General features: G+C 40.1%; 1 protein-coding gene and 3 pseudogenes across 10 annotated transcripts; 1 reads left to right on the top strand and 3 right to left on the bottom strand.

Moving 5' to 3' along the window:
• Positions 1 to 32850: 32850 nt before the first annotated feature.
• WAC (WW domain containing adaptor with coiled-coil) lies at positions 32851 to 136552 on the top strand. Of its 10 annotated transcripts, none has more exons than XM_036351993.1 (14): positions 32851 to 33099; positions 34033 to 34069; positions 35612 to 35807; positions 94797 to 94903; positions 103347 to 103462; positions 104048 to 104160; positions 109447 to 109755; positions 118594 to 118836; positions 121397 to 121519; positions 122696 to 122844; positions 127770 to 127906; positions 129757 to 129943; positions 133548 to 133675; positions 135077 to 136552. In XM_036351993.1, the coding sequence occupies exons 3-14, from the start codon at positions 35669 to 35671 to the stop codon at positions 135144 to 135146; spliced, it is 1821 nt and encodes a 606-aa protein (XP_036207886.1). In that variant the 5' UTR covers positions 32851 to 33099; positions 34033 to 34069; positions 35612 to 35668; the 3' UTR covers positions 135147 to 136552. The 10 variants fall into 10 exon arrangements, with proteins under 10 accessions (XP_036207886.1, XP_036207904.1, XP_036207847.1 ...); XM_036352011.1 differs by having other exon boundaries at positions 35594 to 35807; XM_036351954.1 differs by lacking the exon at positions 32851 to 33099 and adding an exon at positions 33217 to 33669 and having other exon boundaries at positions 35594 to 35807.
• Positions 52319 to 52817, bottom strand: LOC118677176 (annotated as a pseudogene).
• Positions 116251 to 117909, bottom strand: LOC118671907 (annotated as a pseudogene).
• A 3630-nt stretch (positions 136553 to 140182) lies between the features above and the next one.
• On the bottom strand, positions 140183 to 140539 carry LOC118670260 (annotated as a pseudogene).
• Between the last annotated feature and the right edge of the window lie 3640 nt (positions 140540 to 144179).

Raw genomic sequence — 144179 nt, 5'->3', positions numbered from 1 at the left:
AACTAAGATGGCGGCGGCCATGGACCTGGAGTGAGCAGGAGCTTGGGTTACCCCCGGCAATGGAGGAAGCCAAGCTTCCCACCTGCCCTGCCAGCCGTGAGCTCCGCTCAAGGCTACAAAGTTTCAATTATAGAAGATAAATAAATCCAAGATACCTGTTTCCCGCCTGTGGCTGTGGCCAGCCTGAAAATGGCCATCAGCCCCTCACCCAGGCTAGCCAAGCAACCCAGTGGGGACACTCACCCTGAAGGGGCTGTGGCCAGCCTGAAAACAGCCCTCAGCCCCTTACCCAGGCTGGCCAAAGACCATGGGGTGAGGGTCCCCGCTGGGGGGCTTGGCCAGCCTGCAAAAAGCCATCAGCCACTCACCCAGGTTGGCCACGCACCCCAGTGGGGACCCCCACCCTGAAGGGGGTGTGGCCAGCCTGAAAACAGCCCTCAGCCTCTCAACCAGGCTGGCCAAGCACCCCAGCGGGACCCCACCCTGATCCAGGACACCCTTCAGAGAAAACCAGCAAGCCCCAACCCGTGCACCAGGCCTCTATCCTATATAATAACAGGGTAATATGCAAATTGACCCTAACAGCAGAACGACTGGGAATGACTGGTCACTATGACACACACTGATCACCAGGGGACAGATGCTCAATGCAGGAGCTGCCCCCTGGTGGTCAGTGAGCTCCCACAGGGGGAGCTCTGCTGAGCCACAAGCCAGGCTGACGCTGCCAGAACAGCGGTGATGGCGGGAGCCTCTCCCGCCTCCTCAGCAGTACTAAGGATATACAACTGCACCTTAGGCCTGCTCCCCTCTGGCAAGTGGACATCCCCTGAGGGTTCCTGGGCTGCCAGAGTGATGTCTGACTGCCAGCTTAGGCCCGATTTCCGGGGGTGTGGGCCTAAGCCAGCAGGTGGACATCCCCCGAGGTGTCCCAGACTGCGAGAAGGCACAGGCTGGGCTGAGGGACCCTCCTGAGTGCACAAATTTTTGTGCACCAGTCCTCTAGTATAATATAATATAATATACACTAATAAAAGATGAACATGCAAATTGACCATACCTTTGCTACACCTTAAGCCACACTCACCAGCCAATCAGAGCGACTATATGCAAATTAACCCAAACAAGATGGCGGCCGGAAGCCACGGAGCTGGAGCAAGCAGGAGGATTGGTTGCCCCAATGATGGAGGAAGCCAAGCTTTCCACGGCAGGCTCTGAGCTCCACTCAAAGCAACAAAGTTTCAATTATAGAAGGTAAATAAACCCCAGATACTTGCTTTCAACCGGCCATGGCCACGGAGCTGGAACAAGCAGGAGGCTTCCCTCCCACCCACCCTGGCCAGCTCTGAGCTCTACTCAAAGCAACAAAGTTTCAATTATAGAAGGTAAATAAACCCCAGAATTAAAAAAGAAAGAAAAAAGGAGAGGCTGGGAGCTTCCATTGCCAGGGGGCTTGACCAGCCTGAAAATGACCCTCAGCCCCTCACCCAGACTGGCCAGGCACCCCAGTGGGGACCCCCAACCTGAAGGGGGTATGACCAGCCTGCTCCATTAGCCCCTCACCCAGGCTGGCCAGGCACCCCAGCGGGACCCCCACCCTGATCCAGGACACCCTTCAGGGCAAACCAGCTGGCCCCCACCCGTGCACCAGGCCTCTATCCTATATAATAAAAGGATATTATGCAAACTGACCCTAACAGCAGAACGACTGGGAATGACTGGTCACTATGACACACACTGACCACCAGGGGCCAGACGCTCAATTCAGGAGCTGCCCCCTGGTGGTCAGTGAGCTCCCACAGGGGCAGCTCTGCTGAGCCACAAGCCAGGCTGCCGACTGTCAGTACAGTGGTGGTGGTGGGAGCCTTCCCACCTCCTCAACAGCGCTAAGTATGTCTGACTGCAGCTTAGGCCTGCTCCTAGCTGGCAAGTGGACCTCCCTCGAGGGCTGCCAGGCTGCCAGAGGGATGTCTGACTGCCAGCTTGGGCCTGATCCCCCAAGGAGCGGGCCTAAGCCAGCAGGTGGACATCCTCCGATTGGTTCCCAGACTGCAAGAGGGCATAGGCCGGGCTGAGGGACCACCCCCAAGTGCACAAATTTTTGTGCACCGGGCCTCTAGTATAATATAATATAATATAATATAATATAATATAATATAATATAATATAATATATATAATTTATATATAATATAATATAGATTTAGCTTGCTACATCATTTATTGTTGAGTCAGAATTCATTTTTAATTTCTGATTATCTTAACTCTGGCTGTGGCTCAGTTCAACCATATCTGCTGATATATTAACTCAAGGCCACTCTTAAAAATGATGCCAACACTTCTACTTTCCAAGGGTAGAGGTGTCCTTCCTAACCTCCTAGCCTTATCCCCATGTCTGTAGGACAGAGGAAAGAAGGATCTTGTTTTTTTCACCTCTTGCTATTAGTTATTTGAATCTCAAGGACAGCATTTGTTCCTCAGCAGCTAACAAAAGTATAGGCAAAGAAAGGTAGGGAGAAAGGTGGCAATACTTCTTTAATCCACCCTGCTCCTTTTCTTCCTTTTTTTCTGTTGCTTTTTTTTTTCTATTTGTCTTCCTTCTTTTCTGTTAACATAATCTCTGGTTTCTACTTTTGTCTTCACCTTACATGTCTAATTATTTAGCATGTAAATTATTTAAATGTTTTTTGTGTCATAGGCATCTTTCAGAATCTGATGCAATCTATGACGCTCTCCTGGGAAAATTGCACATATATTATATTTAGAATCTCAAATTAAGTAAATCCTATAAAATCCAAATATTCTGTCCTCAGCTAAAAATCTCTAGTCTCTCCGAAAGTATTTTTCTGAAATCCATTTGTATCATGAGAATATGGCCCTGGCATTTTCTTGAAGTATTTCAATTCCACTTTTTCAGTAACAGGTTCTTGGTTTAGTCAGAAAGCTTTTCCAAGAATCTTGGTGGTGTAGTGGAAAGAGCATAATTTTAGAATAACCTGAGCCTGGATTAAATAGTGGCTTCATGCTTATTAGCTACCAGAGTCCCGGTGCACGAAATTCATGCACTGGGGTGGGGGAGTGTCCCTCACCCCAACCTGCACCCTCTCCAATCTGGGACCCCTCAGGGGATGTCTGACTGTTTCTCTCACAATCCGAAATGACTAGCTCCCAACTGCTCACCTGCCTGCCTGCCTGATTGCCCCTAACCGCTTCTGCCTGCCAGCCTGATCACCCCCTAACCACTCCCCTGCCAGCCTGATCAATACCTAACTGCTCCCCTGCCAGCCCGATCATCCCCAACTGCCCTCCCCTGCCAGCCCTGTCGCCCCCAACTGCCCTCCCCTGCATATTAGATAGGGTTTTTTCTTTAACATATTGGACAGCCCTAACCAGTTTGGCTCAGTGGATGGAGCATTGGCCTGCGGACTCAAGGGCTCCAGGTTCGATTCGGGTCAAGGGCATGTACCTTGGTTGTGGGCACATCCCCAGTGGAGAGTGTGCAGGAGGCAGCTGATCGATGTTTCTCTCTCATTGATGTTTCTAGCTCTCTATCCCTCTCTCTTCCTCTCTGTAAAAAATCAATAAAATATATTTTTAAGAAAAAACATATTGGACAGTGTACCTGCCGTAGTCTCAACAAACCCGTAAAAATGTAAACCCAAACCAAAAGTGTCATAAAATAAACTCCTTAAATAGAAATTTCATGAGACCTTGGAAAGGTGATACCATGTGGTTGCTTCTTTTTTCCTTCTCTTTCATTTTCTTGATGTTTAATCTTTTGTCCTCTTTCTTTTCTCCTTTTATTCCTTTTCTGTCCTCTCTTTCTCTTAACTTTCTCATTGGTAGAATCGTCAGTACTTGAATCTGTCTCGCTTCCAGAAGACGAAGAAGGGGGAAACACACGGTCATCTGAAGAAAAAGATGACCTATGTAGGGATCGGTGGTGTTTCTGGTTTTGCTCTTTTCCCGGTTTGTTTGTCATTTCTGCCGGCCCGGCATCTTCAGGACTTGTGCGTGGGCACTTCTTATTCATGTCTACAGAACCTGCCTGTCTTGGTGAAAACTGTAGGGGAAAGGCCTTCCCGGGTGGCCTCAGGCCGGCCCGAGGTGCTGAGGAACCAGGGCAGGGAGCGCCCACCACCGCCGCTGCAGAGCCCAACCTCGGGACCACGAGGTACTCTCCAGTAACGTAACTGCAATGTAGCAGTTTGCCTTCAGAAATTAGTTGTAATTACTTCTGATGTGAAACCCTACCTGAGACATTTGCTTTGCGGTTTGTAAAGATTTGAAACAAGACCCATTTACCTCCCTAACCCAGTCAGAAGTTTCTACCCAATGGGAGAGGTTTGCTGGGCAGCGTCGTCCAGATACCCCGCACCCCCACCCCCAATCACTCAGCTGGGGGCAAGGGAAGTTCCGAGGTGGACTCTCTGAGGTTGCCAGTGGGGCAGGATCACTCGCCCGGGTCTTGGGCGCTTCTGAGGCAATAGTTGTGTGTGTGTGTGTGTGTGTGTGTGTGTGGGGGTGTGTGATCACTTGGTGGGGGAGTAGGCACTTCTGAGGCTGCACAATGTTCCGAGGCTGAGACCCCAAGGCTGCGGCTGGGAGGGGATTGATCCGTGGGGGCTCAGGTGCTTCAGGCTGAGACCCTGAGGCTGCAGGTGTGTGTGGGGGGGATCACTCTGTGGGGAGTGAATTTGCTTTGTTTTTTTATAAAGGGTCAGGAGGGCCTCTGGGCAGCATTCCACCAGGCCGATCACGCTGCCGGCTCTTAGCGGCCGCCTTCCCCAGGACTGGGGAACTCCGGCAAGGCTGGGAGGACTGGGCGCTGCCATCTTGTGGCAGAGTGACAGTTAATTTGCATATTACTCTTTCATTAGATAGGAGGATGTGACAATGGAAACATATAGAGTCCCTTGAGGGTCCCTTGTCTCATCTTTCCATTGCTTCTCTTTGCCAGAAAAGGTACAGTATGAAGTAAGGACTTTAAAAGTACTTTTAGCTTGTGGACATACCTAGCACTCTCTTTAGTGGGCTCTTAGCACTCATTGTCACCAGCATGAAAATTAGTGTAAACCCCTAAACAACAACACCAACAAATAGGTCCTCTCTTAAGCAATACAGACATTCAAATCACACACATTACAATTTAGAATTAAGAGATTAATCTGATGCCTCCAAAGGATTTGTTCTTTTCCTTGACAGACCCCTTTGCATAACTTACTGATTTTCTTTAATTTATTTCTTCTTCCCTTATCATATAGTACCTGCTCTCCATTATTTTTCTGCCTCAATTAGTTGGGCATTGTCCCATGCACCAAAAGGTTGCTGATTCAATTCCCAGTCAGGGCACATGCCCAGGTTTCAGGCTTGATCCCCAGTGGCATGCAGGAAGCAGCTGATTGATGTTATGCTGTCACATCAATGTTTCTCTCTCTCTCTCCCTAAAAATCAATAAAAAATATTTTTAAAAATTTTAAATAGAAGAAAGTCTTGACTTCTACAGTTTACTTTTTATTTCATCAATGGTCTATCAACTCCTCTAAATTTACTACTTATCTAAGAAGATATAAGAGAATCCGACTCATGCCACCTCCTCCTTACATACTCACACCTACTATTTTTGAATTGTACATATATTAAGCCCTATTTAATACTAGTTAGACTAAAATGACTGCTCATGATATATTATTGTTCAGTATTCAAATCAAAATTTTCAAATAAGATAGAAAGTAAACATTTCTTCTGTAAATATAAGTCATAGAATCTCTAATATGTTGTAATATGTCTCTTTACTAAGTTAAAATCCAAAAGAAAACTCTGAGGTGAAATATGATTACATTGTGTCTAAGATGAAAGAGTGATTTCTCATGGTAAAGAAAGGATCTGTCTTATAGATAGAGAGTAGGCAGAGAGCTGGGGGGTGTTGGGGGGACATGGAGGGATTGAGCAAAAAAGAAAAGAGAGAGAATTCATGGACAACAGTGTGGTGATTGGGGGTGAAAGAGGGTATAAATGGTGATGAAAAAATAAATTCAATTTAATTTTTTTGAAAAAGAAAGGATTCTGTCTTATTCTTCTATTTATCTTTGTGAATTTAACCCAAATCATTTCAGAATGTCAGACAGTGGTACCCGTTTTTTATACACCTTCTCCAAAATGGCATTAGACTTTGTGCAGGAGGGTTCCTGCCAAGCATAGAGGGGAAGCTCACCCCCCACTGAAAGGGTGTTGGGCTCAAAGTTAACTAGATGGAAAGGGGAGGGGGGAAATGTAGTGAGGAAATTATAGCTCCAGAAGAATCACCCCTTCCTCACCTTGGGTCATATTTTCAGGTTTTCACAAAAGGACAGTAAGGAGGACTTTAATACAGAAAGGCGATTTGGGGGGTTGAAATTTAAGAGCAGGAATAAGATTGGAGGAGGTCTAAATGCAGGCCTGTCTGAGACCCAGCTGGAAAGCCAATTCTTCTCATGCCCTGAGGGTTTTAAGAAGCAAGGTTTTAAGTAGGGAGGTCATCCATCTAAGTCAGAACAATGGAGGAGACTTGAGAGATGGAGTGTGAGCATGAACTTCCTTTTCTACTTTTTGTTCTCTGATGGTTAAGGTCAGAGCTTGCCTGGTATCCATGGACCAATCCTGAGGCACAGAAGCTTCTGTCTACACCATGGAAATGTATCATAGGTTTATGTGAATCCTCCACTTTGAGACTCACAATATGGTGTGTTTTTGCAGAAGGACACCCTGACTGTCCTGAACACTGTAATGTATCACCCAGATCCTCCTTCAGGAATGAAGACCTTAGTACCCAGTTGTAGGAGGGCTGCCAGCAGAGAGCTTTCAGATGTTGACCTCCTTGGGAATTGCTTCAGCTAAAAAGAAGTGCCTTGCCCAAAGTTATTCACCCTTTTCAGAGTGGCCTACATCCAATGACTCACTCAGGTGGGAGAGTTTCTGATGGCAATCCAGGTAGAGAGTTCTCTGTGGGGTAACTGGAGCTTTTATGAAGACTTCATCGCAGCCACCTTTGCATTTGCCCAATTCTGGTTCTTTCTATTCCTATACTTCCTCAGGTCGGATACAGGAGCACTCGATCAGAAGTGTCCTACATACTTGTCTCCAACTCAGAGTCAGCTTCCTGAGGGAAACCCAAATCTAAATATTGATACTTCTCTCACTATACTGAAACCTTTTCTAAAAAACTCTGTCTTAGATATGGCAAAATTTCTTGAGAAATTTCTGATTGTTGGTTGTTGTTATTGAGCTAATGTAATAAAATAAGAGATTAAACTGGTAATTATTATTACTTTTATTTTGAAAATAACAACCTTTAAGAAATAAAGGTTTAACAATACAGGAAAGTGAACCAGGAGCATAAGGGGTTAAGTCAGTTGTATAGTACAAGTCTCTCATGTGCTATCGGAGAACAACGCTGGTTACTTGAGCCCTAATTCATTGCCAGTAATTTTTAAAATTTTCAGTTGTTTCTTAGTCTAACTCCTGTTTTCTCCTCCACTGTCAGGAGAGTGGAAAATACCCATTAGCAAACTTCTCTAAAATAAAACACCTCCTGCTGGAAGCAAAGATCAACAGTAATTAATATACAAATGCAAGAAGTCTGGTCAAAAGGGTGAATGGACTTTGATATTCAGATGGCTGAATATCTGCATGTTATTACCTGCTGCTTAACGAATGGCGGAAAGCAAGCCCCCCAACCTGATGGTCTTTTACTGTTTACTAAACATTACCTTTGATATGCCTGTTTGCATTCCTAAAGGGCAATTGTGTATTCTAGTAAATGAAAAGGAGATGGGTTTGGAGATTCAGTGGAGCTTGGTCACTAGAACTAAGCTTTCTCTGGCTTCCCCATAATTTTCTAAATTTATATTTTTTGTCTTGTGTATTAATTTGCGCATCAGCTCTTTCTCCAGGCTTCTGAACCCAAGCCATGTGGGTGGTGGCTTCATAACCTCTCAGCTGTCCCCAGCCCCACCGCCCCTCCCCCCACAAAAAGAAAAAAATCTCACAACCTACAGGCACCTGTGCTTGTACAGTAATGGAAGGGAAGATAAATTATGTAATTACTGAGCAGTAGAGGTAACCTTTGGGGTAGAACTGTTGGTGCTCACCAAAAATGAAAATAAAATTATCTCCTTTACCCCATTAGAGAAAACAAGTGGTAGGGGAGGAGAAGGAGATGTGAGAGTGAGGGGAGGAATTTTTTAAAAGCAATGAAAAATAAATAAAATAAATAAAAAAGAAATGGTTTGGGGAAAGTGTGAAATAGCAGAAAGCCCCTGATACATAGAAACCTTAGTGGGTAAAAACTGGCTGTAATTTATGTATAACTCCTTTGATAAATGTTGATGTCTCCTGAAGGAGTGTAATCACAGGCATGTCAAGTAACAAAACAAAAAGTCAGAGAGAAAGTGCTGGTACCTCCCCCGCAACTCCCCACCCCCTCAACACACACACACACACACACACACACACACACACACACTTATTTATGCTTCATTGGTTGATTCTTATATGTGCCCTGACCGGAAATCAAAACCCCAGTCTTGGCTTATTGGGAGAACATTCTAACCAACTGAGCTACCTGGCCAGGGCTGATCCTTTTTTTTTTTTTTTTAAGTTTATTCTCTTGCTGATACGTTTCTCCAGAAAGCAACTGTTTAAAATTGAGAAATAGTTACAACTCTTCCGTAATGTACTCTGGGGGAAGAAAAAGAAGAGGAAGGAAAACATATATAATATTGCAAAAAAGCCTGTGTAGTTGTAGATCAAATTAGAAACTGTTTTGTCTCTCATCAGAAGGGTAAATATGTGTAGGAAGACATAGATGAATAAACAGAGAAAAAAGTGAAATTCTCATTATACACAGGGCAAATTAAGCTAGTTGTTCAAAGTGTGCATGTTAAATAAGAAAAAAACAAACAGAGAAAAAAAGAAGAAAAGCACATATTGGAAAGAAGTAGAAAACACTGTCTTTTGAATGTTCTCTATTAGATTATGATCTGGCACAGAATTTTAAGACATTAGTAAAACACCTGGCAGTTGAGTCTGCTGGCTGTGCTTCTCATCAGCCACACCCCTCCTAGGACCTCCAGGCCTATGACCACCCCCATTTTATTCTGTGCCTGAGGGGCCAGGGTGTTAATGTTGGAGATCACAGGGGTACCATTAAGAAGCCTCTTGAATATGTCTTCTATATATTGCTAGCAATTAAACAAAAATGTAGATGACAAATTTTGTATTTTGAGTGGCTACAACTTTAAATTCAGTCCTTGACATGATGCAAGCATTCTGTAGGTCTGGGGACTCAAAGTTCTACAACCCACTGTGGATTCTTGGCCATATTTTTCCTAATATGGACTTTTACTTATCATGGTAGCATGGGGTGTGTCACTTAGTATGCTAATGTATTGCAAGGGGTGTATAATGAGACTAGGAATTACCACAAGGTGCAAGTAGTCACAAAGTTTGATTGAGCTGGTTTTTTGCCAGTTCCAAGCCATATATTTGTTGGGAGTTTGTCTCATTTCTCCCTGATAACCTTGTAGCCTTTATCGGTTAGAGCCATTTTGCCACATACCCTATCTCATTAAGCATATAGGTACTTATATACAGGATGTCCCCCTGAAATATATGCACAGAGTTTGAATAATTATAAAGGCAGTATTTATTAAAATACATTTCATTTTCAAAGTTAAGTTATAAGCTGCTAAAGTGTGTGTGTGTGTGTGTGTGTGTAAAATCTATTTTGTTTCCCCCCCCAATCTTCACCAGAGGATATGTTTAGAGAGAGGAAGGTAGGGAGAGAGAAAAAAACATTGATTGGTTGCCTCCCATACATGTCCTGACCAGGGATTGAACCCACAAACTAGGTATGTGGCCTGACTGGGAATCGAACCTGCAACCTTTTGGTGTATGGGACGAAAATGCTCTGACCAACTGAGCAACCTGGCCAGGGCATAGATATTTATATATGATTGAAATAATTAAAGGTCAAATTTTCTTTCTAAAAATATCATAACTCACTGAGTTTGGCTACCATGTTTCATACACATCCCCCGGGTGGTCAGTGCACATCATTGCGACCGGTTGTTCGGTTGTTTGCTTGTTCCGGTTGTTCTGCCATTTGTTCTATTTCCATATTAGCCTTTTATTATGTAGGATTACCAAAACTGTACTAACACAATATAATATCACAAAAGTTGTAGGAAATATTGAAAACCTGCAAATAAAGGATTACTTCTATTATATTCTAAAATATTTTTTTTCCTCAGGCCCTATTTTTGTTCATCAGTTTATGTTGTTCATTATATTCCAAATGAGTGAAATCATGTGATATTTATATTCTCTGTCTTTTTTTGCTTAGCACAATACTATCCAGGTCCATCCATGATGTTGCAAATGGTAAGAGTTCTTTCTTTTTTACAGCAGTGTAGTATTCCATTGTATAAATGTACCACAGTTTTTTAATCCACTCATCTGCTGATGGGTACTTAGGCTGTTTCCAAATCTTAGCTATTGTAAATTGTGCTACTATGAACATAGAGGGGTGCATGTATTCTTTCTGATTGGTGTTTCTGATTTCTTGGGATATATTCCTAGAAGTGGGATCACTGGGTCAGATGGGAGCTCCATTTTTAATTTTTTTGAGGAAACGCCATACTGTTTGCCAAAGTGGCTGCACCAGTCTGCATTCCCACCAGCAGTGCAAGAGGGTTCCTTTTCTCCACGTCCTCGCCAGCACTTGTCCTTTGTTGATTTGTTGACAATAGCCATTCTGACAGGTGTGAGATGGTACCTTATTGTTGTTTTGATTTGCATCTCTCAGATATTAGTGACTTTGAGCATGTTTTCATATGTCCCTTGACCTTCTGTATGTCCTCTTTTGAAAAAGTGTCTATTTAGGTCCTTTGCCCATTTTTTGATTGGATTGTTTATCTTCCTTTAGTTAAGTTGTAAGTTCCTTGTAAATTTTGGAGATTAAACCCTTATCAGAGATAACATTGCCAAATATGTTCTCCCATGCAGTGGGCTTTCTTGTTTTTTTGTTGATAGTTTCCTTTGTTGTGCAGAAGCTTTTATTTTGATGTAGTCCCATTTGTTTATTTTCTTCTTAGTTTCCATTGCCTTAGGAGCTGTCTCAATAAAGATATAGCTATTATAGAGGTCTTCTATTTTGCTGTCTATGGATTCTTCTTAGATTTTTATGGTTTCCTGTCTTACATTTAAGTTCTTTATCCATTTGACTTTATTTTTCTGTATGGTGTATGTTGATGGTCTAGTTTCATTTTTTTTTTTTTTTGCATTTTTCCCAACATCATTTATTGGAGAGACTATCTTGACTCCATCGTATGCTCTCACCTCCTTTGTCAAATATTAATTGAGCATTATGGCTGGGGTCAATTTCTGGGCCCTCTGTTTGGTTCCAGTGGTCTATATGTCCATTCTTATGCCAGTACCTGGCAGTTTTGAGAACAAAGGCTCTATAATATAGGTTGATATCTGGTATCGTGATCCCTCCAACTTTGTTTTTCTTTCTCAGGATTGCTACAGCTATCCGGGGTCTTTTTTTATTCCATATGAATTTTTGGATAGTTTGTTCTACATCTGTGAAATATTCTGTTGGTTTCTTAATGGGAATTGCATTGAATCTATAGATTGCTTTGAGTAGTATGGACATTTTGATGATGTTGATTCTACTCATCCATGAACATGGTATGTTCTTCCATCTGTTTATGTCTTCCTTTATCTCTTTTTTCAATGTCCTGTAGTTTTCTGGGTAGAGGTCTTTTACCTCCTTGGTTAAGTTTATTCCTAGGTATCTTAATTTTTTTGGTGCAATGGTAAATGGGATTGTTTTTTTGTTTTTTTTTTAAATATATTTTATTGATTTTTTACAGAGAGGAAGGGAGAGAGATAGAGAGTCAGAAACATCGATGAGAGAGAAACATCGATCAGCTGCCTCCTGCACATCCCCCACTGGGGAAGTGCCTGCAACCCAGGTACATGCCCTTGACCGGAATCGAACCTGGGACCTTTCAGTCCGCAGGCCGACACTCTATCAACTGAACCAAACCGGTTATGGCAGGGATTGTTTTTTTAATTTCTCTTTCTGTTAGTTCACTGTTGGCATATAAAAATGCCATAGACTTCTTGGCGTTAATTTTGAATCCTACTACATTGCCAAATTCATTTATTATGTCTAATAATTTTTTGATGGAGTCTTTGGGGTTTTCTATGTACAATTTCATGTCATCTGTGAATAATGAGAGTTTTACTTCCTCCTTCCCAATTTGGATGCCTTTTACTTCTTCTTCTTGTCTAATTGCTATGGCTAGCACTTCCAATACTATGTCTAACAGGAGTTGTGAGAGTGGGCATCCCTGTCTTATTCCTGTTCTTAGGGGAAATGGTTTTAGTTTTTGCCCATTGAGTATGAGGTTGGCTGTAGGTTAGTTATATATGGCCTTTATCATGTTGAGATATGGTCTCTCTGTACCCACTTTGCTGAGAGTTTTTATAAAAAAATGGGTGTTGGATTTTGTTGAATGCTTTTTCTGCATATATTGATATGATCATGTGATTTTTGTCTTTCAATTTGTTTATTTGATACATCCCATTTATTGATTTGCGGATATTACACCAGCCCTGCATCCCTGGAATAAATCCCACTTGATCATGGCATATGATCTTTTAAATATATTGCTGGATGCAATTTGCTAATATTTAGTTGAGGATTTTAGCGTCTATGTTCATCAGGGATATTGACCTGTTATTGTCTTTCTTTGTATTGTCTGTATCTGGTTTTGGAATTAGGATAATACTCAGCTCATAAAAAGAGTTTGGAGTGTTCCTTCCTCATGGATTTTCTGAAATCTTTTGGGGATTATAGGTGTTAGTTCTTCTTTGAATGTTTGGTAAAACTCCCCTGTGAAGCCATTCGGACCTGAGTTGTTGTTTGATGGGAGTTTTTTTGTTTTTTGTTTTTTATTACTGCTTCTATTTCATTGGTTGTTATTGGCCTATTCCGGTTTTTTAATTCTTTCTGATTCAGTTTTGGGAGATTGCATTTTTTCTAGGAATGTTCCTAGTTCATCCACATTGTCCAGATTGTTGACATATAGTTGTTCATAGTATTTTCTTATAGTCTTTTGTATTTCTGTGGTGTCTGTGGTTACTTCTCAACTTTCATTTCTGATTTTAGTTACCTGGGACCTCTCTCATTGTTTCTTGATTAGTCTGGCTAATGGTTCATCAATTTTGTTTCTCCTTTCAAAGAACCAGATCTTGATTTTTTTTTTTTTTTTTTTTTTAGTCTCTATGTTATTTATTTCTGTGCTAATCTTTATCATTTCCTTCCTTCTACTTCCTCCAGGCTTTTCTTGTTGTTCTCTTTCTAGTTCTTTAAATTGTAGGGTTAAATGTTTACTGTTGGTTTTCCTTGTTTTTTGAGGTATGCCTTTAGGGTTATGAACTTCTCTTCAGGACTGCTTTTTCAGTGTCCTAGAGATTTGGGGTGGTTGTGTGTTCATTTTCATTTGTTTTTAGGAAGTTTTTTGTTTCTTTTTTGATCTCATTAGTAACCCAGTCTGTAGAGAGCACCTGGGAGAGCACCTGAGCAAAGGTTGTCCACTGAGTCCAGCGGTGTTGGCAAAGCCATATCCTGGAAACATACCTTGCCAAAGGCAAGAATGTTGTCATTCCTGGCCTATAGCTCAGACACCAGGGGATGAGTGCCATTATATAAGTTCAGGCAGGTGCCCGGGGCAGACGCAATTATCAGGGCTCAGTCAGGCCTGACAATTATGAGAAGCCACAAGAATGAAGAATTGCAGCTTGATCTTTAAGCATGATTTCACATAATTTCCTTTGACCTAAACTCTAGTAAACTCCCTGGTATATGCTGTATATAATAAACATGCTGCACCAGCTCAGGGTCACCGTCTCTCCATCTGAGAACAGTTTCCCACCTCCTCCCAACTTTACCTACTATCTCTGTGTCTGTATTTTTCTTTTTCTCAATCCCCAGTCGCCCCTACTCAGGACTTGTTCACTCTCAAGCCGTGCTGGTTGCAGCCTGAGAACCCCCATTCCAGTCATTGTTTAATAACATGCTATTTAGCTTCCATGTGTTTAAATGTTTTGGGGTGTTTTTACTGTAGTTGATTTCTAATTTCATTCCACTGTGATCTGGGAAGATGCTTGATATGATTTCAATCTTCTTGAACTTGTAGAGACTTGTTTTGTGTTCAAACATGTGGTCTATCTTTGTGAATGATCCATGTGCACTTGCAAAGAATGTATATTCTGCTGCTTTGGGGTGAAATGTTCTATAAATGTCAATTAAATCTTATCTATTCTGTCCTTTAGAATCACTGTTTCCTTTTAATTTTTTGGCCGGAAGATCTACTCAGTGAAGTCAGCGGGGTGTTAAAGTCCCGGGTTCGATTCTGGTCAAGGGCATGTACCTTGGTTGTGGGCACATCTCCAGTAGGGGTTGTGCAGGAGGCAGCTAATCGGTGTTTCTCTCTCCTCGATGTTTCTGACTCTCTGTCCCTCTCCCTTCCTCTCTGTAAAAAATCAATAAAATATATTTTAAAAAAAACACATAAAAACAACAAAAAAAGCAACTGTATGTGCTTTGGTCCAGGCATACCAGAGCTTCTTTTACTATGCTGTATTTTTTAATGAAAATTTATCTTACTATCTTACTGCAACTTAAAAATAATCTGATCTAGCTATCTTTTTCTAGCCTTTTTTACAAAAGATTAGAGGTGGATATATAAATTTTTTTTGTTAATCCTCACCAGAGAATAATTTTTCCACTGACTTTTTTTTTTTAGAGAAAGTGGGAGGAATAGAGACAAACATCAATGTGAGAGAGACTCCTCAATTATTTGCCTTCCACACTTACGCCGACCAGGGCTGGGGATCGAGCCTGCAACCAAGGTACAAGCCCTTGACTGGAAACGAACCTGCGAACCTTCAATCTGTGGGGCAATGCTCTAACCACTGAGCAAAAATGGCTAGGGCGAGGTGGTTATATTTTAACTACATCTCAAAGGGTTTTGCTCATGTATATGTTATACTGTATATAAAAAGACTGATAACTTTCTGGAGTTATATTTGGTAAAAATTTATTAAACAAAGTAATATTGGGAAATTACTAACAATATAGATTTTGTATTTTACTTTTGTCAAAAGCAGAATATTTGCTTCAAGATAAGTGAAAGAGTAACCACACAGAAGCTTCATTTCTTTTTTTAAAATATATTTTTATTGATTTCAGAGAGGAAGAGAGAGGGAGAGAAAAATTGAAATATCATTGATCCGTTGCCTCCTGCACGCCCCCATTGGGGATCAAACTTGTCACCTGGGCATGTGCCCTGACAGGGAATTGAACAGTGACCTCCTGTTTCATAGGTTGGTACTCAACCACTGAGCCAAGATATTGGAAACCTATTTGAAGAAATAATGACAGAAAACTACCTGGTGAAAGAAATAGACTTACAAGTCCAGGAAGCACAGAGAGTCCCAAACAAAAGGAACCCAAAGAGGCCCATACCAAGGCCCACATCATAATTAAAATGTCAAGGGTTAAAGACAAAGAGAATCTTTAAAGCACCAAGAGAAAAGCAGTTTATTACCTACAAGGGAGCACCCATACAACTGTCAGCTTATTTCTCAACAGAAACTTTGCAGGCCAGAAGGGCATGGCAAGAAATATTCAAAGTGATGAATAGTAAGGACCTACAACCAAGATTACTCTACCCAGTAAAACTATTGTTTAGAATTTAAGGTCAGATAAAGAGCTTCACAGACAAGAAAAAGCTAAAGGAGTTCATCATCACCAAACCAGTATTACATGAAATGTTTGAAGTGTAGTCTTTCTCCTCCTCTTCCTTCTCCTCCTCCTCACGTTCCTCCTTGTTCTTCCTCCCCCTCTTCTTAAAAAAGAAGAGAAGGGGAAAAAGATAAAAAATATGAAATTAAAATGGAAAATACATACCTATCAACAATTGTATCTATAAATCAAAATAAATGAACAAGAAATCTAACGAACAAAATAAACTACTGAATAAAATAGAATCAGAGGTATGGAAAAATGGAACAGACTGACGAATCTCAAAGGAAAGGGGGGGTGGTTGGAGGAGTTTAGCCAAAGATCTTACATGCATATAAGCATTACCTATGGACACAGACAATAGGGTGGTGAAGGCCTGGGGCAGGGTAGGAACTGGATGGAGGGTGGTGTTGTGGAAGGGGGTGGGGGGGAGAAGGGGGACATCTATAATACCCTCAACAATAAAGATTTTAAAAAACAAAAAAAACCCTATTCTACATTTTATTTTAGTATTTTATTCTTTAATTTTTAATATTTAGAGATGTGATTCACTAAGAATTTATTTTTAAGTATGATGTAAACAGGGGATCTAATTTTGTCTTTACAACTGGTGGCTGGTTATTTCAATATCACTTCTTAAATATTCCATCAATTTACTAACTTAGAATATCTCCTTGAAAACACACTGATTTGTTATAACTGACTTTTGTACTCTTTAATGAAGTCCATATATTATTTGTTCCTTCCAATATCAATAATATACATTTTAAATTAGTTTAGCTTTATAGTAAATTTTAATGTATGGGATTAGCTTCCCTTTATTATTATCTGTATTCATAATTTCATGTACTTGTAATTTCTTAGGTCGACACCATGCATTTTCATATTTTCAAATGTTCTAGTTTTCCAATTTGTAATCTCAACTTTGTGCTATGATCCAATAAGTATACAGTAGTGTCAATATAAGAAACACCCAAATATGTAAATAATTTTTAGAAGAGTTTATTTGATCCACTCATCTACTGATGGGTACTTGGGCTGTTTCTTAAGTATTGTAAATTACATCCTATGAACATAGGGGTGCATATATTCTTTCTGAATTGTGTTTCGCCTTTCTTAGGATATATTCCTAGAAGTGGGATCACTGGGTCAGATGGGGGCTCCATTTTTAATTTTTTGAGGAAACTCCATACTGTTTTCCACAGTGGCTGCACCAGTCTGCATTCCCACCAGCAATGTACTAGGGTTCCCTTTCTCCACATCCTTGCCAGCACTTGTTGTTTGTTGATCACACCATTCTGAAAGGTGTGAGGAGATACCTCATTGTCATTCTAATTTGCAACTCTTGGATGATTAGTGACTGAGCTTTTCATATGTCTCTTGGCCTTCTGTATGTCCACTTTGGAGAAGAGTCTTTTTAATCCTTTCCTCATTTTTTAATTGAACTGTTTGTCTTTCTTTTGTTGTTTTTCTTATATATTTTGGAAATTAATACCTTATCAGATTTATCATTGGCAAATATTTTTCCCTATGCATTGGGCTCCTTTTCATTTGGTTAATGGTTTTGTGTTGTGTGGTGTTTTGTTTTTTTGCTGCGCAGAAGCTTTTTATTTTGATGTAGTCCCATTTGTTTATTTTCTCCTCAGTTTCCTTTGCCCTATGAGATGTAATGATGAATGGATAAAAAATCTCTGGTATATTTACACCATGGAATACAATGCAGCTATAAAAAAGAAGGGTTTCTTACCATTTGAGACAGCATGTAGGGACCTGGAGAGTATTATGCTAAGCAAAATAAGCCAGTCAGAGAAAGAAAAGTATCATAGGATCTCATTCATATGTGGAATCTAATGAATAAAAAAAACTAATGAACAAAACAGATCCAGAGACATAGAAGCGTGGAACAGACTGACAAATTCCAGAGGGAAAGTAGGGGTGGGTGCTGGGTGGGGAGAGATTAAATCGGGGGACTTATATGCATATATGCATAGCCCATGAACCCAGACAATAGTGTGGTAAAGGCCTGGGAGGGGCAGGTATAGAGTAGAAGGGATCAATGGGGAAGAAAAAGGGACATCTGTAATACTTTCAACAATAAAAATAAACTTAAAAAAACAAAGAAAAAGAGCTTATTTGAGACAAACTGACAACAATGCTGGGATGTAAGATTTCAAATGTTCCAAAGAATGACAGTTTTACAGTTTCTTTTATAAGTGTGAAATTAAGGAAGGAAGAAAAAAAAATTAAACGAAGGTGGGAGAAAGCAAGGTACAGGATAGTTAAGTTATATGCTCCCTTGGTGGTCCTTTGCCCATTTGAGGGGTCTGGAAAAGAGAATTACTTATGGCATTGCAAGGTGTGTTAGCCTAGATCAGTGGTTGGCAAACTGCGGCTCACGAGCCATATGCAGCTCTTTGGCCCCTTGAGTGTGGCTCTTCCACAAAATACCATGTGCGGGTGCACACATAAAGTGCGATTCAAACTTCGTGGCCCATGCACAGAAGTCGGTTTTTGGCCCAGGCAAGTCTATTTTGAAGAAGTGGCATTAGAAGAAGTGGGGGGTGTCCGTCGGTCAGGCGATGGGAGGAGCGGTGCAGGTGGGCCGCGGGATACGCAGCGTGGGGTAGGCGTGTAAATTGTAAGGAATTTAATTTTTTTTATATATATATTTTATTGATTTTTTTTTTTTTTTTTACAGAGAGGAAGAGAGAGGGATAGAGAATTAGAAACATCGATCAGCTGCCTCCTGCACACTCCCCACTGGGTATGTGCCCGCAACCAAGGTACATGCCCTTGACCGGAATCGAACCTGGGACCCTTGAATCCGCAGGCCGACGCTCTATCCACTGAGCCAAACCAGTTAGGGCAGGGATTTAATTTTATCAATAAATAATATCATTATTAAGTATGATATCAAGTTTTATTCAACGTACCTATAGTTTAACTAAGACTTAAAACTTTAAGTAAAGTTTATTAAGTTAATTTTAGGGAATGCTGTGAAGTGAAAGAAGATGTAGTGTCGAGGATTGAGAAAGGTATGTTGAGATGGTTTGGACATATAGAGAGGATGAACAAAAAGAGATGGACAAAACAAGTATACAAGACGAGTGTGGATGGAAGAGTTGGAAGGGGTTGACCTCAGCTAACATACCTCAATCAGACTGAGGACATTTTAGCAAAGGCCAGCTTAGGAGTACCCTAATTAAGTTAATAACAATGTACCTACCTATATAGTTTAAGTTTAAAAAATTTGGCTCTCAAAAGAAATTTCAATCGTTGTACTGTTGATATTTGGCTCTGTTGACTAATGAGTTTGCCGACCACTGGCCTAGATGCACAAAAACAATGGGCACCACTTGCTTAAAAACTTTTTACTAAAGTTATAGGCCTGGGGTGTGACTACCCACCATGGCCTGCCCAGTTAGGAATTATAATCAGAGTAGAGGCCTGGAGCATGAGCTTCATGCACTGGGGGGGGGGGGGGGGGGGGGGGGAATGAGCCCAGCCTGCGCCCTCTTGCAGTCTGGGACCCCTCGCTCCTTACCACCTGCCTGTAGTGTTGGCGGGAGAGGCTCCTGTCACCACTGCTATGCTCGTTAGTCAGAAGCCAGGCTCGCTGCTCCTTAGCGCTGCCTCGGAGGTGGGAGAGGCTCCCGCCACTGCCGCTGTGCTTGCCAGCCGTGACCCTGGCTTCTGAGTGGCACTCGCCCTGTGGGAGTGCACTGACCACCAGGGGGCAGCTCCTGGGTTGAGCATCTGGCCCCTGGTGGTCAGTGTACATCATAGTGACCAGTCATTCTGCCGTTTGGTCAATTTGCATATTAGTGTTTTATTATATAGAATCACTTTGTCACATTTGGTCACTGGACTATCGTATATCCCCCCCTTTCATCCACAAGTGTTTTAAAAGATAGCAAGTTGTTCATTTTTTGATTCATCTGTTCATTCATCAAATATTTATCAAGCATCAACTATGAGCCACATACTTGAGATATATCAGTGAGCAAAAGAAAGAATCCTGCTGTAAACGGTTTGGCTCAGTGGATAGAGCCTGCGGACTGGGGACTGGGGGGTGGGGGGTCCTAGGTTCGATTCCGGTCAGGGGCATGTACCTTGGTTGCAGGCACATCCCCGGTGGGGGGTGTGCAGGAGGCAGCTGATCGATGTTTCTAACTCTCTATCCCTCTTCCTTCCTCTCCGTAAAATAAATCAATAAAATATATTTTTTATTAAAAAAGAAAGAATCCTAACTTTGTGAAACTTACATTAGTAAGTAGCAAGCAATAGACACAATTAATAAGATAAACAGCATGCTAGAAGGTGACAAGTATTAATAGGTAAAATAAAACAGACAATAAGGGGAATCATAGGTAAAGGTGGAAGGGCTTCAATTTTAAATATGGTGATTTTAAAAAAAACCTGAGAAAGTGAAATCTGAGCAAGAACTTAAAGGAAATAAGGGAGTTAGCCAAATGGGCACATAGCAGAATGAAGAATAAACAGCTTGTGCAAAAGCCCTCCAGTGGTAGCATGCCAAGATCATTTGAAGGGTAAGGAGGCCATTAGAGAAAGCAAGGACAGAGAATTGAAGATGAGGTCCGAGAGGAAGGAGTGGGAGCAAAGGCTGTAGGTTATGACTGTAGGTTTCATTTAACTCTTGCAACATCTTTAAAAGGGTTCATGGTAAATCTTTGTCTAATAAGGCCAATATATGTGTTCTTCATTAGAGTTTCTACTAATTTATTTTCTGTGTATGGGCCATACTTTCTTCTTTTTATGCCTGACTTGTAATTTTTTTGTTGAAAACTAGACATTTAAATTATTATACTGTGGCAAGTCTGGAAATAAGATTTTCATGCTCCCTAGTTTGTTGCTGCTCATTATGGTTGCTGTTGTCTATTTGTTTACTAAATTTTCTAAAATAATTTTATAAACTCTCTATTACTGTGTGTGGCCATTTAAGTCTGTTTTGTTGGCTTAGTGGCCAGCTAGTGATTCATCAGAGATTACCTTAAATGCCTAGGACCAAAAAATAAAAATTCCAGTCTTTGACAGTGGGTTCTATGTATGTATTGGGCAAGCTACAAATCTACCTTACTTCCTATTTGAGCAGAGCTTGAAAGTTAGCCAGAGGTGAGTGTGTAGGGCTTTTTCAGGTCCTTTCTGAACATTTGCCCCACCCTGGGCATGCATGTGGCCTTTCAGATTCCCAGGAATATGTAAGAATTTTTATTCTTACATATTTTTATTCTCCAAAGTCCCTCATACTTCAGTCTTTCCTCCAAGGCTTTTTGTTGTGTCTTTTGTTTGCTCCAATTGTTATTTCTCTCCACAGGTGGCAGCAGTTAATAACTTCCCTATAAAAATGTTGTTTTTTTACAAATGCCCCCTGGGTAGTTGCCTCTGTGTCTTAGGGAAGTTCTGAGTTAGGCAAAATAAGAACAAGCTCTTTGCACCAGTCCTTCAGAGAGCCACCAGACATGTCAAAACAAACTACCATAATTCTTTGAGGACAAGATCCGTTCTGCTCTATCTGGCACCAGGAATCTACATTAGAAATGCAGATTGTGGTCTTCAAAATTGTCACTGAACGGGGGATCATGAAATGGGGCCACAATAAGTTTAAATCGGGCCACAAAGCTCTTCTATGGAGATTCAACAAACTTTTTCTTCATTGTTTGTCTGGTTACCGTAATGTTTGATTAGTTTCTAGAGTTCACATAATCTTGATTCTAAATAAGTTTTGAAATTTATTTGCTCTTTATGTAGAGGGACATGTCCTTGGAGTTCCCAACTCACCATTTTTGTTAATATCACCTTCAAGGGACTGATTTTTAAGAACCTCAACATATGGTAGTGAAGTAGAGGAGGATGGGTCTATAAAAAGAATTGAGGGGAGTTTTTAGAGAGGTAGGATGTAAACAAGGAATGTAATGTATTACAGAAGCCAAGAGAGAGGGATAATACAAAGAGAGTAACTACTGCTGTAAAATGTTCTAAGAGCAAGCAGGAGAAAGACTGAAAAGTATTGTGGATAATAGGTACATAGAAGTCAAAGAGTGACATTAAGACTATTTTTCAATGGGGTGAAATTGGTATTTTAATCAGAACAATTCTTAAATGTGAGGAATGCGTCCTACACATTGCAGTATGTTAGGTATCCTTGACTTTTGACAACTAAACACCAGTAGCACACCTCACTCTGTTATAACTAAAAATATATAACTCAAAACCAAAAATATACTGCCACACATTTCCAAATGCTCTGTGGAGAATCAGCACGGAAGAATTACTACCTTAGGAGCATCTATTTTGACAAAATATGAATAGAGGAGTGAATGAAACTAGAGTTGTCAGAGATGAGTCTTATTGGAAATTTGGCTGAAATGAAGAATGTGACAGCAGTAATGGGGTCAAGGAAGGTCTTTCTTTTTTCTTTTTTTTGTCACAGGATTCAGACATGTTTAGAAACAAATGAAAATGATCCAGATGAAAGGGATAGTTTGAGTATACTAAGGAAAGGATAACTGATAGTAAAGTAATTGAAGGAGTGGGAGAAAAGCGTAAGTGAAGGAAATAGCCTTATAGAGGCTTACCTCCTGTTTTGAAATAGTGACCTTAGGACAATGCAAATGTATTCTAGTTTCTCTGCTTCCTTCCTTGTCATATAGACTACTCTAACCCCAGTAGCCAGTATCACTTCTCTGCTCAGAATTCCATGGTTTCGCACCTCACTCAGAATAAAATCCAACTTTCTTTTGACCTTTTCTATTATTTTCCACTATATTTCACCCATATAGCTTTGTGTTATTCTTTTTTATTTTATTTGTAATATATTTTATTGATTTCAAAGAGAAGGGAGAGGGAGACGGATAGGAACAATGATGAGAGAGAATCATTGATTGGCTGCCTCCTGTATGGCCCCTTCTGGGGATGGAGCCTGGAATCCAGGCATGTGTCCTGACTGGGAATTGAACTGTGTGGCTTCCTGGGTCATGGGTCGAAGCTCAATCACTGAGCCACATCAGCCGGGCTCCTTATTACATATTCTTGAACGTACCAGCACACTCCTACCTCCGGACATTTGCTTTTGCTGGTCCCTTTTGCAAGGAACCCTCCTCTCCAGACACGCATATAGCATGCTCCTTCATCACATTTCAATTCTTTGCTTAAATGTCCCTTGCTTAATGTCCATATTACTCTGTAATCCGCTACTTCCTATCACCTTCTATTCTTCTCCACAGCACTCAGTACTTTCTAAGTTACTACCACACCACTTATGCATATTATGCTTGTCTTTTCCCACTAGTATATAAACTCCAGGAGGGTAGAGATTTTTTTGTTTGTATTGTTCGTTAATGTATCCCCAGCACATCCTAATTTATTTACTCAATAAATTGTTGAGTAAATAGAGAGAAGGATAATTTGAGTGTAAGTAAATTTCATATTTGGAAGCAGGAATAAATTTCCATTTGGTGGCTTTAGTTTAGGAGAAAGGGGGTGAAGTTATCTGCTGACAAAAAAGGGGAAGTAGTCAAATAAGGGGGATAGGTTCAACAAAAGTGGACATTTGAAAAACTTGCTGAGTGGGTGAGAAAGTTGAGCAGTGGGTAACTTGCCTGGTTGTTCTGAGGTGAGGGTTAATTTGATTTAGGTGATCATATTTTAGTGGAATCCATCCATTCTATTGTTAAACAGTCTTCAGCAGTGTGTAGCTGCTCAGAGATACTAAAAAAGTGAATAGTTGGGTTAATTCTGGCTGGTTTTGCCAGACAGAGTCAAAGGGTTTAGGACAGCGATTTTTCAACCCTTTTTATCTCATGACACACATAAACTAATTACTAAAATTCTGTGGCACACCAAAAAATGCATTATATTTTTTGCCAACCTGACAAAAAAAAATTATTGTTTTTCTTTCTTTTTTTTTTCTGTCACTATTTATCCTCCCTATACCTTCTTCTTCTATCTCCACACACTCCCAGGTATAATACTTATTCATTCACACCAGATGGCTATTGTGTTGGCTGTTGTCATTTTTTAATTTGACAATCTAAGAGAAAAGAGGTCAGTGCCCCTGAGTAAATAGTCAGGTATTGCATATTTTAAAATTTTTGTGGCATACCAGTTGAAAATTGATAGTTTAGCGTATATTACTCTTTCTTGGCTGCACTTTAGTGTCTATCACTTGGAGGAACCTTATATTGATACTAGAGGCCCAGTGCACAAAATTCATGCACAGGTAGGGTCCCTAGGCCTGTCTGGCGATCAGGGCCGATCAGGTTCCCCGCCTCCCCCTTCCCTTGCTGCCTGTGTTCCGCCACCGCGCTTCCCCCCGCCTCCCTACCTGCCCCTTCCCTTGCCACCTGCATGCTGCCACCACATGGTTCCCCACCTCCTCCTTCCCTTGCTCCCTCGGCATCCCGATGCCACAGCTGGTAGCCCGGCATGTTCCACGCCACCCCCTGATGGTCAGCGCATGTCATAGCTAGCGATCAAACTCCCGGTCTCCTGGTCGAACTCCCGAGGGAACACTTTGCATATTAGCCTTTTATATATATAGATGGTGCTTTATTCCCCTATAGGACTTTATTCCCCCCCCTTTTTTTTTTTTAAATATATTTTATTGATTTTTTACAGAGAGGAAGGGAGAGAGATAGAGAGTCAGAAACATCGATGAGAGAGAAACATCGATCAGCTGCCTCCTGCACATCTCCCACTGGGGATATGCCCGCAACCAAGGTACATGCCCTTGACCGGAATCGAACCTGGGACCCTTCAGTCCGCAGGCCGACGCTCTATCCACTGAGCCAAACCGGTTTCGGCTTTATTCCCCTTTTCTAAATAGTGATTTCTATTGCAGTTTTCCTATTTTTCCCACATAGTGAATGAAAGCTTCACATTATAAATCTGAGAACAACAAGGTCTTCTTTCAGTTATGTATTGTAGTTAAAATATAAACTCCAGAAGAGCAGAGACCAAGTGAATTTGATTAATACTAGGATCCTAAGACATGATATAGAGAAGTTCAATGCTTTTTTTGAATGAATGATAACCACCAGTAGTGAAACATACATGTGCCAGGTGCTAAAATATTTATATAATTTATTATTTACAGACAGCCCTATGTCCTATCAAGCCAATTTTAGATACAAGGAAGCACAATTTCTGAGATTTTAGTAATCTGCTTGTCAATGATGTAGCCAAAGCTCTACATTATGTCATTCTGATTCCAAAATTCATGATTTTAATTAGTATGCTATGCCGAGTTTTAGAGGAGGTGAAGGACAAGGAAAAAAGAGACAGAAATAAAAAGAGATATGTAAAATTTTCAGGGAATACATCCTTATTCTTTACCCTTTTGAAATTCCAGCAAAACCTTTTTAAGTACCTTTTACAACTAGAGGTTGAAGACTTCACTTTTTGATTCTTCTTCCAACAATAGGATCATGTTAAAATCAGGATCGCCTACAAACTATGGGCTAAAAGTCCCCGCCCCACAACCCCCATTGGTTGATATGTGTTAATCTATTGGTAGAAATATGGGTCTTTTGCTCATTTACAAACCTGATTTCACTCTTTAGAAATAAAAATGGTCTCCTTAAGATGTTATATATATGCAAATTTATGTACTTTTTTCAAATGTTATCTGATACAATATATTTTCATCTGTATTAGGAATAACCCAGCTTTCCCCCATTGTATTTGTGACAGCAGGACTGGATTTATAGTTCTATTCTTTTAGAAAGCAAGCAGAAATAGAACCATATACTTTTTTTTCTCATAAGCATTACAATATTTGTTATTTTCTTTGTATATATTTTTGTAGGCAAATATCCTTTCATTCAACAAATATTTAACTGATATGTCACACAGAGCTTTCATTCTAGGGGCAGATAACTGATAAGCCATATACATAACATGTTATGTAGCAAACTGTATAAGAAAGATAGAGCAGGGTAAAGGAGAGAGGGTAGTCAGGTTCCATTTATAGAGTCCTCAGAGGAAACACCTGATCAGGATTGGTTTAAGGGGAAAAAAATTAAGAGTTTGGTTTTGGATATATTAAGTCTGTGATGCCAGTGTTTAGGACAAAGATGTGGGCTGGAAATTCAAATGGGGATTTCAGTTAGCCAAAGATCTGGATGGATTGCCTAGGAAGAGAGAACAGAGAGAGAGGAGAAGCAGTCCAAATTATAAGATTTGAATTCTGGGGCATTCCGGCATTTAGAGCAGTGGTTCTCAACCTGTTGGTCGCGACCCCTTTGGGGGTCAAACGACCCTTTCACAGGGGTCACCTAAGACCATCCTGCATATCAGATATTTACATTACGATTCATAACAGTAGCAAAATTACAGTTATGAAGTAGCAACGAAAATAATTTTATGGTTGAGTCACAACATAAGGAACTGTATTTAAAAGGCCAGAAGGTTGAGAACCACTGATTTAGAGGCTAGAAAATGAGGAAGAACCAGCAAGGAAACTAAGAAATATGAAGAGAAGCAAGAGGAAAGGCTGCTGTTGATCTTATGCAGTTTCAATGGAGTGTGAGTTCAAGAGAGTAGTAGAAGCAGAGATGAAGTTTTTCTGTAGAGGAGAGCAGATCACAGCAATGGGGTAATATCTGAAGGGAGATACAGGTCAAGATTTTTTTTTAAACAAAAGGTAATTATTAAAATACTAATAACACCAGGGTGGTGGCCCGGTGCATAGATTCGTGAACATTGAAAAGGAATTAATTAGAAGAGATATTTTAATATTGCTATTCGCCCTTTTTCTATAATAGAAATGTCAACCAAACTCATGATCGACAATGACAGATGGAAATACACGCATGTGATTGGCGCCAGCGAGAGCTTTATATGTATCGTGCATACGATAGTCAAGTTAGCCTTTTATATATAGAATAAACTTGCTTAATTAGACCTGCATTCTGATTTAGCTAAACTTTTTCCAGCCCAGTGAAGCACCCCAACTTCTCTTTCAGGTAATTGTCAGCAACACAGTGGTAAATATCAACATGAAGCAGATTATTATTGTAGATCACGCAGGGAAAACAAAGGATAAAATATTTAACTGCAGCAGTGTTTTGACTATATTCTGCGCAGTGAGAAAACCTGAAGTCATTTTCAAGGTCCACCATTTATTACTTCTTTTTCAGTTGGGTCAAGTTTCTAAACTTTCTAAATCTCTGCTTTCCAGCTAATGAAAATAGGATTCTATCGAGCCTCCTATCTACCTATTCCAGGACTTCTGTGAGGATCAAATGAGATGAGGCATGGGAAAATGCTTCACAGGCATTGGTTAAAGTGTAAAATGTTTGCACCTGGCTATAAAGCAAGTCCTGTTCCTGGGCTGAAGAAACTGCAAGGAGGCTAGTGGCTAGGGAGAGGAAGCTGTGTGTTGCTACGTGATGTCATTAACGGGCTGGGCTGGGCTGTGGGCCACATTTTGTGCCATGGGGTCTCGGCAGCATCAGCTATGATTTGGTGGAGTGTCGCTCAGGGGTGATGGCAGGGCCTGTGTCCCACTTGGGGGAAGCTGAGTGTTGCTTTGTGGGTGCTAGGTTTGTAGTGCCACTTATTGTTAAATGGCCTGTTGCTAGGGAGAGGAAACCAGGTGTTGCTACATGACATCATTACCACAGCCACTGGTTCCAGGCTGGGCTGGGCTGTAGGCCACATTTTGCACCACAGGGTCTTGGCAGCATTGGCTGCGATTTGGTGGGGTATCACCCAGGGTGGTGGCGGGGGGGGGGGGGGGGGGAGGAGCTGAGTGTTGCTTTGTTGGTGCATGGTCTGTGGTGCCGTTTCTCTGTAAATGGCCAGTATGTGTCACAGAAGCTCCTGTGTTGAGTGTCTGCCCCCTGGTGGTCACTGTGCATCATAGTGACCAATTGGATGGCTGGACACTTAGCATATTAGCCTTTTATATATATAGACTAGAGGCCCGGTGCACAAAAATTTGTGCACTCTCGGGGGAGGAAGGGTCCCTCAGCCCAGCCTGTGCACTCTCACAGTCTGGGACCCCTCAGGAGATAACGACCTGCTGGCTTAGGCCTGCTCCCGGGTGGCAGAGGGCAGGCCCAATCCCTAGGTGCAGCCCCTGGTTGGCTCAGAGCAGGGCCGATTAGGGAGTTGGGGCACCACCCCGTCATGCACAGAGCAGGGCGGATGGGGAAGTTGCAATGCCACCCTCAGGGTAGGGCCGATAGGGGGGTTGGGGCACTGCCCCCCGTCACACTCAAGGCAGGGTAGATGGGGAAGTTGCGGCGCCACCCTGTCACGCACAGAGCAGGGCCCAACAGGGGGGTTGGGGCTCCGTACCCTGTCACGCACAGAGCAGGGCCAATCAGGGGGTTGGGGCGCTGCCCTGACACGCACAGAGCAGGGCCCATCAGGGGGGTTGGGGCTCTGTACCCTGTCATGCACAGAGCAGGGCCCATCAGGGGGTTGGGGAGCTCTCCCCTGTCACACACAGAGCAGGGCGGATCAGGGGGTTGGGGCGCCGCTCTCTATCACCCACAGAGCAGGGCCGATCAGGGGGTTGGGGCGCCGCCACTGTCACACTCAGGGCAGGGCCAATGGGGAGGTTATGGCTCTACCCCATCACACACAAAGCAGGGCCCGTGGGGTGGGGGAGTTGGGGCGCCGCCCTCTATCACCCACAGAGCAGGGCCAATCAGGGGGTTGGGGCGCCGCCACTGTCACACTCAGGGCAGGGCCCGTGGGGTGGGGGGTTGGGGCGCCGCACCGTCACACACAGAGCCGCAGGGCGATCAGGAGGTTGGGGAGCTCCCCCCTATAAGGCACAGAGCAGGGCTGATCAGGGGGTTGGGGCGCCTTCCTCTGTCACGAACAAAGCAGGGCGGATAGGGAGGTTGTGGCCCCACTCCCTGTCACACACAGAGCCGCAGGGCCATCAGGGGGTTTGGGTGCTGCCCCGTCACACTGATTCCGGTGCTGGGAGGCCTCTCAGCTCTACTGATCCCTGTGCTGGGAGGCCTCGCGGCTCCGCTGATCCCGGTGCTGGGAGGCATATTACCCTTTTACTATATAGGATAGAGGTCTGGTGCACGGGTGGGGGCTGGCTGGTTTGCCCTGAAGGGTGTCCTGGATCAGGGTGGGGGTCCCCACTGGGGTGCCTGGCCAGTCTGGGTGAGGGGCTGAGGGCTGTTTTCAGGCTGGGACTGAAGCTTCCAACTGCTCCTTCTTTTCTTTTTTCTTTTTTTATTCTGGGCCAGCTTTAGCTCTGGCTCCAGCTCTGAGGCCTCTGCTGCTGAAAGCAGGTATCTAGTTTGTTTGGGTTCTATAATTGAAACATTGTATCAACTCCAGCTCTGAGATCCCGGTGGGCTGAAAGCAGGTTTCTGGGGTTTTGTTTAGTTTCTATATTTGTTACAATGTTTCAAACTGCAAGCTCAGAGGCCGGCAAGGCAGGCGGGGAATGTTGGAGTCCTCCGTCACTGAAGCAAGCAAGCCTCATGTTAGCTTCAAGCTGCCTGGGTGCCGGCCGCCATCTTGGCTGGCAGTTAATTTGCATATCGCCCTGCTTAGCCAATGGGAAGGGTAGCGGACATACAGCTAATTACCATGTTTCTCTTTTATTAGATAGGATGTTTATAAGCCAACAGAGGTGATCCAGTTCAGAGAGAAAAAAATTCATAAGGAAAGCAGACAATTCCAACATTAAAATGGAACTCAGTGCAAAAGTGGCAAGTTTGATCTTAGGAAATTTGACAGTTTACCCAATTACTGTAGAGCATAGTAATGTATTTAATGTAAGAAGGCATGGAGTCAGGGCTGTTATTTCTTCTATTTTCTAGAGAGATAAGCAAGATAATGACTTATGATTGAGGAGAAGGCATGTATAGTCAGGAAAATGTTAAACAGCTGCCTAAGAGGGCAGGGGAAGTGGACTAGGGAAATTAGGCTGAGGGTGGTGAAAATACAAGGAGCTCACTTCAGAGTTAGCATGAGCATGTGTTTTTCCTCCAGCCAAGTTAACTGCTCTGAAGCAAGCATACCATGAATTAACCAGGACTGTGGTTTAGGCAGGTAAAATGGAGGAAAGAGAGAATTGAAGGTATTTGCAAAGGAGGATTTAAAACAGATAATGGAATCTAAGGTAGGCAATGAGATGAGTTTTTAAAAATGGGTGTAACATTTAAATGTCTACTTTAGTAAACAGTCAATTCTCATAATGTGAGGTAATCTATACTAATAATAGAGGAATATGCAAATTGTTTGGGATGCTGTCACAGTAACAGTAACGACTGAACAGCAGGCTGCATGGGGGTGACCAGGCCGGCAGGGGGGTTAGTGAGGGATGACCAAATGATTGGACAGCAGGCTGCATGGGGCGACCAGCTGGCAGGGGGGCAGTGGGGGGCGACCAGGCTGGAAGAGGGGGGCAGTGGGGGCCGACCAGGCAAGCAGGGGTGGTAGTGAGGGGCAACCAGGCTGGGGGGGGGCAGTTAGGGGCGACCAGGCCAGCAAAGGGGGACAGTTGGAGGCGATCAGGCTGGTGGGGAGGGTAGTAAGGGGCGACCAGGCCGGTGCGGGGGGACAGTGGGGTGAGCAGGCTGGCAGGCAGAGGCAGTTAGGGGTGATCAGGCTGGCAGGGGGGGGCAGTTAGGGGCAATCAGGCAGACAGGCAGGTGAGCAGTTAGGAGCCAGCGGTCCCGGTTTGTGAGAGGGATGTCCAATTGCCGGTTGACATCCCCCAAGGTGTCCTGGATTAGAGAGGGTGCAGGCTGGGCTAAGAGGACCCCCCCCAGCCCCCCCCCCCCATGCACAAATTTCATGCACTGGGCCTCTAGTATTCTATAAAGCCACAATAGAAACTGAATTGCTCTTAGGGGAAATACAGGATTAGTTACCTGACTCTAGTCACATTTTTATCAGCAATTAGTACATAATCTTGTTTTATGTGTTTCTGCTTAGACAGCTTATTTAACATATATTGTTGATTTGTTAACATTGAATTCATTGTTAAGAGCACTAGTAAGCACTGAAGGGAGCTTATCTAAAATGTGTTTTCTCCACAAGGCACAGCACACACAGCCTTCCTGTGTTTAGGAATGAATACCAGACATCACTTTAGCACTATGCTGAAGGGGTGGAGGGGCATTTAAAACAACAAAATCACCAATAAAAAGCACAAAAAAATGTGAAAAACATGGCACTATATATACTGTAAAAAGCACATTTGTTTTCAGTATGAGAGGTGAAACAATAAGGCTGTGTAGCCTTGTGCAACCTCATCTGAAAATGTGTCAGGCAAGTTAAAATTTTTGCTGCTCTGCACATATCTATGCTGCATGTACTGATTTTGGGTTTCCAAACAAATGTTAGTGAGTAGTTGAACTCGCAAACAGAGAATCTGTGAATAATGAGGAACTGTTTCCTCCATAGCTTAGCCCAGTTTTGCTGCTTTTGATCAAATAGTATGTATCAATGTCAGCAGACATCTGATTATCAAACAAGAAACACATTTTGCTGCCAGTTTTCTTTTATCTTTTTTTGCTGCCAGTTTTCAAAAAGTTTCTGCATAAGGTTTATATATACATTACTTTTTATGCTCCTATAATCTCCTCTCCTGTCTTCAATGTATTTGTTAAAAATTACACATAAGACTCTTGGTTTTTCTCATTTCAGTCATTGGCAGTTTTTTCTTTACTGAGAGCTTAAGTGGGCATTTACTAGTACTCACAAACAGCAATTATCTTAACATTTGGCTGGTGGATGTGACAAAGTTATGTATCTTATTCAATACATTGTGATCTCAGAGTCCTTTGCTCATATCATTCTATCTCTTCATTAGGTCCTGTAATAATGTAACTTGTTGGAACCCAAAAAAATCAGTTACTTTTTTATATTGTTTTTTGAAGGGGTCTTGTTTCCTCTGATTTGTTTACTATCTTGCTTTTTTCTTCTATGAAAATAGTTGTATATTTACTTCATGTGTATTACAATTCTTTTTAAAACAATATTTTTTTTATTGATTCCAGAGGAAAGGAGACGGGGAGAGTGATAGAAACATGAGAGCATCATTGATTGGCTGCCTCCCGAACGCCCCCTACTGGGGATCAAGGCCGCCACCCAGGCATGATCTCCCGTTCACAGGTCATGCTCAAACACCGAGCCACACTGGGAGGGCTGACAATCCTTTTTAAAATTACAGTTGCAAAAGGAGTTTAAGAGCAGAAAAAAATCACCTGAATACCACCACCCTCAAATAAAACTTAACTTTTTGGTATACTTGACTTTTCCCCTCCCTATAGCGTTGCCAGTGTTGCTATTGTGACTGTAACAATCTGTAAAATTCAATTTGTAACAATTTCATTTAACCCAACCTACGCTTTGATTCACACCCTGAACCTCCAAATGACCTAGGAAAAATGGGAATAAAGAAAAGGGTGGATTGGGCACGGCTGGGGCTGAAAAACCTTAACCAAGTATGATTGGGCTCAACACTTTTCTCCCCTAAAGCTCCAGGCTCATCCACGTTTTAATTCACTGCCCCAGCGGCGGCTCCTGCTCCGTCTCAGAACCTTACATCTCGCAGGCACGCGGCCATGTCGTCTGCACAATAGCCCTAAATCCTCACCCCTGTCGCTCCTCACTTGGAAAGCTCGCTTCTGAGGACGTGACTTACAGCTAACCAGCGGCGCGGAGCTCCAAGCGGCCCCGGCCCGTCGCAGGCCGGTGGCGCGCGAAGCATCCGGTTTGAGGCGGATGCCCAGGTCCGGTTCCGGGCACAGGGCCCAAGGGAGCGGTCGCGCGCTGCCCACCACCCCGAGGGCAGCTCCGGTCGCTGCTCGCTGAGGAAGCTCCAGGGTCACGGTCCGCCCGTCGCCCACTGAGGGCTTGGCGACCACCCCGCCCAGCCCGCCCGGCCCGGAGGGGCGGGAGCCGGCGGCCCGAACGCTCCCCCAGGGCGCCCTCCCCCCTCCTCCGCCCCCGTCTCGGCGCACGCGCAGTAGCCCAGCCTCCCGTACTTAGTCCGAGATGGCTTCTCTCGCGCCCCACCGTCCTCCTTCCGAAGACGGCTCCCTCCCCACGCACCCCGGGGCCTCCAGAACCAGCCTCAAGCGGGTCCCCAGGCAGGACTCTCCTTAAGCTGGAATAGCAGTGGCCGGACGTGAGCGTGAGGAAAAGCAGCGGCAACCGGAAAGAACTGAGAGCTCTCCAGGCGGCGAGCCAGGCCTCAGAGGAAGAGGAAAACCCGAGCGAGCCGAGGTTTGCCGAAGGCGGCCTTCCGGAACTGCGCGGGGAAGGGAGGAGGGCTGAGGGCGGCAGAGGAGGGGCGCGGCGGAAACTGCCGAGGTTTGCCGAAGGCCGCAGCCTCGGAGTTGCCCGGATGTAGTTGGTGGAGCGGCGGCGGCGGCGGCGGCGGCGGCACCGGTGGCGGCGGCAGGCGAAGGAGAAGGGAAAGGCGGCGGCAGGGGGAGAGGAGGGCAAGAGGCAGCGGAGCAAGAGGAGGTGAAGGCGGAGGAGGCAGTCGCTCTCCGCGGGGCTGTGCAGGACGCGTCTTGTTGCCCCCCTCCCCCCGGTTTGCCGCTTCCGCCGTGTAGGTGGCGCCTCTCCCCGGGCTGAGAGTGAGCGTGGTGCTGTCGGAGGGAGATGGCCCGGGAGCGCCGGCGCCAGTAACGGGGAGGTGCAGAGAGTCGCCTAGGGCGCGCCGGACTCTGGTGCCGGTGCTGCCGCCCGCCCGCCTCTCGCGGCTGCTTCCCCCCTCCCCCGACACACACTCACAGGTCGTGCATTGATGGTAATGTATGCGAGGAAACAGCAGAGACTCAGTGATGGGTAAATTGGCTTTTCGTTTCAGTCTGGGCCGCGGCGGAGGCGGGGGTGGCGGCGGGGGGGGCTGTTCCTCCTTATCTGCTGCTGGCTGGGCCGCCATTTTTGTTGTTAACCCTGCTCCGGATCGGGCCGGGGAGGAGGCGCGGCCGCGCGAGCCGGCGAGGCCGGAGGGAGTGTGGAGGGAGCGCCGGGCCGGTTCGCGGCGTTTGGCCCTCGTCACCGCTTTTAAAAGGGCGAGTGTGCGTGTGCGGGCTCACCGCCGGTTCCTTCGGTAGGTCTCCTGCGGGGAGGGGTCCGGGGGGGGAACCCGTTTTCTTCCTTCTCCTCGAGATGCTTCATGTCGCCGACTCTCTTCCTGTTTTTCAGCTGTCACGACCGGAGGGGGGACTCGCAGCCTTACCAGGTACCAGCCGAGGCCGGGGAGGAGGGCCGGGTGCGGGGACGGAGGGGGAAGGGAGGACTTGGTACTCGAGCTCAGGCTTCAGAAGTCGCTACAGGCCCTTCGGTGCAACAAATCCGAAAGTAGCACCGCGGGCCCCCTTAAAATGTTGTGTTTGGGTCCATTGGGCTTTCCAGCAAGGTTTAGTGACTTATTTTGACAGGCGAGTTAAGGAAGTTCAGTTTTTTAGGGAAAATAACATTCTCAGCCAGAAAGAACCTGACTCGATTATTTGCATGTGAAAGAATCGGTGGGTTGAGGTGATGGGTGTCTTCTCAACCACATGTACTTATTGTAGTGCATTGGGGAAATAAAAGTTAATGTTAAGGTATTAAAATTAGATGAAAGGGCTGGGAAGAAACAAGTAATTGTTTTGCAACTCTTAATTGTGTTGTAAACCACTGTCCCTTCCCGATTTAATTGTTTTTGGTGCAAATAGTTGCCTTACTAATGAAAGATAGTGCTTTTGTTTCTGTAGGAATTGAGATCTTTGGATACTTGAATAACTTACTCTAATTTGATAGTTCTAGGTATGTAGGTTCCTATTTGTTATTGCAGTTGCATGTAAAGTTTTAAAAAATTATGATACAGGTGGTGCCTGTTTTCTGAGGGGAAAAAAAATCTCATAAATTGTTAACCATCAGATGATACTGGAAGTGCCTTTTTAAGTCTAATCACTTCAGGGATAGAAGAGCAGTTTTCTAAGCTGATAGTTGTGCTAACTGGCTGTCACCAGTTAAAGCTCAAGTTAAAAACCCTGAGTCCCCTGATGTGTAAACATTCATTGTCCATTACATTTGGATATCAAAGTTTAAGCCCTACTGCGTCTGCTTCTCTAAAACATAATTACACCTTGTAAAAGACTGGTCTGTCATGGTTGTCTTAAATATGCATTAGGATAAAATTAAACCATTATTTTGAAGGAGTTCCATTAATTTTCATTATGTTAGAAATATCAGCCAACTTCTTTATTTTTTTACCTTAAAATTGTTTCCCACACCTGTCATAGAGTAGGTAAGGTAGGATTGAAATGCTTTTTTGAGTCAGAATTGGAGAAAGTGATGCTTTTTTTTTTTTGTAGCTTTGCAGAAACATGCTTAAGCTCCTTATACTTTCGTCTTTGCATCAGTTATCCCGCAGAAATAGATTATAATAGTTTCTACTTTTCTTTAACTTCTTAATTCCCAGAAAAATTTATTGAGGAATTAATTTGTCAAGGTGTATGATTTCGTTTATTTACAAGATACTTTATAGACTAGAGTTTTCTCTTTTTTTAGCATAAGGTATGATTTGTATGAGGAGCTTTATAATAACTCTTAAGCATATATATAGGCCTTGTCAGAATAACTTAAGAACATAATTGAAGATGGAAATTTTAATTTTATTGATATGAATTACTAAAACTTAGTGAAGTTAAAACACCAAGTTTTATAATAAAATGAATTTAGGAAGCTATGTTTAAAATTTCAACTTTTTGTCTCTTTTTTGGGGGGTGATGTTTTACAGGCACTTAAGTATTCATCGAAGAGTCACCCCAGTAGCGGTGATCACAGACATGAGAAAATGCGAGACGCCGCAGATCCTTCACCACCAAATAAAATGTTACGGAGATCTGATAGTCCTGAAAACAAATACAGTGACAGCACAGGTCACAATAAGGCCAAAAATGTGCATATTCACAGAGTTAGAGAGAGGGATGGTGGTAAGTAGCTTTTTTGTTGAAACTTTCACATATTTATTTTTAACAATTGCTCTGTGTAAAATAATATGTGGCAATATTTCTAGCTTACAGACATTGCTGTATGGATGTCATGAAAATTTTTTATTTCTATTTATTTGGTTCCTGAACTGATTACATAGAAATGAGATGCTGACGGGCATCTAAAAATGGGTTCCAGCAGCTGATAATAAGAGAATGCATTTATGAATATAGTCTACCTAATGCATTATTAACTGTGAGGGAAATTCAAGACATTTTCCCAAGAAAGAAACTTTAACCTTTTTAAAAATATATATTTTATTGATTTTTTACAGAGGGGAAGGCAGAGGGATAGAGTTAGAAACACCGATGAGTGAGAAACATCGATCAGCTGCCTCCTGCACACTCCCTACTGGGGATGTGCCCGCAACCAAGGTACCTGCCCTTGACCGGAATCGAACCTGGGACCCTTCAGTCCGCAGGCTGACGCTCTATCCACTGAGCCAAACTGGTCAGGATGACTTTAACCTTTTTTAAGTAAAGATTCTTGTTGCTGCTTGAATCCCTTTTTTAAAGGCTTCAAATGTGTTTCCTAATGATAAATTATGAATTTAAAACAGGTGTTTGGAGACAGTTCACAGGTTTAAAGAACCACACATTTCTGATTCTCAGAATTACTTTTGTTTTTTTGTTGTAAACATTTAAAATATTCCATATTTTCCTGGGCCTTATTAATGTCTTTGCTATACTGTGTTCATTCAACTAGTCAACTTTTTTAAAACCTCGTTTCTTTTGTATAAAGGTAGTACCCTTCAGTTTTTACCTTGTCTCCAGCTCTTTGTGGTAGGAGGTTGAGAAAAAGTAAAACTCAATAACTATTTTCAGACTTAATTTTCCTAAATTTACCAAAATACAGGTTTCATGTCTAAAGCATGGATTGAGGAATAAACCAATTTCACTAAGATAATTAAGACATCTATATTTTCCCCACTATAAGATCTTATGTCACTTAATAAATAATGTTTGAGATGAATATACAATATTGATTGTGCTTTTAAAAGCTTCTAAGGAAACTCAGTAAGTAGAGTGCCCTATGCCTTTCTGCCTTTGACTGTCAACTAACTTCTCATACTTTGCTTACTTTTAAAAAATGTCCTGGCCCTAGCCTGTTTGGCTCAGTGGATAGAGCGTCAGCCTGAGGACTGAAGGGTTCCGGGCTCAGTTCTGGTCAAGTGCATGTACCTCAGTTGCAGGTTTGATCCCTGGCCCTGGTCAGGTGTGCAGGAGGCAACCAGTCGATGTGTCTCTCTCAGATCAATGTTTCTCTCTATTTCTCACCCTCCCTTCCACTCTTTAAAACTCAATGGAAAAATACCCTCAGGTGAGCATTAACAAAAATATTCTGCATCTTCTGGTTCTCTCTTATGTCTCCTAGGATAGGAATCAGTTTTACTCGGTGTGATCAAATATTGAGAAACATTGGTCTTCTCTGTACATAATTACTGGGTTGAGGAAATTAATGATATGGAATAGAAAGTATAGGTCTCTGTTGAATATAGCTATAGCTTTGTGCTACTTACGCAGATAAGCCATATTTTTGTTTGAAAGTAACATAAGGTGAGTTTGGTTATTAAAGTATTAGGAGTTCTTTGATGTCAAAATTACTTTTACACTATATTTTCAGTTTTATGGGTAAAGTTTCTATAGTGTTTTGTATAGTCAGATACTATTATAAATCACTCTTCTATAGCAGTTTTCATTTCAAACTTTGGCTCTTGGAAAGCATGTACTATTTGTACTGTATTGTGCTTCATGTTTAAAATTTGGTGACTGATAAAATAGGATGTAGGTTTTCTTTTAGTGATTCTGATCTGGTTATTCTGTCATCCTCAAATTGAGGAAGAAGCCAGTTTAGGTGCTCTAGGGAACTTGATGTACATTTACAGTGAATCATGCTTGATAGATTCTTTTACAGGTTAAAAACATTCTGTTGCTTATTTATTCAGCAACCATTGGGCATCCACTGTGAGCCAGTAATGGTGTGGTTTTCCTGGAAGTTAAAGATAAGATGTGATCCTGCCCTTGAAGCTATTCTTAAAGGCTTTACTTGAGTTAGTGGTGTAGCTGCTTGCTTCTTTATTCCTGTTTTCTTCGTTTTGATTTTAATTGAGAGTTAGTGGTATAGCTGCTTGCTTTTTCTTTATTCCTGTTTTTATTTTAATTTTACTTCCTATGTGAACTCCAGATACCTCTTATTGGCTTTTAGTTTCCTTTTTATTTGTATCTGTTTACTGATTTTTCTTAGTTTCATTTGTAAGAAACTTCTTTCTTATTTTTCCGATTTAGTCATTTGCTGCGTTAGGCTTTACCTTCTAACTTGCTTTTTAGTTGCTTGCCTGTCTTCCTGTGGAGCCTGTTACCTAATACTGTAACTCCATCCCTATTTGTGCAATCTCTGATGTCTTTGGCTGCCATATTCCTTTAAATTTTGTAGTAATAATGAATACCATAAAATAGATCTTCATTCAAGAGTTCAGAGTGCATCTTTCATGTTAATTCTGTCTTTTAAAGTTGTAAAGTGGTGACTTTTCTCTCATATAATACTTAGTCATTATAGTTTAGATTCCAGATGTTTTCTTTTATTGCTAATATGTGTTTGAAACTACACTTTTAAAAGTGCATATGTCTAATTTTATTACAGGCATTTCTATTTTCATAGGTTTTTATCTTTAAATATGAAGTGGAATGTTTACATATACTTACATATATATATGTATGTATATTCGTTTATATAAAGTCAAAGCCATTATCCTAAGGCAAATGCCAGTATGTTGGATTATCTGTGCTCTCAGCCTATATAAGTAACAATGTAAGAATAGGTTACTGTTTTGTTGATGTGATTTCAAATTTGTTACTTTTTTAATTTTAGGAATTAAAAAAAAAATCTAATGACTTTAGTACTGTAATAATTTAAGAGCCTATGTGCTATGATTTGTAACTTGGATTTTACAAAGCGAGTTAAACAAATGCATCTTTTTTTGTTCCATTTTGTTAATCCTCACTCAGATATTTTTTCCATTGCTTTTTACCCCCCCCTTTATTTTCTTTATTTTTTAATATAGTTTCATTGATTTCAGAGAGGAAGGGGGAGGGAGGGAGAGAGAAAAATCAGTTATGAAAGAGAATCATTGATTGGCTGCCTCTTGCACGCCCCCTACTGGGGATCCAGCCCACAACCCCGGGCATGTGCTATTGACCATAATCGAACCTGGGACCCTTTAGTCCCCAGGCCAACTCTTTATCCACTGAGCCAAACCGACTAGGGCTCCATTGCTTTTTTTTTTTTTAAGAGAGAAAAACACCAGTGTGTCTGATGTGAGAGAGACACATGGATTGGTTGCCTGCACACCCTCCCTGACCTCATTAGTATGGAACCTGCAACCCAGGTACATGCCCTTGACTGGGAATTGAACCTGCAATCCTTCAGTGCATGAGCTGAGACTCTAACTTTTAGCCACACCAACTAGGGCTGTATCTGCTGTTTTTCATGGCACCTTGGATTTCTTTGAAAAGTGACAATTTAGAAGTAATGCACAGAAAGGACTTTAAGGTATACAATAAAAAGTTTGAAAGCAGGGATTGAGAAGGATTGTCACTCCTAGGAATCTTTAAAGACTTATTGCATCATAGTATGCATGTATCAAAGATTTAGAGATTTTAATCCCTTAGGATTATTAAAGGGGATGTAGGCCATCTGTTGTAAATTAGGGGGAAGTAAATTTTTATATATTCTCTAATCTATCTGCAAATCATACAATCTTCTGTTTAAAATGATCAAAAGCAAGAATCTTATGGTACAATTAGATTTGTTTTTTGTAGCTGAGATGTTTTTAAAGGTGCAGCTAACATCAAAACCTCAGAAGAGGGAATATACAATACAGATTGAATTTATATTGAGTTTTAAACCCTTTTCAGTTGGTTTAAGTATGTGTTTAGTGGTGTGTGTGTGCTTTGTTTGTTGTTTTTTTAGAGCTAGCTCTATTTTACCAAGTAATTTTAAATTTAATAATGATAATAGTACAAATGGGGTTAGGAATGAAGGGTATGTTTACAGAGATTCTTGGAAGCTGTTCGATAAAACTTCAGCCTCTTGAGGCTCATTCTATTTTTCACATCTTTCCTCTTAGAGTTAACTGTAAGAAACATATAAGACATATTTGGACTACTTGTTAGAAACATCTTTTTAGGACAGACAGCTTAGTTCAGTTGGTTAATTGAAAAATATTCTTTATTGGTACTTTGGTTTGTGGGAATTTAGTGAATTTGCATAGTTCTTAGGTTGGCATTCAAGTATCTTTTTAGTACAAAGGAAAATTGCCCTTGGTGGTTTGGTAACCATTGTTTCTAAAGATTTAAAAATTTTTACCTGCATAGTGGGAAGTTTTTATCTTGTTTTGTGATTAGCCATATCTGGTAAAATTTGGAAACGTATTTTCATCTAGAAACAAAGATTACTATAATTAGTATTTGAAGGAATTGTTTAGTGGGACCATTTGGGGATAATTGGTGTTTTTATATATAATTTAGTAATGTTTGAATCTTTTCATATTGGATAATAGACTGGTATTTGTCTGACATGGCCTTGTGGTTATTCTAATAACTAAGTTTTGAATAAAATGAATGATGCTTGCATTTGTAATGTTAGACAGTACTATGAAAAAAGTCTCTTTTGATCCTCATTTTGATCTTGGAAGGCAGATAGAACAGTTAATATCTGTTTTACAGTTTTACAAATGAGGGTAAATTTACTTATGTAAAATTGAACAAATAGTGACATCTGAGTCTAGAAATTAGTTCCTTCTGATAATTGTATATGCTGTCAGAGATGAAACATTAAGCATATTGAAAGCTTATTTAGTTGGTATTTACTATAGCACAAGTTAGTTTAAAGGTGAGTTTGCTTAATGTTTTTGCCTAACTTCTTTCAGTGGCTACATTTTACCTAATTATAGTACAGTATCAAAGCCTGGGCATTGATATTGATACAGTGTATGTGTATAGACTAAATTGTCACATGTCAGAGTTTCCCTTTTAAAAATAAATTTTAATGTGAAAGCTTGCCAACATTTTTAGTAGGAAGAAGCCATTTTTCTCAAGTTCAGCTCTGACATTCCGAGACTTGTTTTCAAAGCAACTTAGAAATGTTATACAGAATCTAAAACTTGGATTTTAATACCATTAACTATGTTAAGTTTTTTTCTAATGCACATCAGAGATAGATATTACCTATTTTATTGATTGATGCTTTATAGAAAGACTAGAGGCTCGGTGCACAAAAATTTGTGCACTGGGGGGGGGTGGGGGGGTCCCTCAGCCCGGCCTGTGCCTTCTCGCAGTCTGGGACCCCTCAGGAGATAACGACCTGCTGGCTTAGGCCTGCTCCCAGGTGGCAGAGGGCAGGCACAATCCCTAGGTGCAGCCCCTGGACGGGCTCAGAGCAGGGCCGATTGGGGAGTTGGGGCGCTGCCCCCTGTCATGCACAGAGCAGAGCGGATCGGGAGGTTGCGATGCCACCCTCAGTCACGCTCAGGGTAGGGCCGATAGGGGGGTTGGGGCACTGCCCCCTGTCACACTCAAGGCAGGGTCGATGGGGAGGTTGATGGGAAGGTTGCGGCGCCACCCCCTGTCACTCACAGAGCAGGGTCCATCAGGGGTGTTGGGGCTCCGTACCCTGTCACGCACAGAGCAGGGCCAATCGGGGTTGGGGCGCTGCCTCCTGTCACGCACAGAGCAGGGCCCATCAGGGGGTTGGGGCGCCGCCACTCTCACACTCACGGCAGAGCCGATGGGGAGGTTATGGCTATACCCCATCACACACAGAGCAGGGCCCGTTTGGGGGGGGGGGGGTTGGGGCGCCGCACCCTGTCACACACAGAGCCGCAGGGCGATCAGGGGGCTGGGGAGCTCCCCACTATCAGGCACAGAGCAGGGTTGATCAGGGGGTTGGGGCGCCTTCCCCTGTCACGAACAGAGCAGGGCCGATAGGGAGGTTGTGGCCCCGCCCCCTGTCACACGCAGAGCTGCAGGGCGATCAGGGGGTTTGGGCGCTGCCCCCTGTCACACTGATCCTGGTGCCGGGAGGCCTCGTGGCTCCGCTGATCACGTTGCTGGGAGGCATATTACCCTTTTACTATATAGGGTAGAGGCCTGGTGCACGCGTGGGTGCCAGCCGGTTTGCCCTGAAGGGTGTCCTGGATCAGGGTGGGGGTCCCCACTGGGGTGCCTGGCCAGCCTGGGTGAGGGGATGATGGCTATTTGCAGCTGGTCACACATCCTTCAGGGTGGGGGTCCCCACTGGGGTGCCTGGCCAGCCCTGTTGAGGGGATGATGGCTGTTTGCAGCTGGTCACACACCCTTCAGGGTGGGGGTCCCCACTGGGGTGCCTGGCCAGTCTGGGTGAGGGTCTGAGGGCTGTTTTCAGGCTGGCGGGTGATTGAAGCTCCTAACCGCTCCTTTTTTTCTTTCTTTTTTTTTTTTTTTTTATTCTGGGACAGCTTTAGCTTTGAGGCTTGGCTCCAGCTCTTAGGCCTCTGCTGCTGAAAGTAGGTTTCTGGCCTTTGCTTACAATGTTGCGATCCTGCTGGCTGAAGCCGGAAGGACTAAAGCAGGTTTCTGGGGTTTTGTTTAGTTTCTATATTTGTTACATAGTTGCTTAGAGTTGCAGCTCAAAGGCCGGCAGCGGCAGGCGGGGAACGTTGGAGTCCTCCGTCACTGAAGCAAGCAAACCTCATGTTAGTTTCAACCTGCCTGGCTGCGGGCCACCATCTTGGCTGGCAGTTAATTTGCATATCGCCCTGATTAGCCAATGGGAAGGGTAGCGGTCGTATGCTAATTACCGTGTTTCTCTTTTATTAGATAGGATAGTAAACTAGGCAGATAATTTGGATTTCCAGAAATTAGTTTAAACGGATCACAGGAAACAGTTATCCCATTAAAAGAAATACAATAAGATTGCCACATTAGCAGCATTAATATTTTTTGCTTTTCAGCATTTTTTTCCTTAATTAAAAAAATGCTTTAAATATTTGTGTATATATTTCAGCGGTTCTCAACCTGTGGGTCGCGACCCCTTTGGGGGTCGAACGACCCTTTCACAGGGGTCACCTAAGACCTTCGGTAAATACATATATAATTACATATTGTTTTTGTGATTAATCACTATGCTTTAATTATGTTCAATTTGTAACAATGAAAATACATCCTGCATATCAGATATTTACATTACGATTCATAACAGTAGCAAAATTACAGTTATGAAGTAGCAACGAAAATAATTGTTTTTTAAATATATTTTATTGATTTTTTTTTTTTTTTTTACAGAGAGGAAGGGAGAGGGATAGAGAGTTAGAAACATCGATGAGAGAGAAACATGGATCAGCTGCCTCCTGCACACTCCCCACTGGGGTCGTGCCCGCAACCAAGGTATGTGCCCTTGTCCGGAATCGAACATAGGACCCTTGAGTCCGCAGACTGACGCTCTATCCACTGAGCCAAACCGGCTAGGGCGCAACGAAAATAATGTTATGGTTGGGGGTCGCCACAACATGAGGAACTGTATTAAAGGGTCGCGGTATTAGGAAGGTTGAGATCTACTGATATATTTGAACACATACATCATTTGTTTTAGTCATCACGTTTTTAATATTTTTTTGTTATTTTTAAAGATATGGTTGTAATGTATTGTTTATGATGTGGTATGTCTATTTCACAATCAAAATATTTTGGCATGGTATACTTTGCTCTTTTAAGGTAGTCTTAATTGAACTGTTTTTGAGTTGTGTAAGTTGTATTTTATAGTTCTTGGTGTAATATACTTAGAATTTTGGTGCATAAGTCACAGAAAATTTATGTATTCTGGATTGTCCCTCTGTTAAACATGCTCATTGTTTTATTTTGTTGTAGAGAATAGTTTTGGTGTATGTAGTGTATCAATTTGTTAGGATGCTGGAAAGAGTGAAGATAGCAATGAGCTGGGGCATCTTATACAGGGATTCTTTTTTAAAATCTCTACCTGAGGATATGTTTTTCTTGATTTTAGAGGGAGGGAGGGGGAGAGAGAGATAGACAGACACAGACATCGATGTGAGAGAAACATTGATTGGTTGCCTCTCGTACTTGCCCTGACTGGGAGTTGAATCTGCAACCTTTTTGGTGTATGGGACGATGCTTCAACCAGCTTAGTTACCCAGCCATGGCTTTACAGGAATTCTGTAACTGGGACCATATCTGTGACTGGATTCTGCTTTTGGGACTTTATGATTTATATAATATTTCCTAATTTTCAGAGCCCTTTTACATTGTCATCTGATTCATTTGAAGTAGTTAATCAGATTATTCCCATTTCACTGATGAAAGTATAATCCAATTAAAGTATTCAGTATTGTTGAAACTGGAAAGCAAGTTTCTTTGCTTTACTTAAAACCTTATCTCTACCTTCAAATTATACTCCAAGTATAACCACTTGTTAGTACTTAAAATATAACCATTGTAGTCTTGGCTACCACATTCTCTTACCAGGACTCTGCAAGAGCCTTCTGAATGGTGTCCCTGCATCCTTTTTGTTTCACACAATTATTTCCCTGTGCAGAATGGTCCAGTTAAAATGTTCCTCAGCTCACATCACTCTCATACTTGGAACACTCCAATTAATGTTGCTTACGAAGGCCTACAAAATACCCTGTATAACCTGGTGTCTGGGTGTTTTTTCAGCCTTTTCAACCACTTTTCCCCTCGTTTGTGCTCTTCTGTCCATACTCACCCCACAGGAAGAAATCTATTCTTGTTTAGGGGTTCTGCACATTATGCTCCTTTCTGGAATGTTGTTCTTTCTGTATGTCCTCGTGGTATGCACTCTCTCACTTCAGTAATGTAATGTGTCTGCTTAAATATCACCCTCTCACAGAGGCCTTCTCTCCCTTCTTGGTCACTCTGAAACAGGCATCCCCATCATTGTCTGTCCTTTCCACTCCTTTGTTCTTTCCTTGTGCTTAACATGACCTGATGTTACTTATTCATAGTCATTCTCTTATAACATGGCATAATGTGTTCCTGAAAGTTACCATACTATGCAAAATTGTAGCAAGGGGTTTATGGGCAAAATAGGTTTAACGGGATCAATGTTCAAAAATGTGATGCATTAAAAAAGCATACTAACCCAACAAAAGTCATAGCATAACATATTAAATGGTTAAAGAGTGCATGAACAATATAATACATATGACATTTTACCTTGACAAAGATCTGAAATAGGCTTGTGGAAGTGGACATCTGTTGAAAGGGTTGCAGCTTGTAAGTTATTGTGACGTGATGGAACGAGGGTTATCTGAAATAAACCTCTGAAAGTTGTAACACCAATCGTGGATGAATATGACAAGTCATACAGTGAACTGAAGTAGTTGGCAGATGTTTGAGGTGTGTGTGTGTGAGTGAGAGTGTTGCTTTGTGAATTCCTGTGAAGCTTGGTTCAGCTGGGTGCAACTATTGTTTCCCAAGGTGAAATCACTTGTAAGTAGATGGGAAATTTGTGTTCTCAAATTTCCTGGTACATCAGTAGCACTCAAGCAAATTTGTGTTTTCATAACAAGTATTATAGCAGAACTGCTGTAATTTATTAGTTAACTAGAGGCCCGGTGCACGAAATTTGTGCACTGGGCGAGGTGGGGGTGTGTGTGTCCCCTCAGCCCAGCCTGCACCCTCTCCAATCTGGGACCCCTTGGGGGATGTCCGACTGCCGGTTTAGGCCCGATCCTGGGGATTGGGTCTAAACTGTCAGTTGGACATCCCTCTCACAGTCCTGGACTGCTGGCTCCTAATCGCTCACCTGCCTGCCGGCCTGGTCGCCCCAACTGTCCCCCCCAACCCCCACTAGCCTGGTCGCCTCTTACTGACCCCCCTGCTGGCCTGGTTGCCCCACGCAGCCTGCTGTTCAGTCGTTTGGTCGTCCCTCACTAACCCCCCTGCCGGCCTGGTTGTAGGCAGCCATCTTGTGAGGGTATGAGGGTTAATTTGCATATATAGGATGTTTGCATGTCTTTTGTGGAATATAAACCACGAGAACAGGTAGTGCATTTGTTTTGTTAATGATTTTATCCCTGTATATCACTGTTGTCTACAACAATCTTAACAGCTTGTAATATTTTTATATATGGGTGGACAAAAGAATATTGGAATTGTCATAATTTAAGGGAAATGATTGCAGTTTTCTTGAACGGTGATTCTCAGATTTGAAGGTGTATACTATATCCTGGGAATCTTGCTAAAATGCATATTCTAGTTCAGCAGTCCTGGGGTGGGGCCCAAGGGTCTGCCTCGTTATTTTTTTAAGAGAGAGTGGGAGGGAAGGAGAGAGAAGCGTTGATTTGAAAGAGACACATCAATTGGTTGCCTCCTGCACACACCTCAACTGGGGCCAGAAATCGAATCCCCTACCCTCTGGTGCTTGGGCTAGTGCTCTAACCACTGAGAACACTGGCCAGGGTGGGTGTGCCTCTTTTTAAAAAGATCCCAGATGGTGCCCACTTTTTTGGCTGCATGTGAATAATGAGGTTCTAGAATCAGCACTGTTCAATGAAAGTATAATGTAGGCCACAAATGCAAATCACACATAATTTTTAGTAGCCATATTGAAGTAAAAGTGAAGTGAAATTAAATTGAGTATATTTTATATAACCCAATATATCTAAAGTATTATTTCAACATGTGCTTGATATTTTAAAAACGATTCTCTACAATCTTATTGTGCAAGGTCTTTGAAATCCTGTATTTTAGTTTGTTACTAGCAACATCCCATGTGCCTACTTGCTACATGTGTGATCAGTGACTACTGAATTGGACAGCACAGTTCTGGAGAACATAATCACCCTTTTCTGTCCAGCTTTACACATATTCCTGTTTCTCTAAAGAAACATTTTATGTGCCTTATTTTTGAAACATTTATTCAAGGCAAGGTTGGAATTAATAGATTCTTGAACTACAGGCATCCTTTGGACTCTGCTGGTAGGGGGCCTTGCCTTTGATTTGTGTTTAAAAAAAAAAAAACATCTGGAAAGTACAATAAAATGAGGTGTGACTGTACATAGTGCTTGTTGTAGTAAAATTTTTCTTTGTTAGTACACATTTATTATAGAAAATTTAGAAAATGGCAGAAATGGGGAAAATAAAATTGCCTCAAATCCTATCATTTTGAAGTTAAATCATTAGTTTCATAGGACTCATTCTTAAGCCATAAAATGTCTGAAGGATTTTATAAATAGTCTTTCCAGGATTTTTATTAAAATGCTTTCATATTGTGTTACAGCTTTTTTCATCTGTCATTTAATATTTGCATAGTGGACTTAATAGATACTTGGTGTTAGCAGTAACAATCTAAGAGGACCAACTAGGAATACTTTTTAGTTAGTGCTTAGAGAATATTAATACTTGCCTTATCTCTTATGCTTAACTAATGACTAAAATCTTCTTTCAGTTAGTTTTGTTTTAAATCCAGGCTCTGATATTTGTAACTAAGTAACCTTAGACACACTACGTTATCCACTCCCGAAGATTGTTGTGAGGTTAAATGAAATTAAGTACATAAAACACTAATAAAGCATTTAGCTAATAGCCTGGACTGTGACCAGTGTATTATTAGGTTTACTCTTATTTGACTAATGAAGAGTTAGTATCAGATCAGTTTTAGGTCTCAAGCCCCTGCTTCCTTCTTCCTTTAGAGTTAGGAAGGAAAATACTGGTAGTTTGGCAAGAGCAATTTTAACTTGGTACCTGCTCTGACCCAGGACGTTGCAGTTCAGGGACTTTTAGGATAGATGAAGTAGTTTAAAAAAACTGCAGATCTAGGAGAATACACACAGGAGGAGGAAGAACTCTGAACTGGACATTAGGAAATGTGAATTTTATCGTTAGGAATCTAGAAGTTAGAGTGCCGTGTGTGTGTGTGTGTGTGTGTGTGTGTGTGTGTGTGTGTGTAAAAATTTTCCAAATCAGATGTTTATGTTTTCTTGAGTCTTAAAGAATTTTCTTGATTCACAGATTTGTGTGCATTACAATTTGTACAATTTGTACACATTAAATATTAAAATTAAACATTAAATAGCTAACTTAGTATTCTGTGGTATGGACATCTAATACCCCAGATCATAGCTAATGCCAGATAGCGGAGAAATTTCTAAGCATATTTGCATCTGGACAGGTAAGATATATATGGGTAGTATCTGGAGCCACCATTATTGCTTTAGATCAGCGGTTCTCAACCTGTGGGCCGCGACCCCTTTGGGGGTCGAACGACCCTTTCACAGGGGTTGCCTAAGACCATCGGAAAACACATATATAATTACATACGAATTCGTGCACCGGTGGGGTCCCTAGGCCTGGCCACCGATCGGGGCCTTCTCACCCAGACCCTGTTCGGGGCCTGCCTGCAAGGGGAAGGACCGTGGGAGGTTGGCTGGCTGCCAGAGGTTGGCTGATTGCCGGAGGTTGGCTGTGGGAATGCACTGACCACCAGGGAGCAGCTCTTGCATTGAGAGTCTGCCCCCTGGTGGTCAGTGCACATCATAGCGACTGGTCAACCGGTCATTCCCGGTTGTTTGGTTGTAATGGTCGCTTAGGATTTGGATATATAGATATTGTTTTTGTGATTAATCACTATGCTTTAATTATGTTCATTTTGTAACAATGAAATTGGGGGTCACCACAACATGAGGAACTGAATTAAAGGGTCGCGGCATTAGGAAGGTTGAGAACCACTGCTTTAGATAAAGTCTTTGGCACTCATATTCTCCCACCTCACCACCATCCCCCAGTCCCTGAGTCATCAAACTGTCCTGAGACAGTTAAGTGGTAAACTTCATTTAGCTTTCTATCTGTTTGAGAAATAGTCTTCACCTGAGTTATTATACTCAGAGTGACTTCAGGTGTTAGCAAATAGTTTTCTTGAAATGACCCTTAGGAACAATTGCATTTTAAAAGAAATGTATGTTTAATTTATGTTGATATATTTAGGTAGTGCTAGCCTTTTGATTTAATCTTTGATTACTTCTGAATTGTGTGACAGTATGTTAGAAAAGCATGACATAATGTTGGCATCTTCTGAAAAAGTTTTGACCTGTACTATACTCACAGGAGTAATCCTTTCTGATAGCCAAAAAGCAATACTAGTAAAATGTGAATTTGGAATATTTTGGCTTGGATGAGGACAGGATTGCAATACTAGTAAAGTGTTTTGCATTTAACACTTGATTGTGAAGAAAAATTTTGCAGACTCTTCCAACTTCATAAAAATGTGCTGGTTGATCATGAAAACATTCATTGCAATAGGGAAAAGCTAGGGAAGTTGGAATACAGTATGATGGGCTGTTAGAAGTAGTTTTCTTCTAAAAGACTGCCTGCAGGTTTTGCTATGATAGTTAGGTCAGGTTTCTGTTTCTGCTACCCTATTGGCTCTTTATCAGGGTTTTAAAACATTCATGTTTAATTTTGTATGTATGGATAATGAGCCTCATCATGGGACCTTTAAATTACAAAGAATATTAAGGGTTAAGTCACAAGGCTGTACTTAATTTCATATTTTTGTGTAATTATGTTCTGTCCTTGTTGCTTTCATTCTTCAGACCCTATTCTTTGATTTTCAATCCTATCTATCTATCTGGTTAGACATGCTTCATTATAATGGTCCATAGATAGCTTCCTAAAATCTTCCTAGCTTGAATATTCTCTGTCCTTGTTAGTGCTTGGGAAGTCATCCTTGAGGTGTGTGTTATGTGTCTTCAGTCACCTCTGACTTTTGGTGACCCTGTGAGTGATGTCCACAATGTCTTGTCCTCACCAGCCCTACTCAGCCCCTGTGGACTCATGCGGATAACTTCTATGGAGTCAATCTATCACATACTTGGTTTTCCTTTTTCCTGCTGCCTTGTTTTTCCCAGCGTTACTGTCTTTTCCAAAGAATCCTTTCTTATGATGTGCCTAGGACAACTTAAGTTTTGTCATATTTGCTTCCAGTGATATTTCAGGGTTAATTTGTTCTAGGACCCACTTTTCTAGGACCCACTTGGCTGTCTTTCTAGCGGCACAGAGTATCCGTAGAGCTCTCCTCCAGCAACATATTTGAAATCTATTTTTTTCCTATCAGCCGCCTTCATTGTCCAACTTTTGTAATTGGAAATACAGGGGTGTAGATGATCTTAGCCTTGGTCTCTAATAACATGTCTTTGCTCTTAGTGATTTTTCCTAATTCTTACATTGCGCCCTTCTGAGTCTCAGCCTTCTCTTCATTTCTTCTCTTCATTGATGTTCAAATGCAGTCCTGCTTTGGCACTTTTTTTTTTTTAATATATTTTTGTTGATGTCAGAGAGGAAGAAAGAGGGAGAATGAGATAGAAACATCAGTGATGAGAGAGAATCCTGAATGCCCACTACTGGGGATCGAGCCCGCAGTCCGGGCATGTGCCCTGACTGGGAATTGAACCATGACCTCCTGGTTCATAGGTTGACTCTCAACCACTGAGCCATGCCGGCCTGGTTGCTTTAGCACTTTCTTGTTTCAGTTTCATCAGAAGTCGTTTCAGATCATTGCTACTTTTCACCAGTAAGATGGTGCTATCGCATACCTTAAATTACTGCTATTCCCCCAATTTTTACTTCTTCCTGAGTCTAGCCTAGTTTTTCCTATGATATGTTCTATGTACAGATTAAACAGATAGGGAGATAAAATGTGCCCTTATCTGACACCTTTGTCTATAGGAAACCATTCTGTGTCTTGATATTCTGTGACAGTGACTTCCTGTCCACAGTAGAGGTTACACATCAGGACAATCAAGTGCAGAAGCACCTGCATTTCTTTCAGAGCAACTCATAATTTTTCATGATCCACTCAAAGGTTTTACTGTAGTCTTATAACCTAGTCTAACTTTGTGAAATTCTTTGAAGCACTGCAGTATCTCTGTAATCTTTTCAGTATCATTTAGATTGTTAATGGAGAAAAGCAGAGAATCTTGTAGAGAGCTGATTAGTGCAGTGTTACTTAAAAGACCCTTATTGGTTGACCTCTGGGTATCTAATATACGGTCAAAGCATCCTGTTAAGGAACTACTACCAAATAAAATTTAAAACCTAAAAAAAAGTCAAATTATAGAGCCAGAACTCTTTTCATATCGACTGTATTCTGATTATAAGAAAGTTTCTGCTAGAGATACATTGTTAACTTGATAACAAGTATTAAGGTAAAAAAATGTAAAGTGGAAAGAGCACCAGTCTTGAGATCTGGATGTTTTAGTTTTTGTTTTGCTGGTTATTAGCTTTTTGACTATGGGCAAGTCATATAACGTCTTGGCTGCTGCTTTTATTATTTTTTCCCCCCTTTTTTAAGCAAGGTTGAATTGATAATTTCCAAGGTCCTTTCCAAATAAATGGCTTGAGCGGTGTGCAGGAAAACTTTCTGATTCTGCTTTAATTTATGCTTTCAGGTATTAGCTGTGTGTCCTGCCATTTCATGGTAACTAAAACTCTCCCTTCCAAAGATATAATACAGTATGTTTGGCTGCTTATGTTTGTGTGGGAATCTTTGGAATATTTCCCACCAGTGTTCATTTTGCATTTCTTTCATGTTTATATAGAGAAGAGTAGAACAGCATGATAGTTTTCTTCACATTTATTAATTTAAATTGAGAAATAAAGTTGAACAATTTCAAGACTATTTTAAGCAGAAGTCCTAAAGTTTTTGCTATATGTACTATATATGCTGTAAAAATCACTTTTGTTTATATAAAGTGTTTAGTTTGTAACCTTGTAATATAGCTTTCTAATTTATTGTCTTAAGTTGCCCACCAAATATAGTATTCATTTTGTTTAAGGTTGAGAAATACTGACTTTGACTTTTAAAATACTGAGAATTAAAATTTTTAAACTTAATTTATTGCTGAAATACCAGTTTCTGGTGGGTTTACTTTAAAAATATTAAAGAACCCTGGACAGTATGCTAAGTGGTTAGAGTGCTGGCTTCACGACACACCACAGATCTGATGGGTCCCAGTCAAGGGCATGTGCCTGGGTTGCAGGTTCGATCCCTGGCTCTGGTCAGCATATGCAGGAGGCAACCAATTGATGTGTCTCTCACATTGATATGTCTATCTCTCTTATCCCTCCCCCCCCCCCACCCTCCCACTCTCTCTAAGAATCAATGGAAGAAATATCCTTGGGCGAGGATGAATGAAAAAAAGAGAGAGAGAAAGAGAAAGAAACTAATTTACATTCCAGAAATTCTTTTGTATCTGTACTTTAAATATACAGCCTTTTCTGTTTTTTTACTTTACAGATGAGATACATAGGGTATTATAAGATAAAGGCATGCAATTATCTAGTGCCATTTAAGATTGTGATTTATACTGGTTTTAAGTTTAAAGTACCTAAGCATACTGTAAGTTTTTTTTTATTGTGAATCTTTATTTAATCATTTTTGTTTACAACTGTAATTCTGTGAATTCAGTATTAACATCCTTGCCCATGAGCTTCTCTTAGACACCAGAAAAAATTTCAGCCTTTTATTTTACCTTGTTCTGGGCTTTATCCAAATGAACCTTCATGAGCCCACTGCCATGCCATTCTATGGGGATTCTTTTGCCCACAATCAAGAACTCTTGGATCACGTCATACACAGCAGTCAGAGTACAGCTTCTGGGACACTTTTGCTTATTTTTTGTATGGCTTTTTAGAGTTAGCTTGGGTAGAATTCTCCTCTGAGTGATAAAGACAATGTGCTTCCCACTCAGCTTTTTCTCCAACTCGTATAACCAGCTAGACTTGGATTTTCTGGAAAGATTTCAGTTAAGGAATAGGAACAAAGATTTTAATGGTTCTCCAACAGTCACCAACTTCAGTTTCCTTGGCTGGTGTGTCAGACTTAAACTCTTCCAGCTTCTTGCCATTGGGCTTCACGATGTTGTTGCTGAAACTGAACATGGCCTCCTTGGTGAGCACTGGCCTGGGAAAAAATAGTGTAAATGTTAATTCCTAAGTTGGTGTTTTATTTTTGGTGAAAATGGAATTTTCAAAATGCAGATATCAAGCAATTAATATTTGTAATGTGTAGGTTTTTATAGCTATGGAATGAGCGCTGAGGTTTGGGTGAAACACTCTGGTTTTCCACTTACTAGTTGAATGAGCTTAAATTCTCCTTTCATCTTGGTTTTCTTCACTTTGCTTAGTTTTTAACTTTCTTAATGCCATTCATTATCTTCCCTTGTATCCAGTATCCACTTATGAGTCTCTTAGATCTTGCCTCTGAAATAGTCCTTGAATCTCTTCATTTTTTTCTCAGACTATTATCCTCTTTTGCCTGAATTAAAGCATTAGCATACTGTTTTTTCCTTCCTCCCAGTTTATTCACTGCGTCAGAATTAACTTTTTTTTTTTTTTAATCCTCACCCGAGGATATTTTTCCATTAGGGAGTGAAAGAGAGAGAGAGAAATATCGATGTGAGAGAAACACGTTGATTGGTTGCCTCCTGCAAGTAACCCCAACCAGGGCCTGGGCTAGGGAGGAGCCAGCAACCAAGGTACATGCCCTTGCAGGCCAATGCTGTATCCACTGAGCCAAACCAGCTAGGGCCAGAATCATCTATTAAGAAAAGCATAGTTGCTCATTCTTTGTATAAAAATCTTCTTGTCTTCCAACTGCCCTTAAGATAAAGTATAAGTGTTTCAATAAACAGTTTGCTACATCTCTTTGTATTTTTCTAGCCTTCCTATATGCTTCAGTTCTTTGAAGATAATAAAAGTTCTGTCATACATAATGACTTACACACATGCTGTTTTCTTTTAGAATAATATCTGTCTTTCAGGCCCTTTTGCCTAGTTAATTCCTATTTTTCAGGCTTCAGTTTAGAAGTAAATTACCTCCTTTAACCTCCCAACCCCCAGTCTAGGTTAGTTAGCACATCTGTATTGCATATAATCCTTTATGGTGACTATCTTGTAGTGTCCAAAAATGAGCTTCTTGTTTTTCTCTATCAAACCTGCTGTTCCCATAGTCTTGCATTTTGTGTAAATAGAAACTACAGTAGGTCCTCAGTTACATCGGAGATCCGTTCCTAAGGCGCGTTGTAATTCACAAGTCGGAACCTATCTACATAAGCACCTACATCACTCACATGGAGCACATACACAGCAGTAATGAAGTGAAACAGTAAAAAAAATTTAGAAGAAATATAACAATTTCTGACCTTTACTTGTGGTAAATAAATAATAACATAAAGCACATATGTACATACTTAGGAATGACGAAACTTTTTTTTTTTTAAATAAATAAATGGGAGATGGTGATGTAACCACAAATACGTACATCAAGTCCGACGTAACCCGAGGACTGTCTGTATAGCCTCTCGGTTGCTCAGACCAATAATCTCAAGTCTCTTAACTGGTCTTTCTGCTTTCCTATTTTCAAACTCTAGTCTCAATGCAGCAATTGTATCAAGTCACTCCTTTGCTCAAAAGTCTATACAAAGGCCTGTAGGCCCTATGTGGTTTTTTTACTCCCTCTGTTATCTCTGTGACCTTAAGCCTCTTGATTCTACTCTTGCACTTCAGACACACTGACCTCTTTGTAGTTCCTCAAGCATTACGGGCACATTCTTGCCTCACAGTCTCTGTCTTTGCTCTTCCTTCTCATTAGATGTCTTAGATATTTTCTGTCATTTAGGTAGTTTGAAAATTATACATAAAATGGGTGATTTAGGCTAATTACCAGGGAGTAACAACATTGAATGAATTGAAATGGTACAAGCAAAGGGGATTTCTGTGACACTATGGTTCTTACTTAGGGCAGTAACAGATTGCTCAGATGCTTGGTTTCTCATAAATCTTTTCTCTTGCCAGAAGACTAAATACCTAATCTTAAAGGCTAAATCCAGTGCAGTTATTTAGGGTCTATAGAGGGCTGTTTGTTTTGTACTGTTTTTTATCAACAAAAAGTTAAAATATACTATGAACTGTACTGCCAGCAACCTTTTTATTATTAATATACTTTTAAAATTAGTTTACATTCAGTATTATTTTATATTAATTTTAAATGTACAGCGCAGTGGTTAGAAAATTATGTACTTTACAGAGTGTTCCCCATTGCTTCAAATACTGACCTGGTCCCATACGTGCTTATGAAGATACTAGAGGCCCCGTGCATGGATTCGTGCACTGGTGGGGAGCATGGCCTGCAAGGATCGGCCTGCTGTGGGAGCGCCCCTCCTCCTGGTCAGCTGAGCGGCACTCCTACTGTGGGAACACACTGACCACCAGGGGGCAGCTCCTGCGTTGAGAGTCTGCCCCCTGGTGGTCAGTGTGCATCATAGCGACTGGTCAACTGATCGTTCTGGTTGTTCACCATTTGGTCGCTGGGCTTTTATATATATAAATTATTCATTATATTCCCTATGCTGTAATCTACATTTATGTCTCTGTTCTGCAACTACCAATTTGCACTGCTTAATCCATTCACCTTGTAAACCGAGCCCCCAATCCTTCTGTCAGTCTGTTCTCTGAATCTATGAGTCTGTTTATATTTTGTTCATTGGATTCCACATATAAGTGAAATCATATGGTATTTGTCTTTATCTGACTTATTTCACTTAGCATAAGCATAATATACTCTATGTCCATCTATGCTGTCACAAAAGATTTCATTCTTTTTTACAGTTGAGTAGTAATTGTATATACGTCCCACAGCTTTTTATCCACTCCTCTGTTGATGGGAACTTGGGTTGCTTTAATGTCTTGTATTGCCACTAATCTTAATTTGTAAAATTTTCAGCGTTCTTTAAAACATGTTTCAGCATATTTCAGTGAAATCTATATTTGTTATATTTTAGAGAAACATTCTGCCTTTTTTTTTTCATGGTCAGAAACATATACCATTGTTTCTCAAACTATTATTCATGGACCACTTGTCCCAGAATCATTGGGGTGTTTAAAAATACCACTCAGTCCCACTTAAGAACGATTGAATCAGAACCTCACATTTAACATGATCCAAGTCGTGTTGATGTGCATAAAATTTTGACAAACACTGCTTTGTGCTATATCAGTGGTAAAATTATAATGGAGTGGAGGAACTAAGAATCCTCTGGCATGACTAGTGGCAGAAAATCTGAGATAAATTTTAATTTTGATTTTTTAAAACTTGTTTTAATTTAAATATATATAAAACTTTAAAAAGACTATAACTTGCCCTGGCCAGTATGGTTCAGTTGGTAGGAGTATTGTGGGTTCAATTTCTGGTCAAGGCACACAGGTTTTGGGGTTCAATCCCTGGTTGGGCTGTGTACAGAAGGTAACTGACTGATGTTTCTTTCACACATCAGTGTTTCTCCTCTCCCCCTTCCTCTCTCTAAAATCAATATTTTTAAAAAAGAGATTATAACTTAAAACTTTGATGCTAAGTTAACCTGGACCTTTTAAATCTGCAGAAGTATCCATTATTTTTTTCTGGAAGTAAATAATACATATTTTGAGTTTAAGTAGAATCCAGTTGGAGTTTTTAGTATTCAAGCACCTTCTTAGTGACATTTTGTTACTTAAGGAATTACTAGAGAATATTGGGAATATTTTTTGGTTCAAACCATAGAAATACAATATTGTAAAGCTTTTTTACAAACCTGTACTTTCTAAGGAAATGTCTCTCTTATCTTAATGCTTTGGTTGCATCAAAAAAATTTAAGGCCCGGCCAGCGTGGCTCAGTGGTTGAGCATCAGTCCGTGAACCAAGAGGTCATGGGTTTGATTCCCAGTCAAGGCATATGCCCAGGTTGCAGGCTTGATCCCCAGTAGGGGGTGTGCAGGAGGCAGCAGATCAATGACTCTTTCATCATTGATTTTTCTATCACTCTGTCCCTCTCACTTCCTCTCTAAAATCAATAAAAATATATTTTAAAAAATTTAAGTATTTTTTACAATAATTGTGAACTGTTTAACTGTTTTACATTAGCACTCAGGTTTTACCTTAAATGTGAATGGGTTATTTTTGGTTGAGGAAGGCTGTTTTTCCTTCCTACTAGTGAGAACTTTGCCACCACTTTAAACCATTTAATGTATAACGGTTTTAAGAGGTTGTCCTAAATGTTTGGGACTAGTAATTGTTGCATATTTTGGTTATACTTCTGAAGTGGCTATATAAGTCAAGATTATTTAATGTGAAACAGTCTTTTTCTAATAAAAATGGGTGTTACACCCTGAGGTGTTTAGAAATTAACTCATCAGGCATAATTTAGTGCATTTTTATTTTGTAAATTAAATTTATTGGGTAATAAGATTATATTGATTGCAAGTATACATTTCTGTGATAGTTGATCTGTATATTGCATTATGTGCCCATCATCCAAAGTCAAATCATCTTTCATTACCATATATTTGGCCCCTTTTACCCTTTACTGCCCCCCCCCCCCCCAATTCCCTCTGGTAACCACTATACTGTTAAATCTGTGTCTATAAGTTTCAGTTTTATATCCCACACATGAATGAATTCATATGGTTCTTAGCTTTTTCTGACTGACTTATTTTGCTTAGTATAATGTTCTCAAGGTCCATCCATGTTGTCCCAAATGGCCGTATTTCATCTTTTTAATGGCTGAATAGTATTCCAGTGTGTGTGTGTGTGTGTGTGTGTGTGTGTGTGTGTGTGTGTGTGTGTGTGTGTGTTTGTGTGTGTATCATATCTTCTTTATCCAATCTATCAAAGGACACTTTGGTTGTTTCCATGTCTTTGCCACTGTGAATAATGCTAGAATGAACATGGAGTGCATATATCTTTGTGAATAAAGGTTTTCAAATATTTAGGGTAGATACCCAGAAGAGGAATTGCTGAGTCATATGGTAACTCTGTTCTTAATTTTTTGAGGAAGTTCCATACTGTTTCCATAGCAGCTGTACCAGTTTACATTCCCACCAACAGTGAATGAGGATTCCTTTTTCTCCACAACTTCTCCAAGACTTGTTACTACTTGCCTTGTTGATAATAGCCATTCTAATAGATGTGAGGTACTATCTCATTGCAGTTTTGATTTGCATTTCCCTAATTGCTGGTGAAGTTGAGCATGTTTTTATATATCTGTTGGCCATTTGTATCTCTTTTTGGGAGAAGTGTCTGTTCAGAGCCTCTGCTCATTTTTTGATTGGGTTGTTTGTTTGGTGTTGAGTTTTATGAGTTCTTTATATATTTTGGATATTCACCCCTTGTGGGAACTGTTGTGTGCAAAGATCTTCATCCATTTGGTTGGTTGCCTTTTTGTTGTGTTGTTGGGTTCTTTTGCTGTGCAGAAGCTTTTTAGTTTGATACAGTCCCATTCAGTTATTTTTGCCTTTACTTCCTTTGCCTTTGGGATCACATTCATAAAATGTTCTCTACGACCAAAGTTCCTAAGTTTAATACCTATGTTTTCCTCTATGAAATTTATTTTGTTTTAGGTCTTATATTTATGTCTTTGGTCCATTCTGAATTACTTTTTGTACATGGGACAAACTGTAATCTAGTTTCATACTTTTCTAATTTTCCCAGTACCATTTTCATTAAAGAAGCTTTCTTTTCTTCATTGTATGTTTTTACCTCCTTTGTCAAAAGTTATTTGCCTGTGTAGAAGTGGTTGGGCTCTCAATTCTTTTCTATTGGTCTGTGTCTGTTCTTCCAGTACCATGCTGTTTTGATTACCATAGCTCTGTAGTATAATTTGAAGTCAGGTAATGTGATACCTGCGACTTCATTCTTTTTTCTCAGGAATACTTTAGCTATTCAGGGTCTCCATACAAATGTGGTGAGTTATTGTTCTAGTTCTTCAAAAAATGACATTGGGATTTTGATGAGGATTGCATTAAATCTGTATTATTGCTTTGGGTAATATGACCATTTTAACTATGTTGATTCTTCCAGTCCGTCAACATGAAATGTCTTTCCATTTCATGTGTCTTTTTCAATCTCTCTTAATAATGCTTTGTACTTATTAGTAGATAGGTCTTTCACATGCTTTCTTAGGTTTATTCCTAGCTATTTTATTCTTTTTGTTGCAGTTGCAAATGGAGTTTTGTTTTTCATTTCTTTTTTTTTGAAATTTCATTGTTAGTATATGCCATACGTGCAATATGGGAATGCAGTGTATTTTTGCACATTGGTTTTGTATTCTGCAACTTTACTGTATTTACTTATTGTTCCTAATAGTTTTTTGGTGAGATCTTTAGGGTTTTCTATATAAAGAGTCATGCCATTTGCAAAAAGTGACACCTTTATTTCTTCATTCCCAGTTTTTTTTATGTCTTTTATTTCTTTCTCTTGCCTATTTGCTCTGACTAGGATTTTCAGTACAGTATTGGCTGAAGGTTTGTCATATGTGGCTTTTATTATGTTGAGGCACTTTCCTTCTGAACGTATTTTATTGAGTGTTTTAATCATAAATGGATGTTGCATCTTTTTGTTAATTCTCATCCTAGGATATTTTTTCCATTGATTTTTAGAGAGGGGGGAGGGAGGAGAAGACAGAGAAACATTGATGTAAGAGAGACAAATCGATTTCTTGCCTCCTGCACGTGCCCTGACTGGGGTCGGTGTTGAACATGCAACCCAGGAATCAAATCCATGACCCTATGGTGTTCTGGCCAACGCTCTAACCATTGACTCACACTGGCCAAGGCTTGATGTTGTATCTTATGAAGAGCTTTTTCTGCATCTATTGATATGATCATATAATTTTTATCCTTTGATTTGTTAATGTGGTGTATTACATTGATCAATTTGCACCATTATTGTTTTGATCCATTCTTGTGCCCTTAAAATAAACCCTACTTGTTTGTGACATATAATATTTTTTTAATGTTTCGCTGTATTCACTGGGCTAGTATGTTGTTTAAGATCTTTATATCTGTATTCATCAAAGATATTGGTCTGTAGTGTGTGTGTGTGTGTGTGTGTGTGTGTGTGTGTGTGTGTTGTCGTTGTCAATTTTTGGTTATCAGGGTTATGTTGGCCTCATATCTTGTGTTAGGAAGAGTTGGAGAAGGATAGGTACCAAATCTTAGGATGTAGAATTCGGTATAATGAAGTCATCTGGTCCTGGATTTTTATTTTTTGGGGAGGTATTTGTTCGTTGTTTCAATTTTCTCATTGTTGATTGGTTTATTTAGATTTTCTAATGACTCAGTCTAGGATGGCTATATATTTCTAAGTTATTGAACTTGGTGTCACATAATGTTTCATATTATTCTCTAGGATGTTTCTTTGTATTTCTGTGATATCTGTGGTAACTTCTCTTTCATTTCTGATTTTGATTAAATGAGTGTTTTTTCTTTTTTCTTTAGTAAGTCTAGCCAGGGATTTGTCACTTTCATTAATCTTTTCATAGAACCAATTCTTTGTGTATTAATTTTTTGTATAGTCTCTTTGTTCTCTATTCAATTCTGCCCTTATTTTTATTACTTTCTTCTGCTGACTTTGGTCTGTTTTTGTTCTTCTTTTTCTGGTTCCTTTTGATGTAGTGTTAGGTTGTTTACTTGAGATTTTTCTTATTTCTTGAGATAGGCCTGTAATGATATAAACTACTCTCTTATTACTGCTTTCACTGCATCCCAGAAGTTTTGTATGTTGTATTTTCATTCTCATTTGTCTCTATATATCTTTTTTGTTGTTGTTATTGTTGATTTCAGAGAGGAAGGGAGAGGGAGAGAGAGATAGAAACATCAATGATGAGAGAGAATCATTGATTGGCTATCTCCTGCACGCCCCCACTGGGGATGGGGCCTACAACCTGGCATGTGCTCTTGACTGCAATTGAACCTGGGACCCTTCAGTCTGCAGGCCGACACTCTATCCCCTGAGCCAAACCAGCTAGGGCTATATATCTTTTGATCTCACCTTTTATTTTGTCAATTTTTACAAAATTTTTAATGGTATATTATTTAACTCAACATATTTGTGAGGTTTCTTTCTTTCACTTTGCAGTTGATTTCTAATTTCAAAGTATAGTGGTCGGAGAATATGCTTGCTATAACTTCAGTTTTAAATTTGTTGAGGTTAGTTTTGTGACCCACTATATGGTCCATTTTTGAGGCTGTTCCATGTGCATGGGAAAAGAATGTATACTCTGATGTACTGGGAGGAAAGGCTCTGTAAATGCCAATTATGTGCATTTAGTCTAATGTGTTATTTAGGGCTGATATTTTTTATTGATTTTCTGTTTGGATGATCTACCTGTGGCTGTTAGTGGGGTATTTAGGTCCCCTATTATGATTGTGTTTTGATCTGTTTCTCCCATTAGTTTGTTGCTCCCTGGCTCAGTGGATATATTTTGAGAAGTGTTATGTCTTCTTAATATAGTGTCCCCTTTATCATTATAAAATGTCCATCTCTGTCTTTTGTTACTGCAGTTATCTTGAAATCTATTTTGTCAGATATGAGTATGGCTACACCTGCTTTTCTGTGGATGTTATTTGCTTGGAGAATCATTTTCTATCTTCACTTTGAGTCTATCTTTGTCTTTGCAGCTTAGATGTGTCTCCTGAAGGCAGCATGTGGTTGGCTTTTGTTTTTTGATCCAGTCTGATACTCTGTGCCTTTATATTTAGGGTAATTATTGAAGTATGAGGATTTTCTATAGCCATTTTATCTTTTGTTTTCTGAGCTCTTTGTCTCTGTTGGTTCTTTTCCTTTGTGTTTCTGTCTGTCGTTTTTGTTTGGTGGTATTCCATATGTTTTTTCCTCTGTTTCCTCTTTTTAAGTGTCTCAGTTTTGGGGTTTTTTTTGTTTGTTTGTTTTTGTATGTGGTTACCATTATGTTTATGAAAAAGAAATTTTCATATAATCCTTTTTCTTTTGAATGTATCTGATCTCCATCCTCCATTGAAAATTCAGGCCTTTTCCCCCCCTCACCTTTTATGTTTTCCTTTTCACAAATTATCCCTGTTTATGCTGTTTGTTGATGATCTTATTGGTAGTTTTGTAAACTTTTGTTTTTTGTTTCAGGTGGAGTAACCTCCTTGAGTATTTCCTATAATGAAGGTCTTCTGTTGATAAATTTACTCAGTTTCTGTATGTCTGGAAAAGTCTTTCTTTCTCTTTCATATCTAAAGGATAACTTAGCTGGATATATTTTTCTTGGCTGGTACTTTCTTTCAGTGGTTTCAATATTTGGTTTCATTCTCTTCTAGCTTGTAGAGTTTCTGCTGAGAAGTCTGATGATAACCTAATGGGCTTTCCTACATAGGTTATTTTCTTTTTTTCCCTGGCTGCCTCTAGAATTTTTTTGTTTTTTTATGTGTGTTGGAGAAGGCCTTTTGAATTGAAGTATTTAGGTGTTTAGGTTTTATTCTTGGATTTGAGGATCTAGCTCTTTCCATAGGTTTGGAAATTCTCATCAAACTATCTGTTTGAATAGGCTCTCCATTCCCTTCTCTCTCTTTTTCTTCTGGGATGCCTATTATTCTTATATTGCTTTTTTCTGATGGAGTCAAATAGTTATCATAGAGCTTTCAGTTTTTTTTGTTTTTTGTTTTTTTTAATGCTCAAATCTGTGTCTTCTTCCCTCTGCATCATTTTGAGATTTCTGTCTTTGATATCACTAATTCTTTCCTCTATCTGAGGTTCAGCTGTATTTCCTGTGCTCACTAGTTTATTCTTGTTATCTTTTTATTGAGTGTTTGATCACCAGAATTATTTTTAAAGTTCCAAAACTTCCACCCCACCCCCCCGAACTGCAATCTTGAATTTTCTATTGTTTAAATCATATATTTTCATGTCTTTAAGTTTATTTTCTGTAGATTTTTCATTTTCTTTCTGAGCTGCTTCATTACCTCGGTTATTCATGGTATTGATGGATTCCTTCTATCAAGGCATGTATGTATGAGTGGCAATTCTCTAGGAGATTGATAAGTAGTCTTTCCTATATGGGAAAGCCCATTTTCAGTAGGTGGTGCTGAATCTAAAGTTTTTTAGCTCTCTTGCACTTCTCTGGCTTTTCCGATTTCTGCAATGTGGTGGAGAATGGCCTGTGTTTCCTGGGAAGGTGGATGCCTTCCCTATGATCTGGTCATTCTGGTCCTAGGGGAACCCCTCAGGAAAAATGCAATGGACAATGGGGCTCCAAATCCATGAAATCCCAGTGCTGTCCTCACAGCCAGGCACCACTGGCAGTGGGGATGGGGTGAACTGAGGGACCCCTGCTGCCTCCTTTGTTGCTTTGCCTGCCCCCTGCTTCCACCCCCCATACCCACTCTTTTACCTGATGCTGGGATTAGTTGTAGTGTATGCCCTTTTCTCAGAGAGGTAGTGTTTCTGTAGCATCAGTTCTTGGGTTTGCAGATAATGTGCTCTACAATCTAATAGGCAGGGTGAAGGGAGGCGAGCTCTGGGAGGTTAATAAGGGAAGGTGGCCAGGCTCTGGCTTCATGGCTTTGTGTCTCTGTCTGGAATGCTGATTGGCAGACAACCCTGGCTACACCTCTTTTTTTTGTCACTGCCCTGGTCACTGGGCTCAGCTGAAGCTCACACTGCTCACTCCTACAGGAATGCTAACTGCTTTTGCTCCTTCTGGCTGAAGGGAGTGCCATCCACAACCTGATTTTTCCCCTCTTAGCCCCACAGTGAGCTCTGAGCTGCAGGGCTGTGTCCAGCTTCTTTGAGTTCCTTTTCCTTTCACCTCCTTGGTTTGCTCCTTTAGATGTTTTAATGCATGGATCTCTCAGATGTGTTTGTGCATTGAGCAGGGAATCCTGTGTTGAATTATAGCTGTTCAAATTGTTGAAACTTCAAGGGGATCTCTCACGCTGCCATTCCTTTGATATCACTCTATATTTAATGCATTTTCAAACTGTATTAATGTCATACAGTATTATCATTACCTATATAAAGTATCTGAGATTTTGCAAGCTCAGTCCTTAGAAATGATTTTTCTTCAGTTTTATGTAAGCAAACCAACTTGTGTTGAGTTCACAATTTTTCATTTTCTCCTTGGTCCTTGTTGTACTTCATTGTGTCTAAGATTACAATTATTGATATTAATGAAAGCCAGTAAAATAATACTGAGTTTGCTTCAGAATTAATAAAATGTGGTATACTCAACAACTTCAAGGTGGGACTGTCCTGGGAAGTAAAGACACTTTGCAAAGAGTGGAACATAATTTTTATGCACTGTAGACTTTTTAGTTGATATAATTGGCAGACACCTAGAAGTCAATGGTTGATTGGAAGCGAAAGGTTAGAAAATGTCAGAAAATTGTAGTGAAGAATCTGTAGTAGTGGATTGGTACAAATCAATCAAGATGAATTTGTTGATATATAACAGATGGGCTGTGTAAAGTAAGAAAACATTAGGGGAAGCATGAGAGATTAGTATGGCATACCCAGTGGTTCTCAACCTTCCTAATGCCGTGACCCTAATACAGTTCCTCATGTTGTGGTGACCCCCAATTTCATTGTTACAAATTGAACATAATTAAAGCATAGTGATTAACCACAAAAACAATATGTAATTATATATGTGTTTTCCGATGGTCTTAGGCGACCCCTGTGAAAGGGTCGTTCGACCCCCAAAGGGGTCGCGACCCACAGGTTGAGAACCGCTGGCATACACAAATATATTGAGTACCTATTGTGTGCCAGGCACTTGGGATTTTGCAGATAAGACAATTACGACTGTCCTCAAATTGATAGTCTCTTAGGGGGAGATACATAATAAACTAATATATGAGTTAGAGAAAAGTGCTGCCTTATAGAAAAATAGAGCTGGATAAAAGGAAATAAGATAATTTTGGGACATATGGGTTGCTATATAGAAGTAGGTGTTGCTACATAGAAGTGAGGAAAGTAGGCATGAATAGGGGGTATAGGAGGAATATTCCAGGTAGAAAACAGTAAGTGTAAAGGCCTTCTGATAAGACTGTGCTTTGTATGTTTGAATAAGGCAGCAGCAGTGTAGCACCAAGTGTTTTTAGAGTTGGAAAGTGTTTAAAAATAATATCAGAGAGGTAGCAAGGGCCAGATCATGAAGGACCTTGTTGGCTTTGAAACCAATATAGGCTTTTACTAAGAGTAAGATGAGAAGTCCTTGGAGGATATTGAGTGACTTTATGTGAATAAGAGAAGCAGGAGATAACTTAAGACACTATTGCATTAGTTGAAGTGAGAATTCAGGGTGATACAATGGAAGTAGTGTGATTCTGGAAGTATTTTGAAAGTATCAACTAGTGAACTGGAAGTTCAGAATGACTCTAAAAATTTTTATCCTAAGCATTTGTAAGCTGAAGTTGTCATGTATTGAGATGAAGGCTATAGAACAGAAGGTTTGGGGTCTGAGGAGAATCAAGAGTTTTGTGTTTTGGTTGTTTTAGATCTGTAAGAATCCTGTTTATGCCACCAAATGATGTGGAGTAGGCAGATGGCTATGAATCTGGAGTTTTAGGAAGAGATTGGGCTGGAATCATCAGCACTTAGAGTGAATTTAAAACCATGAGACTAGATTTTATTTAGACTCTGGAAATTGAGTCAAGATCAGACTTTCTGTTGAAAGGAGTGGGTGTGTTCATATTTCACCAGCCGGAAGTTTGTCCACCCTTGCTATAAGACAGTTTTGGATTGATCCTGTAGTACTATGATGTTTAGAAATCAGGAACTAGCAAAGGAGATTGGGAAGGACCAGCCAGTGGAGTAGAAGAAGCTGTCATGGAAATAAATGAAGAAGTGTTTACATTGATCTTGTTGAAAGCAGTTTCAGTTGACTTGGAGGAGTGAAGACCTGATTGGGATGGATTTCAGAAAGTAGGAGGTGAAAAGGTGAAGACAGTGACTAACAAACTATCCTATATAATAAAAGCCTAATATGCAAATCGACTGAATGGTAGAACTACCAGTTGCTATGACGTGCACTGACCACCAGCGGGCAGACACTCAACGCAGGAGCTGCCCCCAGCCCGCAGGCCCCAACTGGCAGCAGGGGGCAGGGCAGGCAAGTGGGGGGTGCCAGGCCAGCCAAGGCGGGTGCCATCAATGGCTCCCGATCGTCCTGCCGGTCACCCTGCAGAGAGAGGTGACCAGCGGCAGGGGGCAGGCAGTGCCAGGCCGGCCAAGGTGGGTGCCAGTAGGGGCCCCCCAATCACCTTGCCAGTTGCCCCACAGATTGGCCCTAGGGACCCTACCCTTGCATACATTTTGTGTACCGGGCCTCTAGTTTGTAATAAAAGGGAGATAAAGAACAAAATTGGCTGGATAGGATCTGGGTTAAAGGAAAGGGCTCTTTTTTTTCTTTCTTTTTAGCAGATGGGAGCCCCTGAAGCATATTGGTATGCTGATGAAACCTGTTCAGTAGAGTAAAAAACTAGAGGCAATTGCTAGAGCAATGTTGAGATTTAGTGTGAGAATTAAAGGATTGGCCCTAGATTGGAGATTGCAGTTCATTGGTTATAAAAAGGCAGCTTATTACTTTTGTAGTATATATACTGATTAGTATTGGCTGTTTAATTATAGCTGTAGAGATCACTGGCACCAGGGGTGTGTGTGTGTGTGTGTGTGTGTGTGTGTGTGTGTTTTCTTTTAGAATCAATTTTAGAGGAAATGGGGGGGAGAGAGAAACATCAATATGAGAAACATTGATCTGTTGCCTACTGTATATGCCTCAACTGGGGCTTGAAACTGCAACCTGGATTTATACCCTGACCGGGAAGCAAAACCCCACCTCCTTTTGGTGTACGGGGCAATGCTCCAACCAACTGAACCACATTGGCCAGAGCTGTAGCACCAATTTTTAAGTTACACATGGGAAGGTTTATTTGGACTATACAGCAGGTTCTCTAATGATGTTTTTGTTCAGTGCTGCTTCATTATAAATACCAAGTTGATGAGATGCCATAGGAACTTAACTTTTGTTTATATCAATTATCCTATTGTAAAATTTGTTTCGTTACTTGTTTTACTTAAAGTCTCAGAATTAACTATGATGTTGAGTGAGGACTTCTGTAGTTGTTTAATGGGTCTCCTTAATGATTTCAAAATGCAGTCTTTGGTGCCATGCATGCTCTGCAGAAGTGCCTTGCAGGTCACTGTGAGGAGCACGAAAAGAGAGACCCAATTTCACTTCTCTTTTAAATATCTGTTCTGGGTAAGATTCATTTGGAGTTTCTTTTCTAAAGGTTTTATTGAATACCACTTTTCAAAATATTTTAATTTGTATTCTGTAAATATGAAACGATACATGTTATAATTAAAAGAATTGTAATGCTAGGTGATGATCTGCTATAGCACTACAGAATTGTGTATTACCCTTTCTCAGTCACATTATCCTCTAGACAGCCCAACCCCACTCCCTCTCCTTTCCCAGAATTGTCCTGATAAATGCACATTTATAGGTTTTCTTTTGATAAATATTTAACCAGAAATGAAAAGTTCACTTTAAATGGTGTCCTTTAGAAAAGGATATCTTTTTAAAAAAAATATATATATATTTTATTGATTTTTTACAGAGAGGAAGGGAGAGGGATAGAGAGAGCTAGAAACATTGATGAGAGAAACATTGATCAGCTGCCTCCTGCACACTGCCCACTGGGGATGTGCCCGCAACCAAGGTACATACCCTTGACCAGAATCGAGCCCGGGACCCTGGAGTCCGCAGGCTGACGCTCTATCCACTGAGCCAAACTGGCTAGGGCAGAAAAGGATATCTTTAAAAACTTTACATGGGGGTATGTGCTCAGGTCTCTCCTCTTGGCATCATTTCTAGATTCCTATTTTCAATATCACTAATCACTAATTCTTCCATCCATCTGGTTGGCTTTTTCCTATGCTCAATAGTTCACTTCTAATTTTCTTAATTGCATGCTTCATTTCCAGGATTTCTGATTGGTTTTTGTTTTAAAGTTTTAATCTCTTCGGTAAAGTACTCATTTTGGTCATTAATTTGTTTTCTGAGTGCACTGAATTGCCTATCTATAGATTCTCACATCTCTTTGAGTATTTTCAGTAGTGTTGTCAGTAGAAAGCAAAATGATTTCTTTGGAGAAAGTTTTAATGCTGACTGGAGTCCTGGTGTTGACATAAAAGAAAAGCCATGGAGATTAGACGAGTTTGTAGGAGTGGTTAAATATACATTTGTGGAAATACCAAGTTTAGTGGCTATAGTGAGGAGCCATGATGAAAGCACCTTAAGCAAAATGGACTTCATGATTAGGGTCAGTGAGAGAACAAAACCACATCACCTATGCTTGTTAATAGGCAGGAGAATAAAAGGAGTAGTCACACTCGGGTTTAAATCACAACTACTTTTTTAACCTGGTTTACTATTTATTTATTTATATTGATTTTAGAGAGGAAAGATAGATAGAAACATCCATAATGAGAGAATCATTGATCGGCTGCCTCCTGCACACTCCCAAGTGGGGATCAAGTTTGCAACCCAGCAGGTGCCCTTGACCAGAATCAAACCTGGGACCCTTCGGTCCACAGGCTGATGTTCTGTCCACTGAGCCAAACTGGCTAGGGCACCTGGTTTACTTTTTAAAACTCTTTTTATTTTGAGATAATTGTAGATTTGCTAGCAACTGTAAAAAAAACCTACAGAGAGATCCAGTATATCCTTTATTCAGTTTGTCACAGTGGTAACATCTTGCATAATTTTCTCTCTATATATAAAAGCCTAATATGCAAAGTGTCCCCTCGGGAGTTTGACCAGGAGACCAGGAGTTCAATTGCTCACTATGACATGAGCTGACCACCAAGGAGGGTAGCGCAGAATGAAGGCAGGCCCCAGCAGGCAGCCAGGGAAGGGAGGTCCCGATCGGCAGCCAGCAGCCGGGGAAGGGAGGCCCTGGCTGGCAGCCAGAAGGCCTCGATCGCCGGCCAGGCCTGGGGACCCTACCCGTGCATGAATTTCATGGGCCTCTAGTAATAGTATATTATACAACCAGGAAATCAATATTGATACAACCCACTTATCCTACTCAGATTTCACCAAATTTACATGCCCTTATGTGTGTGTGGATTCAGTTCCATGCAGTTTTATCATGAGTAGATAATCATGATTACTGCCACTGCCAAGTTACAGAATAGTTCTTCATAATGTCTTGTGCTTCTGTTTTATAGCCACAGCCACCTCATTCCATTCCTCTCTAGCAAACACTAATCTGTTTTCAGTCTCTATAATTTTGTCATTTCAAGAATATTATATAAATAGAATCACAGTATGTAACTTCTTGAGATTAATTTTTTTAACTCAGCATAATTCCCCTGAGAAACCAAGTAAATAGGTATTAATAATGCATTTCTACTTTATTGTTGAGTGGTGCTCTATGGTGTGGTATATCTCAGTTTGTTTAACCATTCACGGTTGACATTTGGATTGTTTCCAGTTTTTGGTTATTACCAATTCAGTTGTAAATTGATGTACACATTTATGTATGAAATAATTTTTAATTTCTCTGTTACAAATGCCTGAGTATGATTGCTGGATTATATGGTAGGCTAGCTACTTAACTTTTTAAGCAGGAATCTTCACTTGCTGTTGTCAGTCTTCAGACTACATTATAAATTACTAGAGGCCCGGTGCACAAAATTCATGCACAGGTAGGGTCCCTGGGCCTGGCCAGTGATCTGGGGCGACTGGTGGGATGATCGGAGGGGCCCCTACTGGCACCCACCTTGACTGACCTGGGGTTTGCAGGCTGGGCACAGCTCCTGTGTTGAATGTCTGCCCCCTGGTGGTCAGTGCACATCATAGCAACCGGTCATTCCGCCGGTTACTCCGCCATTCAGTCAGTTTGCATATTAGGCTTTTATTATATAAGACCAGTGGCCCGGTGCATGAAATTAGTGCACGGGGGTGGGGGTTTCCCTCAAGCTCGGCCTGCACCCTCTCCAGGTGGACATCCCTCTCGTAGTCTGGGACCACTAGCTCCTAACTGCCTCTGCCTGCCTGCCTGATTGCCCCTAACCCCTCTGCCTGCCTGCCAGATCTCCCCTAACCTCTCTGCCTGCCTGATCGCCCCTAACTGCCTCTGCCTGCCTGATCTTGCCCCTAACTGCCCTGCCCTGCAGGCCTGATCTTGCCCCCAACTGCCCTCCCCTCTCAGCCTGACCTCGCCTCCCACAGCCCTCTTCTGCTGGCCTGATATCTCCCCCAACTGCCCTCCACATCAATCTGGCCCGCCATGGTGGCTGTCCTTGCGATCGCGCACCTTCTGGGCCAGGAGGCTGCTCCCGAGATCAGCCAGCAGTGAGGGCAAGAGCGAGGGCGGCCAGCTGAGAGAGGACTGCCGGGCCAGTACTCCCTCTGTCGGTGGGATCCTCCCAGGCCCTCACACAGGGAGCCAGGCATGCTCGGAGGGCGGGATCTTCACAGAGTCCTCACAGGAAACAGGCCAGGGAGGGCACCTCAGGGCCAGTGGGACTGAGGGAAGTGCGGTGGAGGGGCTACCTCTGTCGGTTTGGTTGAGCCTTCGGTCATTGTGGATGTTACGGACCCTGGGTTTTTATATATACTAGTAGATTACTCTTGCCAGAATTTAATCTTCATGTACAGTCTTCGCTCCAATCACATACTTCTGTAAGTCATTACACAAATACCCAAATTTTTTTAAGGAAAGGCATTTTACTGGATGCTAATTTAATGTTTAAGTATTAGTATCTAATGTGGCATGATTAGTAGATGTACCATACTTGCTTTTCATTATGCTCAGAAAAGAATATAAACAACTCTTCTGGATAACCTATACTTTTATATTTGGTTGTTATATTCAATGGAACAAATACACTATTTATTCAGTATATTATGGCAATTTATTTTTAACCTACGAAACTCAAGCATATTTTTACAGAGGTACATTTTGCTGCTATTCTTTTTCACACATAAAAATTAGAGTGCTATCCTGGCTAGTGTGGCTCAGTTGGTTGAGTGTGTCCCATGCACCAAAAGGTTGTGGGTTCAATTCCAGGTCGGGGCACATGCTCAGGCTGCAGGTTGGGTCCCTGGTATGTAGGGAAGGCAACTGATTAATGTTTCTAACGCACATTGATTTTTTTCTCTCTCCCTCTTCTTCCCTCTTTCTCTAAAATCAATAAAAACATACTTTAGAAAATTATTGAGTGTTCAAAAAGTAGTGACAATCTAGAATCTGAAATTTATAGCAAAGTGGCATAATGTACTATATATACTGTCATTGTCAAAAAGTTAGAATAGAATAAAATACAATCAATGGTAAATTACTGGATGTTATTTAATCTACCTTTGAAGATTTAAGATACGTACAAAGTTGCAATATGTTGTAGTTATGGTAGACCTCTAGTTCTAAACCTGGCTTTCAGAATTATCTGGGAAATTCAAACATACTTGAACATCCTCAGATTATTAAAAGTAGTGTGGTATGGAGCTATGCATCTTAATTGTTTATAAAACATCTCAGTTTGGCACATAGTTAACTTTGGGAAACTAAGTTCCAGGGAAGAATGATTTCTATCTCATGCGGTTAGTGTCTTGCTCTGTCTTTGGCATACAGAAAATGTTTAGTGAATTAAATGTTTGCCAAATGAGTGTGTGGGGGGTGATGGTGGAGTGTTATTGACTGCTTTTATAAAATAAAATTACACAGAAGGAAAAGTTTAGTGTATAGTTTGGGTAAACTAATGTTTCTATATCATGTCAGTCATTTGGCACAAAACAAACAGTTATCAAAATAAACACTTGGTAATCATAAGTGGCTATTGATCTCAGATATTAAACAGATGCATTTAGCTGCATTAAGTCTGAAAAGGCTGCCATCTGCCAGTCTTTTATTTATGAATTTATTTTTATTTTTCTTGTGATTGTTTTAGTCCTCTTGTTAGTCATGAATGACATATTGGTTGGAAAAATAATTCTTTGACTCACATCCATTTTATTCTCTTAGCATAAGACTACATTATCTTTTGGCATTTCGTGTTTCTATGAAGAAATCTGAGATCAGCCATTTGTTTGTTTTATAAGTGATATGCTTCTGCTACCTAGATTTAGGATTCTTATTTATGCCTAAAACTCAGCAACTTCACCAATGTATGAAGATAATGTCCATTTTTATTGATTTTTTTTTTAGGACTTTTTTCTGGTGAGCCCCCTTCAGCCTCCAGGTTGAGATCTTTAAATAAAGTTTTCTTTTATTATACTAGTGCAGTGATGGCGAACCTTTTGAGCTCGGCGTGTCAGCATTTTGAAAAACCCTAACTTAACTCTGGTGCCGTGTCACATATAGAAATTTTTTGATATTTGCAACCATAGTAAAACAAAGACTTATATTTTTGATATTTATTTTATATATTTAAATGCCATTTAACAAAGAAAAATCAACCAAAAAAATGAGTTCGCGTGTCACCTCTGACATGCGTGTCATAGGTTCGCTATCACTGTACTAGTGTGTGTCCTTCCTGTGTTCTGTTCCCTTCTTCAGAACCTCCAATTTTCCGTATGTTGGCTTCATATTTCATATCTGGCATCTTATTTCTAAGTGCTGTCATTTCTGTCCTTTTATCCTGTGCTAGAGGCCTGGTGCACGAAATTTGTGCAAGGGCGTTGGTCCCGGCTGCCACTGCTGCAGCTGGGGGGGGTCTCTGCCGCCTCTGCCTAGGTTCCCACCCACTGCCGCTGCAGCTAGGGGCCTCTGCTGCCTCTGCATCGGCCCCCGCCCACTGTGGCTTTGCCTGAAAGGACATCTGGTAGAATTAGCATATTATGCCTTTATTATTATAGATGCTTTGTGATATTTCTCAGGTCTGTGTTCCTTATGGTTGACATTATTACTTTAAGCAATGTTGATTTTCTTATTACTTCAAATGTAGTTTTTGTCTTTAATCATTTCTTTTTAAAAAAAATATTGTTATTGATTTTAGGGAGGAAAGGAAAGGGAGAGACAGAAACATCAGTGATGAGAGAGAATCATTGATTGGCTGTCTCCTGTATGTGCCCCATTGGGGATCCAGCCCACAATCTGGGCATGTGGCCTGATCTGGAATTGAACTGTGACCTCCTGGTTTATAGGTTGACCCTCAACGACTGAGCCCCGCCAGTTGGCAATGATTTATTTCATTAGGTTCCTCCTCCTATTCAAGTTCTCTCTACTCTTTGACATAGAATAAATAGTATTTGTCTAAAAAGTTACTGGTTTTCTGAGATATCTTTCAAAGTATTTTCCCCACCTGTTTATGTTATAGACTTTCATTTTGGTCTTTGCACAAACTGTGTGTGATGGTTTCTGTGTACCTGTCTTGAGTGAAGATATTCTGTTGATATATACAAGGGTGGGCAAAAATAGGCTTAAAGTTGTGAGTAGAAGAAACAGAGTTTATTCTTATAATAGTGGGCTGGTGCACGGATTCATGCACATTGAAAGTAAATTAAGTAGAAGAAATATTTTAATATCGCTATTCGCCCTTTCTCTATATTAGAAGTGTCAGAGATGAAAGAAAATTAGTAAAATGTACTAGTATATAAAAATAATATATAAATTGATTAACAAATAATAGCATGATATAACAACAAATTTATTGATTAACAAATAATAACATGATATAACACATAAAAACAACAAAAACATGATGTAAAAATAAAACATAAAAATAACATTGATAAAAACATTGACTGATAAATTGATTAAACTTATTCTAATATCTCCCTGTATACCATATTAAGAGTAAAAACACTCACCCTAGCTGGTTTGGCTCAGTGGATAGAGTGTTGGCCTGTGGACTGGGGGGACCCTGGGTTCGATTCCAGTCAAGGGCACATGCCCACGTTGCAGGCTCGATCCCCAGTAGGAGGTGTGCAGGAGGCAGCCAATCAATGATTCTCTCTCATCATGGATGTTTCTATCTCTCCCTCTCTTTTTCTCTCTGAAATCAATAAAAATATATATATATTTTTAAAGTTGCTCTTTAAAAAAAAAAAGAGTAAGAATATTTTCAGTGTGCTTGACTAATTTCCCTTGTGATGAAGTATTTAAACTTTAATGTCACACGCTCTTCGAACTCGAGAGAAAGCAACATAAAACTGACCATGTCCAAAAACAGGTTCAGGTAGGAATATTCCTACTCTGTCTAGAGTTTGTCCTTGTGATTTATTAATAGTCATCCCAAATGCTGGCATTATGGGACACTGTCTTTGAATTAATTTAAATGGGAGGCCAGTGATAGGGACAAATATTGTGTGTGCATGTCAGAGTCAGTATTTATTTTTAAATTGCCAGTGCACCTCATGTGTACTGGCCAGTCAGATGGACAGACAGTTGGTCACTTAGCCTTTTATATATATAGACTAGTGGCCCGATGTACGAAATTTGTGCAAGAGTAGGCCTTCCTTCCCCCTGCTGCTGGCACCGGCTTCCCTCCGGCACTCGGGACCTGGGCTTCCTTCTGGCCGCAGGCACCCGAGACCCGGGCTTCCCTTGCAGAGGGAGGCCCTGCGCACCCGCCATAGCCCACCGGTTGGTGGCCTGGGCCCCTCTCTCTTTGGGGAGATCGTGGAGCCCCCCAATTGATTGCCCTGGTGGCCTGGGCCTCCCTCTGCAGGACGATCATGAGGCAATAGCCAGGCCCCCGACCAATCACATTGCACCCACTTCGGCTGGCCTGGCACCAGTGGGTGTCAGCGTGGTGCCAGATGGTCGTCCCGCTGTTCAGCCATTCGGTCGATTTGCATATTATGCTTTTATTATATAGGATTATCTTGTATTATTAAATTATTTAATGTACAACTCTACACCTATGTTTGCCCACCCCTGTATAGTATTATTGTATTCTCTTTGATTTTGTTTTTTATTCACTTGGACACTTTTAATTATATCCTTAGAAGTTGGAGGTTCGTATCTGGGTCTAGCTCAGGCAAAGAAGTGTGGGAGGTGTCTGTTAGGAGGAGAGTGATAATACAGAAAAGTAGCAGTTCATTCTGTTTTCTCTATACTTTCTCTGTATGTGATTAATTTTCTCATCTGGGAGTCCAGGCGAAGGTTTAGAATAGCAGGACTCTCCTGATTCAGGTAGTTTTCTTCTTAATTTGGTCCAAAAAAGTAAAATTTTTGGGCCAATCTACCCTTTTCTCCTCTTTTCTGCCTGTCATAGTTTTCAAAATGTATATCCTAACAGACTTGGGATTGGATGTTGTCCTTCAGTCTTATTTTGACTTGAGTGTGGACTTAGTTGTCTCTCAAAACCACTTGCTAGAACAGTGATGGCAAACCTTTTGAGCTCGGCGTGTCAGCGTTTTGAAAAACCCTAACTTACTCTGGTGCCGTGTCACATATAGAAATTTTTTGATATTTGCAACCATAGTAAAACAAAGACTTATATTTTTGATATTTATTTTATATATTTAAATGCCATTTAACAAAGAAAAATCAACCAAAAAAATGAGTTCGCGTGTCACCTCTGACATGCGTGTCATAGGTTCGCTGTCACTGTGCTAGAACCAGTTTGTTTGATTGTGTTGATATTCCCTTTTTGGATTTGATTAATTTTTTGTTTGCTTGTTTTGATGTTTCTTTATTTACCCTCTATAAAACCTATTCTCATGCTTTCATCTTCTGGAAACAGCTGCTTTTAATGTAATTTTCATTATCAAATTTTTTGCTTTTTGATTCATTTGTTAAGATATATTTATCATTTTGATCATTGAATGGCTTTGAAAATCAATTCAGAAATAGTTTCTCTCTTTTTTAAAAATGTTTTTATTGATTTTAAAGAGAGAAAGGGAGAGAGAGATAGAAACATCAATGATGACAGAATCATGGATCAGCTGCCTCCTGCACGCCCCTCACTGGTGATCGAGCCTGCAACCCAGGCATGTGCCTTGATCGGGAATTGAACCAGTGACCTCCTGGTTCATAGGTTGACGCTCAACCACTGAACCACGCCGGCCAGGCAGAAATAGTCTCTTAAGGTGACTTTTGCATGGTTCTTTTCGGTGTTAGATATTGCTAATACCATTTTTATGAGGGTTAGGAATTCCAACATCTAGATAAATAATAGATAACATAAATGTGCTGCTGATTACATATTATAATGTCTGCATCCAATGTGGAGTATAATGTTGCCATTAAAAATAATAGGCCCTGGCCAGTGTGCTCAGTGGTTAGGAGCATTGTGCCTATGTACCAGGGTGTTGCTGGTTCAAGGGCACAAACCCGGGTTGCAGGTCTGATCCTCACTCCAGTCAGTATGCATGTGGGAGACAACCAATCTATCACATCAATGTGTCCCCCCACCCCCTGTCACCCCACTCCTCTTTCCCCCTTCTCCCCCCTTTCACTCTCTAGAATCACTGGGGGGAAATAGCATCACTCCTTGGGTGAGGATTTAAAAAAAAAAAAAAGATAGTGAGAATCACATTTGTTAATGAGTGAAGATGTTCCTGGATTTTAAGTAAAAAATCCACATATAAAGTAGCATAATTCTGTCTTTGGGTATTATATGTATGTTTAGAAAAAAGCCAGTGAGGATAGAATTTCTCCTAATGTTTTTCTGTAGCTTCTAATTATAATAGTAACTAGAGGACCGTTGCACAAAAATTTATGCACTCGGGGGGGTCCCTCAGGCTGGCCTGTGCCCTCTCACAGTCTGGGACCCCTTGGGGGATGACCACCTGCTGGTTTAGGCCCGCTCCCTAGGGAATTGGGCCTAAGCTGGCAGTCAGACGTCAATCTGGCAGCCCAGGAGCCCTCGGGGGGATGTCCACTTGCCAGCGGGGAGCAGGCCTAAGCTGCAGTCAGACATCCTTAGCGCTGCTGAGGAGGTGGGAGAGGCTCCTACCACCACCGCTGTACTGGCAGCCGTCAGCCTGGCTTGTGGCTGAGCAGAGCTCCCCCTGTGGGAGCGCACTGACCACCAGGAGGCAGTTCCTGCATTGAGTGTCTGGCCCCTGGTGGTTGGTGTGTGTCATAGTGACCAGTCATTCTGCTGTTAGGGTCAGTTTGCATATTTCCCTTTTATTATATAGGATAGAGGCCTGGTGCATGGGTCAGGGCCGGCTGGTTTGCCCTGAAGTGTGTCCCGGATCAGGGTGGGGGTCCTGCTGGAGTGCCTGGCCACCCTGGGTGAGGGGCTAATGGCTGTTTGCAGCTCGTCACACCCCCTTCAGGGTCGGGGTCCCCACTGGGGTGCCTGGCCAGCCTGGGTGAGGAGATGATGGCTGTTTGCAGCTGGTCACACACCCTTCAGGTTGGGGGTCCCCACTGGGGTGCCTGGCCAGTCTGGGTGAGGGGCTGAGGGCTGTTTTCAGGCTGGGACTGAAGCTCCCAACTACTCCTTTTTTTCTTTTTTTTTTTTTTTTATTCTTGCCCAGCTTTAGCTCTGAGGCCCCAGCTCTTAGGCATCCACTCCTGAAAGCAGGTATCTGGTTTGTTTACGTTCTATAATTGAAACTCTGTATCAATTCCAGCTCTGAGATCCCTGCTTGCTGAAAGCAGGTTTCTGGGGTTTTGTTTAGCTTCTATATTCGTTACAATGTTTTTTAAACTTCCGGCTCAGAGGCCGGCAAGGCAGGCGGGGAACGTTGGTTTCCTCCGTCACTGAAGCAAGCAAGCCTCATGTTAGTTTCAAGCTGCTTGGCTGCCGGCCGCCATCTTGGCTGGCAGTTAATTAGCATATCGCCCTGATTAGCCAATGGGAAGGGTAGCAGACATACGCCAAATACCATGTTTCTGTTTTATTAGATAGGATACTTGTTCTTTATTTTAGAAAATCGGGTAAGTTACTGCAATTTCAAAAAATTGATGAAGGCTTTTAATTGTGAATCTTGGTAATAAAAGGTATCTTGGTGATAGATGGTCATTATGTAAAGATCATCCCCATTTGAAATTTATCTTTTTCATAATCAGGAAACATCCATCTTTACTACATTTAGTTTTTAATGCTTTGTTAGTGGTCTGAATTGTATCAGCTGTCTTCTCTCTCTGTTGATAGCATTATTTTTTTAAAATTAAATTCAAGATTTATATTCAATATTCAGCCATTGTGCATTACCAGACTAAGGTGTATATAGTTGTGAATTCCCATAATTTTGTTATTGTTCTATGGTTCTTGTCATCTTTGTCAGGATTTTGTAGTTGGTTACTTTTATGATTGAGTCTTTCTGGAACAGATTATACATTACAGGAATTATTTTTTCCTTGAGAGTTTGAAGCAGTTCCTCAATAAATCTATATAATCTAAGTCTGGCTAGCGTTGCGAATTGGACAAGACGGGTTCTAAGTGAAAGATTGAGACTGAAGGGAGAGCACTGAAGTGTGTAATACTTGTCCAAAACATGTTGCCATAATTGTTATTTAGGTTTTATCAGCAAATATGATCTGTTGGTGCTTTCCCCCTAATTATTCTGAGCTTCTGTTTTTATATTTCAAGTACCTTGTTCTAAGTAACATTTGCATCTGCCACTTAATGTGTATAAAATTGGTTTAGTGGTTCTCAACCTTCCTAATGCTGCGATCCTTTAATAAAGTTCCTCATATTGTGGTGACCCCCAACCATAAAATTATTTTCGTTGTTACTTCATAACTGTAATTTTGCTGCTGTTATGAATCGTAATGTAAATATCTGATATGCAGGATATATATATCTTACCTGTAAGAGAAACTAATGCTTTCAGGTAACTCTGCTGTAATAGGTTTTTTGTTTCTAATCTCATAATTTTGGGAGAAGCACTCTTTCCATTTATATTATGTTGTACAGCTGATAGCATGCTGAGAGTAGAGCATATTTTCCTCTTAATAAATATTGTTATACATTTACAGTGTGTTGGAGGTAATGGGTGTCTTAGAAAACTTTTTTTGCTGTGTCATATTATTTAAACAGGTGAACTTTATGTACCTACATATGACACACAGGATTCCTAATACTACTGGCCTTTTTGACAACTAATCTCTAGAGTCTGTATCATTCTTTATTGTTGTTAATCATCACCCGAGGACATTTTTTTGCCATTGATTTTTAGAGAGTGGAGGGGAGAGAGAGAGAGAGAGAGAGAGAGAGAGAGAGAACAAGGGAGGGGAGAGGGGGAGGAAGAAAGAAGAAAATTAGACATGCGAGAGAGATATATTGATTGGTTGCTTCCTGCCAGGGCCGGAGATCGAACCTGCAACCCAGGTATGTGCCCTTGAATGGGAATTGAGCCCATGACCCTTCAGTGCTAAGGTTGATGCTCCAACCATTGAGCACACAGGCTAGGGCTATATCATTTGTGTGTTTGTGTTTTTTTATTTTCATTGTTGAAATGATTACATTGTTGAAATGATGTCCCCTTTATTTGCTTCCCCCCCCCCCCATTGACCCCCTCAACCCCACACCTGCCCTTCCCAGGCCTTCACCACTCTATTGTCTGTGTTAGTCATTTTTTAAAAAAATTCTTTTGTGTGTGTGTGTGTCATTCATTTTTAAATGATGCTATATAGAGCCAAGATGTTCCAAGATTGTGACTGGGCTAGTAATCCTTATTCCTATACTGCCCACATTGCAATAAGAGCAGCTCTTGTTTTAAGTATTGGGCCTTCATTCATGTGTGTATTTTATTTTAGCATCTTACGGCAGATTCAAGCACTGTTGTAATTACAGGGATTATCGTCATCATGTGAAGGGCAAGGTCCCTGTGCTCAGAGAATTTCTTCATGGAAGGAGACAGACAATATAAACTAGACAAACAGGATGACTTCATATTATGATTTGTGCTATAAAGAAAATTGTGATGGCAAGGAGGTAGGCAGAGAGTAGGAGGTGTTACATACTTTTAATCTGCTTTTTCATGATGTACCCAGTACAGTTCAGAAGCATCAAAAAATACTCAAAAGCAAAAATTAGGCTCTTAATTGTTTACTTTGAGAGTTCCTCATAAAGAAAAGTAAAATCTATTTTTTTCTTAGTTTGGTTTCCGAGGCCATTGTGTAGTCTTTAGTTTAACTTAAATTTACTCTTCTTTTATTTCACATAGGAATCCTCATATTCTTGTTAAACTGGTTTTACTCACTGCCCTCAGAACTCTTGCCATCCTGTGCTTTCCTACTTTCGTGCCATTGCTCATATTATTTCCCTTGACTGAAGTTTATTCTTTACTTAATTGTACCCAGTTAAATCTCTTCTTGTGTTAGATGACCTTTGTATTATTACTATCTTAATGTAACTGAGAATTTAAGTGTATGAAACATGAAGGCATTGTACATACTTACTTGAAGATTCCTTTGCATTCGTTTTTCACCCGTTCTTAGATTGAGGCGTGCCATGACGCTTCCAAAGTTGAAATCAGCTAATTCTTGCTCCATTAGACTCAGAAGTTCAAATTACTTGGAGAGCCCTACAGGCATTTCAGGACCTGCCTCTCTTTGTTTGCTGTACTGTGTCTCTGAAGTCGTCATCTTGGGAAAGGATAATACTGTTTTTCAATATTGTCCATTACTCACCCTTTCAGAATCTTAAAATTTGATAACTTTTTCTAAAACTGCTTCTGTTATTTTTCATACTAGCCTATTTTTTCTTAAAGGAATGCTTTCAGTAGACTAGCCACTTAACTAATTTAAAAACAAGAAAGCATGGAGTAGGTTAGATGTACTGTAATTACACTGCTTTAAAATAGATATTAAGGAGAGGTGTGTGCTATGATAGGGGACTTATTTTAGATTGGGGTTCAGGGAGGGATTTTACTTTGCTAAAGAGTGGCATTTAAGCTGGAAGGATGGCCAAAAAAAATAGGCAAAGCGTGAAAGATAGGAGAGGTAAGGGGCTAGAAGGATCTACGGTAGGAAAGAACTAGGCATGTACTCAAAGAACTCAGAACAGCTAGCATGCTCACTGCTGCAGGATGAGGCTGGAAAGGTAAGAAGGGCCAGAGGAACTTGAATTGCTTCCCTCTGTACTCATTAAAATTGAAAACACATGTCATGATCTGAGTTGCCCTTTAAAAGATTACTTTGACTATTCTGTAGAGTGTTTTGAAATGTAGGTGAGAATGAGTGGGCGAGTAGTTAGAATATTAGGGTGAACCCAGGGAATTTACTGGAATCAGTAAGAATGAGGACACCTTTACTTTTTCTTCAAAGCCTTGTAATGCTATTTGTTCTGAATAAAGTGCCTATTAGATGACTGGAGAGTCAAGTCATGTGTTGATAATTTGTCTAAGCAAATAGAAGTAGTAAAAGCCACTGAATCTTCAGGGTATAGGCAGTTAGAAGGTGCTAGACTTTTATTGTTACTTTGTTAATAAAGCCTTCACCAGAGTTCTAATAGAAGGGAGGATAAAAGTCTTAGTCTAAAATATTCTCGAATTCCTTAGTGATAAAACGTCAGGTGGCAGACCTCAGAGAGGTTAGTAAACATTCATAAGTCTAGCATTTCAGATGTAATTGTGATCTTTGCAGTTCTACACACTGTCAACCGTATCTTTTGACAAATAAAGGTAACCAAAGAGGTTAGATGGCCCCATTTTTATTTAGTAAGAGGCAAAATACTGTATAGTATGTAGCAGTACTCTTTTTTTTTTTTTTTTTTTTTGCTGAATAATTCCATTGTATAGATATACCGTATTTTATTTATCCATTAGTCAGTTTAATGGACATTTGGTTTGTTTCTACCGTTTGGTTAAGGATAGTGTGCAATGAACATTTGTGGATGTATGTTTTCATTTCCTAGACATATATCTAGAGTAGAATTGCTGGGTTACATGGTAAGTTGTGTTTAACCTTTTCAGGAACTGTCAAACTGTTTCTGTTTCAAAGCAACTGAGTATTTTACATTGACAGCAGCAAGTTGTATGAGGGTTCCAGTTTCTCTGTGTTCTCATTATATAGTCTGTCTTTTTTACTATAGCTATGCTAATGGGTATGAAGTGGTATCTCACTGCAGATTTGATTTGTATTTCCCTAATGGTTAATGTGTTGAGCATCTTTTCATGTCTTTTTTGGCCACTTGTATGTCTTCTTTGGAAAAATATTTGTTGAGATCTTTCACTTATTTTAAAATTGGTTTATTGATCTCTTTTATTGAGTTGTAAGAATTTTTACTAGTGGAACTAGATAAAAGTTCTTTGCATATGACTTGCAAATATGTTCTCCCATTCTGTGTATTATCTTCTTGATGGTGTCTTTTGGAGCACAAAAGTTAAATTTTGACAAAGTTTAATTTATCAAATTTTTCTTTTTTTCTGCTTGTACTTTTGGTGTTAATGCATGCCTATATATTTTTAGCTCTTACATTTAGGTCTATGATTCGTTTTGACTTAGTTTTGTATATGGTGTGAGGAAAGGGGGTCCAACTCAACTTCATTCTTCTGCATATGCACTTTCCCTTAAGTATTTTTGTAAAATCTCCATTTCTAGCCTGTAGATCGGTGGTCGGGAACATTTTTTTGTTGTTGTTTTTTTTTTGCCAAGGGCCATTTGGATATTTATAACATCATTTGTGGGCTTTACAAAATTAGCCTTCTATATTTGGTCAAACATCTAATTAACTCACTCCTAATGCATTGGCAGGGCCAGACCAAATGATTTCTCTGGTCTTATACAGCGTGCGGGCTAGACTGCTGTAGATGACCAGTATATACTACCTACACCTGTAAGAGTAGGGATGATATGTGTGGCTCCAAAGGAAATGATGTAATAATGTACATTTCACAAAGATGTTTTTTTTTTTTTAATATATTTTTTATTGATTAAGATATTACATATGTGTCCTTGTCCCCACGTTACCCTCTACCCCCCACCCCCCCCACCCCCGCTCATGCCCTCACCCCCCCGTTGTCCATGTCCATTGGTTAGGCCTATATGCTTGCATATAAGTCCTTTGGTTGATCTTTCCCCCTTACCCCCACCCTCCCCTACCTTCCCTCCAAGTCCCGACAGTCCAATCAATGCCTCTCCGTCTCTGGATCAGTCCTTGTTCATCAGCTTATGTTGTTCATTATATTCCACAAATGAGTGAGATCCTGTGGTATTTATCCGCTCTCAAGTTCCATCCCTGCTGTGGCAAATGGTAAGAGTTCCTTTTTCTTCTTCCTCTTCTTAAAGAATACCTTTCAGCATTTCATATAATGCTGGTTTGGTGGTGATGAACTCCTTTAGCTTTTTCTTATCCGTGAAGCTCTTTATCTGACCTTCTATTCTGAATGATAGCTTTGCTGGATAAAGTAATCTTGGTTGCAGGTTCTTGCTATTCATCACTTTGAATATTTCTTGCCAGTCTCTTCTGGCCTGCATGGTTTCTGTTGAGAAATCAGCTGACAGTCGTATGGGTACTCCCTTGTAGGTAACTGACTGTCTTTCTCTTGCTGCTTTTAAGATTCTCTCTTTATCTTTTGCTCTTGGCATTTTAATTATGATGTGTCTTGGTGTGGTCCTCCTTGGATTCCTTTTGTTTGGGGTTCTCTGCGCTTCCTGGACTTGTAAGTCCATTTCTTTCACCAGGTAGGGGAAGTTTTCTGTCATTATTTCTTCAAAAAGGTTTTCAATATCTTGCCCTCTCTCTCCTTCTGGTACCCCTATAATTCTGATGTTGGTATGCTTGAAGTTGTCCCAGAGGTTCCTTACACTATCTTCATATTTTTGGAATCTCTTTTCTTTTTTCTTTTTCGGTTGGGTATTTTTTGTTTCTTTGTATTTCAAATCTTTGACTTGATTCTTGGGATCCTCTTGTCTGCTGCTGGATCTCTGTAAATTATTCTTTATTTCAGTCAGTGTATGCTTAATTTCTAGTTGGTCCTTTTTCATGTCCTCCATGGTCTCACTATACTTATTGAGGGATTCATTAAATTTATCGGCGGTTTCCATAAAATTCTTGAAAAACCTTATAACCGTGGCCTTAAACTCTATATCCAATCGTTTGCTTTCCTCCATTTCTGCCATTTGTGACCTGTTTCTTTGTCTCCGCATTTTGGCAGCTTCCCTGTGTTGATAGAGTGGCCCTGTGCGCCAGGTGTCCTGTAGGGCCCAGTAGCTCAGCCTCCCCAGTTACCTGGGGTGGACACTCTTGGTGCACTCTTGGTGCCTTGGTTGTTGTAGAATCACTGGGAGGAATTGACCTCCAGGCCAATTGGCTGTGAGAATCAGCTGTGTCTAAAGTGGGAGAACTTCTGTGCTGAAGACACCCTTCTGGGGCAAGACTTGCTTCAGTGGGGCTTTGGTGCTCACTGAGTCTGCTCCCTGAGTGCGTCCCTTATGGATCTGAGGAGTTGCAGTCTGGATGGACCCCCTCTGACCACTGGGTACAGTGGCTCCTGGATCTAAGGAGGTGCTAATTCAGCCTCTGCCTGAGGCCACACAGCAGGAACCACGAAGAGGCTCAGCTGTGAAGCAATGCAAGCCGCTGCGGGGCCTTGGGCCTTCTCTTGGAAGTTCCAGGTCTGCCTGGTTCGGCTGCAGTTAGGTACATTCACATGCAAAAGCCTCTGCCGCAGCCTGGGTGGGGCGGGGTCTCAGGGAGTCAGAGGGCGGAGAAAGCGGCCATGGCCGATTCTCCGCCCGGAGTCGCGCGTCTCAGTGTTCCGGTAACGGCTGCAAGCACCTCTGAGGGAAAGCCGCCCTCAAGTTCGCTCGCTGCCAGACAGACCAGCTTCTCCCCGTGTGAGACCTGGGTCCCCAGAGACTTCCCGGAACCGGAGTTCAGAGCCTTCGGGAGTTTGTGATTCAAAAAGACAGCCGCGTCCTCAGGCGCCACCCCCTTTCCTCGCGCGCGCGCCGCCGTACCTCTGCACTTCACCTCCGCAGCGCCTCTGGCTCTCAGCGTGCTTTTCTTTCCTTCTAGTTGTGGAATTTACACTCAGCCAGCCTTCCTGTTGTTCTGGATGATGTTTGCTCAGTCCTTTGGGGTAATTTTCAATTGTTGTGTGAGGCAATAATTTCCCGGTGTTTACCTATGCCGCCATCTTAGTTGCTCTCTATATCCACAAAGATGTTTTTATCACTATAAATATTTAGCATATTTATTTGGGATAAATATAGGATAGCAGTACTGTTTTTAAAACAAGTTTTATTAATGAAATCCAGTGAAAGCTGCTGCATCTCTCATTTATCTGTTAGTCAGAAAATTTTTGGTCCTAGCTATTAACAAAGGACTTGCCTTGATATTATTTGTAATAGATACAAGTGCAGATGTATTGTTGGTTAATGACATTGTTCCAAGTGGTAAACATCTTGGTGAAAGTTTGAAACAAAAACTAAGAACTCTGCAGTACAATTCACACAACGGTTAAATTCCTAGAAAATTCAGCATATTGTATTAAGCAGAATTAGGTCCTAGGCTTAGCTGAATTATGAGCTGATTTTTCAGACAGGGTACAGTTCTTTGAGAAATGTCCTATGCACAGTAGGAACCCCTAGCCCCCTTTCATTTTCTTTATTTTTTTTAATCCTCACCTGAGGATATTTTTCCATTGATTTTTTTTTTTTTTTTTTTTTTTGAGAGAGAGAGAATGGAAGGGAGAGAGAGAAACATCGATGTGAGAGACACATCATTTTGTTGCCTTCGCACATACTCCGACCAGGGCTAGAGTCAAGCCTGCAACCGAGATACATGCCCTTGACCAGAATCGAACCCATGGGCCCTCAGTCCCCAGGCTGCTCTCTTTCCATTGAGCCCAACTAGCTCCCTAGCCCCCTTTCACTAATTGTCAGTGTACACTTTCATCTAGAGTAGTGCTGTTCACTGAGCTATGTATGCAATTTTAAATTTTCTAGTAACCAACATCTGGAATTAATTTTAATAATATATACTATTTAACCCATTATATAAAAAAATAGTTCATATCTATATCATAAAAGGCCTGAGGTTGTGACACCGTGACAGTGTCACGACCAACTACCGGACTTACCAGGAGGTGCACTGATAGGTCCCATGGAGGGCAGGACTTCTGTGTCCCGCAGCGGCTGTGGTGGGCGGGACTTCTGGAGCATTGTGGGCGCCCACAGGGTCTGCAGAGGGTGCCGAGGGTGCGAGACTTCCGGGGCGGCGGCCATGGCCCTGATGGCAGGTTGGGCCTAGGAGACCCTACACGCACACAATTTAATCGTGCACTGGGCCTCTAGTAATCAGTATAAAATATTAATGTGTTGTTTTAGTTCTTTTTGTACTGAGTTTTTTAATCTAGTTTGTATTTTGCACTTAAAGCAAATCTCAATTTAGAGTAGCCACATTTCAAGTGCTCTATGGCTATATGTGTCTAGTGGCTATCATTGGGATAGCACAGAACTAGATTAATTCAGTTACAAGGGACTGTCAGATACAAGCTTGTTGTTAACGCATCATTTTATCCACCCCCTCCCTTCCATTCCCCCTTCCCAAGAGACATAGTCTGGTTACCACAACATTTTCTGTTTACTCCACCATTAGCTCATATACAATTGGTAAATTGGAGAATGGTATCAGTATAAACTGAAGTTGTGTTGGTTTACATGTGAATTTTTTTTCCTCAGCAGAGGATCAGAATAGCAGGATTAGGGTTAAACTTTCAAATAGAAAGGAAAAAGCTTCAACCAGCTGCTGCATAGGCAAAGTGCCTAAAGAAAAAAAATTTTTTTTTAATCTTCACCCAAGGAGGATTTTTTCCCATTGACTTTTTGAGTGAGAGGGGGAAGGAGAGAAGGGAGAGACACATGGTTGGTGTGCTTCCTGCACAACCCCCTGATTGGGGCCGGGGATCTAACCTGCAACCCAGGTACCTGCCCTTGACCAGGAATCTAACCCTTGACCCTTCAGTGTGAGGGCTGACTCTCTTAACTGCTGAGCCAAACCCATCAATGCTGCTGCGCAACTTTTTGTTTAGTGTTCTGGTTATAATAAATTTGCATAATTTTGAGTAATATGCTCCTACTCTTTTTCCTATACGGCTTTATTTTTAGTGTGCAATTTTGCAGAATTCAAAGTTTTTCAAGAAAACATGTTATGGCAAAATACCCATTTCAGACATATGGCTTTCTTTGTGAAATTCCCTAATTTAAGTGTTTGTGGTCTCTGGTTTTGGAGAGATGAGAGGAGGACCAAAGACAATGGGAAACAATGCATTACTTAGAATAAAGTGTGGCTAAGATACCACACGAAACCATCTTGAGAGTGCTTATTAAAAATTCAGTTTTTGGAATCCCATCCCATTTACTGTGAATTAGAATCTCTAAGATTTAACCTTGAAATCTGTATTTTTTTTAATATAGTGGAGTGTGAGATCCCTGCTGAACCTTATTCAGCCATACCTGTTAACTGCTTTTTAGTTTGAAAAGTGGTTTGGGGTGGTAGAGGTTCTTGGATTTTTCTTTTGAATTTATTGGAATGACTGGTTACTAAAATTATATGTGTTTCAGGTGTACAATTCTATACCACATCATCTATATGTTGTACTAGTGACCCGATGCATGACATTTGAGCACGGTGGGATGTGGGGGGGGGTTGTCCTTCAGCCCGGCCTGCACCCTCTCCAATCTGGACACCTCGGGGGATGTCCGACTGCACTCTCGCAATCCGGGACCACTGGCTCCTAACCGCTCACCTATCTGCCTGCCTGATAGTCCCTAACCACTCTGCTTGCTGGCCTGTTCTTCCTCAACTTCCCCTCCAGCCGGCCTTCTCGTCCTCAACTGCCCCCCCCCCCCCCCCCGCGCCAGCCTGCTCGCCCCCAACTGGCCCTCCCCAAACTGCCCCCCCTTGCCGGCCTGACCACCCCCAACTGCCCTCCCCTCCTGGCCTGATTACCCCTAACCGCCTCTGCCCTGGCCCTGCCACCATGGCTTTGTCTGGAAGGGTATCCGGTAGGTCTCCCGGAAGGTCTCCTAGTCTAATTAGAATATTACTCTTTTATTAGTATAGAATTAGCATATTACTCTTTTATTAGTGTAGACTAGAGGCCCGGTGCACAAAAATTTGTGCACTCAGCAGGGAGGGGGGGTGCCTCAGCCCGGCCTGTGCCCTCTTGCAGTCTGGGACCCCTCGGGAGATAACGACCTGCTGGCTTAGGCCTGCTCCCTGGTGGCAGAGGGCAGGCCCAGTCCCTAGGTGCAGCCCCTGGTCGGGCTCAGAGCAGGGCTGATTGGGGAGTTGGGGCGCCGCCCCGTCACTCACAGAGCAGGGCCCATCAGGGGGGTGGGGCTCTGTACCCTGTCACGCACAGAGCAGGGCCGATCAGGGGGTTGAGGAGCTCCCCCCTGTCACTCACAGAGTAGGGCAGATAGGGGAGTTGGGGCACTGCCCCCTGTCACACACAGAGCAAGGCGGATCAGGGTGTTGGGGCGCCGCACCCTGTCACACTCAGGGCAGGGCCGATGGGGAGGTTATGGCTCTACCCCATCACACACAAAGTAGGGCCCGTGTGGGGCGGTTGGGGTGTCGTCCTCTATCACCCATAGAGCAGGGCCAATCGGGGTTGGGGCGCTGTGTTGTAACGTACCCCGCGAATCACAGAAGGACGCCTCAAGAAGTCGAATTAAAGAGTCACATTTATTGCAATCCGGGACTATGAAGGGGCATTCCCAAATCTCATAGCAATAAGATGGTGGCAAAACTAGACTTATATAGGCAAAAATCACAAAGGTATTCATTACATCCCAGGGTTTGGAATGTGGCACCTGGCTCCCAAAAAAGCAGATTACAGAAGCAGAATTAAGCATGTTAATTACAGTTTCGGTTCTTGGGGTCACTGAATTGACAGAAATACATTATCTAGAGCCCTTGGGTAACCTGGGTTAAACTTAGGCATGTTATCTAAATTACAGTTTTGGGTCTCCGGATCACTGAGTTGATAGAAACATATTATCTAGAGCCCTCGGGTCTCCCGACCACTGAGTTGTCAGGACAATTTAGAGTAATTGTGCTGTCCTGGTCTCGGGACCACTGAGGCAGCTGGAACACACCACCTGTGGCCACTAAAACAATTTAGGGTAATTGTGCTGTCCTGTTTCCCAGGTACAGTAGAATGTGCTTCGATAACCAGTAAGATCACAATCAATGGGAGAGTCATTCAATCAGTAAGGCCTTCAATCGAATGGGATGACTTATACAATTTAGAAAATCAAAATAACCTGTCCACTGTTAAACAAAGCATATGGGTACCATACTTCAGCTGCCACTGTCATACTCAGGGCAGGGCCGATGGGGAGGTTATGGCTCTCCCCCGTCACACACAGCAGGGCCCGTGGCGGGGGGTTGGGGCGCCGCACCCTGTCACACACACAGCCGCAGGGCGATCAGGGGGTTGGGGAGTTCCCCCCTATCAGGCACACAGCAGGGCTGATCAGGGGGTTGGGGCGCCTTTCCCTGTCACAAACAAAGCAGGGCCAATAGGGAGGTTGTGGCCTCGCCCCCTGTCACAGAGCTGCAGGGCGATCAGGGGGTTTGGGCGCTGCCCCCGTCACGCTGATCCCGGTGCTGGGAGGCATATTACCCTTTTACTATATAGGATAGAGGCCTGGTGCATGGGTGGGGGCTGGCTGGTTTGCCCTGAAGGGTGTCCTGGATCAGGGTGGGGGTCTCCACTGGGGTGCCTGGCCAGCCTGGGTGAGGGGATGATGGCTGTTTGCAGCTGGTCACACACCCTTCAGGGTGGGGGTCCCCACTGGGGTGCCTGGCCAGTCTGGGTGAGGGGCCGAGGGCTGTTTTCAGGCTGGCAGGTGACTGAAACTCCCAACCGCTCCTTTTTTTCTTTTTTCTTTTTTTTTTTATCCTGAGCTAGCTTTAGCTCTGAGGCTTGGCTCCAGCTCTTAGGCCTCCACTGCTGAAAGCAGGTATTTGGTTTGTTTGGGTTCTATAATCGAAACACTGTTTCAACTCCAGCTCGGAGATCCCGGCCTGCTGAAAGCAGGTTTCTGGGGTTTTGTTTAGCTTCTATATTTGTAACAATGTTTCAAACTGCAAGCTCAGAGGCCGGCAATGGCAGGCAGGGAACGTTGGAGTCCTCCATCACTGAAGCAAGCAAGCCTCATGTTAGTTTCAACCTGCCTGGCTGCCAGCCGCCATCTTGGCTGGCAGTTAATTTGCATATCGCCCTGATTAGCCAAAGGGAAGGGTAGCGGTCGTACAGCTAATTACCATGTTTCTCTTTTATTACATAAGATGATTAGCTATGGGAAGGGTAGCGGACGTACAGCTAATTACCATGTTTCTCCTTTATTACATAGGTTTGTATGTTCACCACCCCATCAAGTCTCCTTCCATCCCTATTTACCTTCTACCCATACTGTCTTCTACCTCCACTCTTCCACCTTTCCCTCTGGTCATCGCCACTGTTGTCAGTGTCTGTGAGATGTTTATTGTTTTGTTTCTTAATGCCTTCAACTTTTATCATCTAGTGCAACCCCCCCTCCTCTCTGAGAGTTGACTGTCTATTCTCTGTTTCAATGAGTCTGTTTCTATTTTGTTAGTATATTTTGTTCATTGGATTCCAAATATGTGAAATCATATGGTACTTGTATTTCTCTGACTAGCATATTTCACTTAGCATTATGTTCTCTAGCTCCATCCATGCTGTCTCAAAGAGTAAGAGATCCTTCTTTTTTACAGCTGCATAGCATTCCATTGTGTAAATGTACTACAGTTTCTTTATCCACTCATCTATTCATGGGCACTTGGGCTGCTTCCAAGTCTTAGTGATTGTAAATAACGCTGCTATAAACATAGGAGTGCATATATTCATTCAAATTAGTGTTATGAGGTTTTTTTTTAATGTATTCCCAGAAATGGAATTGCTTTCCACATTGACTATATCAATCTGCATTCCCACCAACAGTGCTTGAGGGTTCCCTCTTCTCCACATCTTCCACAACACTTACTGTTTGTTGATTATTGGTGAAAGCCATTCTGACAGGTGTAAGGAGATATCTCATATGGATTTAAATTGCATTTCTCTGATGATTAGTGACATTGAGCATCTTTTCATATCTCTATTGGCCATCTGTCCTCCTGGGAGAACTGTCTATTCAAGTTCGTCGCCCATTTTTAATTGGATTGTTTTGGGGCCTGGGGATCAGGGTGTGTTGACCTACCATGCCGGGAGCCGGTCCATCCTTGCTGTTTCAAAGGACCTGGCATATATGGCATACTGTTCTTAATATGTTTGCTCACCTTCTTGGCACTATGTGTTTTAACCAAGGTCTCCTCTCTGAGAAAGGTTGTTTCCCCAGGTAGGGATTTTCCCCTGAAGTTAGGGAGGGAATAAAACCTCTTAACTAAGTGCCAGGTGGGTAATTAATCACTTTAACTACGAACAATCATGCTTAAGCTACATAATCTTTACTCCCTGGAATGGAGATAAGAAACGCCCTAACCTTTGGAATAGAGATTGATAGGATTGAATCAACTGGTATAAATACAGATGTAATAAGACAGCAAGACACAGAACTTAGAATACAGAACCAGGAGAGACAGAACCTAGGCACAGAACCTACACAGAACGTTCTCTAGAGACAGAAGAACTTCGCTGGAGAGAACATGGCAAAAGATCCTGGACAGAAACTGGCCTCAGAACCTAGAGACAGAACCTAGCGAGAGAACATGGCAAAAGATCCTGGACTGAACCTGACTATAGAAATTGGCAAGAGAACCTGACTAGAACCTGGTGACTGAACCTGGCTGGAGAACCTGGACAGAACCTGGCTGGAGAACCTAGCGAGGGAACATGGCTACAGAACCTGGCTGGAGAGCCTGGAGAACCTAGCAAGAGAACATGGACTCAGAACCTGGCTGGAGATCCTAAGCAGAACCTCTCTGGAGATCCAGACCAGAACTTGGCTGGAGATCCTGGTTAGGCTGCTGATCAACTGAACACTGTCTCCGTGCCCTTCCTTCTTCGCCGACTCCGTCCACACCTTTGGGGACCCCTGGACCTGCTGGGGTTGGACCCCGGCACTACCAGTCTCCGGGTGTTTTCTGACCTTCCTTGATATATGTCTCCTCCTCAGCTGGCCCTCAGTCTGGCCCTGGGACGAGATGCAAGACAGGTCTGCCTATTCGTCTGCCATGTTAATGTGGTACTTTTATTTCATAGATTTAAGCTATTTCATAGAATGTTTTACTCAAGAATATATGCAAATAAATGTCAGGGCATCTAACCCAGGCTTCTGAATGGATCACTCTGGTTTTCGTTTCACTCAATAAAATTGGCCTTTCCTCCCCCCCATTATTGATGAGATATTTATGGAAATTTTCATGACAACCTCAACTATAATAAGTGTATTTGTACGATATTCTAGTAGTTCATATTACTAGTTCTGTTTCTTTTGTATTCAACTATAAACCTGATTTTTAATAATTTTTATGAGTTACATCTGAAAAGTATAAATTTCTGCATAATTTTTTTTAAAACTGCTAGTATTCATCTTTTCTTTGTAACTGAGTGTGTTGGGTCCTTAGACAATCACTGAACCTGACTGCCCCCAGGTTCAGTGATTGTCTAAGTGGACTCACAGAACCCAGTATATAGTCATTATCATTGCTATGATTTATTATCATGAGAGGATGCAGAGCATAATTACAGGTAAAGGGCATGTGGGGCAAAATCTGGAGGGAACCAGATACAACCTTCCAAGAATCTTCTCCCAGTAGAGTTATACAGGACAGGTTTCATTCCCCCAGGCATGAATTGTGACAACACTTGCAAAATGTTGTGTACCAGGGAAGCTTATTAGAAATTTAGTACCCAAGGCTTTCATTGGATTTGAGTTATTATGTAGCCACCTCTGCCTAGCGTGTACAAAAGTCTGGATTCTCAGTGGGAAAAGCAGGTATGCAGCATAAATCATTGGCACAGTGAGTAGCTCTTAGAATTATTGTTGTGGGAATGCTCCTGAAATCTAGGTTCCCACATGCCAGTCAAGGGCAAGCTGTGCAAGCAAGCCTTTCTAAGGATAACAGCCTTAAGCTTGCTATGTTAACTTTTCTGCTCACTAACCTTATTTTTGACCGATTTCTTCTTGATTTTGTTCATTCACACAATGTTTATTGAAGAATTTATAGTCTACTTTGTGAATAGTTTCGTGTTTTACATAAATACATACTGTTCAGCAAGATAAAATTAAAAACAAGTAGATGAAGAAAACATCAGGCATCTCAAGATACAGGCTTGTTGGGGAATTTCCTCTTTGAACCACCTACATTGTGCTCAGTACCTAGGTAACCCTCTTATCACTGGCTTTATTGGGTCTTTGAATCTGCTTTAAGCTGGCCCCTATCTGAGGTTAAATTTTGGCTATTTCCTTTTGTCTTGTCATACTCTTACTTCATTCTGAGTGTCCAGTCTTATTATATGCAAGGCAAAGTTATTGAATCCCTTACTTTTCACTTCTAATGGAAGAGACTTCCAACTCCACTTCAGAATTCCTAGTTCTACATAGATCTGCTCACCATTTCTATTTAATATCTAAAACCTTATAGTCATCTTCTGTCTGTCCCAGTTCACTCTTTTAAATCTTCTTAGTTTTTTCTGTTGACTGAAATAGTTAAATGAGTTCTTACTCGTTTCTACTCGTAACAACTGGTTTCTACTGCTAACTAATTTCTGAACCATTTAAATTGTTCTTCCCTCTTCCAGTTTTTGTTCAAACAGTTGAATTATTTTTAACTTGATGCTGAAAAATAAATATGTGGAATGAATTGAAATACTAACGGTTAAGTCTTTTTGTGTCATTAATCAATGTTTTTGCAAGTCTGGATTTTTATACCTTAGCTTTTCTTAAGACAAGAAAAACTGTCATTCCTGATGATCTCTGTGATGTGTAGGGTTATTCATGAAACTTATGAGTTACATTTAAACATTTTTTAGGTAGAGTTGATCCTGTTACTAGAAAACTTGACATTTTTTATCATCTTAAAAGCTAGCACCTTCCAAGAGACTTAACTTTTTAAAAACTTGATACTGTTTTAGTTGGGAAATTAGTGAAGGTATTTAAGAAACTGAGAAATAATTACCAAAACATATTGGATAGTTGTGATTTTCAGGTCTGTATTGTTGAATTTTTGTACCTCTTTTCCTCTATATATGTTGTGTTTCTGTCATTCCCTAATAAAACTTTTATTTTTAAAAAACCCAGAAGTTGTTAGAAATGATATGGATGAGGTTTTGCTCTTCTATACTAATAAAAGGGTAATATGCTAATTAGACTGGATGTCCTTCCGCACAAAGCCACAGTGGCAGAGGCCAAGGCAGAGGTGGTTAGGGGCTATCAGGCCGTCAGGGGGCCAGCTAGGGGCAATCAGGCAGGCAGGTGAGTGGTTAGGAGCCAGCGGTCCCGGATTGTGAGAGAGGTATCCGACTGCCAGTTTAGGCCCGATCTCCAGGGCCTATACCGGCATTCAGACATCCCCTGAGTGGTCCCAGATTGGAGAGGGTGCAGGCCCAACTGAGGAACCCCTGCCCCGTGCACCAATTTCGTGCACCGGACCTCTAGTCTAATTATAATAACACTAGATGCCCAATGCACGAAATTTGTGTTGGGGCGTAGGGCCCCTCAGCCTGGCAGTCAGACATCCCTCTTGCAATCCAGGTCCCCTTGCTTCTAACCACCCGCCTGCTCGCTCCCTAGCACTGCTGTAGAGGCGGGAGAGGCTCCCGCCACTGCTGCTGCACTCTCCAGCCATGAGCCTGGCTTCTGGCTGAGCAGCGCTCCTGCTGTGGGAGCACACTGACCACCATGGGGCAGCTCCTGCATTGAGCGTCTGCCCCCTGGTGGTCAGTGCATATCATAGCAACCAGTCATTCTGGTTGTTCCATCATAAGGGCTGCTGGGCTTTTATTGTATAGATTGATTGTTCCTTATTAGCCATGTAGTATACTGGTTTGTACTGATTAACCCACATTTTTAGTAGGCTCACAAATACTTTATGTATTAATAAAGAGCATGAATGTGTATGTATTCCTGATCTTATGTAAAATGGTTTAGGGATATACAATGATTATATTAATATATGTGACATGATAGAAGCCAGTTTAAATTAAATATGAAGTAAAACTTATACTTTACTTTTCTTTTTTTAAGGGACCAGTTACTCTCCACAAGAAAATTCACACAACCACAGTAGTCTTCATAGTTCAAATTCACATTCTTCTAATCCAAGCAATAATCCAAGCAAAACTTCAGATGCAGTAAGTATATAAACACACTTAATTTTGTTTGTTTTTTATTTCATTGCAAAACCCAAAACCGCTCACACCAAGTCTTAAGTCTGTATGTCCTAAAAAAAAAAATTTTTTCCATCTAACTTTTTCTTAATGTTTCTTAAGGTTACTGAGATAATCTTATTAGAATTGAGGATTGTCCAAGAACCATCATGATACTATTTGTCAGTATTCCTTTAAAGAGCAAGATTTTACCATTGAGATATAAAGAACCTCAGATTGTGAATCTTCTGTAGTTAAAATGTTTAACTTGAGCTGCTCTTTCCATAATATATAAACTTTGTATTGATTTCAGAGAGGAATGGAGAGGGAAAGAAAGATAGAAACATCAATGACGAGAGAGAATCATTGATTGGCTGCCTCCTGCACGCCCCACAGAGGGGATCGATTCTGCAACCAGGGCATGTACCCTGATGGGGAATTGAACCGTGACCTTCTGAGCCACACTGTTGGGGCTATTCAGCAAAAATTTAATAAGGTTTTAATTTGCCAAGCATATGCTAGGCTGTAGTTATGTAGAACTAAGAAAATGTGGCTCATCTGAAAGGAACTTTCAGATCTGTGGGGGGGGGACCGAAAAATAAACAATTAAAACAGTGCACGTTAACGTTGCTTTGGGAGCACTCAAGATGAGCATGGACTCCCAGATTGATGAGGGAGGTATTAAAGTGTATGTAATGCTACCCAATAGATTGAATGTACTTTAGCCAGTTAAGAGTTCTGGAATTTGTAATAAGCAAAGGGACAGCACCTACAAGAAAAGTGTGAAATAGTGTTGCATTTTGGAGAACTACAGGATTTTGATAATATGGTACGTTGGGAACAGTTCAGGTTACAGAGATGAGTGGGTGTCAGTTACAAAGAGTTATGTATCTTGCAAGGAATGTGAATTTTATATAAAGACACTGGAGACCTAGTGAAGGATAAAATTGGTGAAGTAACATCATATTTGCAGCTTAAAACATATCAGATAGCTATTTGTAAAATACATTATAGAAAAGAAAGAACAACAAGAAAGCTATAGAAATGTAGTTTGAGTCCAACAGATTTTTGTCTTAATTATCTGGGTGATCATCAGACTTTTATTGGCATTGAAAGACCCTGTAAACTTGCAGCGGTTCTCAACCTGTGGGTCGCAAACAATAAAAATACATCCTGCATATCAGATATTTACATTACGATCCATAACAGTAGCAAAATTACAGTTATGAAGTAGCAACGAAAATAATTTTATGGTTGGGGGTCACCACAACATGAGGAACTGTATTAAAGGGTCGCAGCATTAGGAAGGTTGAGAACCACTGCAAGGGTCTTTACCTAGTTGAAGCAGTGCGGATAGTACATTTTCATGGAAAATTGAGAGCAATGATCCTATCTAATAAAAGAGAAACATGGTAATTAGCGTATGACCACTACCCTTCCCATTGGCTAATCAGGGCGATATGCAAATTAACTGCCAGCCAAGATGGCGGCCGGCAGCTGGAAGTGAACGTGAGGCTTGCTTGCTTCAGTGACCGAGGACTCCAATGTTCCCCGCCTGCTGCTGCTGGCCTCTGAGCTGCAACTCTAAGCAACTGTGTTACAAATAATAGAAGCTAAACAAAGCCCCAGAAACCTGTTTTAGTCGGCCAGGCTTCAGCCAGCAGGATTGCAACATTGTTTCAAATACAGAAGGTAAACAAAGGCCAGAAACCTGCTTTCAGCAGCGGAGGCCTAAGAGTTGGAGCCTCAGAACTAAAGCTGGCCCAGAATAAAAAAAAAAACAAAGAAAAGAAAAAAAGGAGCGGTTGGGAGCTTCAGTCACCCGCCAGCCTGAAAACAGCCCTCAGCCCCTCACCCAGACTGGCCATGCACCCCAGTGGGGACCCCCACCCTGATCCAGGACACCCTCAGGGCAAACCAGCTGGCCCCCACCCATGCACCAGGCCTCTATATAGTAAAAGGGTAATATGCCTCCCAGCACCGGGATCAGCGTGACAGGGGGCAGCGCCCAAACCCCCTGATCGCCCTGGGGCTCTGTGTGTGACAGGGGGCGGGGCCACAACCTTCCTATCCGCCCTGCTCTGTTCATGACAGGGGAAGGCGCACCAACCCCCTGATCAGCCCTGCTCTGTGCCTGATGGGGGGAGCTCCCCAACCCCCTGATTGCCCTGCGGCTGTGTGTGTGACAGGCTGCGGTGCCCCAACCCCCTGATCAGCCCTGCTCTGTGTGTGACAGGGTGTGGCGCCCCAAACCCCCCCCCCCCCCAACGGGCCCTGCTGTGTGTGTGACGGGGTAGAGCCATAACCTCCCCATCGGCCCTGCCCTGAGTGTGACAGGCTGCGGTGCCCCAACCCCCTGATCAGCCCTGCTCTGTGTGTGACAGGGTGCGGCGCCCCAACCCCCTGATCCGCCCTGCTCTGTGTGGGACAGGGGGCGGTGCCCCAACTCCCCTATGGGCCCTACTCTGAGTGACAGGGGGGAGCTCCCCAACCTCCTGATGGGCCCTGCTCTGTGCGTGACGGGGTGGCGCCGCAACCTCCCCACCGACCCTGCCTTGAGTGTGACAGGGGGCGGTGCCCCAACCCCCCAATCAGCCCTACTCTGAGTGTGACTGAGGGTGGCATCACAACCTCCCAATCCGCCCTGCTCTGTGCATGACAGGGGTGGCGCTCCAACTCCCCAATCAGCCCTGCTCTCAGCCTGACCAGGGGCTGCACCTAGGGATTGGGCCTGCCCTCTGCCACCCGGCAGCAGGCTTAAGCCAACATGTGGTTATCTCCCGAGGGATCCCAGACTGCGAGAGGGCACAGGCCATGCTGAGGGACCCCCCACCCCCCCTTCCCCTCGAGTGCACAAATTTTTGTGCCCCGGGCCTCTAGTAATTTCATAAAAATAAATGTAGAATAGTTTTAAATATTGTGCTGATCAGGGTCTAGTTGGGAAAACAGAAGTCATGCTTATTATGTTTAGCACAATTTAATAACTTTATATGTAGGATTGATTAAGCAGATATTGCAGATATTGAGGACTGAATTAAACAAAAAGGGACATTGACTGAACACATAGTGATTACCCCTTTGGGCTGAGGAGCAATAGGAAAAAGTTGGAATTACCAGAACTGAATAGCTTAGAAGGAGGTTCCCTGCAGAGCTGGTGATAGTACCTTTCTTTCAGTGTTGTGATAAAGCTAATTCAGGTTTGGAGCAGATAGCTGGAAACTGGAACTGTGGCTGCTAGGCTTCTCTTTTGTCCTCCCTTTTAGTCTTCCTCTAATGGCAGAATCTAACACGATTTATGGCTAAATAGAATGTAATTTGCATTATTCCGACCCTAGCATCACAGAACAGAATATAGAAGGGTGGTATTAAGGCAGGGATAAGAGCTTGATAAACTGTCACAGGTGTTATCAAATTGTTTGTAATGGGTTATTGTCAATGAGACATACACAGGATTTTAGAGTGAATAGCTCTGTGTGTGTGTGTGTGTGTGTGTGTGTGTGTGTGTGTGTGTGTGTGTGAGAGAGAGAGAAGAGAGAGAGAGAGAGAGAGAGAGAGAGAGAGAGAGAGAGAGAGAAATGGCTTTACTAATTTACAAAGTAACACCTCTAAAGTTCTGTTTATTATTGACAATTCAGATTTGGGCATTTGCTGTTAGGAGAGAAGGCAGGCCCTAAAAACATTATTCAGGGAAAACAAATTCTGATTATTTTGATTTTCAAGAAATGGATTAACAGTGAAACCAGAAAGGTTAAATAATGGGCGTCATATAGTCTTGAAAGACCCAAATCATAAAGGATGTCAGGGAATTTCATTATAGGAGTGGAAACTGAAGACCATTACTAGATGGATTTAAAATTACGTGTTTTCAGGATCAGGGTTTCTCCTTGCTGTAGATTTTAACTGTTGGTATATAATTAACTTGCAATTAGTGGTCTTTTACATTATAATGTACCCAGCTGTTATGACACATGTATCAGTTAGAGACTGTAAATTTAATGTTACCTGAGAAGAGGGCTTTTGAACATTTCTGAAGGTTTCTTAAAAATTGACTTACTTACTTAAAATCACTTCAAATGGAAGTTTTTGACTAGTGAATAAAACAAAATCACCTTTCATTTAATATTTTCATAATGAAAGAATAAATGAACAGATGGACATTATTTTAGCCTTCTTTAAAAAAAAAGTTTTTTCCCATCTTTGAGGTTTTCAAGTTGTAATTCTATCTTTGAAAATCAGTAAGAATATTATTTAGATTACTACATAGACATCTGGTTGTATAGTGACTTATATTAAGTTAACTATTGAAAGTCAAGTCGAAATTACCTTATATTTTTAGTATTAGAGTAAGATTCACATGTAGTTTCCTTCTAAGTACTGTAATAAACATTTATTATACCTAACACAGAGCCTACCTAGCCCATAGTTAATATTTAGGAAAAGCTTTATCAAATGCCTCCTGCATTATCTAAATCATGATAGAACTTACAGGTATTATGTAGACTATTTAGATAAGCTATGCATATTTGTGGCTTTTATAAAAAGAAGCCTCTGGATTTCTTTATTTAGAAAAGTTTTTAATTCCCATTTTAAAGACATTATAATTGAAATCTTCCCTTCTGAGTATCCTTCACCAATTTTGATTTGTTGGGAAACATTTTAAATTCAATCTTAGAGGACTGCAGTATCTTCCAACTTCTTATTAGTTAAATATCCTTTGCATATTTTGGAGCTTTTAAGTTTGAAGTTTTCGAGATCTGTTCTCTGTAACCAATCTTGCTTAAAGATATTCCACTTAATTAAAAAAGAAAAGAAATTTATTAGAGAACTCTAAGGTCTCCATGAAAATCTTTGTTACGATGAGTATCATCTTTGATGTTGTTATTTTATGAACTACTCTTTATTAACAATTCATAAAGTAATTTTCAGGATTGACTTTCATTTCCATAGTTTAACTTGGAGAAGAATGTCTTGAAGTAAGTAGAAAGGGAGATGCTTTTTTTAAGAAGAGAAAAATCAACAGTCATATAAGAGTACTAAAAGACATTTTGAATTGAAGGAGAGCAGTTAGTGGCTCAGTAACTCTTCAGTGCTAGTCTTGTCTTTTAGAGTAGCCATTTTTAAACTTTTTGTCTCAAGATGTCTTGACATTCATGAACATTGAGAGTTTTTCTTTATTTGGACTCTACAGTATTATCAGTATTTACCATGTTAAAAATTAAAACTGATAAATTTGAAACATAATTGATTTAAAATCAATTGTAAACCCATTATATATGTAACATGTAATATATATAATTTAAACATTTTTATTTTTAATCCTCACCTGAGGATTTTTCCCCCCATTGGTTTTATAGCGTGGTAAGGCAGGGGAGGGGGAGGGAAGGAGGAAGGGAGGGAGGGAGGGAAAGGGAGAGGGAGGGAGGGAGGAGGAGAGAGGAGAGAGAGAGAGAGAGAGAGAGAGAGAGAGAGAGAGAGAGAGAGAGAGAGAGAATGAGAATGAATATTGATTGGTTGCCTCCCAGATGTGCCTTGACCACAGGCAGGGATCGAACCTGAAACTCTTCAGTGTGTGGCTGATTTTCTAACCAGTTAGTCACACTGGCCAGGGCTTTTTATTGATTTTGAGAGAGAGAGGGAGGGAGAGGCGGGGGGGGGGAGAGAGAGAGAAACATCAATGAAGAGAGAGAATCATTGATCAGCTACCTCCTGCATGTCCCCTACTGGGGATTGAGCCCATAATCCTGGGCATGTGCCCTGACTGAGAATCAAACCAGCAACCTTTTGATGCATGGGTGACACCCAACCAACTGAGCAACACCAGCCAGGGTGGCTTGTAATATATTTTATGAAAGATATGACTAAAACAAAAAACAGACATTGAACATCTTTTTAATGCCTGACTTAATAGAAGACACCTAGAATTTCGTATCTGCATTTAGTCTTTTGTGAGCAAAAATCTGTACAGGCTGAGAAAACACAGTGCTCTTACGGTAGAATGAGGAAAAAAGCAATCATCTTAGTTTTATTATGAAAATAGTTTTGATCTTGTGAAATGATCTGGGAGTCCCTCAATGGTTTCTGGACAATACTTGCAGAACTGCTGCTTTAGGGCATATGTTGGCAACCACATCAAGCTTAATTTAGAAAACTTGGATGTTTTCAGGCCTTGGATGTTTGCTTAGTTCTTAATTTTAGATATTTTTTAATGATGAACTTAATACCTGTGTATCTAATGTATAACATGGTGACACTATTAATAACAGTGCATTGTATAATTGAAATTGCTAAGAGAGAACTTAAATGTTTTCATATAAAAAGATAAGTATAGTGTTAACTAGATGGGCAGAAGAACCCTTTCACAGAGTATATGTATATCAAATCATCCCTATGTACACTTTAAATAAATTACAATTTTATTTGTCAGTTATACCTCAATAGAACTGAAAAGAAATAAAGTGGAATAAAAAGAAGTTGAACAGCCCTAACCAGTTTGGCTCAGTGGATAGAGCGTCGGCCTGCGGACTCAAGGGTTCCAGGTTCGACTCCGGTCAAGGGCATGTACCTTGGTTGCAGGCACATCCCCAGCAGGGGGTGTGCAGGAGGCAGCTGCTGATGTTTCTCTCTCATCGATGTTTCTCTCTCATCGATGTTTCTCTCTCATCAATGTTTCTCTCTGTCTCTCTCCCTTCCTCTCTGTAAAAAAATCAATAAAACATATATATTTTTAAAAAGTTGAACACCTGCAGTTTGTTGCACATTAACATTTAAAAAACTCTATTGCGCCGAAACCGGTTTGGCTCAGTGGATAGAGCGTCGGCCTGCGGACTGAAAGGTCCCAGGTTCGATTCCGGTCAAGGGCATGTACTGGGTTTCGGGCATATCCCCAGTAGGAGATGTGCAGGAGGCAGCTGATCAATGTTTCTCTCTCATCGATGTTTCTAACTCTCTATCTCTCTCCCTTCCTCTCTGTAAAAAATCAATAAAATACATTTAAAAAAATAAATAAATAAATAAAAAACTCTATTGCTTATAGTTTTCCTCCTCCCACCTTAATCTTTTTTGAGGGTGTAAGAGGGGTGGTGAAAGCTTAAGTTGGTAGTATGTAATAATAATGCTATACCCTGGAACACATACTTGTACTAACCTAAGATTTGAATAGGCAAAATCAATGCAGTGTCGTAGACCCATGCTCTTCAAGGTTCTGGTCTTTGAACTTTTAACTGTTCTGCAGTTGTGCCAGAATTTAAATTAACCATTATTAAGTAAACTGTAGTTGATTTTTTTTCTTTCTCCTTAAAGCAAGACTTTGGACCAGGGATACATTATTCTGTTGCAAACTCCTTATCTCCTCCAGGACAGGCAACAGTTTTCAAACCATCACTGATGAAGAACACTGGTCTAAACCACTCTCTCATCTACTCTGGTTCACCTGCCTCAAATCTCATTCTTCTACTTCAGACCAAATCAGTAATCCCATATAATCACTTGCCAAGCAAATCAAACCAAAAGCTTTTAAAAAAAAATAGTTAAGAAATTCATCTGAAATATACTTGGAATTCTACCAGATTTCCTGTGGCCAGTGCTGCAGGCACTTAAACTTTCACTTTTTGAGATCAGTTCCATGAGAACTGGGCCTTTCGGGTTTTTTTGAATTCCATTCTAATTTTACAGTGCCTTTAAAATAACTACAAGAGAGTGTCTGAGAATGTTCAAAAGACAGACCAGTTTTAGTTATAGGAAAAATGTGATGCTGCTGATTATATTATGTGAGACAAGGTTTAATAAATACTTGACCCATCTCATGTGTTTTGAAGATGAAACAAATTCATTGCCTTTAGTTAGCTTTGTGTTTACATTTTTAAGTCTTGTGCGTTTTTCCCCAATAAATAACAGTAAATATAAGCAGGTTGTTCTCTATTACACTGTATAAGATAACTATTGTGCCTTGTGAGTTTAGAGCTGATGTGCTCTCATGCCATCAGATCAGTTGAGAGAATTCTCCAATCCCTTACCCCCACCCCCACCAATGTGACTAGATTTCAGCAGTTAAAATTACGATAATGGGTACTTTTGTAATGCTTTTCAAAAGTCAAGATGTTGTGAAGTTAATATTTTTCTTCCTGCACCTAATAAACTAGTATTTATTAATCTGTTTAATTTGATATTTATTAATTTGCTTAACATATTTTATAAAGTTTTCCATTGTTATCTTTGAAGGTTTTCATAGGCTAAGGTCTCCTAAGATGTGTGTGTGTGTGTGTGTGTGTGTGGGTGTGTGTGTGTGTGTGTAATTACATCCTAGATCAGGGCACCTTTATCTTATTAGTCTTTTCATATATACTTTGAAAACCATTGACATTCTTGATATTTCATATCAAGTTATTAAACAGTATTAACATTTTCTAATTTTTAAAAATATTTTTTTAAGTCTTATGATTCTGCAGATGACTGGTCTGAGCACATTAGCTCTTCTGGGAAAAAATACTACTACAATTGTCGAACAGAAGTTTCACAGTGGGAAAAACCAAAAGAGTGGCTTGAAAGGTATTTGCTCTTAATCTAATTGAACAGTATTTCTCATTCTTGATTCTATCGGTTAACATTTTAGAACATTAAACATTATAAGTTTAGGTTTCTTATAGTGATATTTACTCTCCTATTTAATTGCAGTGATTGATTAGTCCATCGTCTGTGTTTGCCATAATTTTCTTTTACCTTAAAAAAACTAGGACAGATTAAGCAACTGTCCATCAGGGCCTTGTGAAGAGTTGGTGTACTTAATTTAAAATTTTATATTAGTTCACATTTATTCATCTTTATTTAATTTGTAGTATAAATCTTTATAATTCTTGTGAGACAGTATGTTACCTTCATATATGTAGAATTAATATTGCAGAGTTTTGGTTGTAGGGTTAATGTCATATAAATAACTGGTATAATATTGCCACCAGTGGAAACATTAATGTTTTGTTTGCTGCATCCCATGTGCCACATCAATAACATAATAATATGGCTATATTTAGTTATTTTATTTTGCATATACAATTTTGTTCAACATTTGGCCAGAAGTGTTATATGTAGACTCATTGTACATGATTTAATTATTATGGGTTTATTTTTTATTTTTAGAGAACAGAGACAGAAAGAAGCAAACAAGATGGCAGTTAATAGCTTCCCAAAAGATAGGGATTACAGAAGAGAGGTGATGCAAGCAACGGCCACTAGTGCGTTTGCCAGTGGAAGTAAGTATTTTTTTCTTTGAAATAGTAATGATGTTTACTTCATTCCTGTAGTTCATTTATGCTATAGATCTAAGTGCATAAACATTTACATATGTAAACTAAAATAAACAGGAATATATAGGGTATCTTTATGTTGGATCTGTTTCCCTGATCACCATTTTGTTTCCCGAAAAGGGAAAGTATGCACAGGGGAATAATACACACATGTATTCATTACTATCCTTAATGGCTGTAATGCAGTTAAGTTGGTAAAAAAATAAAACTTCATTTTGTAGATTGACTTCTTTTTAAAACAGGAGCTTCCCCCTACCCATTCACTCCCACCCCCCATGTCGAATTGTGAACTATTAAACTGGGCACTAAAATCCCTTCCAGAACTCCTTGGGCTCTGATTTAATAATTGAATCAATGCCTCACACAGATAGTGACATCAAAGTACCTATTGTTGTTTTTTCAGTGAAAAAGTTGTTTTGGAATTGGTTTCAGCATGACCATAGATATGCATAACATTTCCATGCATAACCTTAATGTTCTTTGGAGGTCAGATTTTGTCTTTGTGGGACAATATAAGTAGCATACATTTGTTTTTAACTCAAATTTGAATTTGAGTTTCAAGCTGTTACTAGACATATCATGTTCCCAGTGGCTTCTCTTATCTAGAATAAAATTTAAATGCCAGAAAGAGTTTTTGGGCCCTTTATCAAATTTTGAAATATCGAAATTTTGAGAAGAATTTTCAGGTTTGTTCTAGGAATTCTCAGACTTAAGCATTTGAATTTTCCTCCTATAATTCAAAACAAAAAAGAAGATCTATTTAGTCTCAGCAGAGGATATTAATATTTTGATGGGAATAATTATTTAAGATGAAACAGCATAGTTCTGTGGGACTAAATGTTTAAGATATATTTCTTGGAACATTTAATTTTTTATATTAGTGAAATTATACTTAGTTCTTAGAAAACAAAATGATTTAAAGTACTAAAGCTAGCCCTAGCTGGTTTTTCTCAGTGGGTAGAGTGCCAGTGTGCAGATTGAAAGGTCCTGGGTTCAATTCTGGTCAAGGGCACGTGCTTGGGTTGCGGGCTCTATCCCAGTAGAAGGCGTGCAGGAGAGAGCCAATCAATGATTCTCTCTCATCAATTGATGTTTCTATCTCTCCCTCTCTAAAATCAATTTAAAAAATTTTTTAATTGTGTTTCTTAAAAATAAAGTACTAAAGTTAGGAAATTAGGAATGATATTATGAGATGGAAGACTTAGGTTCTAGTCCCATTAAACTTAATATCTTAAATGACTGTGTCTTTTGGCAAACAATTAGAAATGAGATAAAGGCTTTCCTCTCCAGGTTTTTAAAAAACAACAGTACAACAATAGCACCCAGCTTGTGGGCCTCTTGAACAAATTGTGTTGGGGAGGTGTAGGTGGGTATTGAGGAAGAGTGGCAAATGGGTGTAAAAAAGAATAACTTCTTTTTTAAAAAAAAAACTTACTGTGCTAGGCTTCTCCAGAGAGGAAAAAGATCAGAGCCTAGCATGTCTACTTTAGTCTTTCCAAAATAACCTGTCATTTAAGTCATTCCTCCTCCATTGGGATAGAGCAGTGGTTCCCAACCTTTTTTTCGGCCATGCCCCACCTAAGCATCTCTAAAATCCTGATCCCCCCCTGCCCCGTGATATATAATTCTTATTATTTAAAAAGTGAACTCCTCTATTCACATGGAGGAAGCCTAAAAGGCCATTAACCCTTTGCGGTCGTATTAAATTTGGACATGGGTGTCATACTGGTCGGAATTAATTTCCATTGAAAGAGCAGTGATACATAACATGCAAGATTATGAAGGATAAACAAGATTCATTAATTCTTTTTTGGAACTACGTCACTACTATTAGAATCACTACAAACGTTATCACTTTCTACGTCAGAGTCAGTATTCAAGGTGCCAAAATAAAACTCTTCATTGTTACTTTCAGATTCGCAGTACACTTCTTTCGGTAACTTTCTTTTTGCCATTTTGGAGTACTATTTTGAAATATCTTAACAAGCGAGAATGCCTAATTACAGTTAAACGTAATTTGTAAAGCTTTATTTGAAATTCTGCGAAGTATCTCCGAAGCTTGTCGATTTCTTCACTCTCAAAAGGCGACTGACTCGCCATGGTGTTTTGCATGGCGAGTGTGGAACGACCGCGTTTGTTTATATTGAGTTTCGATATCTCCAATTTGTCGGGGCAATATTTTGGTTCGTGACAAGGTCGCTTAGACACTTAAGAGCTTTCAGAGAAATTATGAACTGATACATGAATGAATAGAGTTAAGATTCGTACGGTTCCTTGCTGTGGTGGCTGAGAGCAGACATACGGCCGGAACAGTAAAAAAGCTTTGGTGGCTGAGAATAGACAAATGACTGCAAAGGGTTAACTTGGTCTAATAAACAAGCTTCCAAAGAACATGGCATCCATGAAAGAGAAAAATAAAAGGACATTTGTTAGAAAAATAATATGAAGTGATATGAAAAATAGCAAATAAAGCTTCAAAACATGTAATAGAGAACCGAAATGCATAAATATGTCACAATATGAGGCCCCTAGAACCATAAGAAATGCAAAAAATTCACTGCTAATAATTCATTCCCGAATTACCCTCCTTAAAAATTAAATTGCCCCCCTGTGGGGCGTGTGCCCCACATTGGGTACCACTGGGGTAGAATAACTAAAGGGGGTAATTCGAGATCTGATAGAAATATTGATGGAAGTGAAAATACACTCTTTCTCTTTTTAATAAACCATTTTTAAGAAAATCAAATCCGTTGTGTTAATCCCATGACCTAGATACATTTGGGGACATAGACTTTTTTTCTGTCTGCATATAAATAAGTATATATATCTTTTCTACCAAAAATGGAATTATGTGTTACTTTAAAAAATCCTTATTTTCAATAATATTTCAAAGATATGTTCCCATATCAGTTTATATTTTTGGATGTGTTCTCATTTATAAATAATCTTTTATACATGGATATTTAGGTGGTTTTGCCTCTTCCTGTTATTGTAAAAAATGCTAAATATCTTTGTTCACTTATCTGATTACTTCCTTAGCTAATTTTCTAGAAGTGCAAATGATGGTTCAGTGGGTCTGTACTTGTGTTGAAATGTAATCTGTATCACATTTTTTGAATTTTAAATAATGTTTGCGAAAGGGCCTCGGCTATATTGTTGCTTCCCGCGACCCCCCCCCCCCCCAATTGGTCAACTGAGCTGTACTTGATGTGTTGTAGTAATAAAGTCACTAAGCCATTTAAGTGTTTAACTTTATCTAGAAAATGTTGACAGAGTTTTCACATCTGACCAGTACATTAGTGTTCATGTAGGATAAGGCTTAAAGCTCTGTAATTCCAACTGCCAATAAAAGAAATATGTGTGTGTATGTGTTATATGGAAAAATAGGTTTTAGAGCAGTTTTAGTTTGTTGTTTTTTGCAATGTAGCAGATAATGTTATCCAAACTTGGCATTGAAAATTATATGGATAAAATTTTTAATTTGATATTACTGCTACCAGATTATTTTTGTCATCTTTAATATGTGCATTATAAAGTGATTGCTGGATGGTTAGAGAGACTTTAATATGGGGTTTCTCAACAGTTAACACCAAGGATATTTAGAGTCAGGTAATTCTTTGTTGTGGGATGCTGTCCTGTGTGTGTTGTAGGATATATATAGAGCACCATACCTGGCCTCTATATACTTGATGCCTCTCTTCTCCCCAATTGTGACAACCAAAAATGTCTCCCGACATTTGCTGAATATCCTTGTTGTGGGGGATGTGAAAATAGAGTCCCTGCTTGAACTGTTCCGTAGAGTTGTAATAGAAAACTGTTGCAGCTATATCTTTATATCCTGTAATCCTGCTGCTGGGGTATTTTTTTTGTCAAAGCTTACAAATGTTAGACGAAATATCTTTAATTTCCAACTGAATGTATTTACTTTGACTATTGTAATCATATAGAACTAAAAGGAATTTTTCTTGGTCTATGAAATGAAAGTTCTAGGTAACCAAGTGACAGGATTGGTGGGAATTGGGCATGGTATTATTTCTGTTATGTCTGTCCCTAAAAGTTTCTATCGTAGTAGTATTCTTTTCAGGAAGACACTCTAGAATAAAACTTTTTAAGTTTTATGTGCATGCAAGTTGATAGATTGAGGTTTTTTGGCAGTACCTTCTATTTTGGTTCAACATGTAGGAGCTGTGCACTGATGAGTTGAAAACTGATTTGTAGTTTCAGCATATTTCCTTCTTTGTGCTGTCTTGGTCTCTAGACTTGGAGGAACTATGAATTGCAAAAAAGGATACAGTATTCGACAGGGAGGGCATCCTCTGATATTATCATTACATAGAATGTGCTTAAATCTTAAAATGTTTCTCTACTTGGAAACATAATAAAACGTACTGTTTAATTCTTTAGTTACTGATTAAACTGTTGTAATGTAGGCTACAGATTTTTTGATAAATACAAATTTTGTTACCATGATTGTTGATTTTTTCCTTCTTTTGCACTCTCTGTGGAGGCAAAAGTACTTCTGAATTTGAAATATTTTGTGGCTTTAAATTGGAAGAGGATTTGTTTTGAAAGTAACTAATAATGGCAAATGGATTTTTTTTTTTTTTTTTTTTTTTTTTTACTATGCTGTGGATGTAGGACTTCTGTTTTCAGATAGCATTATCTATAACTTGATTTTATAACCACTTCTGGTATAAAATATGTTCATTGTTAATTCGATCATCCCAAAACAGGTCATTTAAGCCCTCGCACAAACTACTTTAGAGCCCACAAATTAGCTTACTTTAGTGTTCAGGAAGATCAGGCTAATAAAGCTAATATGCCTTTTGTTTAATAATGTGGACAATTCAGTTAATTATTAGAACCAAAGGTCTATATTTTAAAAGATTGGACCATTTACTTTTTTAATTATTAACATTTTAAAAATTATTTTACCTGAGTATTTTTAATGTTTTGTTTGAACAACTGTGGTTCTAAAGAATACCCAAAGAGTTGTAGCCCACTTGAAATCTTGAGTATAGATTAGTGGTTATAGTTGAGCTAAAATTTTTCCAGCATTTAGACATTTATATGCTAAAACTGCAGACACTAACTGGGCTTGCAGTTTTATTAAAAGTACAAGTATGTTGCTAAATTAGCTGATGTTCAAGACAGGATTCTAACATAATCTTTTTTCTTCCCCCTTCCATCACCGTCATTCCAACATCTCTTTTTTCGAACTGTGAACTAAAGTGGAAGACAAGCATTCCAGTGATGCCAGTAGTTTGCTCCCACAGAATATTTTGTCTCAAACAAGCAGACACAATGACAGAGACTACAGACTGCCAAGAGCAGAGACTCACAGTAGTTCTACGCCAGTACAGCACCCCATCAAACCAGTGGTTCATCCAACTGCTACCCCAAGCACTGTTCCTTCTAGTCAATTTATGCTACAGTCTGATCACCAGCCAAAGAAATCATTTGATGCTAATGGAGCATCTACTTTATCAAAACTGCCTACACCCACATCTTCTGTCCCTGCACAGAAAACAGAAAGAAAAGGTATGCCATTATTACTAGATGTGCTGCACGTTGAACTATATATAGTTTCTGAATTTCTGATTATATTACATTATTTCCATTAGCTTACATAAGACTTAATTAAAAACTTTAAGTCTTTTAGAATGTTACTGCATAAATATATAGGTCTAGAGTTAGCCATATTCGTTTTTTCTTTTAATTTTTAATTATGAAGCCTCATAACTGTTTTTTTTTTCATTTACACTTTACAGTCCAGTACTTAATTTATAATACTTAGTAATGGTTTAAATAACTTAACAAAGCCAAGTGACTGTCCCTTCATATTTGTGTAAATTTTTTTGGTGATAATTGTCTTGATTTAGTTTAGAAATTGTCCCAATTTTCTATTAAAATTTAAATATGAATAGAGACAGTTTCAAAACTTGCCATTTGTATATAATACCAGCTATAGATTTGAGTTTTTGAATTACAAAACTGAGTCATGCGCCTCAAGATAAGGAGTTTTATTGTCTGAAGAGTAGAAGTTAAACTTTGCAACCTAAACTGTGTTTATCCAACTCAGTGCTAAAGCCATATACCATGTTCAAAAAAGTGACAACTACTTGGGAGGTGACACAAAAACAAAAGCAGGGTGTATTTGCCTAGACCACTCACAGTGCTAAACTTATGCTCCGTAGTAAGTTTTAAGAAACCTAAGAAAATGGCCTTGGTTGGTGGTTCAGTGGTTAGAGCATCGGCCCTCACACTGAAGGGTCACTGGTTCAGTTCTCTCAGGAGCATGTACCTCGGTTACAAGTTCTATCCCCGGCCCTATCGTGTGAGAGGCAGGTAACCAATTGATGTGTCTCTTTCACATTGATGTTCTCTCTCTCCCACTCCTCCCTTACTCCCTTCCTTCGTCCCTCTCCCCCTCTCTCCCTTCCAATCTCTCTAAAAATCACTGGAAAAAATATCCTTCGGTGGTGACTTCAAAAAAAAGAAAAGAAACTAAGGAAATGAAAAGGCAATAATTAATTGTGGGTAGACCCATTAGGAAGTGAATTAACTGATTAGTATTAATATATGTCAAGAAACTTTTAAATGTCTTGTGGGTTTAGCAAATGAGGTCCAGCCACACATGGACCTTAGGCCACATCTGAGCTGGTCTCTCCCTGACTCCTACCCCATGCATAATCTTTTCCCCTTCTAGAGCCCAATTTGAGGGCCAAGGGTAGGTGTACAAGTCATATTTAATCTGATGCAGAATTAAATATACAGAGAGAATTCTTGAAAGATGAAAACTGAATGCACTTTCTAATGGATGTTACGGTTTTTCAGTTCTTAAAAAGTCTATCTCATATTACCTTCCATATAGTTTGTTTGTTTGTTTGTTTGTTTGTTTGTTTGTTTTAATCTTCACCCAAGGACATGTTTTTGATTTTAGAGAGGTGAAGGGAAAGGGAGAGAAACATCGATGAAAAAGACACATCGATCGGTTGCCTCCGACCTGCCCTGACTGGGGATCAAACCTGCAACCTGGGTATGTGCCCTGACTGGAAATCAAACCCATAACCCTTCAGTGCTTTGGATGAAGCTCCAACTACCTGAGCCACACCAGCCAGGGCTACCCCTTGTTCATTTTAACACTTTTTAGCTTTTATTTCCCTTTTGAAATTCCTTTCTTCCCTGCCTTCTGGGATACTGCTACTCTTAAATTTCCTTTTTCTATAATCTTCTGCCTCTTAAATAACAGTAGCATTCAGTGATTCAGTGTGTGTGTATGTGTTTGCTCAACATACTCTCTTTTGCTACGCATTCTTAACTCACATAATGCTTTCCTTCTCTACGTACTTGTTATTTGTTACATCTCAGAATACAGTGTGTGTCCCAAATTCCTCTCTTTTCCCACAATTTAGTCTTAGGTTCTCAATAAGTGACAACACCTCCCCCCAACTATTCCTGTTCTTCAACATTTCTAACCCAGCTCCTCCAACCCATCCATCAACAAATCTTGGATTCTTCCTCCTATATCTTATTTGCATATATTCTTCTTCTTGTTTATGCAACTGCCATTATTGAAACTCCGGTCAACTCTCCTGAACTAACCTGATTACTGCTCTGCTTGTTTTTACCCAGTTTGTCCACTTACGGTGGCATCATTATAAAATTTAGTTTGGATTGTATCACTTCCTTGTTTTAAATGTTCTAATGGTTTCCCATTATCCAAAGGATAAAGTTCAGACTTAATAGTAAGGTTAAAATAAGTACTTTACAATCTGGTTTCAGTCTGTCCTACTAGCTTGACCTCCAACAGTCCACTCTTACATTTCTTATATTTCATTTGTTGCAAATTTGTACATTTCTTAGGGCATGTTATGTTCTTTCATGTTTTGAGCCTTTGCTGAAAAGAAAGACATATTTCTTTTATTCCCATTCTGTTGAACTCAGTACCTTTTGTTTAAGAGCTAGCTCTAATGTCCTTTGGTTCTCAGCATTAGTTAACCTCTCCCACCCAATCTGTGTTTTGCAAACACTTTGTACTTTTGTTTATTATAGCATTTATCACATAATTTTAGTTCCTTCAATTAGACTGTATCCTTTTTAGGGTTAGACGTTATATTTTGCTACATTTGTACTTTGTTCACTAACTATCCATGCTTCAAGCACCATTTCTGACAAACTTAACAATTAAAAATTAACAATGTACCACCACATTTGGTGCTAGGTCTTTTATATACATTTTAATTTATTCCTTAAAACAACATCTTGAGGGAGGAGATATTTTCTCTTATTAGATATGAAGAGCCTGAACATTGCCACCAGGTGTTAGTGGCAGCTTCTCCAAAATTCATGTTGTTTTCATAAAACCATAATGAAAGACCCATAAAGTCTATATTATCTTAGATTTCTGTAATTTAATAATTTTATTGAACTTACAGGAAGAAACTCAATTACCTTGGAATTGCCTATTTATATAGGGAAAATTGTATAGTCTTTCCAAGCACTTCTCCTGGCATGTGAACTGAAGACAATATTGTTTCCTTAAATAAGAAATTGGGTATATTTAGATTGCTTTTCACTTGGTCTAAATTTGTGAAGCACCCATTAATTTGAAATATTTTTTTCCCTCAGTGGAGACATTGTTATTTAAATTAAGCTTCCTATTGACTCTTCTTATCAATGTAGTGATTTCCTTGTTTGGATTTTCCTTAACAATTTATATGAAGAGGTTGATGGTTCAAATAAAAGTGGTCTCTTGATCTTAAGTGCTAATAGGGTAGCTAAGCTGTATTAAATAATACAAGAGCAGGATCTTTCTTAACCACTAACCTATCCATAATGTTTGACAAATGTAGACAGTAAATATTTGTTGTAGAGGGAGAAATAATTGTAAGAATGGTAATGAGTGTGTTGAGGATTCGGGGAAATGCCTGGGCATTGATCATGATTTAAAAAATGTATTTGTAAGAAGAGTGTTATATGTGTTGTGCATCTAGATTCCTTTTTTAAAAAAAATATATACTTTATTGATTTTTTACAGAGAGGAAGGGAGAGGGATAGAGAGTTAGAAACATCGATGAGAGAGAAACATTGATCAGCTGCCTCCTGCACACCTCCTACTGGGGATGTGCCGGCAACCAAGGTACATGCCCTTGACAGGAATCGAACCTGGGACCCTTCAGTCAACAGGCCAACGCTCTATCCACTGAGCCAAACCGGTTAGGGCAGATTTAGATTCCCCAGTGTGTCTCTTGAGAAAAAGATAAATCAAAATCTACCTTTGCTTGAAGGAACAAGTGTGAAAAAGCTGTGAAACTACGATTTTGTAGAGAATAATTCTTGTGTAGGGTAGAGTGAAACAAGAGGGAGGTCAGATACCACCTTTCAGATATTTATTGTTAGGGTAACAATTGAATATCTATTGGCAAGATTAATACTGGACAGCCATACAATAAAGTAACAAACTGATGTGCTGAAATATCTAAAACTGATTTTTGTCGGTTTGCACCCCCGTGTCCATTCTATAAACTGGCCCTAACTCCACCCTCCCTTCCAGATTTGTGAAATGACAAAATAGGCAGGAAACAAGGGTCCTTGTTCTTTGCTTTGGTCACATAAGTGCCAGAGTTCAAAGAGTTTATTGACCTTCATTAACAAGTTTCTTATGATTTATTAGCATAGATAAGTTTGAAAGGTAAATGGAGTGGCCACAGAAGCAGACCTATGCAGTAGGTCTTAGAAGATGCTGTCTGATATTCACATAGTTAGTTGCTGGTTCCATAGTTTTCATTTAATGGTTATTCATTCATTAAAACTTTTTAATAGAGATATTCTTGCCTTTCGACATGTTATTTGCTCAAACCATAACTGGTTTCCATACTATTCATCAATAATCTTTTTTTTTTTTTAATATATTTTATTGTTTTTTTACAGAGAGGAAGGGAGAGGGATAGAGAGTTAGAAACATCGATGAAAGAGAAACATCGATCAGCTGCCTCCTGAACATCTCCTACTGGGGATGTGCCTGCAACCCAGGTACATGCTCTTGACCGGAATCGAACCTGGGACCTTTCAGTCTGCAGGCCAACGCTCTAGCCACTGAGCCAAACCGGTTTCAGCATCAATAATCTTTTCTCATAAAACTGTAAAAGGTATTATCCTCAGGGTAAATAAAAGAATTAGAAATTAAGGATGTTTATTTTTTGTTACTTAATTTTTTTATGTGTAGTATGTATTAATTTTCTACTATTTTGGATTGAAGAACAACACTGAAGAATTTCCAAGCCTTTGTTAGTTTTTCAAATCTGTGGATAGATTTAGCAGCACCAAAGTAAATTTGAAAACAACTCACACCTTCTCCCACTCCTGTCACTGAAAGCAAAAGAAAATCACAGTAGAAATAATAAGAAGAGTAAAGATCATTTCAGAAGGATGTGAATATTGATTCATGCAGGAAGTAAAGGAAGTTCATATAGAGCTTGTTTTGTTCCAAACATTAATCAAGATTCCTCTAAGCTGTATATTTACTAAATTGAACTTTAAGATCATTTGGAGAAAACTGCTACTATGGTCTATAATTGCCCCATAAAATGTAATAACTGATAGCTGGTTTTCAAAAAGAAAATCAAGTTTCTTTATGCTTGTCTACAGGCATGGGCAAAAGTAGGTTTATGGTTGTTCATATGGAAAATAATACAATTTATATATATAAAAGCCTAAGTGACCGGCTGGTAGCTATGGTGCGCACTGTCCACCGGGGGCAGATGCTCAACGCAGGAGCTGCTGAGCAACAGGATGTCGGACAGCCGGTTTTGGCCCAATCCCCGTAGGCCAGGCCGAGGGACCCCACTCACTCCACAGACGCCCTTTGAGCCCCGGCGCCACCCCAGGTGCAGCTGGCCGGGGAGTGACTGTGGGAGGTTGGCTCCAAGGCGTGTCCGGCCCGTCTCACCCAGTCCCACCCTGCCAGCCGCCTTCTAATTAATTTACTTTCAATGTGCACAAGTCCGTGCACCAGGCCTCTAGTAATAAATGATCATACAAGAATAAACTCTGTTTATGTACTCGGAACTGTAAACCTACTTTTGCCTACCCCTGTTTGAAGCCAAAACAGTAAAGCTTAACGTCATAGGCTATCTGCTAGACTTATACACCCTCCTTTAAAATGTTTCTCTTCAAAAATTAAAATGTCTTATACCTTTTAACTTGATCATAATTGATCAATACATCCTGAGGTTTATATTTTAGAGAGCTATTGCTCCTAGTTCTTTTGACCATTACAGTAGCCTCATAAAAAGGCTGGTAGAGGAGTCCATCTATACTAATAAAAGCCTATGTGGTCGTCACGCCCTCATGCCGTGATAATCCATCACCAGGAGGCTGCGTGCACAGCTGATGTGTGCGGGTGGGCAGGGCTGCATGCACAGCGAGGCACACGTGGGTGAGCAGGGACTTGATGCTGCGTCCACAGTGTGGAGGCAGGCCTGACAGCTCCACGCAGCAGAGGCAGGACCCCCGGCTCCAGACTACCTCTTTGGTGCAATCCATCGAGGAGCCCCGGATGGGTGGGCGGGGCCTACCTCTTTGGGGAGATCACAGGGCTGGGGAACCCCCCCACCCAAGTGCATGATTTCGTGCACCGGGCCTCTAGTTTCCAATAAGCTTGTTAGAAAAAATATCCCATTTTTTTTGGAGCTATGAAAAGAAATAAATGTTCAGTTCCTAGAATTCGAAATGAAGATTTAGTTATTGGTAGCAGTGTAAACATTCAGATACAGTGTGCCTGAAATCTATATATCATAGTAACAGTCTTAAATCAGTAATATAATATGTATATAAGCTTAAATCTTCAAAAAACGTGTATGTATGGGAAATTAAAGATGCTTTAGCAATTTCTATTTCCTAAATAAAGAGTGATTTTATTTCCTGGCTGTCATGCCTCAGTGGTTGAGTGTCGACCTATGAACCAGGAGGTCATGATTTAATTCCCGGTCAGGGCACATGCTTAGGTTGCGGGCTCGATCCCAGTGTGGGATGTCCAAGAGGCAGCCAGTTAATGATTCTCTCTTATCATTGATGTTTCTGTCTCTCCCTTCCTCTCTGAAATCAATAAAAATAACATTTTTTTTAAAAAAAGAGTGATACTATTGTTTGAGTACGTAGACATTTTATGCAATCAGAGTAGCGGTTCTGGATGACTCATATTTCCAATTGTGGGGAGGGCTCATTTGGCCTTATAATATTGAGCCAAATGGTGACTACTGCTCTCAATCAGAATCAGATGGAATTTAGCATCCTTATCCTTTCTATTCCTCTCAAGATGTTTTCCAACAGCAACAGCTTTCTTAATTAAATGGTAGAGATCCTCAGGAAGACCAGGAGCAAGTCCTTTGGACTTAAAGAATTTCCAAGATCTCACTGCCTGTCACAAAACGTACCTGTTCAATGTCTTGTGAGTTTCTCAGGATCACACTGATTTCTAAGGGAGTCAGGCCTTTCATGTTCAGTTTGTAGATCTGCTCCTGCATGTTGTCAGGCATTAATTTCAGCCAGGTGGGAATGCTGTGGTGGTAGGGCAGAATAGACTGGGACAGGCCCTTCCCTGAGAGTGTGTGACCAATGATGGCAGTGAAAAAGAGTATAAATTTTCATATTTAGTCTTTAGACCAATATTGTAAGAGACAGTGTATGAACATCTTGAATAGTCCAGTCTTAAGTTCTCTGTTTTAATGCTCTTTTTTGTCCATAAAAGTCACAGTATTAGTAAAATTCCATGAAAATACCAGTTTGTGTTCATTTTCCTGTTGGTGCACATTTGTTTGTTTCTAGTTTTATACTAAAAACAAACAGACCTAGCTGGTTTGGCTCAGTGGATAGAGCATCAGTCTGCGACTGAAGGGTCCCAGGTTTGATTCCAGTCAAAGGCACATGTATCTCTCTCTTCCTCTCCCTTCCTCTCTGAAATCAATAGAAATATGTTTTAAAAAATAAAATAAAACATAACACTGTGATAAAAATTGTTGAATGTTCCCAGCCGGTATGGCTCAGTGGTTGACCTATGAACCAGGAGGTCATAGTTCGATTCCCAATCAGGATACATGCCTGGGTGGCAGGCTCCCTGGTGTGCAGCTGATCAATGATTCTCTATCATCAATGATGTTTCTATTTCTCTTTCCCTCTCCCATTCTCTCTCTGAAATAAATAAAAATATATTTTTAAAAAATTGTTGAATGTTTCTCTTGGTTTACATAGTTTATAAACTACGGTATATACCTATGAGGGATTGAGGGGGTCACAAAGTGTGTGTACAGCTCTGGTTTTTCTAATCTAGATAATGCCTAATTGTTATTTTCCAATGTGGTTATGTTAGTGTAGTTTCCACCAGAAATTTAAAGTGTTCCTGTTACTCTTTGCTAACATTTGTCGGACTTTTAAATTTTTGTCAATGTGATGAACGTAAAAGGATACCCTGTTGCTTTTAATTTTCATTTTCCTGATTATCAATGAAGTTCAGCATCTTTTGCAGTTTTTTTTTTAATAAAGCTATTCAAGTTTCTTCTGTGAAATGTCATTTCGTGTCTTTTATTTGATTTTATATTGTGTACTTTGTTGTTTTGATCTATAGTAGTTCCTTAAAATATTTTGGTTACTAGTACTTTTGATGTAATTCTTTTTGCTTTTTGTAAATTTCTGCATCCTGTTGTCAGATATATCTTCCTATATTTTCTCTACTAGTTTTAAATATTTAAATACACATGCAGAAGTTTAAATTAACCTTAATTTGGTTTTGTTTTAAATGTAAGTTTTTATATCTGGCAAGACGGGCCACAAGTTTTGTTCTTTATCATAATCTTAGCCCATTCTGGGGTTGCTCACCATGGTACCTATCCTGATTTGTATTAAGACCATTGTTATATTTAGGTAGGTTGTTATTTTGGTCATAGATATTTTCACCTTTAATTATTTTATCAGACATATAACATTAAGTCCTGGAGAATTGTATTGTCCTTTTATCCTAATAGAAGCTTCCATGAATGTGTAGTTAATACACAAAAGTGTTTGGGACAACATTACTAATAAACAGTGTGGTACTTTTAGAATCAGACATGAGTATGCTTGAATCGTTGCTTTACCAGGTTTTGTGACTTCAAGCAAGTTATATAATCTTTCATTTTTTTCACCAGTGAAACCAGGACATAAAAATGCCTACCTCATTATTCTAGTCAATCATGTTTACTGAGCCTTTTCTATGTGCTAACTTGTAAAGATTAAATGACATTACTTGGGTTGGATGCCTGGCACATGGAAGTTATTTGATATCGGTTCCAGTTTCCTCTATTCAAGTAATTCTTTCAGCCTTATTATCTCCTGTTTATTTAGAATCTACATCAGGAGACAAATCTGTATCACATTCTTGCACAACTCCTTCCACATCATCTTCTGGACTGAATCCCACATCTGCACCTCCAACATCTGCTTCAGCAATCCCTGTTTCTCCTGTTCCACAGTCACCAATACCTCCATTACTTCAGGATCCAAATCTTCTTAGACAGTTGCTTCCTGCTTTGCAAGCTACACTGCAACTTAATAATTCTAATGTGGACATCTCGAAAATAAATGAAGGTAAATTTTCATGCTAATGATTTTTAAAAATGCACTTGCATTGTGTAAAATTGTATCATTAGTAAAATTCCCATTTTAGGAATGGTCTTTATTTCATTTTGAATTCACATTTGCACTTTGTTATTTGAAATTTTTATCTGCCATAGTTTAATGCTTTTGGTATTGTAATTGAGTTAGCAATTGGATTTTCTGTGTGTATTTTTCAAGATTTACCTACCATATACCTAGTAGTTCCCAGACATAAGTTGTTCTGTCTTCTTAATGTATATGGCGATTTTTTTTTTAAGTAAAAACAAACTAAAGAGCACATGCTAAAATTATATTAAAACTAGAGGCCTGGTGCACGAATTTGTGCACCAGTGGATCATTCAGCCTGGCCTGCGAGATGGGGCCAAAACCAGCTCTCTGTCATCCCTTGAGGGGTCCCGGATTGTGAGAGGGCACAGGCCAGACTGAGGGACCCCACTGGTGCACCATGAGGGCCAGGGAGGGATATGGGAGGTTAGCCAGGTGAGGAGGGACCGCGGGAGGGCTCCAGGGGATGTTTGGCCCATCTCGCTCAGTCCCAATCAGCCGGTCAACTGTCTGCCCTTTGGTGGTCAGTGTACATCATAGCGAGCAGTTGAGCCGCCTTAGCATATCATTAGCAATTACATTTGATTGGTTGAACAGACGACCAGACACTTAGCATATCAGGCTTTTATTATATAGGATACTTAATTACTTAGTTTATTTAAAAAAAAACCCCTCCTCTATATTCTATATAATAAAAGGCTAATATGCAAATCGACCGAACAGCAGAACAACCGGTTGCTATGACGCACACTGGCCACCAGGGGGCAGACTCTCAATGCAGGAGCTGCCCCCTGGTGATGAGTGCTCTCCCACAGGGGAAGCCGCTCAGCCAGAAGCCGGGCTCACGGCTGGAGAGCACAGCTGCAGTGGCGGGAGCCTCTCCTGCCTGTGCAGCAGCATTAAGGATGTCTGACTGTTGGCTTAGGACTGCTTCCCGCTGGGAGCGGGCCTAAACCATCATTTGGACATCCCCTGAGGGTTCCTGGACTGCGAGAGGGTGCAGGCCAGGCTGAGAGCCTCTCCTCCCCCGCTCCCCAAGTGCATGAATTTCATGCACTGGGCCTCTAGTGGGTAAATAATTACTTGGAATGTTTAATATGCTAATTACTTAAAAGGTAAGAACTCTTACAGTACTTGAACAAATTTTGTAAAGGGAGGTAATGAATAACATTTTGCTCTTTTTCCTAGTTCATTGTATTAATTCCAACTTTGCTTTTCAGTATGCTAAAGTTTTTAGGCAGTGATCTCAAGTCTGAATAAAAGTATATGTACTTTTAATTTGTAAACCAATTCAGATTCAAACATTAAGTCCTTAAGAGCATTGCAGAATTTTATATTTCTGTACATTTTGACATAAAATATTTAATAGTAATGTTAAATGGTTAAAGTTTTTCTATATCTTAGAAATGAAGCTATCTCAGGATAGTTGTTGATTTATGTTCTTATTGCCCTCAACTTTTCTGTATTTTCATTTTATTCTCTAAGGTAACCATGCCATTCTCTTGTTTGATAGGTGACATTTTTAGTAGGCAAAGAGGGCCTTTTAAACAGTTTGAAGAAATTATGGCATTGAAAATGGCAATAATGAAAGCTCTTATACTTTGGAAAACATGGCTTTTCTAAGTGCCTAGCTGTTTTGTTTTTAATCCTCACTGGAGGATATTTTTCCATTGATTTTTAGGGCCCCCTGATCGCCCCACTGGTTGCCCCACAGATCGGCCTTGATCGCCGGCCAGGCTTAGGGACCTTACCCAGGCACAAATTTTGTGCACCGGGCCTCTAGTCCTTTTAATATTCACTTTTAAAAGATTGTTGGAGTAGGTATTGATGTAGGGTTTTAGTGGTCAAGTTTGTATGAAAAAGCAATTTTAGTAAATAGCTAACATTTATCCAGTTAATTCTAAGTAACATACTCATACTTTATCTCCATGTGGATACTGTTGTAGTGTGATTCCAGTGAATACTCATTTTACTGTTTTTTAAAAAGTGTCATAGAAGAATTTTCTTGAACTGAATATCTGAATTTTAATGTGAAGGAAACTACTCTTCCTTTATTATAAACTGATTAAATTTCTTGTCCCCCTGCCTCAGATCATTTCATATCTCTAGACCAGGGGTGGGCAAACTTTTTGACTCGAGGGCCACAATGGGTTCTTAAACTGGACCGGAGGGCCGGAACAAAAGCATGGATGGAGTGTTTGTGTGAACTAATATAAATTCAAAGTAAACATCATTACATAAAAGGGTACGGTCTTTTTTTTTTTTTTAGTTTTATTCATTTCAAACGGGCCGGATCCAGCCCGTGGGCTGTAGTTTGCCCACAGCTGCTCTAGACCCATTATATTACTCTTATATAATTGACTTTTATTTTGAGAGTTCTAATTTGAAACATTCTAGTTTTTTCTAGATTCTTTAATTTTCAAGTTGTTACTATTGCTGCATTTGCCTCTGTTTTATTTGAATTTATGACACAATATGTTTTTAGTTCTTACAGCAGCTGTGACACAAGCATCGTTGCAGTCTATAATTCATAAGTTTCTTACTGCTGGACCATCAGCTTTCAATATAACTTCTCTGATTTCTCAAGCTGCTCAGCTCTCTACACAAGGTATTCATAGTCTTAGATATCTTTAGCATTGTATCTTCACTTGGGATTATTAGCGGGTTTTTGTTTTGTTTGTTTTTTTAGTCTTTGAGCTGATTTGCTACAATAAATGGTTTTACTTTATACTTGATTTTTTTCCCATCACTATACTATAGAGTAGTATTTTTATTTACTTTCTTTTAGATGAAGCAAGATATGACATCTTACAATAATTGCTATCAAATCTATGAAATAGTATATATTTCATGCTGAATTTATGTTGTTGATGAGATATTTTTATTCCAAAGCTGAAAGTAAATTATGATATGCCCTCAATTTTTGTGAAATGTTGAGTGTATCTTAAGAGTTGAAGTTTAGTTCAAGTTCCTGTTAGATGGTTTCTGCTATGGATACAGAAATGCTCAAGTCCTGCCTTTAAGTAGCTATCCCTCTTCCCCATGAAGTTTTTTTTTTTTTTTAATCCTTACCCAAGGATATTTTTCCATTGATTTTTAGAGAGAGTGGAAGAGAGAGGGAAAGAAAGAAACATCGATGTGAAAAACACATTGATTGGTTGCCTCCTCCACACGCCCTGACCAGGGAGAAGCCTGCAACTGAAGTACGTGCCCTAGACCGGATTTGAACCCGGGACCTTTCAGTCCTTGGGCCGATGCTCTATCCACTGAGCCAAACCGGCTAGGGCCTTCATGAAGTTTTTTAATGGAAAGAGATAAATACAGGAACAAAAGAGAAATAAAAGGGTCACTTTGACTTCTCCCCCATCCCAAATTCAAAAAGCTAGTAAATTGAGCAGGAATAACTGGTCTAAAATTGAAGTATAATAGTGGAAAGACTTTGACAACCCTCTAGTTAGCCTCGTGAAGCAGGGGACTAAGGGGAGAATAGATCCTAAATGTAGAATAAGAAATAAGAATGGTGAGGATGCCTTCCATGTGAGAATAGGTCCAGCCTTACCTTCTTGCTCTAGCCTTAGATAGAGGGCAACACTGGGTGTGTGCTTAATGTGTAACACACAGCTCATTTAGTCAATATGGCCCAGTGAGTATCTCACATTCTGACTTTTTTAGGTGAGTGTTTTCTGGGGGGTTTGGGCGAGGTGGGGGGGGGCTGGTAGAGAGGTGCAAAGTTCTCCTCCAAACATGTTATTTATTTGAACTTAACTGCTTCATTCTTTTGCAGCCCAGCCATCTAATCAGTCTCCAATGTCCTTAACGTCTGATGCATCATCCCCAAGATCCTATGTGTCTCCAAGAATAAGCACACCTCAAACTAACACAGTCCCTATCAAACCTTTGATTAGTACTCCTCCTGTTTCATCGCAACCAAAGGTATGTCGCCTTTGAGGGAAATTTAGAAAAGAAACTTTTGGAAAAACAAGTTTAATAATGTTTTAGAATCTATATTATAGAAAAAGCACTGGGAGAATGAAGTGGAGTGAATGACAGGTAAGTATAAATAGATGCAGGTTAGAATCTCAGTTAAAGGATGGAGAAGGAAATTGCATCTGTGCTACTTTTATGCACTGATACTTCTCTTCATTGGTTTTAGGATTTGTGACATGGAGAGCAGGATAAAGAAGGGTATACTAAGAATTGACTTAATATTTGTAGAATTTTCAAACTCTAAAAGATATGAGAAAACATGTTTTCCATGCCTTTTCCCCCATACTTTTATTCCAGACATGAGTCAGTTTCTGTGCTAAGAGCTTTGTACATATTATACTTAACTCTCACATCATGAGAATCGAATATTTGCCGCGATTAAAAGATAAGAAAATTTAAGCCTTTGGTTAAATTTAGTTTTTGTTGTACAGTCCTAATTTGACACCTAGGTCTTCTCTGAATACTGAAGACATTTTACTAAGCTATACTGCCTGTGTTGGTTCAGGCAAAATCGTACATGGGTGGCTCTTTAGAGCAGTTAAAAATTGCTGGTCTGTTCTTATTGGACTATGAACAGGACTCTACAATGCTGCAGTCAAATATTGTACGATATCATCCTGCCCACAAATTCATAAGCAAATCCTAGTCACCTTAATGCTTTGCTTTGTAGCATACCACCAGGAAAACACTGAGAGAGCTGGAAGTCTATATATATATATATATATATATATAAGATGTGACCTTTTTACTTTTAATATAGGAGAAAATTATTTTTAGTTGTTGTAAAAACAATGGGCTATTATAAATTTCATGCCAAAGAATTCTTTGTTCAAATAAAATCATAAGCAAAGCCTAAACATAAAAGTGCATTGAAACATATCAATTTCAAGAAATTGATAGCAGGCCAGATTTTAGGTCTTTCCTTAATGCTTAAAACTTATCCCAGGATGGTATCTAAGAGTACAATTAATGATACCTAAAACAGTCAATTGTCAAAATTAGCATTTCAAATCCCTTATATCAATTTTTTACATGCAAAAATTTTTTCAAGTTGTTTTTAAAAATAAGTGGACATTCAGTGTTTCATAGATCTTATGAAAATATATCCTATACTAGAGGCCCGGTGCACAAAAATTTGTGCACTCGGGGGCGGGGGGGGGTTCCTCAGCCTGGCCTATGCCCTCTCGCAGTCTGGGACCCCTCAGGGGATGTCCACTTGCCAGTGGGGACCAGGCCTAAGCTGCAGTCGGATACCTTAGTGCTGCTGAGGAGGCGGGAGAGGCTCCCACCATCACTACTGTACTGGCAGCCATCAGCTTGGCTTGTGGCTGAGCAGAGCTCCCCCTGTGGGAGTGCACTGACCACCTTGGGGCAGCTCCTGCATTGAGCATCTGCCCCCTGGTGGTCAGTGTATGTCATAGTGACCAGTCATTCCCAGTCATTCTGCTGTTAGGGTCAATTTGCATATTACCCATTTATTATATGCCTGGTGCATGGGTGGGGGCTGGCTAGTTTGCCCTGAAGGGTGTCCCAGATCAGGGTGGGGGTCCCGCTGGGGTGCTGGGCCAGCCTGGGTGAGGGGCTGATGGCTGTTTGAAGGCTGGCCAAGACCCCCAGCAGGGACCCTCACCCCATGAGGGTGTGGCCAGCCTGGGTGAGGGGCTGATGGCTGTTTGCAGGCTGGCCATGGCCCCCAGCCACCCAACATCCCAGTGGAGGCTGGCTGGAAGCAGGTATCTGGGATTTATTTATCTTCTATAATTGAAACTTTGTTGCCTTTAGAGGAGGCCACAGCCAGGGCAGGTGGGAAGCTTGGCTTCCTCCATCGCCGGGGCAACCAAGCCTCCTGCTTGCTCCAGCTCCGTGGCTGCCGGCCGCCATATTGGTTGGGTTAATTTGCATATAGTCACTCTGGCTGGTGGGCGTGGCTTGGGGTGTAGCGAAGTTATGGTCAATTTGCATGTTTCTCTTTTATTAGATAACTAGAGGCCGGGTGCACAAAAATTTGTGCACTCGGGAGGGGGAGGGGGGTTCCTCAGCCCGGCCTGTGCCCTCTCGCAGTCTGGGACTCCTCAGGAGACAACGACCTGCTGGCTTAGGCCTGCTCCCTGGTGGCAGAGGGCAGGCCCAATCCCTAGGTGCAGCCCCTGGTCGGGCTCAGAGCAGGGCCGATTGGGGAGTTGGGGCGCCACCCCCTGTCATGCACAGAGCAGGGCGGATTGGGAGGTTGCGATGTCACCCTCAGTCACGCTCAGGGTAGGGCCGATTGGGGGGTTGGGGCACCGTCCCCTGTCACACTCAAGGCAGGGTTGATGGGGAGGTTGCAGCGCCACCCCCTGTCAAGCACAGAGCAGGGCCAATCGGGGTTGGGGCACTGCCCCCTGTCACTCACAGAGCAGGGCCCATCAGGTGGGTTGGGGCTCCGTACCATGTCACTCTTCTTGGTACACTGAAGCAAACATCCTTGCAAATATAAATGCCTTTTACAAAGGGTAACTTCTACTTGGTTTTCAGAGCTTCTCTCATGTCTTCTGTTTGTTAAAATTAATTAGCCTAAAGTAAGCCTAATTCCAGCTAGACATATTTTAAGGCGACAAATTCTGATCCTCTACAATTCTTAGGCTGCAAAACCTGTACAACATATTACTGTACTTAATACTCTAGGCCAGTGGTTCTCAACCTATCTATTGCCGCGACCCTTTAATATAGTTCCTCATGTTGTGGTGACCCCCAATTTCATTGTTACAAATTGAACATAATTAAAGCATAGTGATTAATCACAAAAACAATATGTAATTATATATGTGTCTTAGGCGACCCCTGTGATAGGGTTGTTCGACCCCTTCGGGACCCACAGGTTGAGAACCACTGCTCTAGGCAGTTCTACTCTTCATAAATATTTACATAATGTGTTACGCTATGATGTTAAGATGGCCACTGAGGAGCTAAGATGTCACTTAGGCATTAGGAATTTTTCAGATCTATTACTATCTTATGGGACTTCTGTAGTATATGCACCTTCCTTGACCAAAAGGTTATGCAAGGCACATGACTATAAATCAGAAGAGGTATGCAGTGGTTCTCAACCTTCCTAATGCCGCGACCCTTTAATACAGTTCCTCATGTTGTGGTGACCCTCAACCATAAAATTATTTTTGTTGCTACTTCATAACTGTAATTTTGCTACTGTTATGAATCGTAATGTAAATATCTGATACGCAGGATGTATTTTCAGGGGTCGCGAACCAACAGGTTGAGAACCACAGTGTCTTGAAAAGAAAACTGGGCTCAAAATCAGGAGAACTCATTTCTTATGCTGGTATACTACGAAAGTAATTTTATGACCATTTTATTGTATAAAGAAATTAGATTCAGGTCTCAAACCTTGACTCTCTTCTAACTGTATGCCCTTTGGAAACTCATTCTATGTTTTTTTAACCTCTAGATTTTGTGGTGTTTAAGATTATTACCTAGATTTGGAGGGTTATGTGAATTTGGGGGCCTAAATGACAGCACTTTACACAACTAAGTAGTTAAGTCTCTCCTCCATTATCCATAGTCAGATGCTGTTCAAAATATTAAATGGAGCCTTGGTAATTCAGTTGGTTAGAGTGTCATCCTGACATGCCAAGGTTGTAGGTTTGATCCCTGGTCAGGGCACATACAAGAACCAACCAATGAGTGTATAAATAAGTAGAACAACAAATCAATGTTTCCCTCCCTTCTCCTCTCCCTCCTTCCCTTTTTCTGTTCTTTTCTCTCACCACTCCTTTCTTCTCTCTCTAAAATAAATAAAAAATAAAAACAAAAATATTAGATGGAAAATTCCAGGAATAAACATTTCATAAGTTAAATTGCATCCCATTCTGAGTTCCCTAAGGAGATCTTTCTTTATCCCACTTCATCCCACCCTGAACTTAAATCATCCCTTTGTCCAGTATATCCATGCTGTATAAATTACCTGGCCATTTAGTCACTTAGTAGCCATCTCAATTATCAGAGAGAGAGTACATTCACATAACTTTTATTACAGTATATTATTATAATTATTCTATTAGTTATTGTTGTTTATCTCAACATGCCTAATTTATAAATTAAACTTTATCATAGATATGCACATATAGGAAAAAGCAGTATAAACAGTACTAACTCCTTGCTTAACACAGTCAGTTGGTTCTGTAACTTTAAGCAAAGCAACATTTTATGAAACCACTTTTACCATAGGCTAATTGATATAAAACAAGAGTTAAATTTCTGTCAACTTTATAATGAAATGACAATGAACACAGTGACATTATGTGAGGACCTGCTGTATATAGAATTTGGTACTATCTGTGGTTTTCGGGCCTCCATTGGGCTGGTCTTGGATCATATCCCCTGAGGATAGGCAGGAGGACTATTATCTATATATACTAGAGGCCCAGTGCATGTAATTCGTGCACTGGGGTGGGGGGGGGGGTGTCCCTCAGCCCAGCCTGCACCCTCTCCAATCTGGGACCCCTCGGGGGACGTCCAACTGCCAGCGGATGTTTAAACTGGCAGTCGAACATCCCTCTCACAATCTGGGACTGCTGGCTCCCAACTGCTCACCTGCCTGCCAGCCTGATCACCCCCTAACCACTCCCCTGCCCGCCTGATCTCGCCCCCAACTGCCCTCCCCTGCCATCCATCTTGTGACCACATGGGGGTGGCCATCTTGTATGAGTGTGTGACAGTCAATTTGCATATTATCTCTTTATTATATAGGACAACTCTTGTTATCTTAAAAATCACTGAAGAATGAATGTAACTGGGAAGTTTTATTGATAGAACTTTTGCTTTGATTTCATTTCCATGCTATTTGCCATTGTGATAGAAGTCTCTCTCACCAGATTCTGACATTTCAGGTTACTACTCCTGTCGTTAAGCAAGGACCAGTTTCACAATCAGCCACACAGCAGCAGCCTGTAACTGCTGACAAACCACAAGGTCATGAACCTGTTTCCCCTCGAAGTCTTCAGCGCTCAAAGTAAGTTGATGTTATGTGTTGAGACAACATTATGTTTTCCTTAATATGGCATTCTGCATTGTTCAAATATTATAAATATGTATATATGATAGAATTTGATCTTGGAAGAATCCATGGATAGCCTAACTTCTTTTTATGTATTACCAAATTTACAAAGGCAATCTGTAGCAATTAGATTGTTGTGTAGTAAAGTCTGGATTATTTTGAGAAAGGTGACTCTTTTCTCTAGAATTTCACTTAATAGAATACAATGGGAGTAACAATTAATACATGTACAAAGAGGGCACATGGTTATATAATACTTTATTTGTTGGAAATGAGACATCATTTTTAACCTCCTCATAGCAGTTTTAGATTTGAGTGTATTGATGAATCCAAAAATCTCACATCTAAAACTTGGGCCAGTGTTGCCAATGGTGTGTGTTAGTCAAGCTTTCCTCTTAGCTTCAACTGCTCTTATAAGGATTACTTGTCATATAGAGCTGTAGCGTGTTGTCACTTTCCTTTGTTAAATGAACAAAAACAAATTTAAATGATTTTCATTTGATTTTCCTTTTTTTATTTCTTGCTATGAGGTGGCAAAATAATTCAACTGTTGTTTTTATTGTTGTTTTCTAAACAAGCATTTAAGAAGTTAACACATCCCAATGAGAGTTATCCCCTTCAAAATAATCACCTTGGGAAGCTGTCTACTTACTCCAGCAATGTTGCTATTGCTCAGAACATTTTGGGGAAATTCTTCTTTTAAATTGTCTTTAGAGGCTGCAGTATTATTTTAAGTATCCGCAGTGATGAAAACTCTTCATCCTTTGGGAGATTTAGTTTTTGGAAATAACTGAAATTCATTCAGAGCCAAGTCTGGTGAAGCAGGTAGGAAATAACCAACTTGGGTGACTAAATTTTTTATTCTCACCACCATAACCCTAAAACCTAGCCTAAACCACACAGTTTTAAAAGAAGATAACCAATCTCAGAGTGTTACTTTTTTTGGTCTTATTTTGTCACTAAACTCAATTCATTGCTAGCCAATAAAATGCCTGTATTTTGCTTCTCATTATTTCACCCTCTGATTCAATACTCTTCTGATGTTAATCAAGAGCAATATATGTTTTCCTCTCCTTATTTACATGTATTTAAGATATAATGTTCAGATGTGCATTGTATCTACAATTGTTAAAATGTGACCATGTAGCCATGGCCGGGTAGCTCAGTGGTTAGAGTGTTAGCCCTCCTTTCCATTCTCTAAAAATCAATGGAAAAAATATCCTTGGGTGAGGATTAATAAAACAAGCAAACAAAAAAAAAAGTGTCACCATTTCTTAGTGACATTCTTATTAGTGTTTATAGTATACAAAGTCATCCGGTTCTGCTGTCAAATTTGGAGAATACTGTCATTTTAAATTTGACACTGACATTAGTTTTAAAGGGGCTTTTTTCTGCAAAAGTATATTGAGGAATATATGATATAAATGTACTTTGAATTTTTAAATTGTGTTCATCTTCTATATATATAAAAGGCTAATATGCAAAGTGTCCCCTCAGGAGTTTGATTGCTTGCTGTGACATGCTCTAACCACCAAGGGGCGGTGTGGAAAGAAGAGAGGCTCCGGCCAGCAGCTGGGGAAGGGAGGCCCCAGCCGGCAGCCAGAAGGCCTTGATCAGCCCTGATCGCCAGCCAGGCCCAGGGACTCTACCCATGCACAAATTTTGTGCACCGGGCCTCTAGTGTTAAAATAAATTTTTCTTAGGTATTTGGATATCTTGAATAGAAGGTATCAACAGACAATATCTAGGATACCTAGTAACTGCTTGTAGATATACTACACATTCAATTGTGTTTTCTCTTCCAGTAGCCAGAGAAGTCCATCACCTGGTCCAAATCATACTTCTGGCAGTAATGCATCAAATGCAGCAGTTGTACCACAGAATTCATCTACCCGAACTACATGTTCATTAACACCTACGCTAGCAGCACATTTCAATGAAAATCTCATAAAACATGTTCAAGGATGGCCTGCAGATCATGCAGAGAAGCAGGTATGTTACATGATTCACAGTAGATATTTTGCCTTTGGATAACTAAAGTATAATTTAAATTCTTTTAAAAAACCTAATCTGGACTTCTATATTCAAGCTATATTTAAAGCAACTAATTTCTAAATAGGTTGTCTATTTTATAAAATATTTGGTATGTACTTACCTGTAGGGTGGTTTAACATAAAATATTTTAATATAATTATCATTGTAGCTACCATTATCAAGTACTAAGCATTTAGTTCTATATCAAATGCTTTGTTTTTTTCACTTAAAATTGCTAACCAGCTATAGCCGGTTTGGCTCAGTGGATAGAGTGTCAGCCTGTGGACCAAAGGCTCCTGGGTTCAATTCCAGTCAAGGGCATGTACCTTGGTTGCAGGTTCCTCCCCAGCCTGGGCCCTAGTTTGGGCAACCAATCAATGTGTTTTTCTCACATTGATATTTCTCTCTCTCTTTCCCTCTCTCTTCCACTCTCTAGAAATCAATGGAAAAGTATCCTCAGATGAGGTTTAAAAAAACAAAAACAAAACCACTAACCAATGCATATAATGAGTTTTCCCATTTTATCATTGAGTCCCTTAAGACCAGATAAATTATACCAGAATCACCCCATTGATGCGGCTCAAAGGACTGTGCTTTTTCCATTCAACCAGTCATTCTGATGATTTTAGAACCTGTTAGTAGTTTTAATCTTATGATTCTCCCACTAGACTAAGCTGTTAGAATTTAAGAAACATTTTTGTTTTAGGAAGAGGGCACTTAAGGCATTGAAATTATTGCCATTGGCTTCTCCCTTTTCTCAGGTAACTGCCCATCTGAAATGTTCTGTAAGTTCACGGAGGTATGTTGTGTATAATGATACAGGAATACAGTGAGGCCTTTTTATCAGCATTATACCTGAACTTTGGCTGACCCAGCATCTTTTATTGGTGACAAATCATGAGTCATCCTATCCTAGTGCTATACTATTCTAAGTATCTTCCACTATATGAGAGTTGTTTTGTTACATTTTTGTGTGTGTTTTTTAAAGAAAATAATTTTCCCCTTAGATTCACCAGCATTTTTGTGGATTTACTTATTTCAGTTTTTTTTTATTCCAACCGAACTATTTTAAATATAATAATGTTACATGCAATAAACATTAATATTTTAAAAATGAAAGGATTTTAAGTATAATAATATTACCAAAACTGTACTAATATAATAGGATACCACAAAAGTTGTAGGAAATATTAAAAATCTGCAAATAACAGAATTTTTTCTATTATATTCGAGTATATATATCCCCCCCCCCCCCCCCCGGATCTATTTTTGTTCATCAGTTAATGTTTGTCATTATATTCCACAAATGAGTGAGATCATGATATTTATCTTTCTCCGACTTGCTTATTTCACTTAGCATGATGCTTTAAAAGTCCGTTTTGTCAGATATGAGTATTGCTACTCCAGCTTTTTTTTTCTTTTCCATTTGCATGGAAAAATTTTTTCCATCCCTTCACTTTCATCTTGTGTGTGTCTTTTGTTTTGAGGTGGGACTCTTGTAGACAGCATATAGTTGGGTCATGTTTTTGTATCCGTTCAGCTACCCTGCACATTTTAATTGGAGCATTTAATCCATTTACATTTAGGGTTATTATTGAGAGGTACTTATTTATAGCCATTTTAATTCTGTATGGCTAGGTTTCTCTTTCTGTTTCTTGTCAGGAATCCCTTCAGCAATCCCTTTAGCATTTCTTATAATGCTGGCTTAGTGGTGATGAACCCCTTTAGCCTTTTTTTGTCTGGGAAGCTCTTTATTTGACCACCTATTTTGAATGATAGCCTTGCTGGATATAGTAATCTTGGTCTGAGATCCTTGCTTTCCATTACCTTGAGTACTTCATGCCATTCCCTTCTGGCCTATAGAGTTTCTGATGAGAAATCAGGTGTCGGCCTTATGGAAACTCCTTTGTAGGTAACAGTTTTCTTTTCTCTTGCTGCTTTTAAGATTCTCTCTTTGTCTTTAATTTTTGGCATTTTAATTATGATGTGTCTGAGCATGAGTCTTTTTGGGTTCTTCTTGTTTGGGGTTCTCAGTGCCTCCTGAACTTGTGTGATTTTTTCCTTTACCAGGTTAGGGAAGTTTTCTGCCATTATTTCTTCAAACACCTTCTCTCTTCCTTTCTCACTTTCTGCCTCTTCTGGCACACTTACTATTCTAACATTGTTATGTTTCACATTGTCCCACAGCTCCCTTAAACTGTCCTCTTGTTTTTTAATTGTTTTTTTTCTTTTTGGTTCTCTGATTGAGTGATATTTTCAACTCTGTCTTCTAATTACTGATTCGATCCTCAGCTTCCCCTAATCTGCTGTGTATTCCTTCCAATGTGTTCTTTGTTTGTGTTATGTCATTCTTTATCTCTATTTTTTTCTTGGTTACTATATCTTTTTTCATACTGTTGAGCATTTTTAACATCATTACTCTGAACTCTCAGATAAAGTTTTTTATCTCTGCTTCATTTATCTCTTTTTCTGGAGAATTCACTAATACTTTGATTTGGGACTCGTTTCTTTGTTTCCTCATTTTAGTTGTCTGTTTGGGTTTGTAACTATGTTTTAGGTTAGATTCTCTATACCTCTCAATCTCTTAGTGCAGGACAGTGTTAAAGGCTGTTTCTGACTAATTGGATCAGGCAAAGACTCAAAACCTCTGCCTGCAGACTAAAAGGATTTCAACTTGAATTGCTCTCAGGCAGTGGTCCTCAGTTGTAGCAAGAGTTTTTTCAACTGGGTGGGACAGTTGCTTCTGTCTGGAGGCTAATTGTTACTTTTAATCTCTTAAGTGGCCTCAGGGCAAGGTGTTTTCCAGTAGGGTTTGTCAACTGTCTTCCCCCCAGGCAAGGCAGATGTCAATGTGGGAAAGATGTCCTCCCTCCTCTGTGTGAGGGAATGACTCAGCCCAGGAAACTTGGGGTGTCTGCCTTCTGAGCTCTATCCCCCGAGTTCCCAGTCCTGGGTTCTGCTCTCACAGCTCCAGTCCACTTCATCCTCCCTCTGCAGGAGCACAAGGTGGGTGGCTCCACAGGGAATTTTTGTGAGGGTGCCCCAACTTTAAGCTGCCACTCCCTGGCAGATAGCAACCCATTGCTTTTCACAGCTAGATGTTATGTGGGTACCCTCCTCAGATTTGGTGCTCTCTGCTGGGGAGCACAGCTTCGGGATTAGATCCCAGAGTTCTCAGTGGCACCGCCTCACAGCTGAGATATCTCTCTGGGACTTTAGGTGCTGTCTGTGGGTGCCTAGCCAGCCCTTTCTTGTCTCTGCCCCTTCTACCAGTGTCTATGTGGTCTCTACCTTCAGTCCTTGGGTATCAGGGTTCTGTCCTATCAGTTTTCCATTGATTATTCAGGAAGCCTTTCCATATTTCAGTTGTAATTCCAGCTTGTTCCCGGGAGCATGTCCATGCAGCATCGTTCTACTCTGCTGCTGTTTTTAATCTCTCGAATTTCTATGAGTTTAAAGGAAAATAATTATTCTGCAATCTTGGTGTAAAGTTCTACTCAAAAATTTAATGTTTTATTTTTTATATGTGATTTATATTTTATGTGGTTTTCTGTAATTATAGGCATCAAGATTGCGAGAAGAAGCCCATAACATGGGGAGTGTTCATATGTCAGAAATTTGTACTGAATTAAAAAATTTAAGATCTTTAGTCCGAGTATGTGAAATTCAAGCAACTTTGAGAGAGCAAAGGTAAGTTTTTTGCTGAACTTTTTTTGTTGTTGTTTCTTAGAATTATCTATCTTAAGTCAGACTGGAAAATATAACTTTAAATTTCAGAAGTGAACTTTAATGTTTCTTTATATTGTGTCATGTTCCATTATATGACTATAACTTACGTTTTTATAATTTAATACTATTTCTAGTGAGTGCTAATGGCATCTAAATTTTATTTTTCTTAACACATGGCTTCATTAGACTTTTTTTCTTGTGTTATAACTCTAAATTATGGTAATACATTATTTAAAAAGTGAAATGGGACAGCAACTAATTATAAAGGGTCACTCTTGAATTGAGGGGACTTATCTATTGCCCAGGGTATTTATTTCAGTTGAAATTTCAAACTACTATTTACATTATGCTTGTATCATCAATAGATTCTTGGAAATTTCAGTAGGAATATAATTTTCAGCTGCTTCAGTGACATATATCTGTTTTCACCTAAACTCTTATTGTCTCATTTTTTAAACACCTGTTACAAACTTGAGGACAAACTTTAAATGGCTTCACATCCTGTCTGTATAAGGTAGAGTTAAACTTGTCCTGAAACCAGACATATTTAGTAAAATACCAAGTTGGGCTTTATAGTAAACTTGGAAAAATTGAGTTTGTATCTAATGTCTCAATCTCTAAAATATGTGGAGGCAGTTTTTGAATATCAGTTGGGTTTCTTTTACTCTTAATATTGCTCTGAACGGAGCTCTAACATACATAAAGCTTAATTTCCTTTTGGCTTGCTAGACATGATTTAGCTTTTAGGAAATTATACTATTCCTTATGCGATGTATTAAAACAGTGTACACAGTCAAATATCAAGCCAGTATACAAAAGATTTTATGAAGTTTATGGAAATCTGATTAGCTGTGGAGTTTTGGTTTTATTTTTTGTTTTAAATATACAAGTCTGTGGGACTTGACTTGGCTCCATTTTTATGAATTTACAGTTATATTGAGAACTGTTCTTCAAACAATTAGTTCGTTGCACTTAGTTAATTCCATCATTACTATACTTACTATATTTTAGTCCAGAAAACATTCAATATAGGTTTATCTTGTTCAATATCTGCTGCCTTTGTGTATGTGTGATGGTACAGTAAACACTATGTTTTAAATCAATCTTTATATTCAAATTAATTATTGAGAAATTGTTTGTGACAACTAGAAAATATTCTTTTGTCATTCTTATGCAATATATATTCTTATGTAAAATATATTTAATGGTTTTCTTAACCATAGGCTTACCAGTTTTTAATTATTTTGTCTTAACTAGTAGTTACTCCTTTTTTAAAAGATAATTTTGTTGTTAGAAGTTTGGTTTTTCTGTTAACATTTATATGACAACTACACAGTTCTAATGCCTTCTTATTTTTTTCAGGATACTATTTTTGAGACAACAAATTAAGGAACTTGAAAAGCTAAAAAATCAGAATTCCTTCATGGTCTGAAGATGTGAATAATTGCACATGGTTTTGAGTACAGGAACTGTAAATCTATTGCCCAATCTTAACATTTTTGATCTGCATTTAAGTAGACTTTGGACCGTTAAGCTGGGCAAAGGAAATGACAAGGGGACTGGGGTCTGTGAGAGTTGATTCAGGGGAAAGAGACAAGATTGATGTAAAACCCTTGAAATGTAGATTTAATGTAGATGTATCCTTCACGTTGTAAATATGTTTTGTAGAGTGAAGCCATGGGAAGCCATGTGTAACAGAGCTTAGACATCCAAAACTAATTAATGCTGAGGTGGCTAAATACCTAGCCTTTTACATGTAAACCTGTCTGCAAAATTAGCTTTTTTAAGAAAAAAAAATGGAGGGGGGGGGGTTTAATTTATCATTCAGAAATCTTGCATTTTCAGAAATTCAGTGCAAGCGCCAGGCGATCTGTGTCTAAGGAGATACAATTTTGAACCATATGGGCAGTGTACAAAATATCATGAAACAACTATTTCCACACTTGCACCTGATCAAGAGCAGTGCTTCTCCGTTTGTTTTGCAGAGAAATGTTTTTTTCATTTCCGATGTGTTCCATTTCCCTCTGAAATACTTGATTTGATTTTATCCATTTTTTAAGGCTCCTCTTTTTTCTCCTTTCTTAAGGCACTGCTGCTATGGCACTTTTCTATAATCTTTTCATTCCTGTGTACAGTAGCTTAAAATTGCAGTGATTGAGCATAACCCACTTGTTTGTATAAATTATTGAAATCCATTTGCACCCTGTAAGAATGGAATGGACCTAAAAGTACTGCTGGACGTGAGTGTGTGCTGAAAGTACATTGATTGCTCAAATGTAAGGAAATGGCCCAATGAACATGGTTGTGGGAGGGGAAAGAGGAAACAAAGCTAGTCGGATGTGAATTGTACCTGTTGTAATAAACATGTTAAAACAAATAAAATGTTATTTTTCTTTTCCTTTTGTCAAATGCATATTAGAATTTGAACTACCTGGGGATTCTTTATCAGAACTATTCTTGTTGAATATTTATACTTAATTGAAATAAGTCCTTAAAGGAGGTTTCGTTTAAAGCAGATTAACAGGAAATGTGTATAAGATATTTAATGAACTATGAAATTCAACAAGAATGATTAAGTCGCTTCCCAAGTGGTTGTCATTTGTTAAATCCTGGTTTACCTGTCTTGCTATTATGACATTTCATTTTGAAGGATGTTTGTGTTGTAGCTAACTGTTCAAGTCTGGTGCTGACTGCTGTTCTTAGCCATCACAAAACGCTAAATTTGTGTAATTGGAGCTTCCTACTGTTAGCTGGAAATGGTGGAGAAGCTCAGCTTTGTATATTGTTTTCCTAAAGTATATTAAAATAAAAAAAGAAACTATTGCTACTATAAAATTACCTTGGCTTTTTTTTTTTCCTCTGCTAAAATATTGGTCAGCTGGCCTTAGCATGACACTGCCAGTATTATATCAAGTCACAAGGGTTTCTTTATGCAGAAAAAAATCTTAATTTCAAAATCTTATCCAATTTTAGAGCCTTTTTTTCCTGTCGAGGCAGATGTATTCATGTGCTTTCAGAGAACTGCCAGCACCAAGGGCTTATTTTGTGATGTGAGACATTAATGTTATTACATTCTGGGATACTAAAATTTTGAAATTGCTCTTGTTGCTTTAAGCATAATTTAAGGTATAGAAGATAATGCTCAGCCTTTCCAATAATATTTAAAAAATAAACTGTAAGAGATAGTATGGATGATATTTTCTAAAATACAAAAATGTTCCAGTATTATTAAGAGGAATTAGAATCTTATACTGGAGACTGATTTTTTTTTTTTTTGTAACTTGAGCATAAAATGTAAGAAGAACCAAATGTCATAAGTTTTATCATCATGAAATGTTTATACCTATGAGATTGTTATCATTTGCTGGACTTGATTAGTGCATGTAAATGAAACTCGGAAGAGAACTATGTTAAGCTAGTACCCTTACTAATGCAGTCCTGTATATTTCCAGGAAAGAAGTAAGCAGTTTGCTATGTGGTAGGCAAAGGTTTCCTGATCAGATGGTAACTCATATAAAGGATGCCTGGTTTGAAATTTCCTGGTGAATTTTTAAACACAGAAAATTAAAATTTTTGTAGTCTATTTTTACAATATTTGAATCACTTATTCTATAAAAAATTATTTTAAATATTGCACTTTAATACAGACATGGTGTCCAGCTACTAACCTTCTTGAGGTAACCAGGGACTGTTTCTAAAAATAGACATAATATCAGAGAATACACATTTTGGTGGGCTCCTTGATTCAAATAATTTGGGAATGGAAATATGAATAGCCCCTAGGAAACCTCAGGGTTTTAATTTTTGTTTTAAAAGGGACATATTCAAACTATGTTGTAATAAAATGTATTTTGTGAAGGTGGGTCTGTTAGAAAGTCTTTACCCTGAAGTACCAGTTTCCCTACTATTTTTTTTCTATGTAGATCAACTTTTCATTTTACAACTTGGACTGTATTTCCAGATTTTTAACACCCTGAAAATTCCCATGCTTCAGCCCTTTTTTAAAGACATCATGCTTTTAATAGCCCAAATGAATGATTTTATCTTCTAATTTTATATATCTATTTCACACTTGTAATATATTGGAAAGGAGGTGCTTAAAACTTTGCAAAGAATGAATTGTTACCCCATTTCAAAAATAATCTATTGTTCTGTTTAAACAGCCTTAGCTTTAAGGGATTATTTCCCGGGGGAAAGGGGCAGGGCATGAAGTAAGTCACTCTGCAAATCAGAAATATTGAAGTTCTGATTTGGACTTAAATCAGGACTTAACACTACTGTATTTAGATATGGGGTTTGAATATACGGATTTCAATACCTGTAAATACGGCTCTATCTTGTATTTGTACTGAAGTGTACAAAATTACACTAAAAAGTAATAAATATGTTTTGATTATATTGTGCGGTTATTTCAGAATAGTCTGTTTTGAAAGTCTTAGAATGCATAATTTGCATTTAAAAAAATATCAGATCACTGCTAGACTTTTAATAGTAATTGTCATGTATCAGTTGCAATATAATTTCTTAATTGCAGTATTTTAATAAAAATTTTGGCTTAAAAGTTGGGATTCTTTAGATCCTGTTCTAATTTGCTCTTCACATTTGTCCTCTTGATTTCTGAACTTCGGGAGTGCCCTAAAATGCAGCCTGCCTGGGCAATCTCATCCAGGCTCTTGACTTTAAGAACCCTACTTTAAGGTCAACTTTATTCAGGTTATCTAGTCTTGATCTCAGAGCTCTCAACAGCAGTCAGATACTTGATCTAGCATTGCGAATTCTCTAAAAAAAAGAGCTCTTGATTTGTGCTTCAGATTTTATTCTCTAGGATTCCCATTTTCATTAATTGGCTCAAGACACAAATGAAGGAGTTACCCTTTACTATTTCTTTTCCCTCTAACACCCTCATCCTATATTTAAACCATCAAGATCCATAAGCTCTGCCTTAAAAATGTATTTGGATCTGTAGCTTCTCACTACTTTCATGTTTACCACTCCAATCCAACCTACAATCATCTTTGAGCCAGACCACTACCACAATCTCCTTACCTTTCTTTTTGCTTCTACCCTTAACTCAGCACCACAACCACACACACATATCTATTCTCCATACAGCCACCAGAGTGAAATATTAGTCACATTCTTTTCACAAGCCAGTAATTTAATGCCCAAAACAAAATGCAAAGCTCCTACTGTGGTTTACATGTTTAATCCCCTAAATTATATCACCACAGTCTCATCTTCTAGTTTCTCACTTGCATTGTACCCCCACCTGAGGGTTTTTGTGTTTTCTCCCTGCCTGGCTGGGAAGTTCTTTTCTTCGAGACTTGCACAGCTTGCTACCCATTCAGTCTCTTCACAAATGTCACCTCAAAGAAGCATTTTCCTGATCTCCCATCTAAAAGGACACCATCACTATTCCTTCACTGTAGTTTTCGTCAAAGAACAGTGTGATGCATAGCATTCCATAAATACTTGAATGAATTATGAATACTAAATAACTACATACAGAATTTAGAAAATTTACAAAGATTACTGAAAAATTTTCAAGTTTTGATGTCGTCCTCTTAGATAGGAACAGCAACCAGCTTTTATTTCCTTTTAAGAAGTTGTTGCATTTTACTATTGGTTACCAAAACCTAACTGCAAATCTGTTTTGTTAGCATTATGTGGTCTCTTTAAGCAAGATTAATGAACTGAACCAGTAATAATTAGAGCTTCCTGTGAACACATTTTAGGAGTAAGTAATCCAACCAGAAGTAAGATGCTACTTCTGATTAATAAGCTTGGGGAGACGGACCAGCAGGATCTGGCCCTGCTTCTGAAGGACAGTATTAGATCAGTTGTGTGGGTTGGGGACTATGACCTGGTTTCACAAAGTAGGATGCTTTGATAATCCCGTATCTTTGGTTCACATGATGCCTTGATATCCAACCAGGCCTTTCTGACTAATTTTTAGGACAGTATAGGAAGGAAACACTCTTGAATCATGTTCTAAGATTTGTCACTAATAGAGCATTTGTACTGCATGTACCCATCATATGGAAAATGGCTGAGATGGCGAATTTTCTGCCTTTGTGAAGATGAAAGATTGACAGGCAAAAACTCATTATAAAAAGTTTTAAGGTGCCTGCCCTAACCGGTTTGGCTCAGTGGATAGAGCGTCAGCCTGTGGACTGAAAGGTCCCAGGTTAGATTCTGGTCAAGGGCATGTACCTTGGTTGCGGGCACATCTCCAGTAGGAGGTGTGCAGAGGCAGCTGATCGATGTTTCTAACTATCCCTCTCCCTTCCTTTCTGTAAAAAATCAATAAAATATATTTTTTTAAAAAGTTTTAAGGTGCCTGTTAATTGCCCAATTAGATCAATCTATGGGGTATGTTAGGATCACAATTTTTTTCTTTTTGAAATACAATTTTCATTTATTTTTTCCCCCAGAGAACTCTTCTTCACTCCTTAAAGACTTAGCTCCTTACATCATGGGCTTTGGTGGAGGTTGTGGGGCAGCACCCGCAGGTGTAAATCAGAATGGAGGTGTTCGGCCCTTTGGAGCTTCACGAAAGTGATTCCTGACTACTTTGCTGTGAATGGCACAGCTCACACAGTAATGTAGTTTCACATTCAGCTTGGGGAGCACATAGGCGTTGAAGACACTTGCTTTGGAGATGTCTCTAATGGCTGTGGCCTCTACTATGTTTTGAATGACAAACTTAATGCCCTTGTCCTTGGGCATGCACTGGGCGCAGTTGGTGCAACAAATAGGCTGCACGTGGCCTTGGCCTTTTTTGGCACAACCGTTATTCTTTTCTTGGTCATCTTGGAAACCCATAATAATTTTCTTATTCTGTTTACGTAGTTTCAGGGTTATTACCTTAGATGAGAAAGGCAGGAAGCAAGGACAATAATTTTTGTCTCATGTGTATTATATATCCCCATCAACTAGAGAAATTAGCACAAAGTATGTACCCAAAATATTTAAATATTTGCTCTGTAAGATGACTCAATTTTGTATTTAAGATTAACATTTTCCAAAAATTTTATATATATATATATATATATACACACACATGTATATATATATATATATATGTATATATAATATATATATATATATATATATATGAATTTTTATTTCAAGGAGGAAGGGAGACAGAGAAACATCAATGATGAGAGAATCATTGATTGGCTGACTCCTGCACACCCTACGCGGGGGATCAAGTCTGCAACCTAGGCATATTTCCTGACCAGGAATTGAACCATGACCTCCAAGTTCATAGGTTGATGCTCAACCACTGAGCCATGCCAGTTGGGCAAAATAATTTTTAAAATCATGACTTAAGAGCTCCAATTCTTAAAATGCCAATGCAATCTCAGGCTATATCTCTCTATACTTGTTTCACAAGCGCAAGAGTTCCAAAAATGCTATGCAAAATACTGATAATGGGTGCAGGTTCAGATAGCTGATATTCTCCATGCTTAACAAGTATTTAAAAAGCCAAAATATTCCTTCACAAATATCAAAAATATGAAAGAAGCACAAACCTGTTCTATATTATTTGAAAGGTGGTGGCTGGAGAAAAAAAGGAAGATAGAAAATTTTGTTGTAGTTTAGCACATCTATTCACCCCTGAGTTTGTCAGGGTCCAGTCAGAAAATGGAACTCTCCTGGCTATAGCAAAAGGAGGGAATTTGAAACTGGTGGAAGCTAAAACTAAGGCAGGCCTGACTGGAAGAAGGCAAAGGAGAGAGCTGGGAGCATGGACAAGTGGATCCAAGTAAAAGATAAAGCCACTCACTGACTTACGATGCTTTTTGAAGCAAAGAGAAACCCAGGCCTCCCTAGGCCTGGTTCTGCTTATATTGGCAGAACAAACTCAGAAGCCAAAGAGTAAGAAAGCTTGTGACATTCTCTGAAATGCTGAGAAAGGGGGAAAAGTGAACTTGAGAGCAAACAAGCAAATAACCAGCACAACCTGCCCTCACAAGCAGAGCTAGGCAAGAGAAAAAGCATGCCGGTGTGAGCACTATTTCCTAACAAAAGATAAGGGAGCAGGGTCTAAGTTCTAAGAAATATCTAAGAAAATATACTATGACTCAAATATACTTACTAACTTGTTCAAACATAAGAGACAGCAGAGACTCCAAAACATGAAAGGGTCAGAGACTTACTGCACTCACTAGATCTCAAAGAAAATGGCAAAAATCTAAACAAAAGTTAAAGAATGGTAGTAAAAACACTGCTGGTGTTTGGGAAGCAATTTACACATGCAACTGCAGAATGATGGAAAATGTAGTATAATAGCATAGTAAAATGTGGAAATGTTTAAGTAATAAAATGGGAGGTGGTGAAAAGATGGGAGGAAGCATAAGTGCATTCTTTTCTTTTTTTAGAAGGTCCAATGTTTACTGGTCAGAAAGGTACTATGCACTGGGCAGATCAGGTTCTTGCTTTTGTGATGCTGACATTTGAATGAAGGCAAAAACAATTTCAAAAAGTAAATGCACAAAAAATTCAGAGTTCATATACACAATACACATTAAATATAGAAATAATTGCTATAAGAAAATAAAAGCATACTAATTAGAGATCTACAAATCTATAAGGGTGAGGGATTTTAGATCATGTAGTTAGAAAACGCTTCCCTGAGGATACGACCTTATCTGAGGCCTGAGAAATGAGAACAAAACAGTCATGTGAAGCTCAATATTATATCATCCTTAATGATTAAACACTGGAAGCAGTACCATAAGATTCAGACCATCACCTTTGTTGTTTTCAATCCTGTCTGGGAAGTACTAGCCAATGCAGTTAGACAAGAAAAAGAAATGAGCTATAAAAATGAGATAGGAAGAGGGCAAATTGTGATTTTCAGTGATATGTAGCTGGAAAGTAAAGATAAAATTATTAATATTCAGTAAAAGGGCTAATTATAACTACTATGCAAACATCAATAACTTTGTTGCATAGAAAATAAAAGTAAAGATTTAATTTACTATGCCAATTAAATCAACACATAGGTTAGTCTCTTCAATAAATGGTATTGGGAAATCTGGATATTCATATGCAAAATAATGATATTGGATGTCTATTTTACACTACTCACAAAAATTAACTTGAGATGGATTAAAAACTCAAATGTAAGACCTGAAACTTGCAAAACTAGAAAAAAGCACAAGGTAAAAGCTCCTTGACATTGGTCTTGGCAACAAAAGCTAAAATCAATAAGTGGAACTACACCAAATTAAAAAGCTTCTGCACAACAAAATAAGTAAAATGGCAACCTATGGAGTGGGAGAAAATATTTGTAAATCATGTATTTGACAAGAATTTAATATGGAAAATACATGAGGGCCCTAGTCGGTTTGACTCAGTGGATAGAGCATCAGCCCTCAGATTGAAGGGTCCCAGGTTTGATTCCGGTCAAGGGTATGTACCTTGGTTGCAGGAATGACCCCCAGCCTGGTCAGGACATGTACGGAAGGCAACAAATCAATGTGTCTCCCTCACATTGATGTTTCTCTTCTCTCTCCCTCCCACTCTCTCTAAAAATCAATGTTGAATATCTTCTGGTGAGGATTAACACACAAAAACAAGAATGTGATAAACTCGTATCTCTCAGCAAAAAGAATCTGGTTTAAAAATGGGCAGAGGCCCTGAATAGACATTCTTCCAAAGAAAACATAGGAATGACCAACAAACACATGAAAAGGTACTCAACATCACTAATCATCAAGGAAATGCAAATTGAAACCACGATGAGATGTCACCTTACACTTATAAGAAAGAGTATTATCAAAAAAGAGGTAAGAATTGGTGAGGCTATGGAAAACGGGAACCTTTGTGCACTGTTGGTGGGAATGTAAATTAGTACAGCCACTATGAAAAGTATGGAAGTTCCTCAGAAAATTAAAAAAGAAATTACGCCCGGCTGGTTTGGCTCAGTGGTTGAGCATCAGTCTATGAACCAGGAGGTCATGGTTCTATTCCTGGTCAGGGCACATGCCTGGGTTGTGGGCTCAATCCCCAGTAGAGGCCATGCAGGAGGCAGCTGATCAATGATTCTCATCATTAATGTTTCTATCTCTCCCTCTCTCTGAAATCAATAAAACTATATTAAACAAACAAAAAATGAAATTACTATATGATTCAGTGACCTCACTTTGGGTGTCTGAAGGGAATGAAATCACTATCTGTACCCTCATATGCGTTGCAGCATTATTAGCATAGCCAAAATATGGGAAGAACCTAAGTGTCTGTCAATAGGTCAAGAGGTAAAGAAAATGTGGTATATATATAATGGAATATTATTCAGCCATTAAAAGGAAGGAAATCCTGTCATTTGTGACAACATGGGTGAAACTTGAAGGCATTATGCTAGTGAAATAAGTTAAAGACAAATACTGTATGATTTCACTTATATATGCAATCTAAAAAAGCTGAACTCATAGAAACAGTAGAATGGTGGTTG

Source organism: Myotis myotis, unplaced genomic scaffold, assembly GCF_014108235.1.
Source record: "Myotis myotis isolate mMyoMyo1 unplaced genomic scaffold, mMyoMyo1.p scaffold_m19_p_1, whole genome shotgun sequence".
In the NCBI taxonomy this organism is placed as follows: Eukaryota; Metazoa; Chordata; class Mammalia; order Chiroptera; family Vespertilionidae; genus Myotis; species Myotis myotis.
This window is presented reverse-complemented; position numbering and strand designations above follow the sequence as displayed.

Excerpts from the sequence above, each read along its gene's own strand:
- WAC (XM_036351954.1), top strand. The coding sequence starts at position 33,629 with ATGGTAATGTATGCGAGGAAACAGCAGAGACTCAGTGATGG. Across the intron at positions 103,463-104,047 it reads CCAAAAGAGTGGCTTGAAAG|AGAACAGAGACAGAAAGAAG; the intron begins GTATTTGCTCTT and ends TTTTATTTTTAG. Across the intron at positions 118,837-121,396 it reads CATCTCGAAAATAAATGAAG|TTCTTACAGCAGCTGTGACA; the intron begins GTAAATTTTCAT and ends ATATGTTTTTAG.